This window comes from Emys orbicularis, chromosome 4, assembly GCF_028017835.1.
Source record: "Emys orbicularis isolate rEmyOrb1 chromosome 4, rEmyOrb1.hap1, whole genome shotgun sequence".
NCBI lineage: Eukaryota > Metazoa > Chordata > Testudines > Emydidae > Emys > Emys orbicularis.
The window spans coordinates 128,650,240-128,769,760 of record NC_088686.1 but is presented as its reverse complement, the minus strand read 5'-3'; the positions used below and the strand labels follow the sequence as shown (position 1 = coordinate 128,769,760).

Genomic DNA, 119,521 nt, shown 5'->3' with positions numbered 1-119,521 from the left:
GTCTCCCGTAGTATGTGTATATGTGTGTTCCCAGTGTGTCTCCTGCCGTGTGTCTGCCCAGCGTATCTCCCCGTATGTGTGCCCCGTGTATCTCCCCCAGTGTGTGTGTGTGTGTGTGTGCATGCATGCCTAGTGTGTGTGTGTGTGTGTGTGTGTGCTCATTGTGTCTCCGCCTGTGTATGTATGCGTGTGTGTCCAGTGTGTGTGTGTGTGTATGCGTAGTGTGTGTGCCCAGTCTGTCTCCCGCAGTGTGTGTATATGTGTGTTCCCAGTGTGTCTCCCGCCATGTGTATGTGTGCCCAGTGTGTCTCCCCCAGTGTGTGGAGCCCAGTGGGTGCGTTTGCCCCCAGTGTGTGTCTGCCTCCAGTGCATGTTTACATACCCTGTGTGTGCACCTAGTGTGTGCGTGTCTGCCCAGTGTGTCTCCCCCAGTGTGCGCATGCGTGCGTGCCCAGTGTGTGTGTGCGCATGCATGCCCAGTGTGTCTCACCCAGTTAGGTTTGGAGTCTCCAGGAATTAAAGATAAAGTTTAATTAAAGATTAATGTCATGTGATGAAACCTCCAGGAATATGTCCAACTAAAATTGGCAACCCTATCCTGAGTGTGTGTGCGTGCCCAGTGTGTGTGCGTGCCCAGTGTGTGTGCGTGCCCAGTGTGTGTGCGTGCCCAGTGATGTGTGTGCCCAGTGTGTCTGCCCCAATTGTGTGCATGCCCAGTGTGTGCACCCCCAATGTCTGCTCCCAGTATGTGTGTCCCCAGTGTGAGTGTGTGTGAGCACACCCCCAATGTGTGTGTGCATGTGTCTGCCCCCAATGTGTGTGTGCATGTGTCTGCCCCCAGTGTGTGTGTGTGTGTGTGTGTGTGACCCCAGTGAGTGTGTGTGTGCCCGGGGTGTGCATGGGTGGGTGTCCGCCCCCAGCATGTATGTGTTTCCAATATGTGTGTATCCACAATGTGTATGTGTGTGCCCAGTGTATGTGTGGGTGTGTGTCCACTCTCAGTGTGTGTGTCTGCCCCCAGTGTGTGTGTCTACCCAATGTATGTGTGGGTGTGACGGCTTCCCCCCGGGGTGCAGCCTGGGACCGAGAGCCACTCGTGAATCACACAGAGAAAGGCACCAGCCAAATCCCTCCCAGTTCCCAGCACTGTACCTCAGGAATATACCATCTTGCACTGCTCAAGATGGGCAGTGCAAATTTATTAATTGGTTCACCACTTCAGCAATGGAAAGTGGACATACACCAGCCTTTGCCAACCTGAGCAGATTCACCCCACACTTCATACAAACTCACTGGTAAAGATAAACAATTAAACAAATTTATTGACTATAAAAGGTAGATTTTAAGTGATATTAAGTGATCGGCAAAAAGTCAGAGTGGTTACCAAAATAAAATAAAATATAAGCACGCAGTCTGAACTCTCAACCCTATTAGACTGGGCAACATCTAGATTAACCCCACTGGATATTGCAGTCCTTAATATACAGGTTTGTTCCTTAAACCTAGGCCAATCTCCTCTTTTGGAGTCTTGTCTTCTTCTCAGTGTGTTGGTTGCTTGCAGCATAGGTGGGGGCAGGAGAAAGGCCCAGTATGTGTCCGCTCTGTCTGTTTTATACCCTCAGTCCATGTGCTTGGGGAGCACAAGTCCAGGCATGTCTGGGTGGGCATTACTGAGTCTCCAGGCAAGGTTGAGCAATTCCCCTGGTGTGGCCTCATGTAGGTGAGTCATTGCATTGTAGCTCCTTTGCTGGACAATGGCTATTGATGGGTTGTTTGACACCCTGCCTGGGCGTTGGTTACTTTCCTTGCTATTGCCTCTGGGGAGCTAATATCTGGCTGAGTCCCCAACTTACATCATGTTTTAGTGACAACCATACAACCCAATTCTCATAACTTCATATGCATTAATGATACACATATACGGATAGAGAAATGACTTTCAGCAGATCATAACCTTTCCCCTGATGCCTTACAAGGCATGCTTTATTAGGGTTACCATATTTCAGCAAGCAAAAAAGAGGACGGGAGGAGCCCTGCCCTAGCCCCGCCCCCGTCCTGCCCTAGCCCCACCCTGCCCCTCCCACTTCCTGCCCCCCTCAGAACCCCCAACCCTCCCCCCCGCTCCTTGTCCCCTGACTACCCCCTCCTGGGACCCCTGCCCCTAACTGCCCTCCAGAACCCCACCCCCTACCTAAGCCTCCCTGTTCCTTATCCCCTAACTGCCCCCTCCTAAGACCCCCCCCAACTGCTCCCCAGGACCCTACCCCCTACCTGTACCCTGACTGCCCAAAACCTTATCCACACCCTCCCCCAGAAAGCCCCCCCGTCTCTTGACTGCCCCATCCAAAACCTCCCTGCCCCTTCTCCGACCCCCTGGCCCCCTTGTTGTTGGCCTTCGCCTAATGTCTCTGTGAACTTGCCCAGGAACGGCCTGAGCCGTTCGTCCCGGCAGGCTGGCTGGCAGGGGAGGAGGAGCGGGGGAGGAGCTCCAGACTGCCGGAGGCGATCTGCGAATGCAGGAAGGGAGGGAGGGAGTGATCTCTGCTACAGGGGAGAGGAGGAGGGGCTCTCTCTGGCTGTCAGAGCCTCATGTAAGTGGCACCATCTGGCCGGCTGCCCTGTTAGCCGCGCGTGCTCTGCATGGGAAGTCCGGACATTTACAAATTCCCCCCGGACGCTATTTTTAGCTCAAAAATCCGGACATGTCCGGGGGAATCCGGACGAATGGTAAGCCTAGCTTTATATGTAAGATCACGATTATATGAAAATGAGGAATATGGGGTTACAGTATGCTTCCCCAAGGTATACAATGTCACAGTGGGTCTCTGCCCCAGTCTGTGTGTGTGTGTCCAACTACAGTGTGTTTGTGTTCCCAGTATGTGTGCATGTCCCCAGTATGCGGATATGTGCCCAGTATGTGTGTGTGTCAGCCCACAATATGTATGTGTGTACCCAGTGTGCATATCCCTGTGTGGGTGTGGGCGTCCCTGCCTCCAGTATGCATGTGTGAATGCACCTCCAGTGAGTGTGTGTCCAGTGTGAGTAGGGTGTTTCCAGTCTCTGCTCCCAGTGTGTGTGTGTAGGTGTGTGCCCCCAGTGTGTGCATGCGCCCCCTATGTGGGTGTGTGCACGTGTGCCCCCAGTGCATGCCCCCAATGTGTGCGTGTGTGCTCCCAGTGTGCCCCCAGTGTGCATGTGCTCCCCCAGTGTCTATGCGTGTGCATGCCCCTAGTGTACATACACTGCATGCATGTGTGCACCCCAGTGGGTGGCTGTGAGAGGAGACACGGTGCATGTGCATGCTTGCACCCTCACTATGAGCATACAGTGAGTGGGTGTGAGACACAGCATGCATGCGCGCACATCCCCAGTGTGTGCATGTCCATGTGCACACCCAGTGGGAGGCTAAGACAAATGTATGTGTGCATGTCTGCAAGCGTGTGTGTGTGTGTGTGTGTATGCCCCCATGGATGAGTGTGAGACACAGTGTGTATGTATGCCCCCCAGTAGGAGGGTGTGAGACAAGGGGTTTGTGTGTGTGAGAGAGAGAGTCATCAGGAGACTGGGTACTGGCTAGGGTCCAGAGTCATCCCATTTTCCCCAGGAGTAGAGAAGCTGCTCCCATGTCATTGAGCCTTGGTGGCACCAGTATGAGATGAATTTGGTGGGTCTCCAATCCAGCTCCTATATCACAAACCCACCACAAGCTTTTTCAGTAACTCGCAGACTCAGCAGGCAGGCGAAGAGCTGCTTGGGCTGTGGAGTGTGAATGATCCCTGTCACCCCTAGAGGAAGTTCCCCTGGGATGAGGCCTGCTGGCAGGGCAGTGCGTCTGAGCAGTGTGCCCTGCTACTGCCTTGCAGATAGAGGATTCCATTCATCAGGGTCATCAAAGAGATGCCTTTCACCAACATTAAATCCACCCACCATTTGTTTTATACTTCAGTATATGGTCATGCAAATTTTCTCCACATATGCAAATTAACATATTGAATAATTTGCATAAAATGATTGGGCAACAGGAAGCTGGTCCTTATTCTCCATTGCACTAGATACACACATAAACCAAGCTCTGTTTCCTAGGAGACTCTGCAGAAGGAAGATCACCTTTCCATGCTAATGCCCAGAGCAAAATGTTCATGGAAATCCATCCAGAAATATACCATAGAGGAGCAGGAGTTCCTCTTTCACAGGAATAATTGCCAGGAACTGTTGGGAGCTCTTTAAAGTTGTGGGAATTGGGGGAGGCCCTCCTGACACCGTTGTCAGTGTGCCCCCAACTATGTCACCATACAGAGCTGCCTGCTGGGGAGTGGGTGATAGCGGGGTAATACCCGTATAGAGCCCCCTGCTGGGGAAGGAGATAGTAACAGAGTAACACATGCACAAATTCCTTTGCTGTGGAGTGGGGGGAAGGGGGATGGTAACAAAGTAACACCCGCACAGATCCCCCTGCTGCGAGGGGGGGGTGGGGGAGGGGAAGGGGAATGGTAGCAGAGTAACACCTGCACAGAGCCCTCTATCGGGGAGGGGATGGTAACCATAGAATCACAGAATCATAGAAGATTAGGGTTGGAAGAGACCTCAGGAGGTCATCTAGTCCAACCCCCTGCTCAAAGCAGAAACAACCCCAACTAAATCATCCCAGCCAGGGCTTTGTCAAGCCGTGCCTTAAAAACGTCTAAGGATGGAGATTCCACTACTTCCCTAGGTAACCCATTCCAGTGCTTCACCACCCTCCTAGTGAAATAGTTTTTCCTAATATCCAACCTAGACCTCCCCCACTGCAACTTGAGACCATTGCTCCTTGTTCTGTCATCTGGCACCACTGAGAACAACCTAGCTCCATCATCTTTGGAACCCCCCTTCAGGTAGTTGAAGGCTGCTATCAAATCCCGCCTCACTCTTCTTTTCTGCAGACTAAATAAGCTCAGTTCCCTCAGCCTTTCCTCATAAGTCATGTGCCCCAGCCCCCTAATCATTTTCGTTGCCCTCTGCTGGACTCTCTCCAATTTGTCCACATCCTTTCTGTAGTGGTAGGCCCAAAACTGGACACAGTACTCCAGATATGGCCTCAACAGTGCCGAATAGAGGGGAATAGTCACTTCCCTCGATCTGCTGGCAATGCTCCTAATAATGCAGCCAATATGCCGTTAGCCTTTTTGGCAACAAGGGCACACTGTTGACTCATATCCAGTTTCTCGTCCATTGTAATCTCCAGGTCCTTTTCTGCAGAATTGCCGCGTAGCCAGTTGGTCCCCAGCCTGTAGCAGTGCATGGTATTCTTCCATCTTAAGTGCAGGACTCTACACTTGTCCTTGTTGAACCTCCTCAGATTTCTTTTGGCCCAATCCTTCAATTTGTCTACGTCACTCTGGACCCTATCCCTACCCTCCAGAATATCTACGCTCAGGGGGGTGGGGGCTTCGGCAGCGCGGAGCTCGGGGGGGTGGGGCTTCGGGCGGCGCAGCGCAGCGCTCGGGGGGGCGGGGCTTCGGGTGGTGCGGTGCTCACGGGAGGGGTGTTATGGCGGGGCGGCGCTCTTTTTTTTTGCTTAGGGCGGCAAAAAACTTAGAGCCGGCCCTGGATACAGTGTTACCCAGCATGGTGCAACCTCCCCATTACACTACAAACTGCACAGTACTCCACATGGTGCAAACCCTGTTGTACTGTAACCTGCAGAGTTACTCCGCATGGTGAAAAGTTCTGTAACTGTGTAGAGAGAGGCCTGCCCCATTGTTCCTTCAAGAATGCATGGCTCATTTGCATGGGAGCTGAGGCCCTGGGCTGGGAGCTGGGGGGCTGAACCGGAACTCACCTCTGATTTCTTGACATTTCCATGGCACTTCTCACCACTGCATCACCATCACTGCCTGGCCTAGCAATATTGTGCACTTCCCAAACCTTATTTAGGGAGGCCTCACAGCACCCTTATGAGGCATGGAACTATAATCCCCCATTTAACAAAGAAGTAACTGAAGCCCAGTGGGGTAAAGTGACTTGCCCACAGAACCAGGAAGAAAACATAGATCTCCAGTCTTATCCATCAAATCACAGTGTCGCTGTCCACAGTCCTTCAGCTTTCAGAGTCCAGCCCTACCTGCAGCTCCTCTTCTCTTCTCCAGTGGTGTGCAGGGGCTGCAGTGTCCCCTGGAGGCATTCCTGCTGTGCAGGAACAGTGCTGGGTCTTCACAGCCCAACACTGCTCCCTTTCACAGCACCAGCAAGGCACCTGTGGGGAGTTTGCCATAATGTAGGCCTTGTCTACACTACAGAGTTTTGTTGACTAAAGTTATGCCGACATACAGCAACCGTTTTAACTAAACCTCTGTTGCATGTCCACACTATGCTCCTTGTGTCGGCAGAGCCCATCCACACTAGCAGCTCTTGCATCGACACAGAGAGCAGTGCACTGTGGGAAACTATCGCAGGGTGCTTTGGGAAGGGTTTGCAATGCCTCATGGGGCAGGTACAGTGTCACATGAGGCAGGTTTCTCAATCCCATTGTCCCATGGGACTCACCTATACCCTGCAGAGCCAGGCTTGGAGGAGCTGATGCGGAACCTGCCCGCCTGCCCAATTGGGGCACAGCGAGGCACGGCAGGGGTCAGTCCCCGAGGCAAGGGGCTGGGGTGGGGAAATTGGGGCACAGCAAGGTGGCGGGGTCCGTCCCTGGAGCGAGAGGTGGGGAAATTGGGGCACAGTGGGGTGGGGGGGCAGATAGGTTCCACTCCCTGGACGGCGCATGTACCACTTTGGAGACCAGTCCAGGAGCCAGCCAGTTCTCTCCATCAGGCTGTGGGGCAGGAAGAGCAGCAGCAGCTAGTAAGCAGAACTCCTCCAGACTCCAGCAGCAGCTGCTGCTCTTACTGCTCCCGCCCCCCGCCCCCCCCGGGTGGTGGTGGCCAGTTACTGCATGTAATCGGACTTTTAGTGTAACTGACGGACGGTTTTCCTTTTTTGACCGGGACACCTGGCAACCCTACATCCATGAGCTGATCTCATCCAAACATTGGCTCATATTGGTGGTAGTGGTGTGGTGTGGTCTTATGCAGTGAAGGAAGGTAGAACTGTGTGTCAGCTGCATATTCATAGAATCATAGAACTCGAGAATCATAGAAGGGACCTCAAGAGGTCATCTAGTCCAGTCCCCTGCACTCAAGGCAGGACTAAGTATTATCTAGACCATCCCTGACAGGTGTTTGTCCAACCTGCTCTTAAAAATCCCCAATGATGGAGATTCCACCACCTCCCTAGGCAATTTATTCCAGTGCTTAACCACTCTGACAGTTAGGAAGCTTTTCCTAATGTAGGACTGATGAATGAAATTGTTTTTAATTGTTCACTTTATTAATGCAACTTCATAAGTAAAGTTTTATGAATGAAATAATATTCATTCATAAAACCGGTTACCCCAATAACTGGCTAAATAACAATTAAGATGCCTGTTAAGAGCCATAGCTGTTCAGTCAGCTGCCTTTGTGAGTTTCACTATCAATCCAATTCCTGCTTAAATCACTGAGACTTGCACTGTTTCAGTATTGTAATTTCTGTTCACCATTTATTACACTTGCCTACAGTGTAACTTCTGTTCACTGTTTGCCATCCATTATACTTGTCTATATTGTAACTTCTGTTCACTATTTGCCATATTGTAATTCAAACCCCATTTTAAAATGCTTACTCCATTTGCCTACAGTGTAACTTCTGTTCACTGTTTGCCATCCATTATACTTGTCTATATTGTAACTTCTGTTCACTATTTGCCATATTGTAATTCAAACCCCATTTTAAAATGCTTACTCCATTTTGTAAGGGCTTGCTGCAACCTTCATTTTTGCAAACCCTGGTGTAATCTTATTAGTTTAGTTTAAATGTGTGAATGAGGTATGTATGAATGATGGAATCAACCTCCAGCCCCAGCCTGTCCTGATTAAATAGAGTTAAAACATCAACGGCTGAAGATGCAGACAAGAGCCCTAACAAAGTAAGAAGAATCCACCCTAAAAAGAAAAGGTACAATAGAAGGAAGATCAAAGCCCGGTCCGAGGCTGAAAGTCATGTCTGCAATTGACGGGTGATCAATCACCGAACCCAGAGGCAGCATGACACAGCAAGACCTATAGACTCTGGATTCAAACTAAAGCCTACAAAAAGGATGGGTGAGATGGAAAACTTTGGGAGAAGGGTAACATTCTGCTGCCAACATGGAAGGGCATCGGTGCATTCCCAACAGAGACCCAGCTCGTCCTTGTGCCCGGCTTTCCTGGCCAGTTAGCCGCCACAAGCTACGAACCCAAGCTGCAAACTCAAGCTGCAAACTCAAGCAGGACTGGTAACTATGCAGCAGCTGCAGAACATCTGATGGATGGATGTGTGTGTGTGTGTGTGTGTGTGTGTGTGTGTGTGTGTGTGTGTGTGTGTGTGTGTGTGTGTGTGTGTGTGTAGGTATTAGGTATAATGTGTGTGTATAAGAAATAAGTAGTAAAAGAAATAAGTAGCCAAACAACGTTGTTTACTGTTATCTTTTATAGTATTATTATATTTACAATAAATGTGGCATCTTTGCCTTATCCCTCTTAATAAGATCCTGCTGGTTTTTATTCTATTGGTATAACACTAATGTCCAACCTAAACCGCCCTTGCTGCAATTTAAGCTCAATGCTTCTTGTCCTATCCTCAAAGGTTAAGAAGAACAATTTTTCTCCCTCCTCCTTGTAACAACCTTTTATGTACTTGAAAACTGTTATCATGTCCCCTCTCAGTCTTCTCTTCTCCAGAGAACCCAATTTTTTCAATCTTCCCTCATAGATCATGTTTTCTAGACTTTTAATCATTTTTGTTGCTCTTCTCTGGACTTTCTCCAGTTTGTCCACATCCTTCCTGAAATGTGGTGCCCAGAACTGGACACAATACTCCAGGTGAGGCCTAATCAGCGCGGAAGTAGAGCGGAGTAGAGCGGAAGAATTACTTCTCATGTCTTGCTTACAATACTCCTGCTAATACATCACAGAATGATGTTTGCTTATTTTGCAACAGCGTTACACTGTTGACTCATATTTAGCTTGTGATCCACTATGACCCCCAGATCCCTTTCTGCAGTACTCCTTCCTAGGCAGTCATTTCCCATTTTGTATGTGTGCAACTGATTGTTCCTGGCACTACAGCAAACCAGGGGGAGCAGGAGACCCTGGAGGTCTGGTGCACATTCCTTCAGGCAGCTGGAGGGGCAGAGGAAAAGAAATATCCCAGCTGCTGATGCCTCTCCTCTGTAAGTGGCCCTGTGTGGGCCCCTGTCTACTACCTGCCCAGCAGAGGGCTCTGTACGAATGTCACTCTGCTACCATCCCTCCCCTGCAGGGGGCTCTGTGCAGGTGTTACTCTGCTTACGTCCCCCTTCCCCCCGCAGCAGGGGGCTCTGTGTGGGTATTACTCTGCTGCCATCACCCTCCTCCAGGCCCCGCAGCAGCCGGATCCGTGCATGTGTTACTCTGTTACTATCCGCTCCCCAACAGAGGGCTCTGTGCAGGTGTTACTCTGCTACCATTCCCCTTCTTCCTCCTCCCCCCCCCCCCCCCCACGCAGCAGCAGGATCTGTGCATGTGTTAACAGGGAAGAATTGGTAGGGGAAGTAGAAGTGAGTGGCAATCTGGGTAGCAGTGACCAAGAGATGGTTGAGTTCAGGATCCTGACATAAGGAAGAGAGGAGAGCAGCAGAATACGGACCCTGGACTTCAGAAAAGCAGACTTTGACTCCCTCAGGGAACTGATAGGCAGGATCCCCTGGGAGGCTTATATGACGGGGAAAGGAGTCCAAGAGAGCTGGCTGTATTTTAAAGAAGTCTTATTGAGGGCACAGGCAGGGCCGGTGCAAGGAAGTTTCGCGCCCTAGGCGAAACTTCCACCTTGCGCCCCCCCCCCCAGCCCTGTGGCAGCTCCCCGCCCCCCCCCCTCCGCCCTGAGGCGCCCTCCCCGCGGCAGCTACCCCCCCCCGCCCTGAGGCGCCCTCCCCCGTGGCAGCTCCCCCCCCCCGGGGAGCCGTGCAGCAGGTCCCCACCCCACCTCACCTCTGCTCCGCCTCCTCCCCGAGCACGCCGCCCCCGCTCTAATTCCCCTCCCCTCCCAGGCTTGCAGCGCCAAACAGCTGATTGGCGCTGCAAGCCTGGGAGGTGGGAGAAGGGGAGCAGCGACGGAGTGCTCGGGGAGGGGGCGTAGCAGAGGTGAGGTGGGGTGGGGAGCCCTGCGGCAGCTCCCCCCCCCACCCTGAGGCACCCCCGCGGCAGCTCCCCACCCCCCTGGCCCGGGGAGCCGTGCGGCAGTTCCCCACCCCAGCTCACCTCTGCTCCGCCTCCTCCCCGAGCACGCCGCCCCTGCTCTAATTCCCCTCCCCTCCCAGGCTTGCAGCGCCAAACAGCTGATTGGTGCTGCAAGCCTGGGAGGCGGGAGAAGTGGAGCGGCGACCGCACGCTCGGGGAGGGGGCATAAGAACGCTGTAAAAAAAATTGGGGGCACCGCTTTTTGGCGCCCCCAAATCTTGGCGCCCTAGGCAACCGCCTACTTTGCCTAAATGGTAGCACTGGCCCTGGGCGCAGGAACAAACCATCCCAATGTACAGAAAGACTAGCAAATATGGCAGGCGACCAGCTTGGCTAAACAGAAATCTTCAGTGAGCTTAAACACAAAAAGGAAGCTTACGAGAAGTGGAAACTTGGACAGATGACTCAGGAGGAGTATAAAAATATTGCTCGAGCATGCAGGGGTGTAATGAGGAAGGCCAAAGCACAACTGGAGTTGCAGCTAGCAAGGGATGTGAAGGGTAACAAGAAGGGGTTCTACAGCTATGTTAGCAACAAGAAAAAGGTCAGGGGAAGTGTGGGACCCTTAATGAATGGGGGAGGCAATTTAGTGATAGATGATGTGAAAAAAGCTGAAGTACTCAATGCTTTTTTTTGTCTCGGTCTTCACAGACTGCCTGGCAGCACAGTATGGGGAGGAGGTGAGCAGCCCTCAGTGGTGAAAAAACAGGTTAAGAACTATTTAGAAAAGCTGGACATGCACAAGTCCATGGGGGTGGATGCAATGCATCCTAGGGTGCTGAGGGAGTTGGCTGATGTGATTGCAGAGCCATTGGCCATTATCTTTAAAAACTCATGGCAATCGGGGGAGGTCCCAGACGTTAGGAAAAAGGCTAATGTAGTGCCCATCTTTAAAAGAGGGAAGAAGGAGAATCTGGGAAACTACAGACCAGTCAGCCTCACCTCAGTCCCCAGAAAAATCATGGAGCAGGTCCTCAAGGAATCCATTTTGAAGCACTTGGAGGAGAGGAAGGTGATCAGGAACAGTCACCATGGATTCACCAAGGTCAAGTCATGCCTGACCAACCTGAATGCCTTCTATGATGAGATAACTGGCTCTGTGGATGAGGGGAAAGCAGTGGTCGTGATATATCTTGACTTTAGCAAAGCTTTTGATACCGTCTCCCACAGTATTCTTGCCAGCAAGTTAAAGAAGTATGGATTGGAAGAATGGACTATAAGGTGGATAGAAAGCTGGCTAGATTGTTGGGCTCAACGGGTAGTGATCAATGGCTCCATGTCTAGTTGGCAGCCCGTATCAAGCGGAGTGCCCCAGGGGTCAGGTTTGTTCAACATCTTCATTGATGATCTGGATGATGAGATGGATTGCACCTTCAGCAAGTTCACAAATGACACTAAGCTGGGGGGAGAGGTAGATATTCTGGAGGGTAGGGATAGGGTCCAGAGTGACGTAGACAAATTGAAGGATTGGGCCAAAAGAAATCTGAGGAGGTTCAACAAGGACAAGTGCAGAGTCCTGCACTTAAGATGGAAGAATACCATGCACTGCTACAGGCTGGGGACCAACTGGCTACGCGGCAATTCTGCAGAAAAGGACCTGGAGATTACAATGGACGAGAAACTGGATATGAGTCAACAGTGTGCCCTTGTTGCCAAAAAGGCTAACGGCATATTGGCTGCATTATTAGGAGCATTGCCAGCAGATCGAGGGAAGTGACTATTCCCCTCTATTCGGCACTGTTGAGGCCATATCTGGAGTACTGTGTCCAGTTTTGGGTCTACCACTACAGAAAGGATGTGGACAAATTGGAGAGAGTCCAGCAGAGGGCAACGAAAATGATTAGGGGGCTGGGGCACATGATTTATGAGGAAAGGCTGAGGGAACTGGGCTTATTTAGTCTGCAGAAAAGAAGAGTGAGGCGGGATTTGATAGCAGCCTTCAACTACCTGAAGGGGGGTTCCAAAGATGATGCAGCTAGATTGTTCTCAGTGGTGCCAGATGACAGAACAAGGAGCAATGGTCTCAAGTTGCAGTGGGGGAGGTCTAGGTTGGATATTAGGAAAAACTATTTCACTAGGAGGGTGGTGAAGCACTGGAATGGGTTACCTAGGGAAGTAGTGGAATCTCCATCCTTAGACGTTTTTAAGGCACGGCTTGACAAAGCCCTGGCTGGGATGATTTAGTTGGGATTGTTTCTGCTTTGAGCAGGGGGTTGGACTAGATGACCTCCTGAAGTCTCTTCCAACGATAATCTTCTATGATTCTGTGATTCTATGGTTACCATCCCCTCCCCGATAGAGGGCTCTGTGCAGGTGTTACTCTGCTACCATTCCCCTTCCCCTCCCCCACCCCCCCTCGCAGCAGGGGGATCTGTGCGGGTGTTACTTTGTTACCATCCCCCTTCCCCCCACTCCACAGCAAAGGAATTTGTGCATGTGTTACTCTGTTACTATCTCCTTCCCCAGCAGGGGGCTCTATACGGGTATTACCCCGCTATCACCCACTCCCCAGCAGGCAGCTCTGTATGGTGACATAGTTGGGGGCACACTGACAACGGTGTCAGGAGGGCCTCCCCCAATTCCCACAACTTTAAAGAGCTCCCAACAGTTCCTGGCAATTATTCCTGTGAAAGAGGAACTCCTGCTCCTCTATGGTATATTTTCTGGATGGATTTCCATGAACATTTTGCTCTGGGCATTAGCATGGAAAGATGATCTTCCTTCTGCAGAGTCTCCTAGGAAACAGAGCTTGGTTTATGTGTGTATCTAGTGCAATGGAGAATAAGGACCAGCTTCCTGTTGCCCAATCATTTTATGCAAATTATTCAATATGTTAATTTGCATATGTGGAGAAAATTTGCATGACCATATACTGAAGTATAAAACAAATGGTGGGTGGATTTAATGTTGGTGAATGGCATCTCTTTGATGACCCTGATGAATGGAATCCTCTATCTGCAAGGCAGTAGCAGGGCACACTGCTCAGACACACTGCCCTGCCAGCAGGCCTCATCCCAGGGGAACTTCCTGGGAAGGACCCCCCCGCCACAGAATTGCCGACGACGACCGGGAGCGCGGAAGGACCCCCCTGCCGCAGAATTGCCGACGACAACCGGGAGCGCGGAAGGACCCCCGCTTAGGGCGCCAAAAACCCTGGCGCCACTCCTGAATGTAACAGGGTTTGCACCACATGGGGTGTAACACCACACCTTATAGTGTTAACAGGGTATGCACCACATGGGAGAGGGTGGTAATACTACAGTTGACAGTGTTTGCACCACATGGGGGTAATACTTCAGCTTACAATGTAACATGATTTGTACAGGGTAACATCAGGGTAACTGCAGTATATAATGTAATGGCCTGCACAGTGTGTGACGCGATTGCATTGCATAGGATAACGCTACACCTTATAGTGTAATTGCACCATGCACGGTATCAGTGCAGTGTACAGAGTAAAAGGATTTGCATCCCATGTAGTAACACTGCAGCTGACAGCATAGTGGGGTTCGGGCCCGCTCAGTGACCCGCAGCTTACAAAGTAAGCTGGTTTCCTGCTACAAACGTGCTCCCTCCCGTGGATTGGCCAGTGTGCAGAGCCTGGTCATTTTACCCCCACCCCACGCAAGCCCCGCAGCTCTTGCAAGACTCTTGCTCCCGGGTCCGAACGATCCCACGCAACGCGGTGAGGAGCAGAGGCCTTATTGGAAATCCTGGGAGGTGGGCGGGCGCACACAGACTCCAGGGCTCGGGTACAGGGGTCTGTTGCTGGGCAACAGGAGAGGGTTCCGTTGCTGGGTAACGAAGGGCGGGGTCTGCGCGGGGTTACGTCACCAGCGTGCGTCTGGTGGTGCCGCGCGGCGGAGCCTAGAGCTGGCGGTTGGCGCGGCGGAGGCGGTCGGGCCCTGCCGAGCAGCTTCGGGTGCGCTGCTGCCCCCCCCGCAGCTGTTCCGTCTAGCGGGATCGGGCCCCGCTCCAGCCTCCGCGCGCAGGGGTCCCCTCAGCCGAGCCGCCCGGCCCGGGGGCCGCCGTGACTCTCCCGGGCGCCCCCAGTGCTGGGAGAGCCCCGGCCAGGCGCCCGGGAGCTGCGCCCCTCCCGCGCCGCCATGGCCCCCAAGGACATCATGACCAACTCCCACGCCAAGTCCATCCTGAACGCCATGAATGGCCTGCGGAAGAGCAGCACGCTCTGCGACGTGACTCTGCGCGTGGAGCAGAAAGACTTCGCCGCGCACCGCATTGTGCTGGCGGCCTGCAGCGACTACTTCTGCGCCATGTTCACTAGCGAGGTAGGGCGGGAGCCGCTCGCTGCGCCCAGCGCTGGCAGGTGTCTTGGCCAGCGCGCTCTCGTGCCGAGCCCCAGGATGGCTGCGTTGGGTTTTTGTCATACTCCTGAGGGCTCAAAGCTTTTGTTGAGAGCATTTCCCGGTGCACTGCCATGGTAGTGCTTAGGCCCCCTTGTCCTGAGTGCAGCCAGAGACAGTTCTTGTCCCTAAGAGCTTACAGCCTGTCCTAGACAAGACTGAGAAATGGTTGGGAGGGGAGAGGTACTGACAAGAGAGGGGATTGGCTCAAGGTCATACAACAGGTTAGTGGCAGAACCATAGCCCTGAGCTCCAGGTCTAGTGCCCTATCCACTGGACCAGGCTCTTCTTCATAATATTTGATAATGATTTACACTAATTGCACATTCTTTCTTTGCAAAACGCGGAAAGGCAATAATGTTTGGCTGAGCTGCAGTTCACTGGTTCAGGTTGTTAAATGGGAGGTGCTGTCTGTGGCTTTGATTCAAACTTAATGCTGTAGCAAATAGAAAAAAAACATGAAGGGGGCAGTAAGGGATTGTGGAACTGAGTTTGTAAAAGATACATTTCTGTTGTCTCTTCTTACCAGAGAAGAGAAGCCTTTCTAGTAGCCTCCGAGTTGGTATGGAGAGAACATAGAATCATAGAATATCAGGGTTGGAAGGGACCTCAGGAGGTCATCTAGTCCAACCCCCTGCTCAAAGCAGGACCGATTCCCAACTAAATCATCCCAGCCAGGGCTTTGTCAAGCCGGGCCTTAAAAACCTCCAAGGAAGGAGATTCCACCACCTCCCTAGGTAACGCATTCCAGTGCTTCACCACCCTCCTAGAGCAGGCCTGCACAACATACGGCCCACGGGCCGAGGCTCACTGTGCGGCCCGCGGGGGCAGGGCCGGCTCTAGGCACCAGCAAAACAAGCTGGTGCTGGGGGCCGCACATTTTTAGGGGCGGCATGGCTGGCGCCAGAATGCCGCCCCTAAAAATGTGCCCCGGCCACCCTAGCTCACCTCCGCTGCCGCTCGCGCGCCGCTACTCGCCCTCCCTCCCAGGCTTTCAAGCCTGGGAGGGAGGGGGAGCAGCGGCACGCGAATCGGCTGTTTCGTGCGCCACGGCCGCTCAGGGTCTCCCCCTCCCTCCCAGGCTCTCAAACCTGGGAGGGAGGGAGGGAGGGAGGGAGGGGGAGATCCCGAGCGGCTGTTTCGCGCGCCGCTGCTCCCCCTCCCTCAGAGCCTGGGAGGGAGGGAGGGAGGGGGAGAAGCGGCGCCCGTGCCGCAGCCACCCGGAGTCTCCCCCTCCCTCCCAGGCTCTCAAACCTGGGAGGGAGGGGGAGATCCCGAGCGGCCACGGCGCGCGAAATAGCCGATTTGCGCGCTGCTGCTCCCCCTCCCCAGGCTTGAGAGCCTGGGAGGGAGGGCGAGTAGCGGCGCGCGAGCGGCAGCGGAGGTGAGCTAGGGCGGTCGGGGCACATTTTTAGGGGCGGCATTCTGGCGCCGGCCATGCCGCCCCTAAAAATGTGCGGCCCCAAGCACCAGCTTGTTTTGCTGGTGCCTAGAGCCGGCCCTGCCCCCGCGGGCATGGAGCCCTTGCGCGCCGCCGCGCCTCCACCCCCCCCCCCCCCCCCCGGGCCCCAAGCGGGACACGGAGCCCGCGCGCGGCGCCGCACCCCCCAGGCCTCAAGCAGGACACAGAGCCCTTGCGTGCCGCTGCCCCTCCCCACTGCCCCAAGCGGGACACGGGCACGGAGCCCTCGCCCTCCCCCCCCCCCCCCCAGCGGGATACGGGGCTCAGCCACCGCCCCCGTCCTGAGTGCTTTTTGGCCCACCCCCCCCGGGACTCCTGCCCCATCCAACACCCCGCGTTCCTTGATACCCCCCCCCGGGACCCCTGCCCCATCCACCCCCTTCCCTGTCCCCTGACTGCCCTCCGCCGCCCCATCCAACTCCTCTCCTGATTCCCTATCCAACCACCCCTTCTCTCTGTCCCCTGACCATCCTTGGAACCCCTGCCCCTGACTGCCTCCCACCGCCCCATCCAACCCTTGCTCCTTCCTGACTGCCCCCCGGGACCCTTGCCCCCATTCAATCCCCCTGTTCCCTGCCATCTGACTGCCCCGACCCCTATCCACCCCCCCCACCCCCCTGAACTCCCCTGCCCTCTATCCAACACCCCCTCCCTGCTCCCTTACTGCGCTGCCTGGAGGTGGCTGGCGGCGCTACAGCCGCGCCGCTCGGCTGGAGCCGGGCCACGCTGCCACCGTGCAGTGCCTGGAGCACCGGGTCAGGCTGAGCTTGCAGCCCCCCTGCTTCCCGCGAATCAGCTGTTCGCGCAGGAAGCCTGGGAGGACTGAGAAGCAAGCGGCGGCTTCGGGCTCAGGCCCAGGGAGGCGGAGCAGAGGTGAACTGGGGCGGGGAGTGGTTCCCCTCCGCGCCCCTCCCCCCGGGTTACCTGCTGTGGCGCGGGCGGTTCCTCCCACCCCAGCTCACCTCCGCTCTGTCTCCGCTTCCCTGGGCTTGAGCGCGAAGCCACCGCTTGCTTCTCTGCCCTCCCAGGCTTCCCGCACGAACAGCTGATTCGTGGGAAGCAGGGGGGGGAGGGGGAGAAGCGGGGCAGAGTGTTCAGAGGCGGAGCGGAGGTGAGCTGGGGCCGGGGAGCGGGGCGGAGAGCTGGAGCACCCATGGGGTCGGCTCCTAAGGCGCCACTTTTGGATAATGTGCTCAGGGGGGAGCAGCCGCTCCCTCTGCTCCCCCCCAGCTACGGTCCTGGTCACTTCAACTTACCGGTTGTTAAATTTAGAAGCCCTTTTAGAACCGGTTGTCCCGCGCAGGACAACTGGGCTTCTAAATTTAACAACTGGTTCCCGCGAACCGGTGCGAACCGGCTCCCGCTCACCACTGGAGACTCCCCTTGCCGCTCTCACCCTAGGAGCCAGAGACCTCCCAGCAGGGCTGGTGAGTGCGGCCAGGGAAGGGTGTGGTGGAGTGAGTGTCTGGGAGATGTGTGGGGGGTGCTGGACTGTGAGGGTGTGGAGGGCGCTGGGCAGTGGGGGAGGTTTGAGTGTTTTGGGGTGCTAGGCAGTGGGGGCCTGTTGGGGGGTGCTGGGCAGTGAGGGAGATCTGTGTGTGTCAGGGCACTGGGGGTCTGTGTGGGGCATTGTTTAGTTGTGGTGGTGGGGCTGTGGGGAAGGGCACTGGGAGGGAGGGAGGAGAAATGTGTGTGTATTGGGAAACAGTAAGGTTAGTTTAGCCGTCTTTGACATTTCGACCAATAAGGAAATTAAAATGCATTTGTAATTACATATCTTATTCTTGGCTGATAATCATTTATTGATATTTTTTAGGAAAATTTTCAATTTAAAACACAAACTTTTGTTTTTCTTTTTTTACTTATGATGTCTATCTGAAAACCCATATAAATTGACACAAATTGCAAATTAAAACTTTTTAAATGTATAAGCATTTTACTCACTTGGGCGCATTTGCCTCATGGCACACAAATTTGAACTCTGCTTCAAAAATTTGCACACAAGAAATTTTTCTTTTACCTTAATTATACTATCTTAGGAGCCCGCTATAACATAGTACCAAGGTTCAATACAAAGTCATATAAAAGTTATACAAAAATGCATAATGCAGAGATTTATCTACAACTGCATTGATTGACTGCTGTGTGCAGTAATATAGTGACCCCTGGACCTACAGGCTTCCACACACCGTCAGTGCCTTGCTAGTGTGCCATGCGCCGTGAGATATCTCTTCTCTTTGTGTGTGACTGTGAGTGTTTCCCTTGTGTGTGAATTTATTCAACAAAATCTTGAGCTTCATAATGAATACCATGAGTAAAAAGAAAAGGAGAAAAATAGAATCAGAGCACAGAGTTTTCAACACTGAATGGACGAATAAATACTTATATACTATTTCCAAAGACAAAATACTGTGCCTCGTGTGTCGCGAAACGTTAGCCGTTCCGAAAGAATACAACCTTCGGTGGCACTTTGAAACTAAGCATCCCAATCTCACCAAATTGAGCCCAAATGAAAAAATAATTAAAGCAGCCAGTTTAGCGAAAAACCTTAGTAGAGAACAGCAAATTTTCAAGAAAGTGAGCACTGAGAACGATACAGTTACTAAAGTAAGCTTTAAAATTTCTAAGGAAATTGCTGCTGCTGGGAAATGCTTGACAGAAGACGAGTTATTAAAAAAGTGTATGTTGATTGCTGTATCTGAGTTATGTCCAGAAAAGAGGGGAATATTTGAGAATGTCAGTCTATTACGCATGACTGTACGGAGAAGAATAGCTGACATTTCTACCAATTTAAGTGATCAGTTAAAGCAGAGAGTCAGTGAATTCTGCTTTTACTCCCTAGCTATGGATGAAAGCACCGATTTAAAAGACACCGCCCAACTTCTTATTTTTATTAGAGGTATTGATAAAAACTTTGAAATTACTGAAGAACTTGCTGGCATGTGCTCGATGACGGGTCGCACAACCGGAAAAGAAATCTCCAGTGAAGTGATAAAGTGCACGAATGATAAGTCGGGATTAGATTTCACAAACTTGGTGGCCATTTGTACTGATGGTGCTCCAGCTATGTGCCAAAAAAATGCTGGGGCAGTTACTCTTCTTGAAGAATTTATCGGGAGAGAAATAACGAAACATCACTGCATTATGCATCAGCAGGTTTTGTGTAGCAAAGTCTTAAAATTTGAGCATGTAATGTCAGTGGTAGTTTCCATTGTAAACTACATCCGTTATAGAGGACTAAAACATAGGACATTTCGAGCCTTTTTTGAAGGGGTAGACACCGAGTGCAATGACTTAATCTACCATACAGAAGTGAGGTGGTTGAGTCGAGGAAGAGTGCTCCAGCGTTTTGTTGCTTTGAAAGAGGAGGTAGCAAAATTCCTAGAAAATGGGCCAATAAAATTCCCAGAGCTTGAAAATGAGTCCTGGAATCAAGATCTCTTTTTCTTTTGTGATATTACAGCACACCTGAATGATCTCAACATTCAACTTCAGGGAAAAAATCAACTTATATTTCAAATGTGTGCAGCAGTGAAAGCTTTCAAAATGAAATTGAAACTTTTCAGAAGTCAGCTGTCAAAAGGTGAAATGTGTCACTTTCCCACTTGTGCACAGCGTATCCCTCAGCACAAACACGCCGAGTTAGGAGAAAAATACGCAAAGCACATCATTCTTTTGATTGAAGAATTTGACAGAAGATTTACTTTGTCTAAAGAAGAAGACGTCCAGTTGAAGCTGATTGAAGATCCCTTTTCTGTGGATCCAGAGGAAGTGCCACTAGATTTGCAGTTGGAGGTTATTGAACTTCAGTGTTCAGCAGTTTACCGAAATAAGCACAGAGAAAGCAGCTTGCGGGACTTCTACAAAAGTCTGGACAATGAAGTTGCCCTGAAAACGTTCAGCATTTTTGGACGCACTTACATATGTGAACAAACATTTTCCATCATGAACATGAATAAAAACAAGCAACGTTCTTCTCTGACTGACGACCATTTGGAAGACATTATGAAAATATCCACTTCAAATATGACCCCCAAATGCGACAAGCTTGTTGCCGAAAAGAGATGTAATATTTCTCATTAAATTTGCAAGGTAATTATGAAAAGTACAAATGTTTTCTTTCAACGGAACAGATGTTTTTAATTTTTCCACGATTAATAAAAAAAATTAAAATAATTTAAAAAATTGTTTGATTTAATTGAAAAATTCTTAATAAAGTATCACACACCCTCCCCCCCAAACCTTAGCTGTTTCGGCGGGGCGGTGCTGGGGAAGGAGGGTTTGTTTCCGCGGGGCTGGGCGGTGCTGGGGGGGGGTGTTTCCGCGAGGCCGGGGGGTTTCGGCCCTCAGCTGTTTTCTTTGGAGTAATATGGCCCTCGCCGCTTTACGAGTTGTGCAGGCCTGTCCTAGAGAAATAGTGTTTCCTAATACCCAACCTAGAGCTCCCCCACTGCAACTTGAGACCATTGCTCCTTGTTCTGTCATCTGCCACCACTGAGAACAGCCGAGCTCCATCCTCTTTGGAACCTCCCTTCGTTGAAAGCAGCTATCAAATCCCCCCCTCATTCTTCTCTTCTGGAGACTAAACAATCCCAGTTCCCTCAGCCTCTCCTCATAAGTCATGTGCTCCAGACCCCTAATCATTTTTGTTGCCCTCCGCTGGACTCTTTCCAATATTTCCACATCTTAGCAAAAGATGTAAATAGATATATGCCTTTACCTTATGTTTCCTCATTTTCACGATTTTCAATTTTGCATTGTTGTTCTTCAGCAATCTTGGCTGGCTTTTATGCAGTGTTTGTGTAGATGAATATGTGATTTTAAAAAAACTGGAGTGAACTTATTGCTGGTAAATATGCAGGATTCGCTTTTCTGGAGATTGAAGCTCTCTATCCAACAGTAGTCACAACATGGGCAGCAAGTAATACAAACTTCCGCATACACCAGCCACTAACTCCCTCTCAGTGAAATTTAGCCCTTATCAGAGGAAGCACACCTAGCAGTAGCACAGTCAGTCCTTGGGACCTCTGCTGAGACTGCCAATAAGGGCCAATGGCAGCAGTGATTAGTGTGCATTAGGAACTAGGCTGAAACCATTTCTCCATGACCCCCACAACACACCTTTCAAGATCCATGGGTCCTACACATGCCTATCACAACATGTGGTATACCTCATCCAGCATATTAAGGGTATGTCTACACTGCAGTTAAAAACCCATGGCTGGCCTGTGCCAGCTGATTTGAGCTCATGGGCCTTGGGCTAAGGGGCTGTTTAATTGTAGTGTAAATGTTTAGGCTGGAGCCCGGCCTCTAGAACCTTGTAAGGTGGGAGGGTCCCAGAGCTTGGGCTGAAACCCATGCTGGACCATCTACACTGTAGTTAAACAGCCCCTTAGCCTGAGGCCCACGAGTACGGGCCAGCTGCAAGTGTCTAATTACTGTGAAGACATACCCCAATAACTATGTGGGTGAAACAAAACAATCAAACTCTCAAATGAACTCTTACAGGGCAGGTCTACGCTTAAAATGCTGCATCGGTGCAGTTGCGCCGCTGTAGCAGTTAAGTGGAGACATTTCTATGCTGACAGGAGAGCTGCTCCCATCGGTGTAGTTAATCCACCTCTGCGAGGCGGAACTATGTTGATGGGAAAAACTCTCCTGCCGACATAGCGCTGCCTACATCAGGGGTTAAGTCAGTATAACTACGTTGCTCATGGGGTGTGGATTTTTCATAGTTATACCAATATAAATTTGTAGTGTAGACCTGGCCACAGAAAAATGAGAATACAAAAACACCATATTACTCGTGGGTGGACACTTCACAAAATGATCATTCCATACCTGACCTCTCAGAAGAAACCTGCACAACATCTTCAAAAGATGAGCCTGGGAGCTTACATTCATAATTTTGTTAGATAGTAAAAATCATGAACTCAATAAAGACATTGTTGTAATGAGCTATAAATCCAATCTGTAATCCACTAACCCTCTTTTGTCCTACCACTGCGAGGTGTTAACTGTTCACTTCACCTTGAATGGTCTCTTGCAACATGTTAACTCCTTTCCTTAACAATATGTTCCATCTTGTATTAAGCTGTGGCACTCTGAGTACCTTTTCCAGACCTGAAGAAGAGCTCTGTGTAAGCTTGAAAGCTTATTTCCTTTCACCGACAGAATTTGGTCCAATAAAAGATACTACCTCACCCACCTTTGTCTCTAATATCCAAATAGAATCACAGGCCATCCTTCTGTCTAGTTTCCTTCTTCTCCCTGACTTTAATATTTACTTTAAACATTTTAAATCCCTGTTTTTATGTTAATTTTTCTCCCTTTCTGCTTTACAGGAGGAGAAGCCACTGATCAACTGTTGAATCCCTGGCTGTTGACAGCACTTTTTCGCTGCCTCTGTGCTGAGTGGAGTGGAGAAGCTAAAACAACCCTTCAGTTTTAACTTCAAAGTTGTTCCTCATTGTGAAAACTGAGGGGCGGTTTCAGCATGTATGTACCTCTACTTCCTGGTTTTGCACTGGGACTTCTGTCTCTGAGGAGTCTATCGCAACATCCAAGGATGCTCTAAGAGCTGATCACTGGCTCCGATCCTGAAAAGCCCGGATGGTTTCAATGATTAGCAAAAGTCCTCTCTAGAAACTGTTTTGTCTGGTATAAACAACACATAGAAACATCCTTCTCATTTTGAAAATAAATTACTTTTGAGTCTGTTCAGATTTTTATATGGGCATCATCACTGTAGTATGAGCACTTTCCAATAGTGCATTAAGCCACAGGACTAGCATTTGTCATGTTTCTTTTTTCTCTCCAAGATGAAATTGTAGTTTTTTGTTTGGGTTTTTTAAATCATTTAATGTGTCCTGTGTGTCTATATCAGCAAAAGCAAGGTGGAAGAAAGCCTTGCAGTCAGAGCAGAAGGTGGTGATGCTTGTGGTTCGATGATCTTGGGCTTGCCCTAAGAAAGCCCTGTCTCCTGCACAGGATGAGCAGTACCCCTGGGGGACAGCAGCATTGTGCCTGAGAAATGGAGCTGCCTACAGTCCTAGTCTAGGAGCATTAAGTGATCTTTTAGGTATCCTAGGCCCAAACCATTGATGTTGCTAAAGGCTTATAACTCCGTGAACCTTTTCTAATAGCACTAAACCATATTGAGATGTGCTTTCCTGGACCTTCCTAATGCATTCAGGAAAGCATGGGTTTTTGGTTTATTGCCTGAATTAGGATAGTAAAAATTCTAATCCTGGTCCCTTGTCACCCTAATTGGTGCTGGATGAGCAGAACTAAGCGAATGCACTTGATAGTAAATATGAGGTAAATGATCTTAAATATTTCCAAGATGTAGAGCTACATTAGGTCATTTAACCGCACTACATTTATACTAAAGAGAAACTTACCAAATCTCATTCCATTCTCTTAGCAATTGTCTGAATATCATTTGCTGTGCTCTTGTATGTAGACAATAACTGAATCCAGTATGTGTTCAGTATAATGTGTTCAGTATTATTAGGTTCGTTCTTGGTCATTTTAAATGGTGATAATGGAAAAATGATGGTAGGGTCCCCTCAGATACCCAGTCTAACTTCAAACTACCCATAGATTGATTAATGGAGATGAGACTTTCATCCTAGATGCATGCACTCTGATTTCATAGCACTGTTTGCTGCCTGGGCTGGTGAATGGACGCTAAGGCAGAACATTCTCAAGCAATAAATGATTCCAAAATATACAGATTTATAAAGCAAGGTCAGCTTCTCACACTGAATGTCTTAAGGGTCTTCATTCAACAGGGCATTGAGGTAGAAGGAATCGCGGTGATGCAGTGGCTTATAATCTCTCTTATGGAAGGTCATTTACAAGCAAGCTAAATGTTTTTGTGGTATTGAAAGAGCCAAAATGAAGCAGAGTTTGGATGTCCTTGAATAAAAATCCCACCTGATAACCACATAGACAGGCGGTATAGTTCATGCAGATTGTAGGTGCTGTTCTTGATATCTGGGCATTGAATTACTGCCAGTGTGTTATGAAATAGTAGCTGTTGCTACCGTCTCATGATTAAAGTTGCTAGTGAGTATCTCAGAGCCCAGCTTTCCCCAACTGCCCTACTTCCCAGTCCACAAGCAGAGGCTTCAAAATTGGTAGATTTGGTTTGGGGCCAAGGAAAAATTTTTCTACCAGATTTAAAGTGGATTGGACCAAGGGTGTTTCCTAACTATTCTAAATACAGGAGCTCTTCAGAATCTGAAGCGTTTGTGTGTTTTGGCACTTAGTTTCAAGAAAAGATGAGACAGAGAGCGCGCATGCTTAATTTTCTGGTCTCATCTAGTTTAAAAGTTGATGTCCAGGTCCAAAGCTTAGGTATGTAAAAAGCTAAGAATTTAAATAGGAGCTTCACGTGCCAGCCCAGAAGGCAGAGGAGGTAGTTGAGCAGGGATGGGTTCTTTGTTCCTCAGGACACCTGTATGCACTGTGTGAAGCCCAGGAAAATGAGTGTGGGGAGCAGACTTTGCCCCTTGGGTCACTTTCCTGGCATCCCTAGTCCCCCTTCAGATCCTGTCTCCTCCTTTGCTTCCTGTACCTATACCATCCTCAGCAGACCTGCTAAGATATTTACTTCCTGCATATTTCAGGATGTTTACAGAAGTTGGAGAGGTATAGGGAAAGTATAGCGCTTGGGGACAGTGAGGTCACAAGATGGGAGAGTCACTCCTTCCTCCTTTTCATGAGCTTTGGGTGGGGCTCTTCAGGGACATCCTTCAGTCCTTATTCTGTTCCTCAGCCCCCAAAAATACTAAAAATTGGTCTTTTGCGTGGTTGACAACTCTGTCTAGTTCACTGGGGAGAGGGGTGTGCGCTTTGATTCTCCAAAGCGTTGGCCCAAGTGCAGCACCATTTCTGCACTCTCCTCAGGAGCAGAGGGGGAATGGCTGTTTTTTTGAGCAACATTCCCTCCGACTATACTCTCTCTTCTCTATCCAAACAGCTGTCACCTGCTGCCCCAACACTCCCTCAGCACCATCTTCAGATTTTCATGTTTGGCTTTCCCTCTTCCACTCTTCTCAGTTTCCCATCCTCATCCTTGGTGACCTCAATCTCCACATTGATACCCTCCCCCCACACACACACACACCTGACTTCTTGTCCTCCTGTCTTATGATTTTAAACCATGATATAGCTTGCTCACTTACCAAAATGGCCACTCATCTGATTTTGTTTTCACTAAAAAACTGTTCCTTCTTGATTTCTCTGTATCCAAAGGCGGCTTCAGTCAGAAAAATCTGTCCTGGTAAAGAAGGGACGTGAAAGCAGCAATTTTATCAAATGGAAAAAGAGAAAGTTGATAGTAGTGATTTGATAGTAGTAAATTAGCAGTTATGCAGTGCAGACAATTGATAAGGCAGAAAGTAAAAGCATTATTGGAAAAAAATGCACAGTAAGATGTTAGTGGGCTAATTTATAATCCATTTGACAGATCTCAAAAAGTAACGAAATGGGGACTCATTATCTGAAAACATTTTTAATAGTGTAGCTAACTTACCTAGGGACATGCTGGATTCTCCATCTCTTGGAGTCTTTAAATCAGGAATGGATGTCTGTTTCTAAAAGACGTGCTGTAACTCACCAGAAGTTATGGGCTTGAAGTCCTGCACTTAGGAAGGAAGAATCCCATGCACCGCTACAGGCTGGGGACCGACTGGCTAAGCAGCAGTTCTGCATAGAAGGACCTGGGAATTACAGTGGACGAGAAGCTGGATATGAGTCAGCAGTGTGCCCTTGTTGCCAAGAAGACCAACGGCATATTGGGCTGTATTAGTAGGAGCATTGCCAGCAGATTGAGGGAAGTGATTATTCCCTTCTATTTGGCACTGATGAGGCCACACCTGGAGTATTGTGCCCAGTTTTGGTCCCCCCACTACAGAAGGGATGTGGACAAATTGGAGAGAGTCCAGCGGAGGGCAACGAAAATGATTAGGGGGGTGGGGCACATGACTTATGAGGAGAGGCTGAGGGAACTGGGGTTATTTAGTCTGCAGAAGAGAAGAGTGAGGGGGGATTTGATAGCAGCCTTCAACTACCTGAAGGGGATGGAGCTAGGTTGTTCTCAGTGGTGACAGATGACAGAACAAGAAGCAATGGTCTCAAGTTGCAGTGAGGGAGGTCTAGGTTGGATATTAGGAAACACTATTTCACTAGGAGGGTGGTGAAGCACTGGAATGCGTTACCTAGGGAGGTGGTGGAATCTCCCTCCTTAGAGGTTTTTAAGGCCCGGCTTACAAAGCCTTGGCTGGGATGATTTAGTTGGTGTTGGTCCTGCTTTGAGTGGGGGATTGGACTAGATGACCTCCTAAGGTCCCTTCCAACCCTGATATTCTATGATGTGGGAATCACTGGGTGAAGTTCTCTGGCCTGGCCTCTGCAGGAGGTCAGAGTAAATGATTTTAGTGGTTCCATCTGGCCTTAAGTTTTATGAATCCTCTCTCTCAGATTGCCACTGAGTCTCATTGTATATGGTCCACTCACCTTCTACATCCCACTTCTCTGCAATCCTCAGGCTGTTGTCTTCTTACACTCTTCTTACCCACTTTCTTTTGCACCCTCATTCTGCTTTCTCCATCACCTTTGACTCCTGTTCCCCTCTCTTCTATTGTAAAGTGCATCCCAGTAACCCACGGCACTGGCTCAGTCTGTTTCCTCCACTCCTGTGTTGCCTGCACCTTCATAGGAAGGCCCAGGACTGCACTGATTTCCTCCACTACTGGATTATTATTTTCTTCTTCACGGAACTGCCAGAGTTGGCCAAGCAACAATCCTTCCTCATTGAATCCTTATCCATAACCGTTTAATTTCATCTTTTACAGGAGAAGCTCAAGTGCTTTTCTCTGAATCATACTCATCTAGTGCTGACCCTGCCACCTTTAGCCATATACAGGCTTCAGGGGGAAAAAATCTACTTCATAAGTCACATCCTGAAGACCTCATCAAAGGCCTGTGCATACTGACAGGAGATCCTCAACAGCTTGCAGGAGCAGGCTTTGTGGTTCTGTATGCTAGCCAATTATACAAGAGTCATTAGAAACAGTCAGCAGGTTTACAATAGAGACCTGAAATCAATTATAAATTGATGTCTGTGAAGCACAATTTCAGTACACCTCTACCCCGATATAACACGAATTCGGATATAATGCGGTAAAGCAGTGCTCGGGGGCGGGGGGGGGGAGGGGCTGCGCGCTCTGGCGGATCAAAGCAAGTTCAATATAACGCGGTTTCACCTATAACGTGGTAAGATTTTTTTGGATCCTGAGGACAGCGTTATATTGGGATAAAGGTATATTTCACCTGCACATATATAAGTACTGTGGCTTCTTGGAATTTAATATGTCTATATTTGATGAATCCTTTAAAGCCCTTAGAAAAAGTATTTGATCCAAAATAGCACATCTTACAAAATAACAAAAGGAAGATGGAAGGTTGGCATTGCAAAGTGGGCCAGAGTTAAGATTGATTGGGTACCTTAACTGTGCATTTCTCTATTTTCATGTTTTTCATGTAAATTTAACCTTGGCTCTGAAATTCCTGGCTTTTTAATAGAACGACGAAGTTCTTGTAAGGATTTTTATCCTTAAATTACTGATTTGTCCCTTCAATCTTAACTCTGGCTTAATGGAATTTTTTGTGGTGTGATTATAAAGACAGGCGTGAGATGGCTGCTCCACACAACCCATAATGTGTCAGGCAGACAGTCCAAGGTGAAGAGTTGGGGGGGAACTCTCCTTCCCTCCTCACTTCTGCATATCAAATGGCACAGATGCTGACTTTTATTTTTCCCGGTGGGTGCTCCACCCCAAGGCCCCACTCTCGCTTGGCCTCTTCTCCCAAGGCACTGCCCTCGCGCCACCTCTTTCTGCCCCTCCCCTAAGGCCCCCTGCCTGCTCGCTGCTCCCTCCTCTCTGCCCCCAAAGCCCCCCCCCCCCCGCCTGCCCACCCACTGGTCCCTCCTCTCTGCCCCCTCCCCCGAGTGCTCACCAAATAGTTGATCAGGCGGCCAGCACCAGGGTGAAACCACTGTGGATAGTGGGTGCTGAGCACTGCCCTATTTTTTTCCATGGGTGCTTGAGCCCTGGAGCACCCACGGAGTCTGCGCCTATACCAGGTGGTGATAGTGAGTCTGCCATTCATCTTAGGTTAAATACCACCCATTAAGCTTCTGTTGTGTCAAATCTCATCTGGCTTCTTCCAAAATACAGTTTTCCTGAGGCATCCTTCTACACACAAGAAATACTGTCTCCTCTACACACGTGTGTGTGCACGCACACACGCTGAATTCTCCAAGGGAATTCCTTCATTTTTATCTTTTCCCTTTTTACATGCACTGAAAAGGCAGAGTACTCTGAAAGGACAACTTTTAAGAGCCATCATTGGGTTTTTGGTCTGACCTCTGGAAAATAAACCATTATCTCCCTTGCTTTTAATTTGTAGCTTTCAGAAAAAGATAAACCATATGTGGATATCCAAGGGTTGACAGCCTCTACTATGGAAATCCTGCTGGACTTTGTGTATACAGAAACAGTTCATGTGACAGTAGAAAATGTCCAGGAATTGCTCCCAGCAGCATGTCTGCTTCAGCTGAAAGGTAATTGCAAACCAATTAACCATGCAGTTGATGCTGTTTAGAGCTCTGGAATGTCTTTGTAAGTAAAGGAAAGATTGCAGAAGGCAGAATGCAGAAGGCTGCTGGGCTGTTTCCAGACCCAAGTCTTTTTGTCTTGAAATTGCTGTTTGTCAAATGTGCTGCTGCGTGTACTCTGTTCTCACTGATAAGAAAGTTTGAACCTCGTAGAGATATGGTGATAAAACAAATAAGTGTCCCAGGGCATCTCCCACTCTCAGGTCTTATAGATCCCCAAGCTGTGTAAGGCTTCCTTTTGAGTCTCTCCTATATCTATCAAGTTATTTTTAATATGTATAAATAGTCAGTGGCCTAAACATACAGTCTGTTGCTTTATTTTTTTCCTGGCCCCTGAAGAAATGTTTGCCTATATGCCCCTTGGTGTGTGCTTACCTCTAAGCAAGGCTTTGGGGTTTACATTTCAATATAGACTAGAGCTTGGTTTTCTAAATTACTTTCCAAAGCAGTGATTGGATAGCAGAAGTGCATGAGCTCACTCACTCATCTCATTTCCATAGGTGTGAAGCAGGCTTGTTGTGAGTTCTTGGAAAGCCAGCTGGATCCATCAAACTGTTTGGGCATCCGAGATTTTGCTGAGACACACAACTGCGTTGATCTAATGCAGGCAGCAGAGGTCTTCAGCCAGAAACACTTCCCAGAGGTGGTTCAGCATGAAGAGTTCATCCTCTTAAATCAGGAAGAGGTGGAAAAGCTCATCAAATGTGATGAAATTCAGGTAAAGGTAGCAGGAGCTGTTGTGCAAATCAGTGAGAGCAAAATACTGCTTGAAAGAAAAGCAAATCACGGTATGTCTCGCCCACTTCCCTTTCCCCCCCACATTGGTTAGCTCATAATACTCTTGGAGTGGCTATCTCAGGCAGGCTCTGAATGCTCTACTGACATCTACTTCTTACTGAATCAGCTGCATATTCTGAAACTGACAGGTAGAGTGTAACCTCCCCTCTACAGCAAGGTAGCTGTCATTGGAACATGGAGAATGAAACATTGGTTACTTTATTGGTTACTAACTGTTATGAAAAGACCAGTACTACAAACTGGAACCAAATTAGTTACAATCAAGGAGAAAGGCTAAGACACAACAGCCATGGGAGATATTTCTCTTTGGTATAGAACAGAAATCGTGAATGCTGGCCTGGGCTTGACACTTGGTGATCAGTTGGGTTAAAAGTTGCAGTGAAAGCAAAAATAGTTACAATGGGATATATTTATTAGGCATCAGGTTATGCTTAGGCCAATGTTGATTGTTGATAGGATAGTGCTTGTGGATTCTGCTTTCATCTCCAGTGCGTTCTGTACAGACAGGAAATATCTCACTCTTCTAGTTTCGCTGGCATTCATGGGAGTGAAACCCATGAAGCTATACCCCAACATAGTTGACACTTATGAAGCTGGTTTACATTAACTTTAGAAGTTCTGGAACAGAACAAATTTAGAGCAAATTAAAAAACACCCTGTCATGTGTATTGCTATTCTGTAGGCATCACTAATAAAATGGTGATTTTAAATTAATTGAAAGCTTCTTAATCCAGCTGCATTTTGGGAGGTGTGCTTGGCCAGCCCAATGTTGGGTAACGTCCTCTGTGGATGTGAAGTCCGAGCTCTTCCTCCTTGTCTCCCTTTGCTCATAGTCTTTAAGGCCAGAAGGGACCATTATGATCATCTAGTCTGATTTCCTGCATATCACAGTCCACAGATCCTCACCCATCCACACCTGCAATAGGGCCATAACCTCTGGCTGAGTTACTGAAGTCCTCAAATCTTGATTTAAAAACTTCAAGTTACAGAGAATCCATCGCTTACTCAAATCATCCAGTGACCTGTGCCCCACACTACAGAGGAAGGTGAAAAAACCCCCAGGGTTACTGCCAATTTGACCTGGGGGGAGGAGGGGGGGAGGAAATTCCTTCTCAACCCCAAATATGGTGATCAGGTAGACCCTGAGCATGTGGGTGAGCCCCACCAACCAACCTCCTGGGAAAGAATTCTTTGTAATAACTCTGAGCCTTCCCCATCTAGTGTCCATCTCTGGCTACTGAAGATATTTGTTAATAACAGTCGCAGATGGTCCATATGCCATTGTAGGCTACCTCATTGTACCATCCTCTACATAAATTTATCAGACTCAGTCTTGAAAGAGGTTAGGTTTTTGCCCTCACTACTCTTCTTGGAAGGCTGTTCCAGAACTTCACTCCTCTGATGGTTAGAAACCTTGGTTTCAAGCCTAAACTTGTTGATGGGCAGTGTATAGCCCTTTGTTTTTGTTTTTGTGCCATCATTGGGCCTTAAGCACCAGGGAGAGAGAGAAGTTAAGTTATCCCTCTGATAGCAATTATATCTCCCTCTGCCTTCCTCCTTAAGTCTCCTCTTATAAAGTTGGTTTTACTTTCCTCTGATCATCCTAGTAGCCCTTCTCTGCACCTGTTCCAGTTTGAATTCATCTTTCTTGTACATAGGAGACCAGAATTGCACACAGTTTTCCAGATGAGGTCTCACCAGTGCCTTGTATAATGGCAATGACACTTCCCTGTCTCACCTGATGCATCCTAGGATTGTGTTAGCCTTTTTCATGGCTGCATCACATTGGTGGTTCATAGTCATCCTGTGATTAACGAGTCCATCCAGGTCTTTCTCCTGCTCTGTCGCTTGCAACTGATAAGTCCTCAGCTTTTAGCAAAAACTCCTGTTATTAATCCCTAAATGCATGATCTTGCACCCTCCACTATTAAATTTCATCCCATTTCTATTCCTTCAGCTTCAAGGTTGTCCAAATCTTGTATGATATTCCGGTCCTCCAACTTTGTGTCATCTGCCAAATTTATTAGTACACTCCCACTTTTTGTGTCAAGGTCATTAATGAAAATGATAAATAAGGTTGGTCCCAAGATGTTCCACTTGTACTCTCTCTCCAGCCCGATAGTTCACTTTTCAGTATGACCTGTTGTAGTTTCCCCTTTAACCAGTTTCTTACCCACCTTTCGATTCTTGTATTAATCCTCATCTTCACCAATTTAACTAATAATTACCCACATGGAACTGTATCAAATGCTTTACTGAAATCCAGTTAGCTTAGATCTACTGCTTTTTCTTTGTCTAGATTAAAAGTCCTATGTCAAAGAAAGAGATCAGGTTGGGTCTAGCACAATCTGCAGGGGAGGGATAGCTCAGTGGTTTGAGCATTGGCCTGCTTAAAACCAGGGTCATGAGTTCAATCCTTGAGGAGGCCACTTAGGGATCTGGGGCAAAATCAGTACTTGGTCCTGCTAGTGAAGGCAGGGGGCTGGAGTTGATGACCTTTCAGGGTCCCTTCCAGTTCTATGAGATAAGTATATCTCCGTATATTATTATATTATTATTACCTTTTGTAAAACCATGTTGTATTTTATACAAATTACCATTTATCTCTGTCTTTAATTACGCTCTCTTTCAGAATTTGTCCTAACAATCTGCCTACAACTGAGGTCAAACTACTGGGCTTGTAGTTTCCCAGATCACTTCCCCCCCCCCCCCCCCTTTCTTAAATATAGGTACAATAGTTGCAATTACCTAGTCATAAGGTATGAATCCTGAGTTTATGGATTTGTTAAAAATCTTTGCAACTGGGCTTTCAATTTCATGTGCCAGTTCCTTTAATATTCTTGGATGGAGATTATCCCGGCCTCCCGATTTGGTCCCATTAAGCCGTCTGAGTTTGGCTTCCACCTCATATGTGGTAATTTCTACTTCCATTTCCTTGTGGCCGCTCCCCCCAAGATCCCCATTAGCTTTATTGAAAACTGAGGCAAAGTATTCATTTAGCTGTTGGGCCATACCTAGATTATCTTTAATCTTTATGCTGGATTCCCCCGTCTTTTGTTGTTTTCTTTTTATTTATGTGGCTAAAGAACCTTTTATAATTGGTTTTAATTTCCTTTGCAAGATCCAGCTCTGCTTGGCTTTTGGCAGTTCCCACTTTATTCCTACACTTCCAGACTTCCAGGAGGTAGCTTTCCTTGCTAATGCATCCCTTCTTCCATGCCTTGTAGGCTTTCTGCTTTCTCTTAGTAATCTGTTTGAGATGTTTGGTCTGCAACCCTTTGCTTGGGATGCAAGTTACAGATGGTTTCTGCAACTTCGACTTAAAATAGTTCCAAGCCTCCTTCACGTTTGCTGTTGTATACATCAGCTCTGGTCAGAGGGGAGAGCTTACAGATATTTTGGCTCCAAAAGCAGTGGAGACTTTCATGTTAGGAGCATTTTCTGCAAATAAATTAATAGCATTTACTACCCTGTATTTTTGGTTGACCTAGAGAGCTCTCTTTGGTTCTTATGCAGAGCATCTTTTTCTCCATTTCCTGAAGGAGCTATCAGACATTCCAAAAACAATTTGTGTTGGTGCCCAGTGTCTTATTTCAGAAAGAAATTAAAGACCTAACTGTATATCAGTCGTTCGTTGTATGCTGCTCAGCAGCATTAGGAGTGCATACACCATTCCCATGAATGTGGGATTTTTCCACCTAGATGAGCAGTAAACTGCAGGAGTGTATAGGGGATCTGTGATCTTCAGGAATTTAGAACCAGATTTACAGTCCCGCAAACTTAGCCTTTATTTTTTTGAGGGTTTATTGGTTGCCTGAAACCTGGCAAATAATTGGTCTCAAGTTTTGTGGGAAAATTGATTATTTTTCATAAGTTAAAATATGTAAAACATTCCCCTGTGTAAGAAACTCTGGTGTGTGTTACTTTTAATAGAAAGGTTTACTTATGTAGCTTAATACATTGATACCAACAGTTACAAGATTGAAAGGGGCAATATTTGTGCGAAATGACTCTGCATTAACTGGACCAATGTGTCAGATGCCTCTGCCTCCTCTCACTGTGTTAAAGAACTGGCCCACCTGCTCCAGTAAAGATTTTGAACTCTACAGTGGGTTTTGTGGCCTTAAATTATAATGAAAGAAAACACAGAAAAGTTAAATATGAAAAATAACGTTGAAGGGCTTAAATTCACCACTGCGGGAAATTCATAATTAATGTTTAAAGAGCCCAGCTGAGATTGGGACCTCATTGTGCTGGGCACTGCACAGGCAAAGATTAAGAGACAGTCCCTGCCCTAAAGATCGTAGAGTCTAACTAAACCAAACATGGTGTGGGGGGAGTGGCAGAACTCATCAGCAGAATGACAAGTGGCAAACGGCATGGTAATGCCACAATATCTTAAACTCTTTTGAGGGAAGATTTTAAGCGAAACAGAAAAGGAGGGAGAAGAGTCACTGAAGACAGAGAGGCAAATGGTGTAAGAGAGGGGAGATAAGGGAGAGAGATGGGAAGGGAGGAGGCTAGAGTGAGGCAGAGGTGAATTGACCATGGGGGGGAAGCAATCAGCAGAGGGGAGAGACTGCCCAGTAAAGCTGTGAAACAGTCTGATAACATCAGGAGTCCCTGCTGTAGCCACTATCATGTCAGCCTGGGCTGTCCTTAGGCATACGCGCGGCTGCGTAGAAATTTGGGGCACCACTGGGTCTTAGCGTCCACCCTCCAGCCTCTTCCTATCCCTGTTCTGACCCTACCTGCAGGCTCCCACAGCTGGCTGCTGCTCCCTCCTGACTCTTACTCCAGAGGGGAGCTAGTAACTTAAAAGTGAAAAAGCCTTCCAGCCTGCCAGACCTATTAGCACAACATTGAAACTGTTAAAGAGCTATTCAAGTGGTAATGAGGCCATTTAACAGGCATTTGCCAACCCCTAAGTGTATACTGTCAGTTTCAGAATTTACTGACACAAACAGTTGTGCATCACTGTAATATTTACTCAGAACATGTTAGTCTACAGGACCTTAGTTTAAAATTTGCTTTAAAAATATTTCATTAGTGAGTTGGTGTAACAACGTTGCCTCTGGCGGGACACAACTGAGAGTATCAGTTCAGGACAAATTGCTTAGAACAGGGCAGTCACAGCCCCAGGCTGGTGATTCTTCAGCTCTAAGGCACACCAAACCAGCCAAACAGAGGACTTCAGTCTCACCCCACTGGCTAACCTTAAGTCATACAAGCAATTCCCTTAAGACACTCCAGTTTCCCAGTATCACCACCAGTGCCAATCACTATGGGGATGAATGGTTATGAAAACCAATACCCCAGTAAAAGAAAAAAAGTTCTCCCGATCCCAAAGGACCAAGCCCCAGACCCAGGTCAATATACCAGTCAGATCTTACCCACAAATCATGCTGTTGCCAATCCTTTAGAATCTAAAGGTTTATTCATAAAAAGAAAGAAATGTAGATGAGAGCTAGAATTGGTTAAATGAAATCAATTACATACAGTAATGACACAGTTCTTGGTTCAGGCTTGTAGCAGTGATGGAATAAACTGCAGGTTTAAATCAAGTCTCTGGAGTACATCCACAGTTGGGATGGGTCATTCAGTCCTTTGTTCAGAGCTTCATTTTCTAGCAAGGTTCCTTCAGAAGTAAGAAGCAGGATTGAAGACAAGATGGAGGAGATGCAGCAGCCTTTTATAGTCTCTTGCTATGTAGCCTTTGCTTTCTTTGTTCCAAAACAAGCTATCCAGCACATGGCACGGAAAAAACTCAAGAGTTCTGTCCATAGGCATGTCCCTGCATGCCTTACTGAGTCACAAGGTGGATCTGTCTTCTCTCAATGGGTCAGTTGTATAGCTGATGGTCCTTAATGGGCCATCAAGCAGGCTAGGCAGTGCTGACGCCAAATTGTCTGGGGTGTCACCCAGAAGCACAGCACAAGTTTGAAATACAGACAGTATAGAGCCAATACTTATAACTTTAAATACAAAAATGATACATGCATACAGATAGCATAATCATAACCAGAAAACCATAACCTTGTCTTAGGCCTGGTCTACACTAGGCGTTTATGTCGAATTTAGCGCCGTTACATTGAATTAACCCTGCACCCGTCCACACCACGAGGCTATTTAGTTCGACATAGAGGTCTCTTAAATTCGACTTCTGTACTCCTCCCCAACGAGGGGAGTAGCGCTAAATTCGACATGGCCATATCGAATTAGGCTTGGTGTGGATGGAAATCGACGCTAATAGCTCTGGGAGCTATCCCACAGTGCACCACTCTGTTGACGCTCTGGACAGCAGTCCGAGCTCGGATGCTCTGACCAGCCACACAGGAAAAGCCCCGGGAAAATTTGAATTCCTTTTCCTGTCTGGGCAGTTTGAATCTCATTTCCTGTTTGGACATCGTGGCGAGCTCAGCAGCACTGGCAACGATGCAGAGCTCTCCAGCAGAGATGGCCGTGCAATCCCAGAATAGAAAGAGGGCCCCAGCATGAACTGATCGGGAAGTCTTGGATCTCATCGCTGTGTGGGGCGGTGAGTCCGTGCTTTCCGAGCTGCGCTCCAAAAGACGGAATGCAAAGATCTATGAGAAGATCTCTAAAGCCATGGCAGAGAGAGGATACAGCCGGGATGCAACGCAGTGCCGCGTGAAAATCAAGGAGCTGAGACAAGGCTACCAGAAGACCAAAGAGGCAAACGGACGCTCCGGATCCCAGCCCCACACATCCCGTTTCTACGAGGCACTGCATTCCATCCTAGGTGCGGCCGCCACCACTACCCCACCACTGACCGTGGACTCTGAGGATGGGATATTGTCCACGGCCGGTTCCTCGGACATGTTAGCGGACGGGGAAGATGAGGAAGGAGATGAGGAGGACGAGGCAGTCGACAGCGCTTACCAAGCTGATTTCCCTGACAGCCAGGATCTCTTCATCACCCTTACAGAGATCCCCTACCAACCGTCCCCAGCATTTAACCCGGACACAGATTCAGGGGAAGGATCAAGCAGTAAGTGTTTTAAACATCTAAACATTTATTTTTAACAGAACTGGAATATTAACAATAAGAACAATGTGTTTTTCATGATTTGTTTGCCCTAGGCGCTTAACTATTCAGTCCCAACTATTTAAAAAAAATCTAACAGTGTCCGGTTGTGCATGATTCTGCTGCCAAAGACGCTCCACTCTTTAGTCCCTGCCAGTGCAGCTATATTAAAATGTGGTCTATATGTCCGGGGATAGAGCTGAAATCCTCCAGGGACATCTCGAGGAAGTTCTCCTGGAGGTAATTGGAAAGCCTGTTCATCAGGTTCCTGGGGAGAGCGGCCTTATTGGGTCCTCCAAAGTAGGAGACGTTTCCGCGTCAGGAGATCCTCAAGTACTCCGGGATCATAGCCTTGCACAGCATGGCGGCATACGGCCCTGGTCTTTGCAGGCTTTCCCGAAGCATCCTTTCTTTATCGCTGTCTGAGATCCTCATTATTGTGATGTCGCTCATGATGACCTGCTTTGAATTAGGTAGGGGACTGTTAGTATTGGGACTGCTTGCCCGTTCCTTTACAGAACTGTAACCGCCGGTTTACAGCCACGCGGTGGATGCGGGAGAGGCACAGCATACAGGGATCTTTCCCTGGGACAGCCGCGAGGGGGTGGGACAGGGGCAGAGTTCATGTTTGGCCGATTGCTGGCAGCAGAGACTGGCATTGCTTTCAATGTGAAAGGAGGCCAGTGCTACTATTAAAGATTTAAGCAGCCACAAGTCTATGGCTTACCATGTCTGCCTGCTACAGAAATTCCGGTGTCCTGCCCCGCTTCCCAGATCGGCAGTGCAAGACCCCAGGCACTGAAAGCGAGGTCCGAAAATTCGACCTTGTCCTGAGTGCGCATGTGATAGGTGCAGTGCATGGTCTTGTTCACAGAGAAAGACTATGTTCTTTGTTCACAACTACATTTATCTTTAGGAGGAATTCACTACCTTTTTCTCTTTCCCACAGCCACATCTGCGACTGTCTCCCAACCCAGCCTGGCATCACACTCCCAGAGGCTAGCGCACATTAGGCGGAGGAAGAAGAAGACGCGAGAGGACATGTTCTCAGAACTAATGGGCTGCTCCCGAGCCCAGGCAGCCCAGCAGAACCAGTGGAGGGAGAATTTGTCCCAAATGCACCGAACACACATGGAACGTGAGGAGAGGTGGCGGCAGGAAGACCAGCAGGCGACTCAAACGCTGCTTGGACTTATGAGGGAGCAAACGGACACGCTCCGGCGCCTTGTTGATGTTCTGCAGGAACGGAGGCAGGAGGACAGAGCCCCGCTGCAGTCTATCAGTAACCGCCCTCCCCTGCCACCAAGTCCCATACCCCCCTCGCCCAAAGTACAAAGAAGGAGGGGTGGCAGAGTCCATGAAAACTCTCACTCCACCCCTGCAGACTGCTCAAGCACCAGAAGGCTGTCATTCCACAAAATTTGAAAAGTCCTTTCCTTCCCGCCTCACACAAGCCCCCGTCGAAGTTTCACCCCCCAGTTTCATGTGTGGTTGTTAATAAAAAATACGTTTCTGTTCATTACTGTTTCCATCATGTTCTTTTGGAGGAGAGTCTGTCTGAAGGGGGGGGAAGGGGCTTGGTAATTGGACAGGACAGTCACCTTTAGCAGGGTACAGAGGCGGGGGCAGGTCCAGCAGCAGGGCACATACACAGTGCAGTGACTAGTTACCCTGGTCAGTCTGGGAGGTGGTTTTCATGTTCTGGGGGGGGGGTTGCTCTGTGACTTTGTGGCGGGGGAGGGCAGTTACAGATCTTATGCAGCGGTCCTTTTCCTGGATCACAGAGCCACGCAGCAGGGGATCTGTAACCCTCCTCCCCCTGCCATACAGTCACATAGCCCCCACATTCACGCAGTCCCGCTCAGGAGGGCTGGCAGGCTCCGTTGAAACAACCAGTCCACCACTGCGAATCCTGTCATTCCTGGAGTTTAGAAGCATCATTTGCATCAGTACACTACACCCGCTCCCCACCACAGTCTGCGTCCCAGGTTTAAAACATTCCCGCGAAAACAGTAATAAAGACAACGGTGTTAATTAACAAAATAAAACTGATTTTATTTTTTTGGAAGGGGGTGAAGGGGGTATGTAGCTGGATAGGATAGACAACATTAACCGGGTAAAGAAACGGGGGCAGGTTCAGCTTCTCTTTAAACAAACTTAAAAGTCACTGGTTACCCTGCTCACTGAGGAACCTAGCTTTTGAAGCCTCCCGGATGCACAGCACGTCCCGCTGGGCTCTTCTAATCGCCCGGCTGTCTGGCTGGGCGTAATCAGAAGCCAGGCTATTTGCCTCAACCTCCCACCCCGCCATAAAGGTCTCCCCCTTGCTCTCACAGAGATTGTGGAGCACACAGCAAGCTGCTATAACAATGGGGATATTGGTTTCGCTGAGATCACAGAGAGTCAGTAAGCTTCTCCATCTCCCCTTGAGACGGCCAAAAGCACACTCCACCACCATTCTGCACTTGCTCAGCCGGTAGTTGAAGAGTTCTTTTTCAGTGTCCAGGGCGCCAGTATAGGGCTTCATGAGCCAGGGCATTAGCGGGTAGGCTGGGTCCCCGAGGATCACTGTAGGCATCTCCACATCCCCAAGAGTTATTTTGTGGTCCGGGAAGTAAATACCTTCCTACTCTGTGTGGCGTCCGCGCTGTCACTGACCAGAAAAGTGCGCGAACTGATTTCCCGCCGGCGCTTTCAGGGAGGGAGGGAGGGCGGTAGTGACGGACGGATGACGACAATTACCCAAAAGCACCCTCGACACACTTTTTTTACCCAGAAGGCATTGGCGGCTCGACCCAGAATTCCAATGGGCAGCGGGGACTGCGGGAACTGTGGGATAGCTGCCCACAGTGCACCGCTTCCAATGTTGACGCTTTCCCCGTTAGTGTGGACTCACAAAGTCGAATTACTGTCCTTAGTGTGGACACACACGTTCGACTTTGCAATATCGATTCCACATATTCGATTTAAGTGAAATCGAACTACCCTCGTAGTGTAGACATACCCTTAGACACCTTATTTGACCCCCTTTATACAAGGTTTGGTGCCACTACAGGACCTTGGTTGCAACAATGATCTATACCGTCCCAGTTCATGTCAATAACGTCACAGTTGGTGAAGATTATAAAATCACATCTCTAAAAAATCCTTGCATAGATTTTTAGATGCACAATCATCTTTAGCCTTAAATGCTTGGATCTTCAGACATACAGTTTTTTAAATAAATCCTTCAAAAGACCATTCTTCTCTAAAATACATATTTGTAAAAGAAAAAAAAAAAACTTGCTTCCAAAGTCTTCCTGTCCTTTGTCCATCCCTTTCTCCCTTCACCCCCTCTCCGCCCCTGTTGAAGAGAGCCTTTAAAGGGATAACACCCCTTTCCTTCCAGATAGCTGGATAAAGAGTTTCCCTTTCTTTACTTCTGACTATCTGATGAACTAGTTTTAAGAGAACCCTCCAGCAAAATCAGTACCTAGTAAGATATATAATCCTTTGTTATGCCTAAAATCTTTGGAAACATATTTTTTAAAGTTGGTGAAACTTCATAAACATGTGTGATCTCCATAACAATAAACAAAGTAAATTAGTGTTCCCATTTTCTAAAAGCAATGAACATTGTTATGAACACAAACCTCTGTTACTGATTAATTTAAAATAATGTCTTTGTTTCAGTGAGTTAAATATGTAGTAATCTGGAATGATTATGAAGGTTTAAGAGTACATTTAAAATATAAAATCAGCTTAGAAATACTGATGAAGAAAATGTAAAACAGAGAAGAGCTGCATCATGTATTCCATAATATTTAATGTTGTATTCAGCAAGACAGCTGACTCACCCTTACTACAAAGTTTTTTGTAAATAACTCTCTGACAAACTTCAGGGTATATAAAAAAAAACCTGTGACTGACATTTTTAATTCCCAAATTTAGTGCTTTTAATTAAGTACCTTCTGCATATCCAGTCTTCACCTTCTGGCATGCAGTGGAAAACATGCCCCATTTTCTTTAGAAAGAAATTACAGAAGAGTGTGGTGTTTTTTTTGTTCATTTGGGTTCAGGGATTTGGCTGGAAAGGGGTGAGCGGGGAGGGGGAGGGAAGAGAGGAGGGAGACAGTGGGGAGAGGGTGGGGCCTGGGCAGAGTGGGGGCGGGATCTGAGGCAGAGCTGGAGTGGAGTATGGGCAGGGCCACAGGCAGAAGAAGTGGGCTGAGGAGCTAGCCTCCCCAAGCAGCAGCTTCACCCACCCGCCCATGACAGCAGGTAAGAGCGGGTCAGCTCCTGGACACCCAGTGCGCACTGCAGTCTCCTTAGGCAGGGGCCATATTCAGAGCCGAATGCGCCAGCGCCGCACATTCTGTATGAGGGAGTGGGTATAGGGCTCTCTGGGGGGAACTGTGACTCTCCGCCACCGTGAGGCGGGCCGGGTGGCTCGGTATCCTTGCTGCCTTGTGTTCCTCCCCTCCCCCCCCCCCCCCCCCGCTACCTCCCCGGACTGTGAGCCCAGGCTGCCATCGGGTATAGGGGCACCAGTTTACTAATACTACGTAGTACCCCATAAATCCTAAGGATGGCCCTGATGTCAGCAGCACTGTCTTGGAACTTCTGTCTTCCCCACAACTACATGGTTGTGGGGCTGGGTGGTTCCACATAGGTCTCAGTGGAGGAGGAGTCTCCTCTGCATAGCTCTTGCCCAAAGGGTGCTTTGGGTGGAGGAATAACTCTGACTGGGTCCCCAAGGTTTGCCTGTTTGTAGAAATGCAAAACCAGGAAGGACCAAGTTAGTGCTGATTACTGGTTAGATAGTGAAGGTGAGTCCGTGACAGAGATGATGAAACAACTTGAGAAACTAAATTGCACTATGTCACCAGATCAGGATGGTGCTGAAAGAGGCTTAATTAAAAGAAGCCACTCTCCAGTTGACTCGCTGTTAACATTAACTGAATTGTGTTCGTCTAGCCTGACCTTGTGTATAACATAGGCCATAAAACTTCCCCCCAAAAAATTCTTAGTGAGTATCTTTTAGAAAAACATCCAACCTCAATTTAAAAATTGCCAGTGATGGAGAATCCACCATGACCATTGGTAAATTGTTCTGATGGTTAATTATGCTGACTGTTGAAAAATACATGCCTTATTTCCTGTCTGAATTTTTAGACTCATAGAATACCAGAGTTAGAAGGGACCTCAGGAGGTCATCTAGTCTAACCCCCTGTTCAAAGTAGGACCAATTCCCAGACAGATTTTTTCCCCAGATCCCTAAATGGCCCCTTCAAGGATTGAACTCACGATGCTGAGTTTAGCAGGCCAATGCTCAAACCACTGAGCTATCCCTCCCCCATCTAGCACAATCTGCAGGGGAGGGATAGCCATTTAATTTCTAGCCATTGGCTTGATCTCTTTCTCTGCTAGATTGAAGAGCCCATTATTTGTTACCCATGTAGGTACTTACAGGCTGTGATCAAGTCACTCCTTAACCTTCTTTTTGTTAAGCTAAATAGATTGAGTTCCTTGAGTCTGTTACTGTAAGGCATGTTTCCTAATCCGTTAATCATTCTTGTGGTTCTTATCTGAACCCCCTTCAGTTTCAGTATCCTTCTTTCTGTGGGCACCAGAACTGGACACAGTATTCCAGCAGCAGTCACATCAGTGCCAAGTATAGAGGTAAAATAACCATTCTACTCCTACTCGAGATTTCCCTGTTTATGCATCCACAGATTGTATTAGCCCAGGGGTCTCAAACTCAAATTACCTTAGGGCCAGTGCCAGTCCTCAAATCCTCCCAGCAGGCCAATAATGTCACTGAAGATTGTGTTCATGCCACCTCCCAGCCTGTTTCCTACCTTTTTCCCTCACTCCCTTGGCCTCATGCTGCCCCGGCTGACTCTGCCCGGCGATTAGTGACGCTGCCTCCATGGCTGACCTTGCCCAGCGACTAGTGATGGTATCTCTGTCCCTCTCCCACAGCCAATGGGAGCTGCGGGGGGGGGGGAATTGGCGTCTGCAGCTGACAGCCGGCAGCGTGGCTGCATTGTTCTCTCCTCCACGGCTCCACCAGCAACAGCAGGGATAGGGAACCGTTTGCAGGGAGCCGAGCTGCCTGAGTTGAATGACATCAGGATGGAACAATGTTGTGAATCTCTCCTGCCCGCTCCCCTCCTGCCCCCCCGGGCCACGAGGGCCGAATGAAAGAACTTTTTAAAAAGTTTCCATGGGCCGCAGTGGGGAGGTTCTCGGGCCACAGATGGCCTGCGGGCCGGGACTTTGAGACCCCTGTATTAGCTGCTTTAGCCTTAGAGTTACACTAGGAGCATATGTTCTTCTTCAAGTGGTTGCTCATGTGCATTCCAATAGGTGTGTGTGTGTGCCGCGTGCATGATCGTCGGAAGGTTTTTCCCCTAGCGATACCCATCGGGTCGGCCGTGGAGACCCCTGGAATGGCGCCTTTATGGCAGTGTATATAGGTCCCTGCCGACCCGCCGCCTGCTCAGTTCCTTCTTACTGCCAGTGATGGTCATTGGAGCAGCTCAGTCTCTTTCATTCCCAAGTGCCTATCTAGTGGTTCCCTTTTCTTAGTTGTTAGTTCGTTATATAGTAGTTTGTAGTTAGTTGGACTTACTTTGGGGGGCTTCCGCCCCACTCTAGCTTCCTCAGGCACCGTGGCATGCCTTGGTCTCAGGGGTTTAAGGCATGTGAGAGGTGTGCGAAACCTATGCCCACAGGCGATCCGCATGCTGCCTGTCTCAAGTGCCTAGGAGAAGGCCATCAGACAGATAAGTGCCCAATTTTCAGGAGTTTCAAACCCAGGACTAAGAGCGGGACTATCGTTTGAAGCTCCTCCTGATGGAGTCGGCCCTCCGTCCACGGCCGGCACCAGAAGCGGCACCGGAATCATCGGTAATATCAGAACCCAAGACCTACGGCCCCACACAGAACTATCGCTGCATATCAACGTGAGGGAGCTGAGGGTGGTTCGTCTGGCATGCCAAGCGTTCCAGGCCCGCCTGCAGGATGCACGTGTGTCAGTGCTGACGGACAACACTGCAGCGATGTTCTATATAAACAACAGGGTGGTGCTCGCTCCTCTCCCCTGTGCCAGGAAGCCCTCGAGCTGTGGGATTTTTGTATCGCCCACTCAATACACCTAGAGGCATCCCATCTTCGGGGAGCGCAAAACCAACTAGTCAATTGCCTCAGCCATTCATTTCACGGTCACGAATGGTCCCTCAGGCTCTCCCTACATAGACCTGTTCGCAACGCGGAGCAACAGGAAATGCCAGCAGTTCTGTCCTTTCCTGAACCACAGCCCAGGCTCCATCGCGGACGCCTTTCACTTTTCATGGATGAGTCACCTGCTGTATGCGTTCCCGCCCTTCCCTCTCATACACAATGTCCTCCTCAAGACTCGCAGGGGCGGGGCTTCCTTGATCCTCATAGCGCCAGTGTGGCCCCGCCAGCACTGGTTCACCATGTTGATGAACCTCTCACTGGACAGGCCAGCGGCGCTTCCTGTATGCCCGATCCTAATCACACAGGACCACGGCTGTCTGCAACACCCAAATCTGGAGTCCCTCCACCTCACGGCGTGGAAACTCCATGGCTGAACTCTTGAGCTTCAATGTTCGGACCCAGTGAGGGAGGTCCTGCTGGGAAGTAGGAAACCCTCCACTCAAGCCACGTACCTGGCAAAGTGGAAGTGTTTTTCCATCTGGTCTCGACAAAGAGGAACCGAACCGCAGCTAGCGTCAATTCCCCTTGTTTTGGACTACCTGTTATACCTTAAGCAGCAGGGGTTAGCAATATCATTTCTCAGGGTACACCTTGCTTCCATTTCGGCTTTTCACCCAGGGGCAGCGGGTGGGTCAGTCTTCGGTAATCCCATGGTGGGCAGGTTTATCAAGGGCTTAGACAGACTTTATCCCCAGGTACGACGGCCCGTTTCCCAGTGGGACCTTAACCTAGTCCTATTCGCACTCATGGGGCCCCCTTTCGAGCCCATGGCAACCAGCCCTCTGTCCTACCTCTCCTGGAAGGTGGCCTTTCTGGTGGTCATAACCTCGGCCAGAAGGATATCTGAGCTCAGAGCGCGGATATCCGAGCTCAGAGCGCTGACTTCTGAGCCCCCCATACGGTATTTTATAAAGACAAGGTGCAGCTGTGCCCTCACCCTGCGTTTCTGCCAAAGGTAGTCTCCCAGTTTCATGTGAACCAAGACATATTTTTACCTGTGGTCTTCCCTAAGCCTCATGCCAGTAACAGAGAGTGCATGTTCCAGTCCCTGGATGTTAGGCCTGCCCTAGCATTCTACATTGAGCGATAAAGCCATTTCGTAAGTCACCGCAGCTCTTCATTGCAATCGCAGAAAGGATGAGGGGGCTCCCGATCTCGTCTGAGCGCATTTCATCATGGATCACGTCCTGTATCAGGACTTGCTATGACCTGGCAAAACTTTCAGCCCCTCCGCTTACGACACACTCCACGAGAGCTCAGGTGTAGTCCACAGCGTTCCTGACGCAGGTCCCTATCCAGGACATATGCAAGGCAGCAACATGGTCTTCCATCCACACCTTCACGTCACACTGCGCCATTACCCAGCAGGTGAGGGATGATGCAGCCTTTGGCAGGGCAGGCCTGCACTCAGCAACCAGGTGAACTCCAACCCCTCCCCCAGGGAAACTGCTTGGAAGTCACCTATTGGAATGCACATGAGCAATCACTCGAAGAAGAAAAAATGGTTACCTACCTCTCGTAATTGTTGTTTTTCGAGATGTGTTGCTCATGTCCATTCCAATTCCTGCCCGACTCCCCTCTGTCGGAGTGTTCTGGCAAGAAGGAACTGAGCAGGAGGCGGGTCAGCAGGGACCTATATACACTGCCATAAAAGCGCCACTCCAGGGGTCTCCACAGCCGACCTGATGGGTACCGCTAGGAGAAAAACCTTCAGATGATCGTGCACGCAGTGCGCGCACACACCTATTGGAATGGACATGAGCAACACATCTTGAAGAACAACAGTTACGAGAGACAGGTAACCGTTTCAAAAGATGATTATCATGACCCCCAAATCTGCTTGAGTCATTACTTCCAAGGATAGAGTCCCCATCCTATAAGTATGGCCCACAGTCTTTGTTCCTATATGTATACATTCACATTTAGCCACATTAAAATGCATGTTGTTTGCTTGCAACCAGCTTACCAAGTGATCTAGATTGTACAGTATTAGTGACCTGTCCTCTTCATTATTTACCACTCTCCCAATTTTTGTGTTATCTGCAAACTTTATAAGTGATGATTTTATGGAATTCTGGAGCTGGTCATCGGAAGTCAGAGAGGAGGTCTGGCGGTTTGTAACCACTAGGGAAAATGATCTTGAATGTTTGTGGATCAAAGTTCTAACAGATAAAACATAACATGGAGTATTAGTTGGTGTCTGCTACAGACCCATAATTCACACTAGGGAACAGAATGGTGCTCTCCTTATGAATCTATCCAGATCTAATGCATCCAAGGGTGCTGAGGGAGTTGGCTGATGTGATTCCAGAGCCATTGGCTATTATCTTTGAAAATTTGTGGCAATCGGGGGAGGTCCCAGACGATTAGAAAAAGGCAAATATAGCACCCATATTTAAAAAAGGGAAGAAAGAGAACGCGGGGAGCTACAGACCGGTCAGCCTCACTTCAGTCCCTGGCAAAATCATGGAGCAGGTCCTCAAGGAATCCATTTTGAAGCACTTGGAGAGAAAGATCAGGAACAGTCAACATGGGTTCACCAAGTGCAAGTCATGCCTGACCAACCTGATTGCCTTCTATGATGAGATAACTTGCTCTGTGGATATGGGGAAAGCGGTGGATGTGATATATCTTGACTTTAGCAAAGTTTTGATACGGTCTCCCACAGTATTCTTGCCAGCAATTTAAAGAAGTATGGATTGGATGAATGGACTATAAGGTGGATAGAAAGCGGGCTAGATTGTTGGGCTCAACAGGTAGTGATCAACGGCTCAATGTCTAGTTGGCAGCTGTATCTATTTGGCGCTGGTGAGGCCACATCTGGAGTATTGTGTCCAGTTTTGGTCCCCCCACTACAGAAGGGATGTGGACAAATTGGAGAGAGTCCAGCAGAGGGCAACGAAAATGATTAAGGGGCTGGGACACATGACTTACGAGGAGAGGCTGAGGGAACTGGGGTTATTTAGTCTGCAGAAGAGAAGAGTGAGGGGGGATTTGATAGCAGCCTTCAACTACCTGAAGTGGGGTTCCAAAGAGGATGGAGCCAGACTGTTCTCAGTGGTGGCAGATGACAGAGCAAGGAGCAGTGGTCTCAAGTTGCAGTGGGGGAGGTCTAGGTTGGATATTAGGAAACACTATTTCACTAGGAGGGTGGTGAAGCACTGGAATGGGTTACCTAGGGAGGTGGTGGAATCTCCATCCTTAGAGGTTTTTAAGGCCCGGCTTGACAAAGCCCTGGCTGGGATGATTTAATTGGTGTTGGTCTTGCTTTGAGCAAGGGATTGGACTAGATGACCTTCTGAGGTCTCTTCCAACCCTAATATTCTATTCTATGATTCTATCTATAATGTGTAGGAGAAAACGCTGTATGATCATGTGGGACTTCAGTTTGAGTGACATGTGCTGGAAGTCTCATGCTGTCAATACTGAAACATCTTTGGAATTTCTAAACATTATAGTTGTCAATATCCTAACTCAAAAAGTGTTGCAGCCAACATGGGGGAATTCTTTGTTAGACCTTGTCTTGTCTTGATAAATAAAGAGGAACTGATCATAGAACTAAAAATAAATGGGTACCTTAAGTACAAGTGATCATAAGTTCATCACATTTATAATTAAAGATTAAAGTTCAAACCAGTAAAATACACACGCGCACGCACGCACACACACTCTTAGTGTTTTAATAGGGTCAAGTTTACAAAGTTGAAAATATTTATAAGATATGTCAGCTGGGAGGAAGAATTTAATCAGAAAAATATAAATGATAATTGGGAATCATTTAAGAACACATTACAGGATGCCCCAAAAACTAAAATCCTATAACTGAAGAAGAAGGCCATGCTGGTTAAAAAACTGACCTGGTTTAGAGATGAAGTAAAGACAGCTTTTAAAAAATAAATGTATAACCAATGGAAGAAAGGGGAAATTTGCTAATCATAATATGAGAGGTCAAGTCCTGGCATCGATGGAAACCTGTTTAAGAAAAAGGAAGCAAAGTACAAGAAAAAGTGCCAATTTTTGTCATGATGCAAGGTTAATAGTGGGGTGCCATGCGGATCAGCACTAGGACTAGTATGCTATATATTTATGCTCCAAAGGAGGAGGTGACAGTGAGATGACAGAACGTATTGACCTAACATTTTTGGTTTGTCAACACTAGCGAGGATTATGAGGAATTCCAGAAGGACCCAGCCGAATTAACTCAACCCAACTCATGGCTATGCAATGAGAAATTAAGTTCAGTATGGGGAATTACTCGGTAACATTCACTGGAAAGAACAGTTCAGGCTCTGTATGCATGCTGCTGGCTTCTGAATTAGTTATGTCTTCAGTAGGTGCCAAGAGAAAATCTTGATATCTGTGCGCAGCTCAGTGAAGATGTGCTCAGTGTATAGTAGCCACCAAAACATCGAATATCATGTTAGAGTTTATCAAGGCAGTGATAGAAAATACTATCACTTGTACCCTTCTCCCCTCTTGGAGGATCACCCCCAGCTGGGGTTCAGGTGACAGTCAATCTGTTTGCACAGAAAACCCCCAACTGTTCCATTGCCAGTATGTAAAGTTCTCTCTCACACCCTTCTTCCTGCCAAAGAATGGCCATGTAACCAGATGATAGCCCATGATAATCTATTTGATTATACTGATACCTGGCCGGGACATCAGTGTGTCTTTTGTCTCTAAAAAGCTGGTTTGGGCCTGCTTTTCTAACTTTGGAACGTGTCACAGCAATGTTATACAGTAGAATCGTATAACCTTACAGACAATGTTGATACACAGATTTTACCAGAACAATAATGTTCAGCACATTGAGTTTTGAAATGAGAACTCACAAGGCATACTTTGTATAAAATTTATCATGGTCTTGTAAAAAGGATAAATATAGGGGTACAGTCTGTCACAATGGGCTATTACAGAAACTTGAGGGCAGGTTCTCACCTGGAACGTTATGTTCAGTTTTGCTCATCACAAATCAAGCAGAGAAATAATTAATAGAAAAGGTCTACAGAAGAAGAAGAAGAAGAAAACTGATAATCTATCACAGAACATTCAATTCAATAAGAGCTGAAAAAAGACTACCATTACTTAGTTTTCAGAGTAGGTGGGAAAAAAGAGAAATGCTCACTACTGTAATGAACTTCTAGTTATCCATTCCCAATAATACAAGCATAAAAGGCCATTCAGAATTAAAAACTGGCAAATTTAAAATTGATGCAGTGGAAGAATTGTCTTACACAATTAACCTGTAGAGTGCACTGCTGCAAGAAACTATTGAAATAAATCACTTCAGGCTTGGCTTGAAAATGTAACAGACACCTACTAGCTGGACAACTATATCTACCAACCAGAAAATATTTCTGTCTTTCTCTTTATCTAATGCCAGCTAACAGACACCTTAATAAGAAATTAGCAAACAAAATCTCTGTATAGTGAATCATAGAATATCAGGGTTGGAAGGGACCTCAGGAGGTCATCTAGTCCAACCCCCGGCTCAAAGCAGGACCAATCCCCAACTAAATCATCCCAGCCAGGGCTTTGTCAAGCCTGACCTTAAAAACCTCTAAGGAAGGAGATTCCACCACCTCCCTAGGTAACCCATTCCAGTGCTTCACCACCCTCCTAGTGAAAAAGTTTTTCCTAATATCCAACCTAAACCTCCCCCACTGCAACTTGAGACCATTACTCCTTGTTCTGTCATCTGGTACCACTGAGAACAGTCTAGATCAGGGGTCGGCAACCTACGGCACGCGTGCCAAACACGGCACACGAGCCGATTCTGAGTGGCACGCTGCCTGTCCAGTGAGAGGAGGAGGGGCGGAGGGGCCGGAAAGCGCCATGCTGGGGGGAGGAGGGAAGCTTGGCTGCCGCAGGACCAAGCTTCTGCCTCCTGCCCCTGCAGGGGAGAGTGGTGGTGGGGGTCCCTGGCCCCCCGCCCCACTCAGCCCCCCCCGCCCACCGCTGTCCCCTGCGGGGGCAGGAGGCAGAAGCTTGGTCCTGCGGCAGCCAAGCTTCCCTCCTCCCCCGCTTCTTCCCACAGCTTGGTGCATTCCGGCCCCTCCTCCTCCTCCTCTCCCTGCCGGCGACGGCCCTTGCGAGGGGGAGCGGAGCAGAGCAGAGCCGAGCGGCAGCATGCTCCCTGCTCCGTAGAGGACGCAGAGAGGGGTACGGACGGAGCCTGGGGGAAGGGGGTGGAACAGGGCATATCCCTCCCAGCCCCCTGCCATGAGCCACTCAGGGCAGGGGGCTGGGAGCACCCCCACGAGCCAAGCACCCCAGCCTTCTGCCCTGCACCCCCCACCCCCCCCAGCCCTCTGCCCTGACCTCCCCCCAACACCCAGCCTTCTGCCCTGCACCTCCACACCCCCCCCAGCCCTCTGCCCTGCACCTCCACACACCCCCCAGCCCTCTGCCCTGCTTCCCCCCCACACCCAGCCTTCTGCCCTGCACCTCCACACCCCCCCAGCCCTCTGCCCTGACCTCGAGTTGCCCCCACACACCCTCCAGCCATCTGCCCTGCACCCCCACACACCCTCCAGCCCTCTGCCCTGACCTCCCCCCAACACCCAGCCTTCTTCCCTGCACCTCCACACCCCCCCAGCCCTCTGCCCTGACCTCCCCCCAACACCCAGTCTTCTGCCCTGCACCCCCACACCCAGCCCTCTGCCCTGCACCTCCACACCCCCCCAGCCCTCTGCCCTGCTCCCCCCCACACCCAGCCCTCTGCCCTGTACCTCCACCCCCCCCAGCCCTCTGCCCTGCTCCCCCCCACACCCAGCCTTCTGCCCTGCACCTCCACACCCCCCCAGCCCTCTGCCCTGCTCCCCCCCCCAGCTTTCTGCCCTGACCTCGAGTCACCCCCACACACACTCCAGCCATCTGCCCTGCACCCCCACACCCCTCCCAGCCCTCTGCCCTGACCTCCCCCCAACACCCAGCCTTCTGCCCTGCACCTCCACACACACCCCAGCCCTCTGCCCTGCACCCCCCCCACACCCAGCCCTCTGCCCTGCACCTCCACACACCCCCAGCCCTCTGCCCTGCTCCCCCCCCACACCCAGCCCTCTGCCCTGTACCTCCACACCCCCCAGCCCTCTGCCCTGCTCCCCCCCACACCCAGCCTTCTGCCCTGCACCTCCACACACCCCCAGCCCTCTGCCCTACTCCCCCCCCACACACCCAGCCTTCTGCCCTGACCTCGAGTCACCCCCACACACCCTCCAGCCATCTGCCCTGACCTCCCCCCAACACCCAGCCTTCTGCCCTGCACCTCCACACACACCCCAGCCCTCTGCCCTGCACCCCCCCACACACCCAGCCTTCTGCCCTGCACCTCCACACCGCCCCCAGCCCTCTGCCCTGACCTCGAGTCGCCCCACTCAGCCCGCTGCAGGCCTAGGTGAACAGAACCCCAGGCTGGAAGCGGGCTGAGCAGGCTGGTGGCGTAAGATCAGCATTTTAATTTAATTTTAAAGGAAGCTTCTTAAACATTTTGAAAACCTTGTTTACTTTACATACAACAATAGTTTAGTTATATAATATAGACTTATAGAGCGAGACCTTCTAAAAAACGTTAACATGTATTACCGGCACGCGAAACCTTAAATTAAAGTGAATAAATGAAGACTCGGCACACCACTTCTGAAAGGTTGCCTACCCCTGGTCTAGATCCATCCTCTTAGGAACCCCCTTTCAGGTAGTTGAAAGCAGCTATCAAATCCCCCCTCATTCTTCTCTTCTGCAGACTAAACAATCCCAGTTCCCTCAGCCTCTCCTCGTAAGTCATGTGCTCCAGCCCCCTAATCATTTTTGTTGCCCTGCGCTGGACTCTTTCCAATTTTTCCACATCCTTCTTGTTGTGTGGGGCCCAAATCTGGACACAGTACTCCAGATGAGGCCTCACCAATGTTGAATAGAGGGGAATGATCACATCCCTTGATCTGCTGGCAGTGCCCCTACTTATACAGCCCAAAATGCCGTTAGCCTTCTTGGCAACAAGGGCACACTGTTGACTCATATCCAGCTTCTCGTCCACTGTAACCCCTAGGTCCTTTTCTGCAGAATTGCTGCTTAGCCATTCGTTCCCTAGTGTGTAGCAGTGCATGGAATTCTTCCGTCCTAAGTGCAGGACTCTGCACTTGTCCTTATTGAACCTCATCAGATTTCTTTTGGCCCAATCCTCTAATTTGTCTATTTCCCTCTGTATCCTATCCCTACCCTCCAGCGTATCTACCACGCCTCCCAGTTTAGTGTAATCTGCAAACTTACTGAGGGTGCAGTCCACACCATCCTCCAGATCATTAATGAAGATACTGAACAAAACTGGCCCCAGGACCGACCCTTGGGGCACTCCGCTTGATACTGGCTGCCAACTAGACATTGAGCCGTTGATCACTACCCGTTGAACCCGATGATCTAGCCCGCTTTCCATCCACCTTATAGTCCATTCATCCAATCCATACTTCTTTAAATTGCTGGCAAGAGTACTGTGGGAGACCGTATCAAAACTTTGCTGAAGTCAAGGTATATCACATCCACTGCTTTCCCCTCATCCACAGAGCCAGTTATCTCGTCATAGAAGGCAATTAGGTTAGTCAGGCATGACTTGCCCTTGGTGAATCCATGCTGACTGTTCCTGAACACTTTCCTCTAAGTGCTTCAGAATTGATTCCTTGAGGACCTGCTCCATGATTTTTCCAGGGACTGAGGTGAGGCTGACTGGCCTGTAGTTCCCCGGATTCTTCTTCTTCCCTTTTTTAAAGATGGGCACTACATTAGCCTTTTTCCAGTCATCTGGGACCTAAGGTTGTATTAGGACACTCCCTACCCAACCAAATTCTTGAAGCAGGAAAAGAACAAGTTAAAGGAAAACGCTCCAGCATTCTTTGCCACCTTCATGTCACCTACAATGCTGTTGCTAACACACTCCAAAAGTTATTCACTTCCATTGGCACCAGGTACCAAATTGCTACATGTATCCCAGTGTCTTCCCTCTCGCTCTGTCATGCAGTCTTAACACAATCTTCCGTTCTCTTGGATCAACAGATCAGTGCACCAACCAGTCTATCACATATAGTCAATCCATTTGCAAAGTTATTCAGCTTGGACAACAGAAAGAAATGCAGAAAGGAAACCTAGCATAATTAGTGACAAGTAGTTGTATTTTTAAAATTCCTTCATTTTCAGTAATCCATGGTGCAATATTGGTAATGTAGGTTCTTCTTCGAGTGCTTGCTCATATCGATTCCAATTAGGTGTGCGAGCGCTGCGAGCACGATCGTCGGAAGATTTTTACCCTAGCAACACTCGGTGGGTCGGCTGAGGCGCCCCCTGGAGGGGCGCTTTTATGGCGCCGGATATATGCCCCGGCCGACCCAGCACCCTCTCAGTTCCTTCTTACCGCCCGTGACAGTCGTTGGAACTGTGGAGCGCGGCTTAGCTGATTGCCACTTCCCTAGCTTTTAGGTCATTTATAGTTGTAGATAGTTTTTATAGAGTAGTTATTAGTTTCTAGTTGTAGTTAATAGTTGTTATTGTTGTTAGTGTAAATAGTAATTGGGGGTAAGGGGCTTCTCCCCTTCCCTCCTTCCCGGTACCCGGGCTCATGCCTAGGTCTCCGGGTTTCAAACCGTGCTCGGCCTGCCTTAAGCCGATGCCTACGGGAGACCCCCACGACTCCTTTTTGAAGTGCGTGGGGGAATCCCATCAATCAGATAAGTGCTGCATTTGTAAGGCATTCAAGCCTCGGACTAAGAAGGAGCGGGACTTTCACTTGAAACAGCTCCTTATGGAAGCGGCACTTAGCCCGATGTCCTCGGCTCTGCGTCGAGACCCAGCGCCGACCCTGTCGGTCCGAAGTGCGCCTCCGGCACCGGAAGCAACAGCTTCACGTCCCGGCATCAGCAAAGACTCCTGGCACTGGGCATCTCCGGCACCTCTACCAGTGCGGCACCACTCGCTGTCTCCGGGACCCAAGAAGCAGCACAAATAACCTGCTGCTCCTTTGCAGTTGCCGGCACCGCCTGTGCCTCCCTCGGAGCCGCGTTCCATGCTAGACCACCCCGCGAAGGCTCCAACTCCGGCACCGTTGATTCCGGTGTCACTAGCGCCGTTGAGTCCAGCGCATGTAAGCTCCCCGGTGCGTACTTTCTCTACGGCACGTGACCTGATTGCGCTCACTGAGCCAAGACCGTCGCAACCTTCGGTACCACCGGTATGGGCTGTTCCCTCGAAAGGAAAGCCCTCCATGATGCGCCCTCCGTCACAGAGCGAGACGGGACAGCACCGATTCCGGTCCCAATCCCGGTCACGGTCCCGGTCCCGATCCAGACGCTGGTCTCGTCCATGGCACCGCTTGCAGTCCTGCCACCAGTCACCATCTCGGCGCCGGTCACGCTCGCGGCACCGCTCCGCCTCACGAAGATCTTCTTCCCGGTACGGTCGGTACCGGTCCAGATCCCGGCACCGGTCTACTCAGAGTCGATCCCGGCACCGTTCCGCCCATAGATCTTTGTCGAGGTCCAGATCTGCCTCCCGGCACCGATATGACTGCCGGTCCCGATCCAGGTCGCGGTACCGCTTGAGACCACGGTGCGGGGCGACAACACAAGACAGGGCGACCCAGCATGCGCGATCGGCTCCACCTTGGCCGTCCCGTCCCACCCCGAGGTCGTCCCAGGCAGAAAGTGGCTACCATGTCCAGGACCAGGATGCGGACGGTGCTAGCCAATGGCATGATGAGGGGCAGGATCCTGGTCAGGGACCTCCGCAATGGTCCTTTTGGACCCCTTGGGCATACTATCAGGTCCAAGGTGTCCCCTCGGGGGCTTCTCACTCTGCCCACTCGGAACCCCGGGTACCGGAGGCCATTGTGAGTCGCCCTCCCCTGGGGGGTTCGGAGGTGATGGCCCTACCCTCAGCACAGGCCCATGACCCTAGCATGGTGGACCTAGGGCAACCGGACCCTCCACAACAAGACTTGCCCGAGGTCCCGTTAGTCCCTGGAGTATCCTCCTCATCTTCGCCTGACGAGGCAGTGGCGGGTACGTCCTCCTCTGGCCCCCCACCTATAGACCTCCGTGCACACCAAGAGTTGCTTCGCAGGGTGGCACAAAACATGAGCCTCCAGGTGGAGGAGGTGGTGGAGGTCAAGGATCCGGTAGTGGACATTCTATCTGCCGATACCCCAACACGTATAGCCTTGCCATTTATTCGGACCATCCAGGCCAATGCCAATACGATCTGGCAATCTCCGGCCTCTATTCCTCCCACTGCCAAGGGGGTGGAGAGGAAGTACTTGGCCCCCTCCAAAGACTACAAATACTTGTATATTCACCCCCAACCATGCTCCCTTGTTGTACAGTCCGTTAATGAGAGGGAAAGACACGGCCAACAAGCTCCCGCTCCTAAATCCAAGGACGCTAGATGCCTGGATTTATTCGGGCGCAAGATTTATTCTACTGGCGGCTTACAACTCAGGGTGGCTAACCAGCAGGCCCTCTTGAGTCGCTACAATTATAATACCTGGAACTTGATGGGAAAGTTCAAAGAGCTTATTCCTCAGGAGTCCAGGGAGGAGTTCGGGGCCCTACTAGAGGAGTGCAAGAAAGTAGCCAGGACATCTTTGCAGGCCTCAATAGATGCGGCAGACTCGGCGGCTAGGACTCTAGCCTTGGGCGTAGCTACGTGCCGCATCTCATGGCTGCAGGTCTCCGGTCTCCCACCGGAACTCCAGCAGACTATCCAGGACCTGCCCTTTGATGGCCATGGTCTGTTTTCTGACAAGATTGACTCCAGACTCCAGAGTCTGAAGGATAACCGGGCCATCATGCGTTCATTGGGCATGCATACCCCGGTGACGCAACATAGGCCTTTCTGACCCCAACCACAGCGCACCTACCCTAATCCTCGGCCGAGACAGGACTTCTCTAGAAGACGTGGCCGGGGTGGTAGGAAGAGACAGTCTGGTCCTCAGACGGGCCAGAACCAGGGCCCCCCAAACCTTCGGCGGGGTCCAAGCAAAACTTTTGAAGGTGCGCCCGAGGGCGGAGCACCAGTCTCCTTCCAGGATCCTTCCCCACCTTTCACCAACCGCCTCTCCTATTTCCTCCCTGCATGGTCCCGCATAACGTCAGACCGATGGGTCCTACGTATGGTGGAAAGTGGATACCGCCTTCAATTTGTTTTGTCCTCCCCCCTCCCCCCATCCTCCCTCCCCGTCCCTCTTCAGGGACCCGTCTCATGAGCAACTCCTCCTACAGGAGGTGCAAACGCTCCTATCGGAGCTATAGAGGAGGTTCCAAGGGAACTGAGGGGCAGGGGTTTTACTCCGGTTACTTCCTAATCCCCAAGGCAAAGGGGGGTCTACGGCCCATCCTGGACCTGCGCGGACTCAACAAATTTATGGTAAGGTTGAAGTTCCGCATGGTTTCCCTGGGGACCATTATCCCTTCCCTGGATCCTGGAGACTGGTACGCCGCCCTTGACATGAAGGACGCGTACTTCCACATAGCGATTTACCCGCCGCACAGGCGATTCGTTCGCTTTGTGGTCAACCAAGAGCACTTCCAATTTACCGTCCTTCCCTTCGGCCTATCCACGGCACCAAGGGTCTTTACAAAGTGTATGGCCATCGTAGCTGCCTCACTCCGTCGACATCGGATCCAAGTGTTTCCGTACCTCGACGACTGGCTCATTTGGTGTCGCTCCAAGGACCAGGTGCAATCTCATGTTCAGTTCACCATGAGCTTGTTCAGACAGCTGGGCCTACTGCTCAATGTTGAAAAGTCCACTTTGGAGCCAACCCAAAGAATAGACTTCATCGGAGCAGTCCTGGATTCAAAACTCGCCCGTGCGTGCCTACCGCACGCCCGCTTCCAGTCCATGGCGAGCATTATCCATGGCCTCCAAAGCTTCCCAACCTCGACAGCATGCACGTGCCTCGGTCTCCTGGGACACATGGCGTCTTGCACCTTCGTGACCAGACATGCCAGACTGCGCCTCCGTCCACTTCAGGCCTGGCTCTAAACCGTATACCGCCCAGGCTGGGACAGTATGGACACAGTGGTCACGGTACCGACGGAAGTCATAACCTCCCTGGTCTGATGGCTGAACCCCAGCTCAGTATGCGAAGGGGTGCCATTCCATGCCCCACAGCCCTCCCTGGTCCTGACCACGGATGCATCATCTTTGGGTTGGGGTGCTCATCTCGCAGACCTTCGCACACAGGGCCTTTGGACCACCCAAGAGATTTCCCTGCACATCAACGTACGGGAACTGAGAGCAGTGCGCCTGGAGTGCCAGGTGTTCGGCAAGCACCTTCAGGGCCGTTGTGTTGCAGTTTTCACAGACAACACAACGGCCATGTTTTATATCAACAAACAAGGGGGAGCACGATCGTACCCCCTCTGTCAGGAAGCCATTCGCCTGTGGGAATTTTGCATAGTCCACTTGATGGACCTGGTGGCATCGTTTCTCCCAGGAGTCCAAAATACCTTGGCAGATCGCCTCAGCAGATCCTTTCTGGCTCACGAGTGGTCAATTCGCCCGGACATTATCCATTCCGTTTTCCGGAAGTGTGGGTTTCCCCAGATAGACCTTTTCGCCTCTCGCGAGAATCGGAAGTGCCAGGTGTTCTGCTCTCTCCAGGGGCACTCCCCGGGTTCCCTATCGGACGCCTTCCTGAAACCGTGGAAAGACCGCCTGTACTACGCCTTTCCTCCATTCCTGTTAGTCCACAAGGTCCTTCTCAAGCTGCGCAGAGACAGGGCCCACTTAATCTTGATCACCCCGGCATGGCCCAGGCAACATTGGTATACCACTCTCCTTGATCTATTGGTGACCACTCCAATTCCACTTCCGTTGTGGCCGGATCTGATCACTCAGGAACACGGCCGTCTCTGTCATCCGGACCTGCAATCCCTCCACCTCACAGCATGGATGCTGCATGGCTAACTCAATCTGAGCTACGTTGCTCCCGCTTGGTGCAGCAGGTACTTTTGGGTAGTAGAAAGCCCTCGACTAGGTCCATGTACTTGGCCAAGTGGAAGCGTTTCTCCTGCTGGTGTGCTCAGCAATACTGCCCCTCTGGAGGCGCCAGTACCTACCATCTTAGACTATCTCTTGTCCTTGAAACAGCAGGGCCTAGCAGTTTCTTCCATCAGAGTTCACCTAGCAGCGATTTCGGCCTTCCACACGGGCGAAAATGAGCGCTCGGTCTTCTCCAATCCCATGGTCAGCAGGTTCCTCAAGGGATTGGAACGTCTGTACCCGCAAATTCGGCATCCGGCCCCTACGTGGGACCTCAACCTGGTCCTATCCAGACTCATGGGTGCCCTATTCGAGCCGATGGCCACTTGCTCGCTCCTGTACCTTTCCTGGAAAACAGCTTTCCTCGTCGCTATCACCTCAGCGAGACGTGTGTCGGAGCTTAGAGCCCTTACTTCGGACCCACTGTATATGGTGATTCATAAGGACAAGGTACAGCTGTGACCACATCCTGCCTTCCTTCCTAAGGTGGTGTCTGCCTTCCATGTCAACCAAGACAGCTTCCTTCCGGTCTTCTATCCGAAGCTGCACGCTTCTCGATGAGAACAACAACTGCATTCCCTAGATGTTCGCAGGGCCCTTGCCTTTTACATCGAACGAACGAAACCTTTTAGGAGGACGACCCAGCTGTTCGTAGCTGTGGCAGACCGGATGAAGGGCCTCCCGGTCTCCGCCCAGCGCATCTCGTCCTGGATCACATCTTGCATCCGTGTGTGCTATGACTTGGCTGGCGTGCCAACTATGCACCTTACTGCCCACTCCACCCGGGCTCAAGCTTCCTCCTCCGCCTTCCTGGCTCATGTGCCCATACAGGAGATGTGTAGGGCAGCAACCTGGTCATCAGTGCATACCTTTGCTTCCCACTACGCGATTGTCCCAACAGTCAAGGGGTGATGCAGCATTTGGCTCAGCGGTTCTCCACTGTGCAACGTCTCACTCCGACCCCACCGCCTAGGTAAGGCTTGAGAGTCACCTAATTGGAATCGATATGAACAAGCACTCGAAGAAGAAAAGACGGTTACTCACCTTTGTAAACTGTTGTTCTTTGAGATGTGTTGCTCATATCCATTCCAAACCCGCCCTCCTTCCCCTCTGTCGGAGGAGCCGGCAACAAGGAACTGAGGGGGTGCTGGGTCGGCCGGGGCATATATCTGGCGCCATAAAGGCGCCACTCCAGGGGGCGCCTCAGCCGACCCACCGAGTGTTGCTAGGGTAAAAATCTTCCGATGATCATGCACGCGGCGCGCGCACACCTAATTGGAATGAATATGAGCAATACATCTCGAAGAACAGCCGTTACAAAGGTGAGTAACCATCTCTTATTACTGTTGGAGTTTGAGCCTGCAAACACCTATGCATGTGCTTATCTTCGCTTGTGTGAGCAGTCCCAGTGACATCTCTGCAGCTGCTTGTGTGGGTAAAGCTAAGTACATATGTAAACGTTTGCAGGGTTGGAGCCTTAGAAAATATTTATGCCCACACTGTGCTGGGTGCCTTCCAAACACATAGGAAGATGGTCTCTGCCAAGAATCTAGTCTGAAGAGATATGAAGGGAACGGGACAGAGAGTATAGCTTACAAACACTGCAATCATTATTTATTAGTTACCTATTTGTTCTCTTTTTGGTTAAGAAATGTGTGTGTCTGCAGCATCTGATTCTTACATTATCAGTGTCTTTAAAATGTACTTCTACATACAAGAGATGAAGTTTCAGATATGTGCCAAAGCTCTGCAGTTGGTCACTGAATGGAGCCACTACTGAGAGGTTCACCAAACTAGTGACCTCTTTGTTCTGTTTCCTACTGTATTGATCTGTTTGTGAGGAGTGCAGGTACTTGGGAGTGATGGCCGCTCTGAGAATTGATCATTGGACTAGACAGCTGTTTATTTGTAAGACACGCCTCCAGATCTGCTGCATCAAGATGGTAGAAGTATGAATTTCTCTTTAAGCCTGAGATGTTACTCAATTTCTTTTGGACTGTGAGTTTCTCAGGGATGGACCACTTCATTCTGTGTCTCATACAGTGCCAAATACATTGTCAGCATTAAAAAAAATTATCTCTAACCAGGTGACTGCCCTGATTTAGTAAGCTGCATTTTATATTTTCATGGAGCCTATAAAGTGGAAGTAGATCCAGTATATGTAAAAACTAATCAAAGGTTTATATGTCAGGAAGGTTTTGCCATTTGAAGTGGCAGGATTCAGTCCTGAATTAATTAATTAATTGACCGTATTCTGATTATAATGCATCTTACAGTAAATGTAAACAGTAATTTTCAAACCTAAGTAAGATACATTCCCTGGCCTGAAACATGTACAGTGTAAATGAGACAAACACAAATCAAGAAACATCACAACAGTCCAGGAGAGCTGTTTAATTTGCTTTCTTCGAAGTAAAAGGGGCACCATGGAATTTGAAAGGCCTTGAAAATTTATGCTTCTTTTAAAAAGTCCTTTGATAATTAAAAAATCAATAAACATGAGCTTTTCAAAATTAGGGTGTGTCTATCCTATCACAACTGCCCTTTGACTGGGCAGTGCACCTCTTTCAAGGCTGCTGGGCTGGTTGGGATTGTTTTTTCATATGCATCAGAAGTTGATATCTAGATTGTTCAGCCATCTAACTGCTGCATCATCGAGCATAGCACGATGCACTCCTCCATCAAGTTTTGACTATATGCATTGCTACCCTGCAGTCATTCTTGTAAAGATTGGGCTAAGTATTGTAGCAGCCATTATGGCCATTCCAGGAACAGTCCAAGATTTGCGTCCCAGGTTGCAAACAAGTGGGTGTAAATTTGGGCTTCTGAAGTTCACCAGCATGCCTGGATTGGGATTGTTGATGCTCATGTGCTGGTCCTGTTGTCCCTCTGTTTTCCCATTTGCCTTTTTTCTGTTTCAAGGGGGTGGGGGAATGGATGCGATGAGCTCTGAGTGTTCCTGGCAGCAGGATGAGTGTTGGGGAGAGCAGGAGACAGCAACCCATGTGTGGATGGTAGTTTTACTCAGCTCAGGAGCTGAGATTTTAATGCTGTACCAGCCCTTACTCTGGAGATTGATTTTTTTTATCATGGGGACACTATATAAGTGGCAATATCACTTGTTTTCACAGAATTAAGGATCCTGTAACATTCAGATCTGCCTCAGCCATTATTTCAGTGAGTGCTCTATAGACGTTACACTGGGGAGGAAATAAAGCTGGTGTTGTTCAAATTCCTGGGGTTTACAGACGCTTCTCCTGTCTCTAAAGTGGGATTTTAGCAGCAGATTTGTTAGGTATGGGGATCTTCTTTTTGGGTATTAACAGAGAAGGGCATGATCACTTCTGCTTGCTTATGTATTTCAAGGATGCTCTCAGAGTATCAATTAATGCCTTTGATACGTTTAGATTTTATGCTGTGTTTTTGATCAAGCCCACTAAGTACAATACTGAAAGGAAGAAAATTAACTTCAGATATAGTTTTAAAGGGAAGTGACCGATCTTGGCTGTATGCTTTATGTTTCAGAGTGAGTTTCTGTATGTAGAACTGCCCCCTTATCCCTGGGGCTGTGCTCTCTGAGCTCTCCTGGTAAGAGCGTTGCCTCATCTTTAAACCTACCCCATCCTCCAAGGGTTTGCTGATATGCTCACTTGGTTTGGCTGGGGTATCATCTTGTGGCTGAAACCCATGAGGTTTTACCAGACCCCTACATCTGCCTAACATCTGGCCTGCCCTTACTTCTGAAGCAAGACCCATTTGAGATGCAGAATCCAAAGCATAGGAAGTGGAGCTGACTTTCCTATATGACTGGAATGAAATCACTAGTCATGCTGGCTGTAAGGTGGGTACTCATGTCCCATTGCTGATTCTTGTCCAACCCCAGTGATTTGCTGAAACCTTAATTACTTACGAGCCTTCTCCTTAGTGGTTGCACTTTTAGTGTGCCCTGGAATTACCGACAGTCAAACAATTTGTATTTTCAGAGCCTAGCCAAAGTGCTCAGGGCTGTCTGCAACAGATTTCAGTTTTCCAGAGTCAGTAAATATCTCTGGGAGGGGGTGGGTATTTGAAAGTTGGTTTCTTCAAGTGGGGAGAAATGGACCAAGAAAGCTAGAGCCTCTGGTGTTAAGAGGTTAGTGTTTGGGCATTTGAACATGGGCTGCAGAGGGTTAATGATGAGTAAATTCTAATGGCTATAGAAAGTTCCAGAAAGCTATTGGGAGAGGTGGTGATATAAAAGGAAACAATTGGGTGGCACTTTAAATAGGAAAAATCAAAGAGAACTTCTTGGTGATCGTTTGTAAATATCATTCTTAGAAACCCTCATGATAAACTGTTGCTTAAGAATTCAACCTTTTTGCTAACTGAGAAGCAGAGTCAACAATCTGGACAGTTATTGTTCATCCCAAATCCAGCCATTGGAACAACTCTCTCTGAAGTCTGATCAGTGCTTTTTCTTTTTAGGTGGATTCTGAAGAACCTGTTTTTGAGGCAGTTATAAATTGGGTGAAACACTCAAAAAAGGAACGGGAGGACTCCTTGCCAGAGCTGCTGCAGTACGTGCGCATGCCGCTTCTTACCCCACGCTACATCACAGATGTCATAGACACCGAGGTATAAACAGCACAGTAATCCTGTGATATAGAAAGGTTAAGAGTCAATATTATTATTCCTTTGCATTCCATAGTTCAGCCCCAAATATCTCAATAGAACACATTGGGGACTCTTTCCATACTGTTTCCCTTCAGTGATGGCCTTTAATTAAGGCTACGTTTTAGTCACGGGTATTTTTAGTAAAAGTCATGGATAGGTCACGGGCAGTAAACCATGGACGTGACCTGTCCATGACTTTTACTATATACCCCTAACTAAAACTTGGGGCAGGGGGCTGCGGGTGATCTGGGGTAGCGGTCTGGGGGTGTTGGAGGGAGCAGGTGGCAGCGCGCGGCCCAGGACCTGTGCTGGGGAGGGCGGGGTGGGTGGCAGTGCGTGGCCCAGGACCCCCGTTGATGCTGGGTGGAGAGGGTTGGCGGGGCTGGCAGGCTCCCGGCTCCGACTGGCATGTCCCTGCAGCTCCTAGGGGGAGGGGTGGCCAGGGGGGCTCTGCGCACTGCTCCCGACACAAGCACTGGCACTGCAGCTCCCATTGGCCGGGAACCGCAGCCAATGGGAGCTGCGGGGGCCGTACCTGCGGGCACGGGCAGCGTGTGGAGCCCCCTGGCCCCTCCGCCTAGGAACTGCAGGGACATGCACTCCGCCCTGCACTCCAAGCCCCAGCCCTGAGCCCCCTCCCACACACCCAAACTTCTGCTGCTGGCCCATGGGCTGCCCATCTTTGGCATCCCCATCTTGGGCAGCCCCTGAGCCAGCACCGGCCGCTGCAGAAGCCACGAAGATCATGGAAAGTCACAGAATCCGTGACTTCCATGACCTCCGTGACAGACACGCAGCTTTACCTATAATCCATAGTGTTATCCTTACCCAGCTGGAGATTCCTAGTTGTGTTACCGTCACCAAGCAGGGCAGAGTTTCCTGCAGCAAACTACATTAGAATGGTTTCACTGGCATAATGAAATTGATCTAAAACTAATATTATTACCCTGATGCCAATCCCCAGCACAGACATAGTTGAACTGGTTTAAATATTGCTTAAATTGGTTTATCTTAGTTTGGTAATTTACTTGGTCTTGTTTGTTCTTCCACAGTTAGGGAACCCTGCAGTATCTGGCACTGTGCAGGTTTTTGGCCTTTTTTCGTCTGTAGCACTTTCAGCCTTTCTCTGTTGCCAGCAGGTCATCATGCAAGTCAGAGTTTTAATGTCATTTAAATCCAGTGGAACTGGTTCTAACATGATTGTTTCTAGGGAATTTAAAACAAATCAAACATACAACATATGCATGTTTTCTCCCAGCCTTTTATACGGTGCAGTTTGCAGTGCAGAGACCTTGTAGATGAAGCTAAGAAATTCCACCTAAGGCCTGAGCTCCGGAGTCAGATGCAGGGACCCAGGACCAGAGCACGTCTAGGTGAGCAACAAAGGAAAAGACACTCAGGAGGTTCTCTGGGACATTGCCAGGTATTGTATTTAGATGCTTGTCTAGTGCCTTCTGACTGATGATCTCAATGCTTCACAGATACTAATGAGCTAACTCTCACAATCCTTTGGGAAGCAAGTAATATTCCCATTGTACAGAGGGAAACTGAGACAGAGAATGGAAGTGATTTGACTCAGAACAAACAGTGAATTTGTGGCAGAGCTGGGAGTAGAGACCAGATCGCCTTAACTTCCAGTTCTGTGTATTAGTGACAAGACTGTCTTTCCCCTCAGAGTTGTCCATGCTTCTAGACGTGTATCCCAACGTGGTGGGATAGTTTCTTTCTACCCCTTTACCCGGATCATTAAAAACACCAGGGAGGTAGGAAGAGATACTTCAGTGTTAAAGAGCAAAAATAAGCCCTTTGCCTCTCTTTGACACATGCCTTAGCAAGCCTCCTTCTTGCTTGAAGTTACGATCTCCCTTTCTGACAGGTCTGCAGAGTTGAGCTCAATTGATTGCAATGTAGTTAGAGGTCAGTTGCTCTTGGCCTGCAGAAGCAGCATGCCAGTCCTTTTGCAGGGCAAAAATGCTTTTCATCTCTCTCGACAACTCCCACCCAGGAACTATTATAATCTAGTCTGACCTCCTGCATAACACAGGCCATAAAATTTCACCCAGTTAACCCTGCAGAAGAGAAGAGTGAGGGGGGATTTGATAGCAGCTTTCTACTATCTGAAGAGGGGTTCCAAATAGGATGGAGCTAGGCTGTTCTCAGTGGTGGCAGATGACAGAACAAGGAGGAGTCGGGGAGGTCTAGGTTGGATATTAGAAAAAACTATTTCACTAGGAGGGTAGTGAAGCACTGGAATGGGTTACCTAGGGAGGTGGTGGAATCTCTCTCCTTAGAGGTTTTTAAGGCCCGGCTTAACAAAGCTCTGGCTGGGATGATTTAGTTGGGGTGGTCCTGCCTTGAGCAGGGGATTGGAATAGATGACTTCCTGAGGTCTCTTCCAACTCTAATCTTCTATGATTCTATGACTCGGACCCTCCAGTCCAGCACAGTCCTGGGATCCTGGGTCTGAGCCCTAGGTTAGCATATTTGCAGTGTGTATGCAAGGGGGGTTTGGCTTGAGCCTTGCCTGAGACCTGGGATTAAATTGCTGTGTAGACATACCCTCAGAGAACAGGCAGAAATCAGACAGAAATGGGAGAGAGCTCTGTGGAGCTTTGGGATAAAATACATGCTTCAAAATCATTTGCTTGTTTACATAGTTTTAAGGTGACTGCAAAGGAAAGAAATAGTTTGATTTCCCCTCTCCACCCCCCACCCCCCCGCACCCCCATGATGTACAAGGAAGGATTAGGCAGAATATTTAGGATTTTTTCTTTTCAGGGCTTGGCTATCCTTGTTTTACTTGGCAGTATTATGGACAACTGGGGAAGTAGTAGGATGATGATGATATGAGTAGCAAGGAGGTAAAACTGGGCAACTGAGTGGGGGAAGAGATTTTGAAACGATTACACTGTTCTTTGATGTATTTATTTACTTATTTAACTCAAACTCCTGACAAACACTGGAGGGAAAATAAGTTTCCATGTTAAAGATCCAGCACTGCTCCCCTTTAAGCAGGGGCTCAACAGGCTCCCATTCCACTAGTCTGGGCCTCCAAGAGACCTCCAGAAAAAAACAGAAGAGGAAACATGATATTCTTGATAATTCTAAGCTAAACAGAACAGGCAGGAAAAATCCTTTCAGGCCTTCCTTATACATGATAAAGAAGCAAAAAGGGCACAGAACTCTTTTCTTTCCTTTATAGGAGAAATATTTAACACAATTAACTTCATGGTCACCTGAAAAAGACTTTATTTGGAATTTAATATTTTCAGAAAATAGTTCTTCCCTCAAATCATCCCTTCTGCCTTTAATTATAAGTATTTTGTAGCTGACTTGCTTCCTTCCATCAGGATAAATCTCCTACTGTGCTTCAGTGGGGTAGCTAGGTAGGTACAGCAGCAACTGGTTGCATGAGGAGGGTATAGGGCATTGATGCTCACAGTGAAATGGTGAATGAGGGAGGATGCTCTCTCTGGCCTGCATCTGAGGGGTAGCTTAGATGATGAGAAAGGAGAACAATTCTTGTGAGAATAAGCTAGGAGGAGCATGCACCCTCCACCAGCCACTTTGAGGTGTGGGGAAGACTGAATATTGTCTGTATGGTGCAGGGAGGGAAACAAAGAGAAGTGACAGCAATATTCAGTTAAAGAGGCAGCTGTGCCCCATCATTCCTGCCACAGACCATCCCTCCAGGATGGATCCAAAAGTTTCATTAAAGGATTCTTTCTAGGTGACCCTTTGGTGGCAGAGGAATTAACTTGACTCTGGACTTTTTTTCTACAGGGGCTAACGAAGTTCTGCTAGTGATTGGAGGCTTTGGCAGTCAGCAGTCACCTATTGACGTGGTGGAAAAATATGACCCAAAGACCCAGGAGTGGAGTTTCTTGCCGGTAAGGAATTATCTGCTTTACCACATTTTTCACCACCAGTGGGTCCTGCAAATGTAATGGATCAAAATACTGATAGGTCTAAACATTCTGATAAGGGGATAATGGCTTAGTGTTCCCCATATGGACTGTCCATTCTCTTCCGCTTAGAATTGGAGATTTATGTTCAGAGGGACTGCTGAGGTTTAGATGTTGCCAGAAGTGTTAATGATTCAGCATCTTTCCTCCGCTTGACTGAGATTTGCACCGGTGCCCTAACTCAGTACCAAGGGCTCTTTGCTGCTTGTGGGACTCTCTTTTAGGTGAGATATTAAATTTAGATCCCAAGCTCTTATGGCCGTTAAAAATTCCCCTGAAACTTTTTGCAACGGTTTGTATGAGTTTCTGTGTTCTGGCCAGATTCCAGTTTGGATGATTGTAATCTACCTCCTTAAATTACGACTGCAGTTAGATTCTGCATTCTCCATTTCCTCTCCTAAGCTGTTGTGTAGTGTTGCTATTAGCTGTTAAACAGCTGCCACATTCTATCCAGAGGAGGCTGTATTTCAGTGGTGAAATGATGCTAGTGTATAAACAGTGTATAATAAATGAGTGAAGTTTGCAGAGCACAGTAAGATCTGTGGAGGAAAGATGCCACTAATTGATGGTCATTAGTCTTAATATTGATAACATAGACATATCAGGTTTTTTGGAAAGATTAATTAAAATATTATCTCAGAAAATATACATTGAGAAAAATGTCTTAATAGATTAATAGATTTCAAAGCCAGAAGGAACCACTGCATAACACAGGCTGTAGATCTTCCCCAAAATAATTCCTAGAGCAGATCTTTTAGAAAAATATCCAATCTTGATTTTAAAATTGTCAGTGATGGAGAATCCACCACAACACTCAGTAAGTTGTTCCAGTGGTTAATTACTCTTGCTGTCAAACATTTACACCTTGTTTTCAGTCTAATATTTCTCTAGCTTCAACTTTCAGCCATTGGATTGTGTTTTACCTTTCTCTACTAGATTGAAGAGCCCATTCTTCTTCGAGATGAGTGTCCCTGTGGGTGCAGCACTCCAGGTGTTGGTGCGTCCCTGTACCTTCGCTCGGAGATTTTTACAGCAGTACTCGCACGGGCCGTGCTTGCGCGGTGCCTGCCTCACATGCCCACCATGTCTCAATAGCACACGTGCGTGGCCGGTCTCTTCAATTCCTTCTCTACCGTCCCTGGCCTGAGACGGAGCTCAGCAGAGTTGCTGACAAACTTCTTTGCTTTTAGCTAGTCTAGTTAGTTTTACACAGTTTTACCCTGTATTTAGTCAGATACGTTTTATTTTTCCTTTCCCAGTCCCTCAAAAAAACCAACCAAACAAAAAAACCTCCATTTTTTTCTTCCTTCCCATTTTTCCTGTCAGTTAGTTCATAATATGACTGGCTCACCAGCTTTTAAGTGCTGCGCTACGTGCAGAGATGCCATCCCTATTTCGGACAGCCATTCTCAATATGTTCGCCGCTTGGGGGAGTCCCACATCCCCCAGGAATGTATCCACTGTAGTAAATTAAAAGCCAGGGCACGAAAAGACAGAGACCTCAGGCTCAAGTTAATATTAATGGAAAAGTCCCTCGTACCTGCCTCCGACCCAGGTGCGGATTCCTCATCAACACAAAGCCCTCCTTGGTCAGCAAAAGATTAAAAAAAAGGCAAAAAACCGACCACCTGCCTCGCCTCACAAAGACTTACCGCTTCCCAAATGATCTCCGAGCAGGTCTGTCTCCTCGGTGCCGACCGCTCCATCGCTCAGCACATATGAAGCGCCAGGCACCTCCGGCACCGCACGTACCCTGGCTGCTTCCAAGGCACACCATCCCGACGCCAGGGCTTCAGGCTTAAAGTTGCCTGCCTCTTCTCATGCAGCACCCGGAGTCGACTCAACTGAGCCTGCCTGTGTCACAGCCTAGTGCGGTTGCTACTGTGGCACCGGCACCTCAAGCCACTATGTCTGCCCCTACGGCACAGCGGCATTCGGGACCACCTGACCCCATGACACCGCAATTGCAGCTAACAGAATGCACTCTGGCTGCAAACACTGCGGCACTGCAGTTTGTTCATTCAAGGGATTTGCTGGAATCACCGACCCTATAGTCCCCCCTGCTTGATACTGATCTCTCACCAGACCTATCAACATGGCCCCGACAGCTATCTCATATTCCCTCTCACTTCTCTAGTTATGAGGATGCCGATGTTCAGGGAGGTTTTTCACCATACCATTCCTCCCAACTCCAGACCCCAGTCAGCATGGGACACAGGAGATCAAGGTCTTCATACTCCAAGGACCTACCACCCTGGTATGCACACCCATGGATGGGACCACCCATGCCATTTCCCAGACAGTGGCATTAATGGGGCCCCTGGGGATCATACAGGAGACACCATGGTGACCGACACAGCCCCAGAAGAGGTGACACCGCATCTCCTCTTGAACCTGTGCATACATCTGCGACTGAACTACAGGAACAACCCGCAGTGCTGCACGTAGAAGAAGAGGCATCTGACACCTCTCCGAACAATATTAATTAACCCACCGGACGAGGCTATTATGCCCCCACCTCCAACAACAGCAGATGATTTTTCTAATTTTCAGGATCTCTTCAAAAGAGTGGCTAATGAATTTAAGATTACCCTGGAGGAAGTACCTGAAAATCAGCATGAGCTGACCGACATTCTGCAACCTTCCAGTGCATCTAAGATTGCTCTCCTATTAATGCAGCCATTATGGATCCTGCCAAGAATATGTGGCAAACACCGGCCACTATAACCCCTACCTGCAAGCTAGCAGACTGGAAATACTATGTCCCTTCCAAGGGCTCAGAGTTCCTTTTCATGCACCGAGCACCAAATTCACTGGTAGTTGAAGCAGCTAACCAAAGGAACAAACAACAGCATCTCCCGTCCACCCCCTTTGACAAAGACAGTACAGTAACTCCTCACTTAACGTTGTCCTGATTAACGTTTTGTTGTTACGTTGCTGATCTATTAGGGAACAAGCTCGTTTAAAGTTGCGCAATGCTCCCTTATAATGTCGTTTGGCAGCTGCCTGCTTTGTCCACTGCTCGCAGGATTCTCTGGAAGAGCAGCCCCTCCTTGTGGGGATTAGAACCAAGGGGGCCGGCAGCCCCCCCCCCATCAGCTCCCCTAAATTCCCTGTAAGGTGTGTGGCTCGGCAGCTGCCCAGCAGCAGTTCAGGTGGCCCTCCCCCCACTGCCCTGCCGCTCCTGCCCTGCCCTCGATATGCTCCCGGGAGCTTCCTGTTTGCGGGGGGAGAGGGGTGCTGATATCAGGATGTCCCCCTGCTCCTGCCCACCCCCACCCCCCCCGTTCCTTACCCCCTCTCCACAAAGTGGAGGAGAGGGAACAGGGCTCAGGGACAGAAAGGAGGGAGCTTGCTGGAAACTGTTGCTTCCTGTCTGAACTGGCTGATATGCTTAAAAGGGCAACATACTTGAAGTGGGGTCCGTGTACTTAAAGGGGCAATGCACGTCTCTCTCTCTCACTCATGCATGCATCCCCCAGCAGTTTGGAAAGTCAGCACCTGTGCAGCCGTGCATGTGCTGTCAGGAGGAGGGAGTGTTGCGCTCCAGCTGGATAGCGTGGGCTCATCATCATGTTCAGTTTTTGCAGGGAAGTGTTTGCAGCTACTGCCCTGCATCTATTGTGTTTCCTCCCTCCTGCCTCAGTCCATGCTGCCTTGTAGAGTGTGAGGCTACATTAACAACAGCGTATTAACCCTTGAGGGCTCAGCTGAGTGCTAGTTCACCATTGAGCAGCAAGGCATTCCCTGGGAAATATCCCACCCTCTTACTCCACCATCTCAACCAAGCTTCACAAACATTCATTGCTGTGTACAATATTAAACTCTTTGTTTAAAATTGTTTAAAACTTATACTGTATGTGTATATAATGTCTTTTGTCTGGCGAAAAAAAATTCCCTGGAACCTAATCCCCCCCTATTTACATTAATTCTTATGGGGAAATTGGATTCGCTTAACATCGTTTCACATAAAGTTGCATTTTTCAGGAACATAACTACGTTAAGTGAGGAGTTACTGTAAAAGGTTGGACCTACTTAGTCGAAAAGTTTGTGTCGTCCACACTACAATTCAGGGTGGCTAATTACGTGGCCCTATTGGCCAAATGTGACCACAGAAATTACGGGAAACTCATGGACTTTATTACCGATATTCCTGAGGACAAGAGACAGCAATTCAAAGCCGTAGTCTCTGAGGGGCACTGCGATAGCAGTCGTGATGCATTGGGCCTCATGGTTTACATCATCTTCTTTCCCACACGAGATTCAGAATACTGTGGAAGATCTCCTCTTTGATGGAGACAAATTATTCTCCACAAAGACCAAAAAGTGTTGCATACCATGAAGGATTCCAGAGCGACTCTCAGGTCCCTAGGCATCCACACACCATTGACTAGAAGGAGACAATATAGGTATCAGCCATATCAACGTCCACGATATCCGACCTACACTCAACAACACCAGAGGCCATATGATCACCAACAGCAAGAACACCAGAGACCTAGGTACCAACGTCGCTGCTCCACTCTGTTGACACCTTCCCAACCCCCTCCACCTAACAAGCAGATTTGAAGCCTTGGTCGATGGTATAGAAGACTTCCCACCCACTCCAGCGCTCATATTACCTACCCATATTTTTGGGCACTGTTTGCTACTTTTTTACCACAAATGGGAGAACATTACTACCGACAAATGGGCCCTAGAGGTCATCAGAATGGGCTACTCCATTCCCTTCCTGTCCATACCCCCCACCCACCTCATCTCTCTTCAGGAACCCCTCTCACGGCCACTTGCTCCACCAAGAGGTACAACATCTCCTGCAAATAGGAGCCCGACCAGCACAAAGAAATGGGGTTTTACTCCCGTTATTTTTTAACAGAAAAGAAAAATGGAGGATGGCAGCCCATTCTTGACCTCAGATGACTCAACAAGTTCATCAAAAAGCAAAAATTCAAAATGGTTACCCTCACAACCATAATTCCAGCGCTGGAGCAGGGAGATTGGTTTTCAGCCCTTGACCTGCAGGACGCCTATTTTCATGTAACTATACATCCTGCCCACAGGCGTTTTCTCCGCTTTGTTCTGGGCTCACAGCACTACCAGTACAGAGTTCTGCCCTTGGGCCTCTCAATAGCTCCCCATATCTTTTCCAAAATTCTCGCGGGGGTAACGGCTCACCTAAGGAAAAAAGGAGTCATAATTTTTCCTTACCTGGATGATTGCCTCCTCAAAGTGCGGAGTCTCGAGGAGGCCGTTTGATCCACCCAGATGACTGTCGACTGTTTCCAGGGTCTTGGCCTACAAATAAACGAACAAATCCACATTGATTCCTACCCAACAACTGGAGTTCATAGGTGCACACCTTGATTTGTTAACGGGACTCACATCTCTCCCATTCGACAGATTCAACACCATAAGAAATCTGATCGCCAAGTTGTGAAACAACCCTCAGGTCACTTTCCGAGACTGCCTACAACTTCTGGGCCATATGGCCTCTTGTACTTTTGTGGTCAAAAACGCATGCCTCTACATATATTCCAAGGCTGGATGACCACTGTCTACAGACCAAATGTACACAGTCTAAACAGACTTCTATCCATCCCTACCAAAGTCAAGGACTCACTTGTATGATGGATTCTTCCACACAATCTCTGCTCTGGAGGCTCGTTCCTACAGGACTCCCCCTCCATTATAATTACTACAGACACACCCCTCACTGGCTGGGGGGGCACACATGGCGTATCATACCACTCAAGGACTTTGGTCCCCCACCGAAGCTTCTTTACACATAAACCTTCTAGAACTCGGAGCAGTCTGCAATGCTTGCCTCCAATTCCTCCCCTTCATCAAAAACCAAAACAACAGGATCATGACTGATAACATCGCCTGCATGTTTTATCTAAACAGACAAGGAGGAGCTCGATCCCATCTCTTTGCACCAAAGCTATGAAGCTTTGGAATTGGTATCTCCAACACAATATCCAGATTTCAGCTTCTTACCTACCCGGTTCTTTAAACACTACCGCGGACGAGCTCAGCAGAGCATTTCCCCTAGATCACAAATGGGAGATAAACAAGACCATCCTACACAATATATTTAAAATATGGGGTTACCCGAAACTTTTTGCAACCGCAAAACCAAGTATCCAGAATCCCGCTCCAGAGCTGGCCTAGCGAAACACTCCTTGGAGTGTTTCCAATGGAGCGGCAAATTACTGTACGCATTCCCCCCCCAATGCCACTTCTACACAGAGTGTTACTCAAAATACGGACAGACTGTGCCAGGGTCATACTAATAGCCCCTACGTGGCCCAGGCAGGCGTGGTACGCTTTTCTTACCGGGATGTCGATTTGCCCGCTGATTCCGCTGCCCCGTCTTCTGAACCTATTATCACAGCCCCTTCTTCCGAACCTGTTATCAAAGCGGTCAACTACCCCACCCCAGCCTCTTTATCATGAAAGTGTAACTTACAAATGTAGATTTAAAAATTTTTTTTTAACATAACTGCACTCAAAAATAAAACAATGTAAAACTTTAGAGACTATAAGTCCACTTGGTCCTACTTCTTTTTCAGCCAGTCGCTAAGGCAAACAAGTTTGTTTACATTTACGGGAGATACTGCTGCCTACTTCTTATTTATTATGTCACCAGAAAGTGAGAACAGGCGTTTGCATGGCACTTTTGTAGCTGGTGTTGCAAGGTATTTATGTGCCAGATATTCTAAACATTCGTATGTCCCTTCATGCTTTGGTCACCATTCCAGAGGATATGCTTCCATGCAGATGATGCTCATTAAAAAAAATAATGATTAATTAAATTTGTCACTGAACTTCTTTGGGGAGAATTGTATGTCCCCTGCTCTGTTTTACCCGCATTCTACCATATATTTCATGTTATAGCAGGCTCGGATGATGACCCAGCACATGTTCGTTTTAAGAACATTTTCACAGCAGATTGGACAAAACGCAAAGAAGGTACCAATGTGAGATTTCTAAAAATAGCTACAGCACTCGACCGAAGGTTTAAGAATCTGAAGTGCCGTCCAAAATCTTAGGGGGACGAGGTGTGGAGCATGCTTTCAGAAGTCTTAAAAGAGCAACACTCCGATGAGGAAACTACAGAACCCGAACCACCAAAAAAGAAAATCAGCCTGCTGATGGCATCTGACTCAGATGATGAAAATGAACATGCATCAATCCGCTCTGCTTTGGATCATTATCGAGCAGAACCCATCTTCAGCATGGACGCATGTCCTCTGGAATGGTGATTGAAGCATGAAGGGACATATGAATCTTTAGCGCATCTGGCACGTAAATATCTTGCGACGCCGGCTACAACAGTGTCATGAGAAGGCCTGTTCTCACTTTCAGGTGACATTGTAAACAAGAAGTGGGCAGCATTATCTCCTGCAAATTGTAGCCAAACTTGTTTTGTCTGAGCGATTGGCCTAAGTAGGACTGAGTGGACTTGTAGATTCTAAAGTTTTACATTTCTTTTATTTTTGAATGCAGTTATTTTTTGTACATAATTTTTTGTACATAATTGTACTTTCATGATAAAGAGATTGCTCTACAGTACTTATATTAGGTGAATTGAGAAATACTATTTCTTTGGTTTTTTACAGTGCAAATATTTGAAATAAAAATAATAATGTAAAGTAAGCACTGAACACTTTGTATTCTGTGTTGTAATTGAAATCAATATATTTGAAAATGTAGAAAATATCCAAAACTATTTAAATAAATTGTATTCTATTATTGTTTAACAGCGTGATTAATTTTTTTTAATTGTGTGACAGCCCTACTTTTTTTTCCTTTTTTTTTTTTTTTAAATAATATGGCATTTTTCCTTGATTGAGGGATTGTGGCTTTTTGGGCATCTAGTAAAGTGTTCTTTAGTTGTTCCAGCTATACCCTAGAGCAACAAAGATATGGAAACATGGTTTAGTTAGTATGTGATGCACAACTTCTGAAACTTCCTTATGAGTTGACTAGCTAAAGAAACCTGTGAGAGAATTAGAATGTAAATATAATTTACTTTATTGAAGTACACTAAGAACTCATAACATAAATACTGTAGAGCAGTGGTTCTCAAAGCTGGTCCACCGCTTGTTCAGGGAAAGCCCCTGGCGGGTCGGGCCGGTTTGTTTACCTGCCGCATCTGCAGGTTCGGCCGATCGCAGCTCCCACCCTCCTTGGTTCGCCGCTCCAGGCCAATGGGGGCTGCGGCAAACGGCGGCAAGCACATCCCTCGGCCCGCGCCGCGTCCCGCAGCCCCCATTGGCCATGAGCGGCGAACTGCAGCCAGTGGGAGCCGCGATCGGCCGAACCTGCGGACGGGGCAGGTAAACAAACCGGCCCGGCCCACCATGGGCTTTCCCTGAACAAGCGGCGGACCGGCTTTGAGAACCACTGCTGTAGAGCACTCTTCCTTTTGTTGGAAACACGTGTGTGTTGCCTCTGCAGAGCTAAAGATGAGTCTAGATTTCCATTTTAAGCCTCTCTCTAACTACTGATTGGAGCAACTGATTTGTTTGTAAATTTCAATGTTTACTATGGGGCAGGCAAAGTTTTTTTTTAAGATCTGGGAAAAGTGTTGGATTCCAGATGTTTGTGTGCTGCTTAATTAAAATGGGCAGTGTTCTAATGTGTCGTCCCCCTTCTTCTTCCTCCCCCCGTGCCCCAACAAGTAAATCTTACTTATTTTTGGCTTTCTTGTTCTCAGTTGTGGAAAATGTGAAGAACTCCCAATTTTATGCCCAGCTGCAACTTATGTACTTGAGAGTAGGGCTTTTTGAAATCACAGGAAAGGATTATATAGGAATCTTAATATTTTAGCCATAGAGATTAGTAAAGGATTAGGGTAGAGAAGCCAGTTTCATTATCCAGGGAAGTGCCATTCCTGCTTGCTACTATTTTCTGTGAGCTAGAGGACTACAGATGTTCTCCAAGATAAGAAAAGGAGAAAGGTGTGGGGGGAGAGGGAGGAAGAGAAAAGGTAAGGGGGAGAAATTAGGGACTGAAGAGGGTGTGATGTGATTATAGGGCTGTATAAATGGCTGCATCATTGCCGATTTGTTTTAAGTTGCTACATAAGCTCTGCACCCAAAAAAATAATAATAATATTTAAACCTGCAAAGGACTTTATCAAATTGGGCTTCTGACCTTTTTGCTCCTTTTAAGATGGATAAAAAAATGGAATGGAAGGGTTTTTGTTTGTTTCTGGCTTAAAATTTTTTTTTTTTTATTTATTTTTTACCTCAGAAGTATCTATCAGGAGTGTCAACTCTGATCTGCCCTGGTTTTGCTGAGTGTCTCAGAGCATGTGCACAATCTGCTTTCCCACCTTAATTGCAGGTATGAGGTTGGGGAATTTTAAAGAAATACATCCTTTCTCCAAAATAATAATATGTTGTTGAAGTTAAATAGCTGTTTGTTTTTTGTTTTTTTAAGTTTTTAAGGGATTAAAAATCCCTTCTCTCAATTACTATAACTCTCGGTTTCTTATGATATCATCACATCACTAAGTCTACAGTCACCATTGAGTGTGTCTACACAACAACTAGACACCCATGGCTCCAGCCCAAGCCTGGACATCTACACAGCAATGAAACAGCCCGAGCCCTGGGAGTCCGAGTGAACTGGCGCGGGCCAGCCACAAGTTTTTCTTTGGTGTGTAGACATACCCTCAGAGCCTAGACAGAACCTGAATTTCTAATATAGGAAAAGAAACAAGGGAAAAAACTTACAAAAAACCATTCACATTCTTCTTTTATCCATTGTAAAGAATTTTTTTAGAAAAGGCTCTAGCCCTATTCTTTCCTTTGCAGGTCACCATTAAGTCTCATATGGTCCAGGAAAAAAAATCAAACTATGAATGGAAATTGAGCCATGCAGTGATGTTTTGGAGGTGCCAGGATTCAGGAGACCTGAGTTCTGTCCCCAGCCCTGCTACTAGGACACACTAGATTTTGGTCACCTCTCTGTGCCTCAGTTTGATTATCTGAAATGGGGATAGTGATACCTTCTTTTTTTAAGCACTTTTTGATCTGCTGATAACAAGCACTGTATGAAGGCTAATTATTACTATTATTTCATTAACTGAGTGTGCAGAGACACTGAAACTATAGCTCAATGAGAGTGTGGCTTGCCCCCTTCATCTCCGTGGGGCCTTAAAACTGTGAAGCTTATTGATGATCATTTAAATGTCAACAATAACTATTTCACCACTGATATTTTAACAGAGACACCTTGCTAACATGCATGTTTGTGGCTGAATGTAATGGGAGATAGCGGAGAGAGGTCACTGGAGGAGCTAGTGGCTCCTGGGATGGAGAATGAGGAACACTACTCCCCAAATGTAAAGCCACCCCCACCCCTACCAAGTGGGGGGAGGTGGGAGAAGGGAGGGAGGAGCTGCATTTCCTTCCTAGAAGAGCCTGGATGCCATGAATTCCCAAATCCTATTCTGCTCTGGGGGTGAAACCCCCCAGATGTTCCCTACACGTCTGCCAAACTTTCCAGCTTTCCCTCTTGACAATTACTACAGTGCTGACAAGTGGTGGGAATGCAAACATCTCTGGAACGTTGAAGTTTTGGGGGCAACAGAAAGTAAACTGAATTTAATTGCAAAATAAATAGTGCAAAGGATATTGGACTGGGAGGTGGGAGCGCTGAGGGGGAGACCATAGGGAAGGGAATCCATACACACAGATCCAGGATTCCTACATATAATTTTCACCCAGTATGCCACATAGAATTGAGGGCTTTGGCTATATAAACGGGTCCCTTTCAGTGTAACAGCAAAAAGGGATGGAATAATCTAGAGAGGCTCTGATAGTTCTCAATGTATTGGTGTCATTTTCTGTCTTTGACACTTCTTCAAATGTGTTAGAGCATCACCCGTAAGAGGCGCTATGTTGCCACGGTGTCCCTGCATGATCGGATTTATGTGATTGGGGGATACGACGGCCGCTCCCGTCTCAGCTCTGTGGAGTGCTTGGATTATACGTCGGATGAAGATGGCATCTGGTACTCAGTGGCTCCAATGAATGTTCGTCGAGGCCTGGCAGGGGCCACTACCCTAGGAGGTACACACTGATCAGCACTTGTCACAGAGGCCAGACAGGTCCATTGCCAGCATGAAATACAGTGTGTCAGCACCTTCCGAGGGCAGGTGGCTGATAAGGGAAGAGGAGTAACTGATTGGAGATTGTATCTCTCAGCATTTGGAGTTTGAGAAAGAAAATCACTTGCCCATTAACTGTAAGAGCAGCTCTTCCTCTTCTTCATCCGAAGAGTGTGTGTTTCTAGTTCCAGGGAGTGGGAATCTTCCATTCTATACCCTGAAGTTCAGAATTCATCTCCCAGGCAGTTGTTAGAAACATGTTGCTCCCAGAGACCAACTGCTGTGTGTCCCAGCTGGAAGTCGCTGCTGGGACCTGGTGCTAACTAGGGTGACCAGACAGCAAGTGTGAAAAATCAGGACAGGTGGTGTGGGTGTGGGTGTGTGTGTGTGTGGGGGGGGGGGCAGTAATAGAAGCCTATATAAGAAAAAGACCCAAAAATCGGGACTGTCCCTATAAAATCGGGCATCTGGTCACCCTAGTGCTAACAGATTGGCCCTGTTCCCCCTCTCTTGGCTGGGAGCACCTTCAGGGGCCTGTATTGATTCATTTGCTGCAGTTTAACATGTTTTTAAACATTCGATGAAATGTCATTTGCAGTGAACAATTTGAATATAACCAATAGATATTTTTCAATAGAACTGTATGAGGGAATATAGCTAAGGAAGGCCTTTGGGCTGGGATTTATGCAGCGGGTTTCAAGCATAGTGTGTTGCATCTTTTAAGTATTCATTCTAAGGAAGTGCTGATGTAACATCAATGAATGGCAATGTCCAAGTGACCCTAGGCCTCTTCTATGCACAGGGACACACATACATGGTGTGCATGAAATAATATAAAGGGTGGGAAGTGCTGTAGAGGGAAGGGCATGTGTGTGTATTCATGTCTTTCTGAATCTGCTCCCCATATTATGTTGCAGATATGATCTACGTTTCTGGTGGTTTTGATGGAAGCCGGCGTCACACCAGTATGGAAAGATATGACCCAAATATTGATCAATGGAGTATGCTGGGAGACATGCAGACAGCTCGGGAAGGAGCAGGACTGGTTGTAGCTAATGGTGTTATCTACTGCCTCGGTAGGTGACCTTAGGATCCATCAGCATTCTGCAAGTATTAGTGTTCCACCCAGAATTCAGGGCAGATACCATCTATAACGGGCTCCTGGGATGTGCAGAATACAGCCTAAAAGAGAATCCCAGTTGTTGTATACTTCGCTCTCCTGAGATATTGGGTAGCTCAGTCAGCAGACAGATTTCTCACATAGTCACTGCTGAGGAGACATTTTGATGGCTTGTACTGAAGCCATGGGAGGTGTGCTGGGCAACGTGCCAGCTGAGATATGAGGAAGTTTGGGGGATGTGTGCTGGCTGGAATGTGCAGGCTATGGGATAACTAGTTCCTGGGAGTAGCTTTGGCTATGGTGCCATTGGAACATGGAAAGGCTGGAGTGGCCTGTCCTGAGCGGCTTGTGTTCCAGCTCCTCTCTCTGGAGGTTGGAAGGCCCCAGCTGCCCATACTGAATGTTGTGAGTCCCAGATGGACAATGGTCTTAAACTCTTAAATGAACTCATTCTTTGGATGCTTCTCCAGGGCCCTTGGTCAAGGCAGCGCCATGGCTTTGTTTTCTGACCACCCTCGTCATGGTCCTATTCTAGGGGAATCTCATGTCTCACGCTGTCCGCTACGTTTTCACTTACTGCTCCATCCTAGGTTCCCCTAACCTTCCCTTGCTCCCTTCTTCTCCTTGCCCTCTGGGCTGGTAGCACAGTGTTCTTCCCCTGCTGAGGCAGTGTGACATGGCCACTCTGTGTACAATTTCCTGAAAAAGTTGCAATGGCTGCCTGTGCCTTCCACCTCAGGTCATCCCCAGCCCCTGCTGTCTGTGGCCTCCAGAACTTTGATCCCTGCCTGGTGCAGGCTAGATTCTATGTTTGCTTTTGTTCAGCCTTGCGAGGCGCTGTGAGTAGTGTTGCTCACACTGCCAAGGAGTCACTAAGCCAGAGCCATCTGGGATGGAGCAGACACAGGCATTGCAATGTTCTCTTTGCAGAAACAGTGATCGGGATTGAACCCACTGTTTGTTCCCATATTGTTTCAGGTGGCTATGATGGGCTGAACATCCTGAACTCTGTAGAGAGGTATGACCCTCACACTGGACACTGGACAAATGTCACCCCAATGGCCACCAAGCGCTCAGGTGAGAACTCTGATATGCAGGGTGCACTGCTAGATTGAATAGAGCAATGATTTCTGGCCTGCCTTCATATCCTGGAGGCCATCGTATATCTGCTGGCCTGTGGGGCTTAGCACTGTTATAGATGCACAGCGATCCTAGCAGCAGTCCTTACGCAGCCCTGGGTGACCATTGACTTAGCTCCACAAAGAGGCTTTTCTTGCTGTCTCCAGTATAGCCCTGATGCCAACGGGACGGTGTTGTTCCCAAACGACGGGTCAGGATATGCCCTGGCCAGCAGTGCTCCTCTGTCTCTATCAGACCATTTGCATGTCTTAGGTTTTTTAATAGCACCCTTCATAGTAGAAATCTTTCCCTACTGAGGGAAATAATTCTATGTTCCCATATTTAGAAAATGATCATTAGAGACAAAGCTACTGGATGAACATACATTAAAATTAATTCTTACACCAAATCATAAAATGTATCCATTACACAGGAGCTATTCATGTCTCAGTGAATGAGCCAAATTGCTCAGGCAGAACATGTGATGTCCATGTTCAGCTTCATTAAAGTGAAAGGAAAAACAATCATTGATTTCAGTGGAATTTGGATCTGACTATAAAATGTTAGGGAACACAAAGCTTGGGTCAGAGTAAAGGTTTGGGTGCTGGTCACATTTTTGTTTCCAGACTGGGTGTTACGGTTGGTATCAGAATTGTTTATATAACTTTAACTTACAATTTCCACATGTTTTAACATGTTAACTTATTTACAGATGTGCTTGATGAAATATCTTCCCTTGAACTGCTCTTAGCAACATTAAATGTAATTTACTGGAGTCTATTGTTAATTACTGTATTATTGGGTAACATATATAAAGTGAAATCTTGTACAAGAGATCACTATTTATTAGGCAGCTTTCTGTCTTGAGACCACCCCAAAATACCCTTAAATGTATCAAGTAGGGCTGTCGATTAATTGCAGTTAACTCACGCAATTAACTCAAAAAAATTAATTGTGATTAAAAAAATTAATCACGATTAATCGCAGGTTTAATCGCACTGTTAAACACTAGAATACCAATTGAAATGTATGAAATATTTTGGATGTTTTTTCCTACATTTTCATATAGTATTCTGTGTTGTAATTGAAATCAAAGTGTATATTATTCTTGATTACAAATATTTGCACTGTAAAAGATAAACAAAAGAAATAGTATTTTTCAATTCACCTCATACAAGTACTGTAGTGCAATCTCTGTGTGGTGAAAGTGCAACTTACAAATGTAGATTTTTTGTTGTTGTTACATAACTGCAGTCAAAAACAAAACTGTGTAAAACTTCAGAGCCTACAAGTCCAGTCAGTCCTACTTCTTCAACCAATCGCTAAGACAAACAAGTTTATTTACATTTACAGGAGATGATGCTGCCCTCTTCTTATTTACAATGTCAACAGAAAGTGAGAACAGGCATTTCCATGGCACTTTTGTAACAGGCATTGCAAGGTATTTACGTGCCAGATATGCTAAACATGAGTATGCCCCTTCATGCTTTGGCCACCATTCTAGAGGACATGCTTCCATGCTGATGATGCTCGTTAAAAAAATAATGCGTTCATTAAATTTGTGACTCAGCTCCTTGGGGGAGAATTTTATGTCTCCTGCTCTGTTATACCCGCATTCTGCCTTATATTTCATGTTATAGCAAGCACGGATGATGACCCAGCACATGTTGTTCATTTTAAGAACACTTTCACTGCAGACTTGACAAAACGCAAAGAAGGTACCAGTGTGAGATTTCAAAAGATAGCTACATCACTCCACCCAAGGTTTAAGAATCTGAAGTGCCTTCCAAAATCTGAGAGGGATGAGGTGTGGCGCATGCTTTCAGAAGTTTGAAAAGAGCAACAGTCCGATGAGGAAACTACAGAACCCAAAGCACCAAAAAAGAAAATCAACCTTCTGCTGGTGGCATCTGACTCAGATAATGAAAATGAACATGCATCAGTCCACACTGCTTTGGATTGTTATCGAGCAGAACCCATCATCAGCATGGACGCATGTCCCCTGGAATGGTGTTTGAAGCATGAAGGGACATATGAATCTTTAGCGCATCTGGCACGTAAATATCTTGCAATGCTGGCTACAACCGTGCCATGAGAACGCCTGTTCTCATTTTCAGGTGACATTGTAAACAAGAAGCGGGCAGCATTATCTCCTGTAAATGTAAACAAACTTGTTTGTCTGAGCGATTGGCTGTACAAGAAGTAGGACTGAGTGGACTTGCAGGCTCTAAAGCTTTACACTGTTTTATTTTTGAATGCAGTTATTTTTTGTACATAATTCTACATTTATAAGTTCAGCTTTCATGATAGAGATTGCACTACAGTATTTGTATTAGGTGAATTGAAAAATACTATTTCTTTTGTTTTTTACAGTGCAAGTACTTGTAATCAAAAATAAATATAAAGTGAACACTGTAAACTTTGTATTCTGTGTTATAATTGAAATCAATATATTTGAAAATGTAGAAAACATTCCAAAAAATTAAATAAATGGTATTCTATTATTGTTTAACAATGCAATTAATTGTGCGATTGATTTTTTTAATCGCTTGACAGCCCTAGGATCAAGTATAATTTGCTCCACTATGGGATAGCTTGGAAGGGAATACTGGTTCTTCTTCAAGTGCTTGCTCATGTCGATTCCATTTTAGGTGTGCATGCATCCACGTGCACAGTTGTCATAGATTTCTGCTTTAGTGGTATCTGTAGGGCTGGCTGTGGTGCCCTCTGGAGTGGCGCTCCCATGCGGCAGTATATCAGGCACCGCCGGCCCTGTGCCCTCTTAGTTCCTTCTTACCACCCGTGACAGTTGATTGAGCGCCTCGTCTTGCTTCGCAAGAACAGTAGCGGTTTATCCATTGAGTTGCTTGTTGTGGTTATACATAGTTTCATAGTTAATTAGCTAATAGTGTTAGTCAAGAGATTCACCCAGTGGGACTTTGCCCCAAGCAGGGCATGCCCCGCTTCCCCAGCTTTAAGCCATGTGCGTCATGCTGCAGGTCGATGCCGATCAGCGATCCGCACGATAGTTATCTTAAATGTCTGGAAGAGGGCCATCGCAAGGACAGGTGCCGCATCTGTAAGCACTTTCGCCCGCGGACTCAGAAAGAGTGGGATATCTGCTTGAGGGCATTATTGATGGAGGCTGCTCTTTGTCCGGCGTCAGAACACTCCACCACGGCACATACATCCAGCACTTCGGCCTCTGCACGCAGCGCACCGCCGTGCCGACCTGAAGAAGAAGCTGAAGAAACAGAGCCCCTTAGCACTGAAGGACAGAGGAGCATCAGGCAAAGGACCTCTGTCAGGCCATGTGCCTACTACGGGGAGTCACAGGGGTACCACAGAGGTTGGACCCACCAGCCCCACCAAGGCCCCCCACCCTCACCCCGGGCAGCGGCAAGGGTTCTCAGCCTGTGATGGGGCTCGCGGTGCCAAAAGCAGTCTCAGTGGCCAAGGAGCAAGGCTGACCAACTCCACAGGTGCCACGCCAGGTGACCGATACGGCTCCGCTTGTGGCACCAAAGGGGAAGGCCACCAGGGTGCTGCAGCATAGACTGGCGGAACACCCCAGGTCGCCGGATCATAGATGCAAGTCCTCCTCGCTGCGACCTTGGGACCCGGCACCATACCCTAGCTCGCCAGCCAGACGGCCGAGATCTCTGTCGAGATCCCCCTTACTAGGTGGGGGACTCTGGACTCATGGCGCCGCTCCCCATACTGCCAGTACTGATGACCGTCTAGCCATAGATCACCTATACGCTGAACACCCTCTCCCAGAAGGTCTCCTTGTCGTCAGTCCCCATCCTGTAGGGCTCGCTCAGGGTCTCGACATCGGTCACGCTCGCCCGGGTACAGCTCCCCCAGCAGACGGCGCGACTCCTCGTCACACCGCTGTTCGCCTACCAGGGTCAGTAGACCGACTCAGGCCACAATGGCTCCGCCGTGGTCACTGGAGGGGCAATGGTCGGATTGGACCACGACTTCTCAGCCTGTCACCGAGGCGGGGTGACTCCCCTCCGACGCGGGAGACAGGCGGCACAGGCTGTGGTGCCAACACAGCAGGATCCATGCCCCTCCACCCCCAGTGGCAGTCCTGGAATCCATGGGGGGTGCCGGTGATGTCGGTCCAGTACTCCCAGCCCTCCCTGGCCACATCAGACAAACTGGCCAAGGTGCAGCCGGTGCCACAATCGGAGCACAGCACCGCGGCGGAGGCGGAACCCGCACCCCGTACTCTGGCGCCGAGGAAGGCCTCCCCCAATAAAGAAGGGGGTGACACCATCCCTCAGGCCACTCAATCGTCATCGTTATCCCTGGACGAGGCGGTGGTCAGACCTTCCCACAACAGCAGTCCCCTGGACGATTTTAAGGAGCACCAGGCCCTCCTTAAACGTGTGATAGAGAATCTGGGCTTACAAATCAAAGAGGTTGCTGAAGTGTCATCTCGGCCACCGCACCAGCAAAAATTGCATTGCCCATCCATCCAGGGTTGGTCAAACTAGCCAAATCGATGTGGCAAATGCCCTCATCTATTCCACCAAAATCCTAAAAAGCGGAAAAGAAATACTATGTCCTACAAAGGGCTTTGACTATCTGTATACTCCTCCCGCCGCGGCATCACTGGTCGTGCCTGCGGTGAATGAAAGGGACAGACAGGGCCACCCCAACGGAACCCCAAAAATAGAGGCCAAGAGACTCGACCTATTTGGGAGAAAAGTTTATTCAACGGCCAGCTTACAGTTTAGGGTCTCTAACCACCAGGCCCTGCTGGGATGTTATAACTTTAACCTGTGGAAGTCCCTTAATAAGTTCACGGGGGCCCTCCCACAGGATCGTGCCCATGAGTTCGCCGCATTGGTGAGCAAAGGCACGGCGGTGGCCCGTGGAGTCCTCCAGATGGCCTGGATGCGATGGGCTCAGCTGCCAGGGTGGTCGTGTTGGTGGTGGCCATGCAACACAGCTCTTGGTTGCAGGCTTCTGGGATGTCTCAGGAGATGCAGACCACGATACAGGACCTGCCATTTGAGGGTTCGGGGCTCTTTTCTGAGCTGACTCTAGGCTCCTGAGCCACCCTCCGTTCCCTGGGTCTGCACACCCCTCAGCTGTCCAGGAAGCCGTTCTGCCCTCTGCCTCCTCCTCAGACGCAGTCTAGGTCCTGGGGGGCTCCCAGGTCTGGCTCCTACAGGAGAAAGAACAAGGACAAAGCGCCTAAGAGACACTACCCATCCTCTTCCCGTCCGCCTGCTCAACCTGATCCTCCCAGAAGTCAGGGAGGCCAGAAGCAGTCATTTTGAGGGTGCGCTCGAGGACCCCAGCCACTGTACTGGATCCAACCCTCCCTTTCCTCAACTGCCTCCGTGTTACCTTGGACCGGTGGTGCTAGATACGGTTTCTTCTGGCTATACCCTGCAGTTTACAGCTGACCACCCCTCCCACTTCTCCCTTGTCCCTGTTCAGGGACCCTTCTCACGACATGGAAGGCAGAGGATTCTACTCCTGCTACTTCCTATTTCCGAAGGCAAAAGGAAGCCTCAGACCCACATGCGTCACCTCAACAAGTCGCTCCAGAAGTTGAAGTTCCACATGGTCTCCCTGGCCTCCATCATCCCCTCCCTGGATCTAGGAGACTGGTACGCCGCCCTCGATTTAAAGGACACATACTTCCATATTTCCATCTTCCCGGGGCACCGGTGCTTCCTCCGCTTCACGTTGGGAGGGCGCCATTTCCAGTTTACAGCGATGCCCTTTGGTCTTTCGTCGGCCCCGAGGATATTCATAAAATGTATAGCACCAGTGGCTGCTTACCTGAGACTTCGGGGAGTCCAAATATACCCATACCTCGACGACTGGTTGATAAAGTGCTGGTCTCCGGGTCAGGTGCGGAGGCATCTCAACCTGGTCTGTTCCACCTGTCGCGACCTAGGGTTTATAATAAATGAGACAAAGTAAACCTTAATCCCGGCACAACACATAGAGTTCTTCGGAGCGGTCCTCGACTTCACTCGGGCCAGGGCTTTCCTCCCTGAGACTCGGTTCCAGGCCATGTTGGACCTTATCGCAGGCCTGCAGGCCCACCCACTCACCACCACCCACACGTGCCTGAGGCTGCTGGGCCACATGGTAGCATGTACTTGCATAGTCTGGCATGCACGACTCGGCCTCAGATCTGTTCAGTGTGACTGGTGTCAGTCTATGTCCCCAACTGGCACAGCATGAACCGGGTGGTCAGGATTCTGGACAGCGTCCTGGCGTCCCTCATCTGGTGGCAGGATCCCGCGATGGTGTTGGAAGGTGTTTCCTTTGCGGCCCCATTCTCGTCGGTGACCCCTGTCTCCGATGCCTTGGACCTGGGCTGGGGAGCCCACCTCGGCAATCTTAACACTCAAGGCCATTGGTCCAGTCAAGATTGTTTCCTTCATATCAATGTCAGGGAACTCAGGAAGTCTGACTGGCCTGCCAGGCCTTTCTACCTCATATAGAAGACAGGGTGGTACAGGTCCTGACGGACAACAAGGCTACAGTTTTCTTTATCAACAGGCAGGGCGGAGCCAGGTCGTTGGCCCTTTGCCAGGAAACCCTCTGGCTCTGGGACTTCTGTCTACAGTACAATATCCATCTTGTAGCCGCTCACCTTCCAGGGTCCAAGAACCCGTTGGCTGATCGCCTCAGCAGGACGTTCTTTTCTCGCCACGAGTGGTCCCTTCATCCAGAGGTGGTCAGCTCCATCTTCCACAGGTGGGGAATTCCCCAGGTGGACTTGTTTGCTTCCAGGCAGAACAGGAAGTACCATGTCTTCTGCTCAATTGGGGGCATGGACAGAGGAGCCCTGTCTGACATCTTTCTAGTCCCATGGTCGGGGGCTTTGATGTACACCTTCCCTCCGGTACCGTTGCTTCCCAGGATTCTCATGAAGATCAAACAGGACAGGGCGACAACACTGGTTCAGCACCCTCCTGGGCCTCAGTAGCAACCCTGTTCCAGCTACCGCTCAGGTCGGACATGTTGTCCCAGAACCACAGCAGTCTTCTGCACCCCAACCTGCCAGCACTACATCTGACAGCCTGGCTGCTGCATGGTTAAACGCACAGGAGCAGCAGTGCTCGGCAGAGGTTCAGCATGTTCTGTTGGGAAGCAGGAAGCCCTCCACCAGAGCGAACTATGTGGCCAAGTGGAGACGGTTCACCTGTTGGATTGCGGACAAAGCTGTTCATCCCGAACGGGCTTCACTGTAGCTTATTCTGGACTACCTCCTGCATCTCAAGCTCCAGGACTTGTCCCTCTCATTGATCAAGGTCCATCTAGTGGTCATCTCGGCCTTCCACCCGCCGTTACAGAGTAGGTCTGTTTTTGCTCAGGATATCGTGACCAGATTCCTTAAGGCTTGGAGTGCCTCTACCCACAAGTCAGAGACACTGTCCCTCTGTGAGACTTGAATCTGGTGCTGTCTCAGCTCACGGGTCCTCCCTTTGAGCCCTTGACTTCCTGTTCTCTCCTCTCCTCGAAGGTTGCGTTCCTGGTTGCAGTGATGTCGGCCTGCTGGGTATCTGAGATTCAGGTGCTCACCTCGGAGCCACCGTACACGGTCTTCTACAAGGACAAGGTCCAGCTAAGGCCGCACCTGGCTTTTCTTCCTAAAGTAGTCTCTGTTTCATTGGAGCCAGGATATTTACTTACCGGTCTTCTTTCCAAAGCCGCATAAGTCAGAAGAGGAGCGCAGGCTACATGCCCTAGACATTAGGAGGGCTCTAACCTTCTTTGTGGACAGGACCAAGTCGTTCTGTAAGTCGATGCAATTGTTCGTCACAGTGGCTGACAGGATGAAAAGTCGCCCAGTATCCACTCAAAGAATTTCTTCTTGGATCACTGCCTGCATTCGCTTCTGCTATGACCAAGCGAAGGTGCCATCCCCGGCGATTGTCACCGCCCACTCTACCAGGGTGCAGGCCTCTTCGGCAGCCTTTCTGGCCCATGTGCCTATCCAGGGCATCTGTAGAGCGGCCACATGGTTGTCTGTCCACACTTTTACATCTCACTATGCGCTGACCCAGCAGGCCTGGGACAATGCTGGCTTCGGTAGGGCAGAACTGCAAGCCGCTAAGCTGTGAACTCTGAGCCCATCTCGGTTGATACTGCTTGTGAGTCATCTACAATGGAATCAACATGAGCAAGCACTCGAAGAAAAAACAGTTACCTACCTTTCGTAACTGTTGTTCTTCAAGATGTGGTGTTCATGTCCATTCCATTTCCCACCCTCTCACCCCTCTTTTGGAGTTGCTGGCAAGAAGGAACTGAGAGGGTGCCGGGCCGGCGGCACCTGATATACCGCCGCATGGGAGCGCCACTCTAAGGGGCGCCACAGCTGTCCCTACGGATATCGCTAAGGCAGAAATTTCCGACAACTGTGCATGTGGGCGCATGCACACCTAGAATGGAAATGAGCAACTCATCTCGAAGAACAACAGTTACGAAAGGTAGGTGACTGTTTTTTACTCTCCCACACAATCGTCTGGCACAATGGAACTTTCAACAATAAGAGTAAAGCTCATCTCTGCAGGAGACAGAACTCTTGTCTGGGGTAGCCTGAGACTATGGAACAAACTCCCCCAGGAACTTAGACTATCAAAAACCTCACCACTTTTTGCAAGTTCTTTTCCCTTGCTTTCTGTACTATAAACACATAGCAACAGGTATACCTATATTTAAAAACAATAGATGCTACCAACCCAAGACACCCCACTTCATGTGCTTCTCCATATGGGGAGAAAATGAGAGAATAAACAACACGTGACAGATATATAGTCACATGGCTTAATGCATTACGGGAAGGCTCTTGGACACTATGGTGGTGAGTGCAGTATAAAACAATAGAGTATAGAATAGAATCCCAGGGTAGCTGAATGTTTCTGTGAAGATGATCAGCAGTAAAATAGTTTATAGTGTTGACTGTAACAAGGTGGCAGTATTTACAACCCTGACTAGAGATACAGATTCAGACTGGAAATAAGATATACATTTTTAACAGATAATTAACCATTGGAACAACTGACCAAGGGTCATGGTAGATTCTCCATCACTGACCATTTTTAAATCAAGAAGGGATGTTTTTAACTGATGTGCTCTAGAATTCTTTTGGGGACGTTCTTTGGCCTGTGTTCTACAGGAGGTCAGACTAGATGATCACAGTGGTCCTTTCTGGCCTTGGAATCTATGAATCTATCCAGGGCTCAGCTGTTAACCTGCACTCTTAGCAGGATTTAGAACCCTGCATAAAGCTACTGAGCACATTCTGCTGGCTCAGTGTGGTAGGTGCTTCACAGCTGCACCAGATCTGAAAGGTAGTGTGGCTAGGAACAGTCAGGCTGGGAAAGAGTTTAGGGTGAGGTTTATTTTCAGTTGTTTGAGTTACCAGTAAACCACATCCCAGGGAAAGGGTAACTTTGACCTTATCCAGTAGGTATGGTCATTTTGGAGCAAGGTAGGCTTTTAATTCCGCTGTGCTTCAGTGCCACCACATCACCGAGGTTGATGACAGCAGCCTTCATGTCCTTAGAGCCAGATATTGCCTGGCTGTATGTAGAAGGTCTAAGAGGGATAGGGGTAAAGGAATTCCACCCCCAGCTTGGTGCAGAGCAGTGGCCTTCTCCCCACTACAGCCAAGTAGCAAGCTGAGTAGCAGCCAGAGATGAATGCATTCACTGTGCAGGGGTTAGACCTAAGGAAGTTGAGGCTCAGATTATCTTCAGTGGGATTCTGCCTGTTCCTAGAGAAGGACAGCAAAGGGCTGACAGAATTTTAAGGATAAATAGCTGGCTAAGGGAGTGGTGCTATAAGGAGGGCTTTGGGATGTATGGCCACTGGGAGGCTTTCGGGGACAGACAGCTGTTCTCACGGGATGGACTTCACCTGAGTAGGGAAGGAAATAGACTTCTGGGAGGGAGGCTGGCTCATCTCATCAAAAGGGCTTTAAACTAGGAAATTGGGGGAGACGGTTGGGAGATGTCCAGTTAATCTCCACGCCAGATTCCAACACTGAAAAGGAGGGTGAAGAGATAATCACAGATATAGGTAGGGGTAGGGGATTGGACATGAGAAGGAGGGGGCGGTTGGACAGTACGGGGTCCGTACCAAAGTGCATAACTAATGGGAGAAAGGATAGACAGCATACGGTAAGATGTTTATACACCAATGCGAGAAGCCTACGTAACAAAATGGAGGAATTGGAGCTCCTGGTCCAAGAAATGAAACCTGATATCGTAGGAATAACCGAAACGTGGTGGAACTGTAGTCATGACTGGAGTACAGGTATGGAAGGGTATGTGCTGTTTAGGATTGACCGGAAAAAAGGTAAAGGTGGGGGTATGTCAATAATGAGCTAAAATGTAAAGAAATAATAAGTGATGGAATGGATAAGACAGAGTCTGTCTGGGCAATGATTACACTGGGTAAAAGAACTACTAGAGCCTCCCCTGAGATACTGCTTGGGGTGTGCTATAGACCGCCGGGATCTAGCCTGGATGCGGACAGAGAACTATTTAATGTTTTTAAGGAAGTAAAAACTAATAAGAGCTGTGTAATCATGGGGGACTTTAACTTCCCGGACATAGATTGGGGAACAAATGCTAGTAACAATAATAGGGCTCAGATGTTCCTAGACGTGCTAGCAGATGAATTCCTTCATCAAGTAGTAGCTGAACCAACGAGGGGGGATGCCATTTTAGATTTGGTGCTGGTGAGTAGTGAGGACCTCGTTGAGGAAATGGTAGTAGGGGACAACCTTGGCTCGAGTGACCATGAACTAATTTGGTTTAAACTAAATGGAAGGATTAACAGAAATAAAACTGTGACTAAGGTTTACGATTTCAAAAAGGCCAACTTTAATAAATTAAGGCAACTACTTAGGGAAGTGGATTGGGCTAACATACTTAGAGAGCTAAAGGCAGATGAGGCCTGGGATTATTTCAAGCTGAAGTTGCACGAGCTGTCCGAGGCCTGTATCCCGAGAAAGGGGAAACGGTTAGTAGGCAGGAGAATTAGACCTAGCTGGATGAGCGGGCGTCTCAAAGGGGCGATTAAGAAAAAACAGAAAGCGTACAAAGAATGGAAGAGGGGAGAGATCGGCAAGGAAACCTACCTTATTGAGGTCAGAGCATGTAGGGATGCGGTGAGAAAGGCCAAAAGCCGTGTGGAGTTGGACCTCGCGAGGGGAATTAAATCCAATAGTAAGAGGTTTTATAGCCATATAAATAGGAAGAAAACAAAGAAAGAGGAAGTGGGACCGCTGAAGCATGTAGATGGAGTGGAGATTAAGGATAATCTAGGCATGGCACAATATCTAAATGAATATTTTGCGTCGGTGTTTAATAAGGCTAATGAAGGGCTTAGGAATAGAGGGAGCGGGATAGAAGGGAATAAAGGAGGGGCGATTGCAATTACAGTATCAGAGGTGGAAGCCAAACTTGACCAGCTAAATGGGACTAAATCGGGCGGACCGGATGATCTCCATCCTAGAATATTGAAGGAGCTGGCGCGAGAAATTGCAAGCCCCTTGGCGATAATTTTTAATAAATCTGTAAACTCGGGGGTGGTACCAATGGACTGGAAAATAGCTAATGTGGTTCCTATTTTTAAGAAGGGGAAAAAAAGTGACCCGGGTAACTACAGGCCTGTTAGTTTAACTTCTGTAGTATGCAAGGTCTTGGAAAAAATTTTGAAGGAAAAAGTAGTTAAGGACCTTGAGGTGAATGGCAATTGGGACAAATTACAACATGGGTTTACGAAAGGCAGATCGTGCCAAACCAACTTGATCTCCTTCTTTGAGAAAGTAACAGACCTTCTAGATAAAGGAAATGCGGTGGATCTAATTTACCTCGATTTTAGTAAAGCGTTTGATACTGTGCCGCACGAGGAATTATTGGTTAAATTAGAAAAGATGGGGATCGATATGAAATTCCAGAGGTGGATAAAGAACTGGTTAAAGGGGAGACTGCAGCGGGTAGTACTGAAAGGTGAACTGTCGGGTTGGACGGAGGTCACCAGTGGGGTTCCTCAAGGTTCGGTTTTGGGTCCGATTTTATTCAATCTATTCGTTACTGACCTCGGAACCGAATGTAGGAGTGGGCTGATAAAGTTTGCGGATGACACAAAGTTGGGAGGTATTGCCAATTCGGAGAAGGATCGGGATATTCTGCAGGGAGACTTGGATGACCTTGTAAATTGGAGTAACAATAATAGGATGAGATTTAATAGTGAGAAGTGTAAGGTGATGCATTTAGGGATGACTAACAAGAATTTTAGTTATAAGTTAGGGACGCATAGGTTGGAAGTGACGGAGGAGGAGAAGGACCTCGGAGTCCTGGTTGATCGCAGGATGACTATGAGTCGGCAATGTGACGTGGCTGTGAAAAAAGCTAATGCGATTTTGGGATGCGTTAGGCGAGGTATTTCTAGTAGGGACAGGGAGGTGCTGCTTCCGTTATACAAGGCGCTGGTGAGACCTCATTTGGAGTACTGTGTGCAGTTCTGGTCTCCTATGTTTAAAAAGGATGAACTCAAACTGGAACGGGTACAGAGAAGGGCCACTAGGATGATCCGAGGAATGGAAAACCTTTCCTATGAAAGGAGACTCGAGGAGCTCGGTTTGTTTAGCCTAACCAAAAGAAGGCTGAGGGGGGATATGATTGCTCTCTTTAAATATATCAAAGGGATTAATACCAAGGAGGGAGAGGAATTATTTCAGCTCAGTAGTAATGTGGACACGAGAACGAATGGATATAAACTGGCCGTGGGGAAGTTTAGGCTTGAAATTAGAAGAAGGTTTCTAACCGTCAGAGGGGTGAAATTTTGGAACAGCCTTCCGAGGGAAACAGTGGGGGCGAAAGACCTTTCTGGCTTCAAGATTAGGCTTGATAAGTTTATGGAGGGAATGGTTTGAAGGGATAACGTGATTTTAGTCAATTAGGCATTAACGTGCCATCGCGGGTAAAATGAGGGTCCGGCTGTAGAATCTTGTCTGTATGCTCGGGGTTCTGCTGATCGCCATATTTGGGGTCGGGAAGGAATTTTCCTCCAGGGTAGATTGGCAGAGGCCCTGGAGGTTTTTCGCCTTCCTCCGCAGCATAGGGCAGGGGTCGCAGGCTGGAAGATTCTGTTGTGGGTGGGTCAGCTTTTGTGGCCTGCATCATGCGGGAGGTCAGACTAGATGACCATATTGGTCCCTTCTGACCTTAAAGTCTATGAGTCTATGAGTCTACGAGAAAGGCCAAAAGCCGTGTAGAGTTGGACCTTGCGAGGGGAATTAAATCCAATAGTAAGAGGTTTTATAGCCATATAAATTGGAAGAAAACAAAGAAAGAGGAAGTGGGACCGCTGAAGAATGTAGATGGAGTGGAGATTAAGGATAATCTAGGCATGGCACAATATCTAAATGAATATTTTGCGTCGGTCTTTAATAAGGCTAATGAAGGGCTTAGGAATAGAGGGAGCAGGACAGAGGGGAATAAAGGAGGGGGGATTGACATTACAGCATCAGAGGTGGAAGCCAAACTTGACCAGCTAAACGGGACTAAATCGGGCGGACCGGATGATCTTCATCCTAGAATATTGAAGGAACTGGCAAGAGAAATTGCAAGCCCCTTAACGATAATTTTTAATGAATCTGTAAACTCGGGGGTGGTACCGTTGGACTGGAAAATAGCTAATGTGGTTCCTATTTTCAAGAAGGGGGAAAAAAGTGACCCGGGTAACTACAGGCCTGTTAGTTTAACATCTGTAGTATGCAAGGTCTTGGAAAAAATTTTGAAGGAGAAAGTAGTTAAGGACCTTGAGGCGAATGGCAATTGGGACAAATTACAACATGGGTTTACGAAAGGCAGATCGTGCCAAACCAACCTGATCTCCTTCTTTGAGAAAGTAACAGACCTTCTAGATAAAGGAAATGCGGTGGATCTAATATACCTCGATTTTAGTAAAGCGTTTGATACTGTGCCGCATGAGGAATTATTGGTTAAATTGGAAAACATGGGGATCGATATGAAAATCCAGAGGTGGATAAAGAACTGGTTAAAGGGTAGACTGCAGCGGGTAGTACTGAAAGGTGAACTGTCAGGTTGGAGGGAGGTCACCAGTGGGGTTCCTCAAGGTTCGGTTTTGGGTCCGATTTTATTTAATCTATTTATTACTGACCTCGGAACCGAATGTAGGAGTGGGCTGATAAAGTTTGCAGATGACACAAAGTTGGGAGGTATTGCCAATTCGGAGAAGGATCGGGATATTCTGCAGGGAGACTTGGATGACCTTGTAAATTGGAGTAATAATAATAGGATGAGATTTAATAGTGAGAAATGTAAGGTGATGCATTTAGGGATGACTAACAAGAATTTTAGTTATAAGCTGGGGACGCATAGGTTGGAAGTGACGGAGGAGGAGAAGGACCTCGGAGTCCTGGTTGATCGCAGGATGACTATGAGTCGGCAATGTGACGTGGCTGTGAAAAAAGCTAATGCGATCTTGGGATGCGTTAGGCGAGGTATTTCTAGTAGGGACAAGGAGGTGCTGCTTCCGTTATACAAGGCGCTGGTGAGACCTCATTTGGAGTACTGTGTGCAGTTCTGGTCTCCTATGTTTAAAAAGGACAAACTCAAACTGGAACGGGTACAGAGAAGGGCCACTAGGATGATCCGAGGAATGGAAAGCCTTTCCTATGAAAGGAGACTCGAGGAGCTCGGTTTGTTTAGCCTAACCAAAAGAAGGCTGAGGGGGGATATGATTGCTCTCTTTAAATATATCAGAGGGATAAATACCAGGGAGGGAGAGGAATTATTTCAGCTCAGTACTAATGTGGACACGAGAACGAATGGATATAAACTGGCCGTGGGGAAGTTTAGGCTTGAAATTAGACGAAGGTTTCTAACCGTCAGAGGGGTGAAATTTTGGAACAGCCTTCTGAGGGAAACGGTGGGGGCGAAAGACCTCCCTTGCTTCAAGATTAGGCAGGATAAGTCCATGGAGGGAATGGTTTGATGGGATAACGTGATTTTAGTCAATTAGGCAATAACGTGCCATCGCTGGTAAAATGAGGGTCCGGCTGGAGATTCTTGCCTGTAGACTCATAGACTCATAGACTCATAGACTTTAAGGTCAGAAGGGACCAATATGGTCATCTAGTCTGACCTCCCGCATGATGCAGGCCACAAAAGCTGACCCACCCACAACAGAATCTTCCAGCCTGCGACCCCTGCCCTATGCTGCGGAGGAAGGCGAAAAACCTCCAGGGCCTCTGCCAATCTACCCTGGAGGAAAATTCCTTCCCGACCCCAAATATGGCGATCAGCAGAACCCCGAGCATACAGGCAAGATTCTACAGCCGGACCCTCATTTTACCCGCGATGGCACGTTAATGCCTAATTGACTAAAATCACGTTATCCCTTCAAACCATTCCCTCCATAAACTTATCAAGCCTAATCTTGAAGCCAGAAAGGTCTTTCGCCCCCACCGTTTCCCTGTATGCTCGGGGTTCTACTGATCGCCATATTTGGGGTCGGGAAGGAATTTTCCTCCAGGGTAGATTGGCAGAGGCCCTGGAGGTTTTTCGCCTTCCTCCGCAGCATAGGGCAGGGGTCGCAAGCTGGAGGATTCTCTGCGACTTGAAGTCTTTATATCACGATCTGGAGACTTCAACAGCTGAGTTAAGGGAAAGTGGGTGGGTCAGCTTTTGTGGCCTGCATCATGCGGGAGGTCAGACTAGATGACCACAATGGTCCCTTCTGACCTTAAAATCTATGAGTCTATGAGTCTATGTGTGCATATTAATAGATCTGCTCATTTGTACGGCCACCAAACTACTCCTCTGTACTGAGTCCCCCAGCATGGCCTCCCACACACACTCAGTAGAATCACGGCAGTTCCATTGGGTTTAAACCTTTCTGCACCCTTGAGTTGGGCGAGCATGTTTAGAGCTATTGCTTCAGCTCTGTCTGCAGCCTGAACCCAGTGCCCTGCCCCTTCCCCGTGCATATTGCCCAAACTGTCCACTAAAAGCAGAGAAATCCAGTTGTTGTTCTTCGAGTGCTTGCTCATATCGATTCCAATTAGGTGTGCGCACGCTGCATGCACGGCCATCGGAGAACTTTTACCCTAGCAACACCCAGTGGGTCGACCGTGGAGCCCCCTGGAGTGGCACCTTCATGGCGCTGGATATATACCCTGGCCGACCCAGCGCCCCCTCAGTTCCTTCTTACCGCCCGTGACGGTCGTTGGAACTGTGGAGCTCGGCTTTGCTGCTCTCCACTCTCCCTAGCATTATTCCTCTGAACAGTGTTAATAGTTTATTAATAGTTTATAGTTAGTTATAGTGTAAATAGTTCTATTTAGCGGGTTGGCAGGGATCTTCCCTCCTCCCCACCGGTAGCTTGGGCTCATGCCCAAGGCTCCGGGCTTTAAACCCTGCGTGTCCTGCTCCAAGCCCATGCCAACAGGTGACCCCCATGACTCTTCCCTAAAGTGTCTGGGGGAATCTCATCAGACCAAGAAGTACAGGATCTGCAAAGGTTTTCAGCCCTGGACTAAAAAGGAGCGGGACTTTCGTTTGTGACAGTTCCTCGTGGAGGCGGCTCTTAGCCATCAACCTCCAGCACTGCGCCAAGACCTGGCACCGAGCGCTTCGGTGCGCAGCACCCCGGCGGCAACAGTAGGAACTGCACCGTGGTCAGACTCTGATAGAGACCCGCGGTACCGGCGTTCCCTGGCACCGCAGCCGGCATCATGGGTCCAGCACCGCTCGCATTCACCTGGTCAGAAGCGGCACCATAGACCAGAAAAGGCTGGCCCACCTCAACAGACGCCAGCCTCCCTGGACCTGCCCTCGGCACCGCGTCCCGTAGAAGAGCGACCGGGGCACAAGTGCCGACTTTGGCAGCATTGACTCTGGCACCGAGAGCGGAGCCATTGAGTCCGGTGAGTCTGGACTCCCCGACGCGTAGCGTGGTTGAAGTCCAGTTGCTATCGACTCCAGACACATTTGCGGCTGCAAGGGATCTGATTGCTATGACAGCGTCGGCATCCCCTCAGCAGAGAAAGGCACCGGTTCCTGCTCGTGTGGTCCCATCCCGGAGCAAGCCGGCCCTTATCCACCTGGCACTGTCGATTGAGCCATGGCACCGATCCCGCTCTTGGCACCGTTCCTGCTCCCGACACTGCTCGCAGCCCCGACGTCGCTCGCAGTCACGGCGCCGCTCTCCTTCGTGGCGCCGGTCGTACTCGCGGCACTGATCAGACTCCCAGCACCGGTCTCGGCACCGCTCTGTACAGCAGTCACCGTCCAGGAGCTGATCTCAGTCCAGGCGCCACTCCCAATGACTATCACCGTCGAGGTCTAGGTCCAGATCTCAGCACCGGTCCAGACCCCGGCACCGATCTAGGTCACGGCACCTCTCCCCATCGCGGTGTCGCTCTCCATCTTCGCGGTACCAATCTCCATTGCATTGATGCGAGTTGGTGCAGACCCGCTTGGCACCACCATGGCCATTGCGCTCCGCCTCTCATTCGACAGAGTCGGACACGGGGTCGCGTCTATCCGACCGCCGCCACTTGGATCACAGCCGTCTGAACTCAGGGGCTGCTCATTGGCAGGCGCAGGGACAAGGTCCGATCCAAGGGTCTACTCAATGGCCCTTTTGGACGCCCTGGGCGTACCACCAGGCCCAGGGTGCTCCGTCAGGGGCTTCTCGTTCAGCCCCCTCTGAGCCACGGGTGCCAGAGGCCGTCGTCTTGCTCCTGGGGACATGGAAACTGGGGCAGTGTCCATCCAGACCCTCTTCCAACCCCGCTTCCAGGTCTGGACGCTGAGATCGCGGACTCAGGACTCTGAGACACAGCTGACCAAGAGGGCCCAGATGATCCTCTTCCTCCTGTGGCCTCCACCTCACCTGATGAGGCAGTGGCACACACTGCTATTTCGGGTCCCCCACAATAGACCACCATGCCCACCAGGACCTCTTACGTAGGGTGGCACGGAATATGAACCTCCAAGCGGAGGAGGTTCTAGAGGTGGAGGACCCTGTGGTTGACATTTTGTCTGCAGAGGCTCCATCTAGGGTGGCCCTACCGCTCATCCGGACTATTCAGACCACGGCCAGAACAATCTGGCAAATACCCGCGTCCATTCCTTCAACTGCTAAAGGGGTGGAGTGGAAGTACTTCGTCCCCTCCAAAGAATATGACTATCTGTACACACATCCACAGCCCTGTTCACTGGTGGTGGCCTCAGTGAATGAGAAGGAGTGCAAGCCCCAGCACCCAAATCAAAACAGGCCAAACGCCTCGATTTATTTGGGCACAAAATGTACTCCTTGGGTGGTCTTCAGCTCCAGATCGCAAACCAGCAGGCACTCCTGAGCTGATACAACTATAACTCTTGGAACTCCATGTTGAAGTTCAAGAAGCTGGTTCCTTCGGAGTCCAGAGAGGAGTTTGGGGCCTTGGTGGAAGAGGGCAAGACAGTGGTGAGGACCTCATTACAGGCCTCGTTGAACACCGTAGACTCTGCTGCTTGGACCCTCTCTTCGGGCATTGCAGTGAGACGTATATCTTGGCTGCAAGCTTCCGGCTTACCACCGGAGCTTCAGCAAACATTACAGGATCTCCCCTTTGATGGAGAGGGCCTGTTTTCAGACAAAACTGACTCAAGGCTTCAGAGCCTCAAGGACTCAAGGGCCATAATGTGATCGCTGGGGATGCACACACCGGCTACCCAGCGGAAGCCATTTAAGCCTCAGCCCCAATGCTCCTATCCCCCTCCTCGGCCGAGGCAGGACTTCTATAGGAGGTGGGGGCGCAATACCAGGAGGAAACCACCAACCCGACCAAGGCCCTTCCAAGCCCTCAGCGGGCCCTAAGCAAAACTTTGGAAGTGATGCTCGAGGATGATGTACCGAACCTCGGTCAGGATCCTACCCCACCCTTCCTGAATTGTTTATCCCGTTTCCACCGTGCTTGGTCCCGTATAACCACAGACCGTTGGGTTCTTCACACGGTGGAAAGGGGATACTCTCTGCAATTTTCTTTCTCCCCACCCTGTCCCTCTTCAGGGACCCTTCTCACGAGCAACTCCTCGTTCAGGAGGTTCAAACACTCCTATCCATGGGGGCGATCGAGGAGGTTCCAAGGGAGCTAAGGGACAAGGGGTTTTACTCCCGTTACTTCCTAATACCCAAGGCAAAGGGCGGGCTTCGGCCTATTCTGGACCTGCGCGGACTCAACAAATTCATGGTAAAGTTGAAGTTCCGCATGGTCTCCTTGGGTACCATTATACCTTCCCTGGATCCTGGAGACTGGTACGCCGCCCTCGACATGAAGGACACATATTTCCACATAACAATCCATCCGGCACCCAGACACTTCCTCTGCTTTGTGGTCAACTGCGAACACTACCTGTTCATGGTCCTTCCGTTCGGCCTTTCCACGGCCCGCCGGGTGTTCACCAAATGTATGGCAGTCGTGGCCGCCTCCCTTCGTCGGAGACGGATACAGATATACCCGTATCTCGACGACTGGCTCATCCAAGGTCGCACCAAAGAACAGGTGCAATCCCACGTTCAAGTGGTCATGGACACGTTTTCTCCATTACGTCTTCTCATCAATGCGGCGAAGTCGACTCTAGAACCAACCCAGAGAATAGAATTCATCGGGGCGATCCTAGATTCCATGCTTGCCCAAGCCCTCCTGCCGGACGCGCTTTTCCACACTCTGACGGGCCTCATCTGGAGCCTTCAAAGCTTCCTAACCTCGACGGCAAGAACATGCCTGAGTCTCCTGGGTCATATGGCTTCCTGCACACATGTGACCAGACATGCCAGACTTCGGCTCTGACCGCTTCAGGCCTGGCAGGCATCTGTCTACCGTCCAGGTCAAGACAGCCTGAACCTGGTGGTCACTGTTCCGGAAAGGGTCCTGGCCTCCCTCCAATGGTGGCTAGACCCAAGGGTGGTATGCAAAGGAGTCCCCTTCCACACCCCTCAGCCCTCCTTGTCCCTCGTCACGGATCCGTCAGCCCTGGTATGGGGCGCCCACCTCGGGGACATCCAGATGCAAGGTCTATGGGCCCCATCCGATCTCTCTCTCCATATCAATGTACGGGAGCTGATGGAGGTGCGTCTTGCGTGCCAAGGCTTTTGGGAGCGTTGCATGGTCATTGTGTGGTGGTCCTCACAGACAACACCACGGCTGTGTTCTGCATCAACAAGCAAGGGGGGCTCATTCCTCCCCCCTCTGTCAAGAGGCCATTCGACTCTGGGAGTTCTGCATAGCCCATTCTATTCACCTGGTGGCGTTGTTTCTCCCAGGGGTCCAGAACACGTTGGTGGACCACCTCAGCAGGTCCTTCCAATCCCATGAGTGGTCAGTCCACCCGGATGTCATCCACCCCATCTTCCTAACGTGGGGGTTTCCCCAGGTTGACCTGTTTGCCTCGCGCAGCAATCGGAAGTCCCGGCGTTTTGCTCCCTCCAGGGCCGCTCCCCGGGCTCGCTCACAGACGCCTTCCTACTCCCGTGGACAAGCAGGTTGTTGTACGCCTTCCCACCATTTCCCCTTGTACACAAGGTCCCGATCAAGGCACGCAGGGACAGATCACGACTGATTCTGGTCGCCCCAGCGTGGCCCAGGCAGAATTGGTACACCACGCTGTTAGAGATCTCGGTGGACACCCCGATTCCGCTGCCTCTCTTTCCGGACCTGATCATGCAGGATCGCACCCCAACCTGCGGTCCCTCCACCTCACGGCATGGATGCTGCATGGCTGAGCCACTCTGAACTTCTCTGTTCTCGTTTGGTGCAGCAGGTCCTGTTGAGCAGCAGGAAATCTTCCACTCAGGCTACGTATATGGCTAAATAGATTCTCATGCTGGTGCTCTCTCCATGACACGCTTCCCCTCCAAGCGTCCATGCCTCTCATTCTAGACTATCTCCTGGACCTGAAACAGCAGGGCTTGGCGATATCATCCATCAGAGTTCACCTGGCAGCCATCTCAGCTTTCCACCCGGGAGCGAATGGGCGATCTGTCTCCGCCAACCCCATGGTTGGTAGGTTCCTCAAGGGCCTGGACCGTCTATATCCACAAGTACAGCAGCCTGTACCCACATGGGACCTCAACTTGGTCCTCTCCAGACTTATGGGACCCCCGTTTGAACCTTTGGCCACATGTTCCCTTTTGTACCTCTCTTGGAAAACAGCTTTCCTCATTGCTATCACTTCACGAGGTGTGTCTCTGAGCTCAAGGCTCTTACATCGGAACCACCTTACACGATCTTCCATACGGATAAGGTGCAGCTACGACCTCACCCTGCCTTTCTTCCCAAGTTGGTATCGACTTTTCATATCAACCAGGTATCTTCCTCCCGGTTTTCTTCCCAAAACCTCACGCCAATAGTCAGGAACAATAGCTTCACTCCCTCGATGTTCGTAGGACTCTTGTCTTCTACACAGAACATATGAAACCATTCCGGAAAACGACGCAGCTCTTCGTCGCGGTAGCAGACCGGATGAAGGGTCTTCCAGTCTCCCAGCTCATCTCTTCTTGGATCATGTCATGTATTCGTGCTTGCTATGATCTGGCCGAGATCCCGACCCCCCATCTCACCGCTCACTCCACGAGGGCTCAAGCCTCGTCGGCAGCCTTCCTGGCCCAGGTGCCAATCCACGAGATCTGCAGAGCTGCTACTTGGTCTTTAGTGCATACGTTCGCCTCACACTATGCCATCGTTAGACAAGCCAGAGACAATGCAGCATTTGGTAGGGCGATCCTACAATCCACGGTACTTCACTCCGACCCCACCGCCTAAGTAAGGCTTGGGAGTCACCTAATTGGAATCGATATGAGCAAGCACTCGAAGAAGAAAAGACGGTTACTCACCTTTAATAATAATAGCATATATGGAGATATACCTATCTCATAGAACTGTAAGGGACCTTGAAAAGTCATTGAGTCCAGTCCCCTGCCTTCACTAGCAGGACCAAGTACTATTCTTGACAGGGTTTTGTTTTTTTCTTTTTTCCCCCCAGATCCCTAAATGGTCCCCACAAGGATTGAACTCACAACCCTGGGTTTAGCAGGCCAGTGCTCAAACCACTGAGCTATCCCTCCTCCTTTGTAACTGTTGTTCTTCGAGATGTGTTGCTCGTATCCATTCCAAACCTGCCCTCCTTCCCCTCTGACGGAGTAGCCGGTAAGAAGGAACTGAGGGGGCGCTGGGTCGGCCAGGGTATATATCCAGCGCCATGAAGGCGCCACTCCAGGGGGCTCCACGGCCGACCCACCGGTCTCCTTTGAGGTAAGAACAATCAGGAAACACTTCAACCCTAACAAGCTATTTTGGAGAAAGTTGAAGCAAGTAAGAAATGTCCTTTCTGTCCCTGTAAGTGCAGCAGCATCCGTGCCATAGAGCTGCAGTTATGGGGAGAGTGCTCCATCCAGCCTACCTGCAGTGATAATCGTGTGCTGGTCGCTGTTGCTCAGCATAACTCCCCTTCCCCTTCCAGGAGCAGGAGTAGCGTTGTTGAACGATCACATTTACGTTGTTGGTGGGTTTGATGGGACAGCGCATCTCTCCTCTGTGGAAGCCTATAACGTTCGCACTGATTCCTGGACTACTGTGACGAGTATGACAACGCCTCGTTGCTACGTGGGTGCCACCATGCTGAGGGGACGGCTGTATGCAATAGCTGGGTAAGAAGGGTGGGTCTTGCTGCTCTTTGAAGGGTTGTCTACACTGGGAACTTGTTTGGTGGTAGGAAAGGAGTCCTCTAACATGCTGCTAAACAAGACTTAATCCTTAGTGCAGACGCAGACAGCCATGTTTAAAACGTATTAGCAGGGAGTGTCCAACCCAGGCTGGGGGAGGGGGAGTGGCTTGTTGTCACTAAGCAAAGTAATAGCCAGCAAGTGAGTTTAGTGCAGTGGCTGCAGATCCTGCGGTAGAGCTTCAAAACAGGGGCTCTCCATGTATTTCCCTTTTGGCGCACCCAAAGAATGACAGGCCATGGTGTCACCATAGTGAGTTAAACAAGCAGCGCCACATGCTGGGACGCTGCTGAGCTGGCCAGGGAGATGGTGGGAGAGGTGCTCTGGAACTGCTGTGCTGATCTTATTTCAGCCCTCCTTCCCTGTGCACAGAGCTTTAGCAGCATTTTGGGCCTTCAAACGCCAAGGGTAACTCCTTAAGCTCCCACCCAGGGCTCCATACTCCCCTCTCTCCCTCTCAGAAATCATTGCTCACCTGTAGCCCTCTGTCCTTTGCAGGTATGATGGCAACTCGCTGCTGAGCAGCATTGAGTGCTATGATCCCATCATTGACAGCTGGGAAGTGGTGACCTCACTGGGTACACAGCGTTGTGATGCTGGTGTTTGTGTCCTTCGGGAGAAGTGACTTTGGAGAAGCCCAGGTGAGAGAAACTCCTTGAGAAGGACAGGCTGAAGGAGGAGAGTCTCACGTGATTTGCAGGGACTGTTCCTGATAGCTGGGGATGCAGGGACTGCAGGCACTAGTGCAGCATTCTTTGTGTGCTGCTTGAAATACGTTGTGTGGACAAAGACATCACCCCAGCAGCCACTTGAAATCAAGAGCTCTGTGTGAAGCTAGAAAAAGGTACTTGGGTGGGTCAGGAGAAATTGCATCCTCTGCCAACCTGCCATCCCAACAGCTAACTTTATCAACCCAGCAGATATGCTTGGAGCTTTGGCTGGTCAGACAGCCTAATGAATGTTTAGGAAGATACGTACTTACAGCTGATCTGACAGTCACCTCTGCACCTGCAGTCCTTGCAGGGTCACTGGCAGCTCTGAGCTGCCTGCGTGTTTGAGGGTGGAATCCAAACTGTTCTTGATGTGCCAGCTTCAGATTCTCATACAAACTAAATGTTTAAAGCTAAGTGTTCCATGTACCAAGTGCACTTCCATGCAGATGATTGCCAGTGTGTGCTACACTGGAGCTACATCTGCAGGTTATACATGGACCTGTGTACAAAGGACAGAAATCGCACACTAATGCTTTCAACTACTGAGACCCAGATGCGGCGGGGGAGGAGAAGGGTCTGGCACTCCAGGTAATAGTGGAGGAGGGAGAAGCAGAGATTGGGGTGTTGGCAAGACTGCAGTATCCCAGTCTGCCTACTGGAAACAGACTGGAAGAGGTGAGGAGAATAATGTGTTTAACATGGTCGCATTTTCTTCAAGAAGATTGATGGACTTGTCTTGGGAGTGAGAGCTTTTTCTGGCAGCAGAAACCTCACTCTGCTGCTCACCACAACCCTGTGAGTGTTTGTCATCGTGCAGAACAGTGGAACCAGCGGATCCCTTGGTGACTGAGACATGGGAGGGTAGACAGGACTCAGGATCAATTTAGAACGTACATGTACTACTGAATAAGAACCATTCCCTGCCTCGAGACACAAGGCATCTAGAACTGGCACTTCAAACCCCTTTCATGCCTTTACTCTCAGCTATTTACTTCCTTGGCTCCTAACACCTCGTCTTCTCACACCCATAATGCTGTGTGCAAAACATACAGTCCAAGCTCCACAGCTGAAGCTGCAAATAATGCAGCTTCATCCATTGGCTTGCTAGACTGTCCTCCCCTTCAGCCCATCTTACATCTTTGGTGCTCTCTGCTCAAGGATCAGAAGCCTCAGTCACTCCTGCCAAGCCTCCCACAATGTCTGGGTTTTGGGTGGTGCTGCTCTCTGTGTGTGCTGTTGATTCTGTGCTTCGGGGATGGAGTGGGACCAGGGACACAGTAGAAGGAGTTAATGATGCACTTTCAGCCAACACTCTGAATTCCTCCATTTGTTCCTATCACATGTTTTGTGTTTCATTTCCTATGTATTTTTTTTAGTGAAAGTATCAAAAATAAAGTATCTGTAGGAGTTTGTTCTCTGCCCTCTAGTCATGCATTTAAGGGGTATGTTGGGGATACACCTGTATGGTTGCCTTAAAAGACCCTCATTAGACCAGTTAGTCATCCATGTTGAAGTTCTCTTTAGCTGTGACTTTTTGACCTGCAGTTTACAAGCCTGGGTGGGTGGTTCTTAATAGATGTGTCCTGTCCATTATGGTCAGTGTTACAAACATCTTTTGGGGGTAGGAGGTCTAGAAGAATTTGCTGCTGCCAAATCGATTTGAGGCCAATTTAGGAGGATTCAGGAAAGGATTGGACATTTATGTGATTCATGGAACATCCAATCTAGATGGAGATTGCGAAATGTGTTACTTTTGAGCTAGGGGTGAGGCACAGCTTGTTGTGTGTTGTAGAGCCTGAAAATAGCAGCTCGTATTTGCTTTCTTGCCAATGGTGTAATTGCAAAATACCCTCAGTACCTCCCTCCCCACCCTCACCAAATCCTTCAGTGATCCTAGTCCTGGGTTGAGAGCGCTCTTGCAATCCCCTAGCTTGTGACTTAGTCCCCTTCCAAACATCCTCTCCTCATGTTTTCTGGATTTTAAACATGCAGGTTTCCTGCAGTGCTGACCCTCTCTGCATCAAGGGGAGAGCAGGGGTACTGGCTGGACCACTCTCTAGCCCTCTTCCTAAGCCATGAGTATATGAGGAACTGCCTTGCTGATGAAGTGTGAGCTCCCATGTAGGAATAAGATCCAAACAGGAGCCCTATCCAGTACTCACTGGGAAGCACTAACTATTTCCATAACTGCATGCAGGATCCCAGAGCAGTAAATAGGAAATGGCCTAAGCCAAACCTCCTATGGCATGAGGAGAGAGACTTCTGAGAGTTCCCAGGTTATAATCACAGCAAAGGGGTGGTGGTCTACACTCGAAGCATGCAGCAGCTCCTCTGACCTTTCTTGGGTCAGCTTCCATGCAGAGGCCTTTTGTGCTGCTTTCTAACATCAGGCCCCAGGCTTCCACCTCCAGTTTCCCTATTGTCCAGCCACCCACCAGTGATGGTGGTCAATGCTTGGTTCTGCTGACTTCGTTCCATTCCAATGAATGAAATAACAGGGCCTAAACCAGGTTATAGCAGGGCTTGGCCCTGTCCACAGTGTCATGGGGACCTTTCTAGGAAGAGCTGTATTGTAAAGGTTGTATTTGCTGGAGGGGCATGGCATTGCTAAATATATCACAAACAAAAGAAATCCTAACAATAGTCTAAGCTGATTAGTGATGGAGATGGTAAAATTGTATATATTGATTGAGAAAAGGCAGAAGTGCTCAATAAATATTTCTTTTGTGTTTCGAAAGAAGCTAGATGATGTTTTCACACCTTACAGTGATAATGAAATACTCTGTTCCAACAGCAACTAGGGAGGATGTTAAACAGCAGCTGTTAAAGTTAAGTATTCTTAAATCAGCAAACTGGATAACTTGCACCCAAGAGTTTTAAGAGAATTGGCTGAGGAGTTCTCTTGACCACTGATGTGGAATTTTTAAAAGCTTGGACTGTTCCAGAAGTTTCAGAGGACTGCAAAACAACAACAACAAAAAGGCAATGTAGTATCAGGGTTTTAAAAGGGTAAATGGGACAACCCAGGTAACTCTAATGTGGTTAGCCTAACATCGATCCCTGGTAAAATAATGGAAAAGCTGAGGTTGGATGCAGTCAGTAAACAATTAAAGAATGGCAGCATAATTCAGGCCATTCAGTATGGTTTTGTGGAAAATAGATCTTGCCAAGCAAACTTGATACTGCTTTTTGATGAAATTACAAATTTGGTTGATTAAGGTAAGTGTGATATATTTAGACTCATGTTTTTGACTGGCTACTGTATGGAATTCTGATTTAAAAATAGCACTGTACAAAATCAAAGCAGCACATACTAAATGGATTAAAAACTAGCTGGACAAGGTGGGTGAGGTGATATTTTTTGTTGAACTTCTGTTGGTGAGAGAGACAAGCTTTTGAACTTACACAGCACTCTTCTTGGTGAAGAAGGTCTCTGTGTAAGCTTGAAAGCTTATCTCTCTCACCAACAGAAGTTGGTCCAATAAAAGATATCACCTCCCCCACCTTGTCTCTCCAATATCCTGGGCCCACCACAGTTACACCAACACTGCGTAAAAACTATCTAGCTGACAAACTGGCTACATTATAGTTCTGAAAAAATAATTATCGAATGGGCTGTCTGTTACCACCCATCTCCTCGCTACCCCGTTAGCAGAAACATCAACCATCTCCAGATTAGTGGTGAGGCCTGCTGGCTTGACAGCATGGAGAAGAATGAGGGCTTCATTCAGCAGTGCTGTCAAATAGGTGATGCCTTCACCAGCACTAAATCCAGGCCATTTTTGTAAAGGTGAAATTATGGTTATATGCAAATTATTTTCACATATGCAAATTAGTGTATTACATTTATATTAGATGTTCCCACATGAAGATGAACAAAACTTGGCAGTGATGCCACTGTAGAGGCTAATCTCTGGTATGTCTAGACAGGGATAAAAGGTGTTTTTCGTGTTAGCTAATAACTTCTAACAAACGTGTTTTACAGCTCCAGTGTAGACGGGGTGAGTCTTACTTTCATACATGCTAAATAGGGCATATTGGAGCCTGGGGGAGCCAAACGTCAACTCACCCAGTGTAGTGCATGCTGAAATCCACACTGCCCTGTTTCCACCAGAGTGTAGGGTGAGTGTTAGGAGACATCGGCTAAGGCACGCTATCATCACACCTTTAAATCTTAGTCAGGACTAAGCTAACATGGGAAGGAATGTGTCAAGTCACATTAACTCAATCAAACTAGTTACCGTATATACTCGTTCATTAGCCGTTCGTTTATAAGCCGACCCCCCAAGATGGATAGATAAAAATAGCAAAAACTGTATGACCCTTTCATAAGCTGGCCTTATATTTCAGGGGTTGGCAAACTTTGGCTCCAGGCCCATTAGGGTAAGCCACTAGCGGGCCTGGATGTTTTGTTTACCTAGAACGTTCGCAGGCACGGAGCCCCTCAGCTCCCAGTGGCCGGGGTTTGCCGTTCCCAGCCAATGGGAGCTGCAGGAAGTGATGCCACTTCCTGCAGCTCCCATTGGCTGGGAACGGCAAACCACGGCCACTGGGAGCTGAGGGGCTCTGTGCCTGTAGACGCTCCAAATAAACAAAACGTCCCACCTGCCAGCGGCTTACCCTGACGGGCGGGAGACAAAGTTTTCTGACCCCTGCTATATTTTAAAAGTTGGCATCACAAGAAACACTCAAAAGTTTTGCTAGAATTATTGTAGTGTAATCTAACGAAAAACCTGTTATAATAATAACTGAACTAATATGTATTCACCTTCAAAATTACAGTCAATATTTAAAATCAGCAACTGGATATTTAAATAAGTACCTTAGAACAGTATGAGACTTTAAAAAGTCTTAAAATCCTTCAAAGTCTGAATCAGTCTCTGATTCACCAAGCAGTTCATTAAACTTGGCTTCAGTCACCTGCATTATCATCGTAGATGTCAGCAGTGTCATCTTCAGACTCAGATTCCTTCTCATCATCAGTCTCTGTTGTGTCATCATCAAATATGTCATCATCTTCTGACCAATCGAGTGCATTGCTGATACAGCATTTCTGAAATGATTTTTCTGTCACTTCCATGGGAATGGACACGATTCCCGCCTTTTGTCAACTTTGCCATGCCTGAGCACGTCCATTCAGACCACATTTTGCGTAGCCTGTCTTTAAAGGGTTTGTTCAGGCAGACGTCAAGTGGTTGTAGAACCGAAGTTAAGCCTCCGGGTATTACAGCCAAAGTAGTTTTCATATTTTTGGCCACATTTTTCACCTCATCTGTCTTGTGTGCCCTGAACATGTCCCAAATGAGCATAGCCGATTTCTTGAAAAGTGCTCCTGGTCTCTTATTCCACACTTTTTCCAGCCATTCAGTAGTCCCACTTTCATCCATCCATCCCTTTTCGTGTGCACGTACGATGACACCAGCAGGAAATTTCATGTTTTTAGATAAGGTTTTTCTTTTAAAAATAACAAGAGGGAGCTTTGATCCATTTGCCAAACACAATAAAACCACCGTAAAATGGATTTTTTTCATGGCCAGTGGTTTTAATTAAAACTGTTTTTTCACCAACACCGGTTACCATTCTGTTGCTCGGGAGATCGAATGTCATCGGTGCTTCATCCATATTTGCTATTTGTGACAGTTCAAATGCATATTCCTTTCGATATTTTATAATAAACCTTTGGAAAGATTCGATTTTTTTCTTCCAGATCTCTCGGCAGCTTTTGCGCTGTCTTTGTTCGCTGACGAAGACAGAGACCATGACAATTCATGAAGCGAGTACCCCAACCTGCTGATGCGACAAACATTGACAGCTTTACTGATTTGTATTTGTCGTCTTTCGACATTTGCAGAGCACGCAGACTAATTCCAGTTCTAGTGACACTGTACCCATTTTGTCGACATTCAACAACCCAATTATTGAGATCTTTCTCTAGGTCAGGAAAGGAAGCACACCATGTTGGACATTTTTTTCTTGCTTCTTGGCATGTCTTTTAGTGTTGTTTTATTTTTTTCACCATTCTCTTACTTGCTTCTCATTGATACAGAACTCAGGAGCAGCAGTGCAATTATTGTTTGCTTCTGCATATTCAACAACTTTAAGTTTGAACGCTGCGTGATAAGCAGACCGTTTTCTTTTGATTTCACCGTTCATTTTAAATACTAGTATGAAAATAGATTATTATTATTATTATTATAGTTATAGATTTTTTAGGACTTTAGGAATGTCACCTGCTTTATCGCTGTCAAATTATTATTATTCTTTGTTTATTTCAAAGCAGCCTTGTAGATTGGCATGTCTGTGGCGATAACAGGCTATTTAAATTTTATTAGCGATTCCTTCGATTCTGTACGTTATATTTTCATATTGGCTCGAGACTTATGAGGTCCATTGGCAGAAATGCATGAAGAGATCAAATTATACAGTAGCGGACTGACACCAATGCTATAGTACTATCGTTCATGGTATTTTTCTGATTGGCTTGTAAGGTGTAGCATTTTGTGAAATGCATGAGGCAAATGTCATGCAGATCTGCAGCACTGCTCTTTTAGTATTCATTTCAAGCCAATCTAGTCCACTAAACAAAGCCTTTGCAACTTTAAAAGGCTGCAATATTGACATCAATAAATGGGTCGGCAAACTTTGGCTCCTGGCTTGTCAGGGTAAGCTACTGGTGGGTTCGGATGTTTTGTTTACCTGGAGCGTCCGCAGGCATGGAGCCCCTCAGCTCCCTGTAGCCACACTGTGCCGTTCCCAGCCACTTCCTGCAGCTCCCATTGCCTGGGAATGGTGAACCACGGTCACAGGGAGCTGAGGGGCTCCATGCCTGCGGACGCTCCAGGTAAACAAAACGACAGTGTATTAGATATTCAATTCAATAATTCCATAGTGTTTAAAATCATCAAATTTTGGTGTAGACCCGTTTATAAGTTGACCCCCGCTCTTTGATGCTTCACTTTTTTACCAGAAATATTCAGCTTATGAACAAGTATATACGGTAATTTGGTTTTTAAAAGCCACCTTTGTGCTGTATTTTGTGATAGCACCTTTATCACAGACCCCCAGGCCAAACCTTAAACTTTTGACTCCTGCAACAGACCTTTGTGAAGTATCTAGACTAGCATTTAGAGTCATATTAGTTAACTTGCATTAATTGGTAATTAATTGAGTTTCAACAGGGCCACAAATTCTAGCCTAGACAAATCCCAGAGGCCAGGTTTTCAGAACTCAGCATGTTAGCTGAGGTCACAGTAGGAGGTGAACACTTTTGCTAATCTGGCCCAGAGCTCAGCTTCCATTTGACAATCAGGCCCCAGTTTCAGGTGCTGAGCTCTGGAAAATCAGATCTTTCATGACCTGGCCTGTCTTTTTCCTCTTGACTAATGAAACCGCAACCGGGTCAGACATTGTTTCAGCTACTGCCTTAGCAAGAGTAGAATGGTGGCTAAATGCTTTTATTTCAACATGTTGGGTGTTGCACATTTGTGAAATCAAGGGCGCAGTTTTCTGCAGAGAATGGAATGAAAATGCTGCTGAACTGTTCGGGCTGGTCTCTGCAGTGCACTGGCTTTCAAAGCCATTCTGCAGTCTGGCTGAATCCAGTTGTCTGTTCTGCTGCACCTCTTCTGGGTAGCTGTGCGTGTGGTGTTCTGTCCCAGCATCCCACACAGGGGAGGGAAATAGAAACTGGCAATATAACAATGCCTTAGTCCTCCTTAACCAAACCTTCCATTATCTCTGTGCCCAGCATAACTCCAAGATGAAGGGAGGGGTGCAGTACTGTGGTCTTCCTGAGGGATTCTTCAAGGCAGGGCTCGAAGGGGACAGAGTTAAGGACATGTGGAAAGTGTCACCTTAACTCTGCATTCCTGGTTTTTGTAAGTGTCCCCCCTCCGCTATCAGTGATAGGTGATATCAGTAGAAGTGTGGGCAGTCCTTAACTCAGCATCTCCTGGATTGCTAATGTTCCAATATTGGGTTTTAGAATCCCACTTTCTGGATAGGTGTGAGGAGCAAAAAGCCCTGGTGCGTGTGAGGAATCAGAACTGCCCCTTAAGGATACATTGTGTAAGAAACTGAGGGTTTGTCTACGCTACAAAGTTAAGTCAACATAAGACAGGTGTATATGCTGTGATGCTCCTCCTGCCAGTTTAACTCTCCTGCTACACCAACATAATAAAATCACCTTGATGAGAGGTGTAATGTCTAGGGCGATGTAGGTAGAGTGGTGCAGCGTCAGTGTAGATGCTGCATTGCTTATGTTGCCCTAAGTGGCCTCCAGGCGGTGTCCCACAATGTCCATTGTGACCGCTCCAGTTGCTGTTTTGAAAGTCACTGCCCTGCAGCCAGGTACCCAGGCATGTGCCCCTCCCCTTTTAAAGCCCCAGGAAGTTTTGAACTTGCTCTTCCTGTTTGCTAGGTGTGGAGAGCTCACATAGCAGCTGTCCAGCTGTGCAGGATGGCTTCAGGCAGCAAACATGCTCCTGCCTGGAGTACACAGGAGGTAGTGGATCTCCTGGGTCTGTGGGGAGAGGGGGCCCAGCTCTGCTGTAGCTACAGGAACTTTTTGGGGGCATGGAGAAGAAGGGCTATAATAGGGGGACACAGCCGTGCCATGTAAAAAATCAAAAAGCTGCAGCAGGCATAGCAGAAGACAAGAGAGGCAAATAGTCACTCTGGTGCAGATTTGCAGGCATGTTGCTTCTACAAGGGGGCTGGGGTCAGGGTGCTGACATGCAGGTGGGGGAGCAGTCAGGGTGAGGGCTGTAGGGGAATAGGGGGGCTGGAGTTGGGGTTGTGGGAGCAGCCAGGGTAGTGGTATAAGGGTGAGGAGCTTTTGAAGGGAGCAGTCAGGGTGGGAGGTCAGGGTGCTTAGCCTCAGACTATAGAAAAAGCAGGCATGGTTTTAAGGAAGAAAGAAAGATAGCACTGGCATTCACTTTTTCATATAGATGTAAACTGCGCAGGATTAAATTACTGATGGAGAGTGGGAAATTGGTACAATTTTTGCCTATTGTAGATTATTCATTAAAGAAAAGGGATTTACTTCTTTTGAGGAAGGATTTTGTGTTTTAATTCTGGCTGAAACCTTCTCCAATCATACAAAGCTTAATTAGAAAAGAAACAGCATTCCAGGACCTCCCTACACTCTCCCCCACCCCCCATTCCATGTATCTTCCAGGGCTGCAGCAGCACCCAAGGCACTCCACCCCGTAGGAGATTAAACAGAACAACCGCACATATACCCAGCTGTGAAAGCCGTGTTGGTTCACCCTGTTCCCTCCCCTTTAAAGATACTTTCCCCTGCATATATGAAGTTTTCCTCCACATTACATAGGTAGGTTTTGTGGAAGAAAACAAGTCCTCACTCTGCGTTTGTTAGCAACAAGCCAGAAAAATTTATTACGAGCAATTGCAAGGGAAGACTGCGGCCGGACAGGGGGCCCCCCTGACCTTAGGCAGATCTTCGTTTTACAAGCAATATAGGGCAAGTATTTATACCTTCCTGTTACATATATCAGCGGCTAACGGTTATCCTTTGTTTATACAAACTCCCTTCAGACTCTACCTTATCTCAAGGTTTCTGCTTAAATCAGCATTCCATCCTTATCAGCTAAAAGCAAGGCGAGAATTCTGCATCTCTAACAACTCTCGGGTTGTTAGGTTTAGGGCTAACTTTCACTCTATCCTTAAATTGACTAAAACATTTATCCTGCTTTTTAATTTATTTATCCTGCTTCCACATGGGTATGGGTGTGGAATAAAAATCTACGTGTGAAAACTGAAGTTATCTGCTAACATTCACCAACAATAGCAATAGGTGCATGTGAATTGTTATAGTTGAACACACACAGCAATCACTACAAGGTACATAGCACAATGCTAACAAACAATGCCAGGCTCAGCACATTACAGCAACACACGTTACTGTGGCTCATTATTAAAATGCTCCTTCAAGGCCTCCTTCAGCCAAATAGTCCCCCATTGGGCTCCTCTTATAGCCTTGTGTTAATAACACACAGCTCAATACTGAAGAGCAGTGCAGGATCCAGGCTTTCTGACACAATGGCTGGCTCACAGCTTACCAGGGCAGTTGAAAAGCAGCTGGAAACCTAGTAGGATGCCCATGGAATTATGGGATTGAGAAACCTGCATCATGTGACACTGAACCTGCCCCTACGAGGCATTGCAAACCCTTCCCAAAGCACCCTGCGGCCAGTTGTGCAGTGGGATAGCTACCCACACTGCACTGCTCTCTGGGTCGATGCAAGAGCTTCTACTGTAGATGCGCACCACCAACACAAGGAGCATAGTGTGGACATGCAACAGAGGTTTAATTACAGCAGTGACTGTATGTTGGTGTAACTTAAGTTGACTTAACTTTGTAGTGTAGACTTGGCCTCAGTTAATTTGGGATATGTCTACACACATAGGCGCCGACTCCGTGGGTGCTCCGGGGCTGGAGCACCCATGGAAAAAAATTGGTGGGTGCTCAGCACCCACCGGCAGCTCCCCATGGCCCCACCCCACCCCACCCCCCTGCTCCAGCTCACCTCCGCCTCCTCCGCGAGCGCGCCGCTGCGTCCTGCTTCTCCCCCCTCCCTCCCAGCACTTGCGCTGCGAAGCAGCTGATTCGCAGGGCAGGGAGGGAGGGGGGAAGAAGGGGAACACAGCGCACTGGGGGAAGAGGCAGGGCCGGGGCAGGGATTTGGGGAAGGGATCCAATAGGGGCAGGGAGGGAGCGGAGTTAGGGCGGGGACTTTGGGGATGCGGTTGGAATGGGGGTGAGGCATTGTGAAACAATTAAGGTCCTGTTTTCACAGGGGTATCCTAAATGTAAAAAACAAAAACCCGTGGGCCAAACAAGACAGGCACCACTGTGTCTCAGGAGATGGGTTTTCAAAGTTTTCTACAAGGCAGCTGCTCTTTAGGCCAGGGGCAGGAGTGGGTGAGAATGAGTCACTGCTTCTTTTGGACTGCTCATCCCCAATAACTCCCTCTCGGTAACACCTGCCAGGGGCTGGCTTGCTGGCTTTTTTATCGACGCTGTGCAGAGCCAGGCCCCTATAGAAACCTTGCCTGCCGAGCCAGCAGCGCAGCGCTTTGCAGAACCCCCCTGCCACTTGCCCCCTTTCCAGCAGCCACCATGTGAAAAGCAGCAGCCGCACAAAAGAGAAGCGAGAATGCAGCAGGTGCCTGCCAGGTGCTGTCAAGAGCACGCGGGGTCGGGCTTTTCTGGGGGGCGGGGACGGTGGCGGCTCTTGTCACCATGGGGGTGGGGAGGCTGCTTTCGCCCGCTCATTTCGCAGCCCAGCCGGGGGGATGGGCCGAGGCCGGCGGGCGGGGGAGAGGCAGCACCCGGCTGACAGCGAGCTAGCGGCAGTCAGGGGACATGGGGAGGCGGATTTCCTCCGCGCTGCCGGCGACACCTCCCCGGGGGAAGGGATCCAATAGGGGCAGGGAGGGGGCGGAGTTAGGGTGGGGACTTTGGGTGGGGTTGGAATGGGGGCGGGGATGGGGTGGAGTCGGGGCGGGGGGGCGCTGGCATCCACTGGCGCCGGAGAAAGTTGGCGCCTATGTCTACACAGCAAAAGAAACCCCACTACACTATCAGAATCCAAGTCAACAGACTTGGGCTCACACTACGGTGGAGAAACTAGCTGTGTAGACATTTGGGCTCTGGCGGAAGCTCAGGCTCTGAACCCAGCCCTGTCCCTGGGCTTCAGGGCCCAAGCTTCTGCCCAAGCCCTAACGTCTATGAGCTATTTTTAGTGCCGTAGCATGAGCCCAAGTCTGTTGACCTGGGCTCTGAGACTCCCTGCCACAGGATTTGTGGGTTTTGGGTTTTTTTTTTTGCCATATTGATGTACCTTAGGGGCTGCACAAGGCCACTTTGGGCTGATCTGGGGAGTAGAACCCAGTCTCCAAATATGACAGAGGAAGTCTCATCCACCTTCCACCTGAACATGCTGCGACATGATCTCGCTAGCTCCTTATTGGTATGTTAGCACGAGCAGGCAGAGTCCCTGGAATATAGTCACAGGCACAAGCTCATTTAGCAATATTGTTCACTATTGTTCACTGGAAGAGGGTACAGAGGCAGCGCCAATCTTGCTGCTGGTACTGCTGTAATTTTGCTTTCTCCCAGTGGCAGGGAGCACAAACACATCCTAAACTTTCTCCCAGCGTTACTTCCTGACATTTCTTACCCTTGGAGAGCTATATGGGGGGGTTGCCAAAAAACCCAGCCAACCAACAAGACCAGTAACTTGTTACAAGGCTAACTTTGTGTGCACCCCATCCAGTCCATAACCCCAGCTCTCACCTCATGTAGCGCACTTCTCCCAGAGCCTGGCAAAAACCTCAAGATTCCTGATCCCAGCATCCTGCAGTTGTTTAAGAAATAGTTGTATGACCCGCTGCTAAATGTGTGTCATGTCCCAGATAATAGCTGGGCCACCCAAAAGGTAAATCATAGAATCATAGAATATTAGGGTTGGAAGAGACCTCAGGAGGTCATCTAGTCTAATCTCCTGCTCAAAGCAGGACCAGCACCAACTAAATCATCACAGCCAGGGCTTTGTCAAGCCGAGCCTTAAAAACCTCTAAGGATGGAGATTCCACCACCTCCCTAGGTAACCCATTCCAGTGCTTCACCACCCTCCTAGTGAAATAGTATTTCCTAATATCCAACCTAGACCTCCCCCACTGCAACTTGAGATCATTGCTTCTTGTGTCATCTGCCACCACTGAGAACAGCCTAGCTCCATCCTCTTTCGAAACCCCCTTCAGGTAGTTGAAGGCTGCTATCAAATCCCCCCTCACTCTTCTCTTCTGCAGACTAAACAATCCCAGTTCCCTCAGCCTCTCCTCATAAGTCATGTGCCCCAGCCCCCTAATCATTTTCGTTGCCCTCCGCTGGAATCTCTCCAATTTGTCCACATCCCTTCTGTAGTGGGGGGACCATAACTGGACGCTATATTCCAGATGCCAAATAGAGGGGAATAATCACTTCCCTTGATCTGCTGGCAATTCTCCTACTAATGCAGCCCAATATGCCATTAGCCTTCTTGGCAACAAAGGCACACTGCTGACTCATATCCAGCTTCTTGTCCACTGTAATCCCCAGGTCCTTTTCTGCAGAATTGCTGCTTAGCCAGTCGGTCCCCAGCCTGTAGTGGTGCATGGGATTCTTCCTTCCTAAGTGCAGGACTCTGCACTTGTCCTTGTTGAACATCATCAGATTTCTTTTTGCCCAATCCTCCAATTTGTCTAGGTCACTCTGGACCCTATCCCTACCCTCCAGCTTATCTACCTCTCCCCCAAGTTTAGTGTCATCTGCGAACTTGCTGAGGGTGCAGTTCATCCCATCATCCAGATCATTAATAAAGATGTTGAACAAAACTGGCCCCAGGACCGACCCCTGGGGCACTCCGCTTAAGACCAGCTGCCAACTAGACATTGAGCCGTTGATCACTACCCGTTGAGCCCGACAATCTAGCCATCTTTCTGTCCACCTTATAGTCCATTCATCCAATCCATACTTCTTTAACTTGCTGGAAAGAATACCATATCAAAAGCTTTGCTAAAGTCAAGATATATCACATCCACCACTTTCCCCATATCCACAGAGCCAGTTATCTCATCATAGAAGGCAATCACATTGGTCAGGCATGACTTGCCCTTGGTGAATCCATGTTGACTGTTCCTGATCACCTTCCTCTCCTTCAAGTGCTTCAAAATGAATTCCTTGAGAATCTGCTCCATGATTTTGCCGGGGACTGAAGTGAGGCTGACTGGTCTGTAGTTCCCTGGGTTCTCTTTCTTCCCTTTTTAAAATATGGGCACTGTATTTGCCTTTTTCCAATCGTCCGGGACCTCCCCCAATTGCCACAATTTTTCAAAGATAATGGCCAATGGCTTTGCAATCAGATCAGCCAACTCCCTCAGCACCCTTGGATGCATTAGATCTGGACCCATGGACTTGTGCATGTCCAGCTTTTCTAAATTGTTCTTAACCTGTTCTTTCACCACTGAGGGCTGCTCACCTTCTCCCCCTACTGCGTTGCCCAGGACAGCAGTCTGGGTGCTGACCTTGTCTGTGAAGACCAAGGCAAAAAATGCATTGAGTACTTCAGCTTTTTCCACATCATCTGTCACTATGTTGCCTCCCCCATTCAGTAAGGGTCCCACACTTTCCCTGACCACCTTCTTGTTGCTAACATACCTGTAGAAACCTTTTCTTGTTACCCTTCACATACCTTGCTAGCTGCAACTCCAATTGTGCCTTGGCCTTCCTGATTACACCCCTGCATGCTCTAGCAATATTTTTATACTTCTCCCTAATCATCTGTCCAAATTTCTACTTCTTGTAAGCTTCCTTTTTTGAGTTTAAGCTCACCGAAGATTTCACTGTTAAGCCAAGCTGGTCGCCTGCCATATTTGCTATTCTTTCTGTACATCGGGATGGTTTGTTCCTGTGCCCTCAATAAGGCTTATTTAAAATACAGCCAGCTCCCCTGGACTCTTTGTCCCCTCATATTAGCCTCCCAGGGGATCCTGCCCATCAGTTCCCTAAGGGAGTCTAGACTGCTTTTCTGAAGTCCAGGTGTGGCGGTGCCCCCTATAAGGCTTTATGGAAATATGCTTATGAATGTATATATGACATAACTGGAATATGTTTTATGCTAGATATGCCATGTAACATATCTTGGTAAAGGTTATGATCTACTGAATACATTCCTCCTCTTTGCATGCATGTATCATTTGTAAAGATTATGATCTACTGAATACATTCCTCCTATTTGCATTCATGTATGATTTTTGTACTTGAAGTTATGAATATTGGCTGTATACTTGCTTGATTTCTAAGTAAGCTTTGTAAGGCATTTGGTCAGCTTCTTTGGAAAGGAATTTGCAAACTTAAGTGCCCAATCAAGAAGCACCTAAGGAACAATGAATCTTGGAATGCTCCAATCCACATAAGAAGTCTACCTGAGGACGTTCAAGGAAGCATGTAAACCATGGCTGCTACCCTGTAAGTTCTGAGTCATGCATGGACATGTGACTTGCCCATGTGACTCCAAAACTCCATCTTGGAGCTGGACTTTGCATAGGAGAGAGGAGGGGGTCTCCACCCACAAGAGAAAATCTATTTAAACCCCTGGGAGACCCCTCCATTTGATCTTCAGCTGGCGAAAGAGAGAGCCTCTCCACTCCCAAGGATACCTGAAAGAAACTGGAACAAAGGACAGTAACTAAAGGGGGTGTGAGTGATTGCTGGACCCAGACTAGCAGGAGACTAGTCTGTAAAAGGAAGCTTACTGGAACTGGTGAAGTTTTATTTGTATTCAGTTTCTTAGACATAGACTTGCATGTTCTATTTTATTTTACTTGGTAATTCACTTTGTTCTGTCTGTTACTACTGGGAACCACTTAAATTCTATTTTCTGTATTTAATAAAATCACTTTTTACTTATTAACCCAGAGTATGTATTATTACCTGGGAGGGCAAACAGCTGTGCATATCTCTCTATCAGTGTTATAGAGGGCAAACAATTTATGAGTTTACCCTGTATAAGCTTTATAGAGGGTAAAACGGATTTATTTGGGGTTTGGACCCCATTGGGAGTTGGACATCTGAGTGTTAAAGACAGGAACACTTCTGTAAGTTGCTTTCAGTCAAGCCTACAGCTGTAAGGGAACGTGGTTCAGACCCTGGGTCTGAGTTTGCAGCAGGCTAGCGGGTCTGGCTCAAACCAGGCAGGGCACTGAATTCCTAAGCTGCCAGTGCAGGAAAGCAGGGGCAGAAGTAGTCTTGGCACATCAGTTGGCAGCCCCAAGGGGGTTTCTGTGATCCAACCTGTCACACCAGGGTCGGTATTTTGCTACTCTCTTTTCTTCCTTTCGTCAGGATCCTGAACTCAACCATCTCATGGTCACTGCTGCCTAGTTTGCCACCCACTTCTACTTCCCCTACCAATTCTTCCCTGTTTGTGAGCAGCAGGTCAAGAGGAGCACGGCCCCTAGTTGGTTGCTCCAGCATTTGTACCAGGAAGTTGTCCCCAACACTCCAAAAACTTCCTGGATTGTCTGTGC

The 119,521-nt window shown here is 48.5% G+C and overlaps 1 protein-coding gene across 1 annotated transcript; it reads left to right on the top strand.

Annotated features, from left to right (window-relative positions):
* The first annotated feature begins 14,422 nt into the window (after positions 1 to 14,422).
* Positions 14,423 to 103,335, top strand: KLHL12 (kelch like family member 12). The gene is made up of 11 exons (XM_065403037.1): positions 14,423 to 14,605; positions 28,626 to 28,779; positions 29,334 to 29,551; positions 62,396 to 62,545; positions 63,843 to 63,957; positions 66,368 to 66,474; positions 77,441 to 77,636; positions 78,592 to 78,750; positions 79,773 to 79,871; positions 102,449 to 102,635; positions 103,209 to 103,335. Exons 1-11 carry the CDS (start codon positions 14,423 to 14,425, stop codon positions 103,333 to 103,335), a joined length of 1,695 nt encoding a protein of 564 aa, XP_065259109.1.
* Positions 103,336 to 119,521: the final 16,186 nt, after the last annotated feature.

Coding starts and splice junctions, on each gene's coding strand:
- KLHL12 (XM_065403037.1), top strand. CDS start 14,423: ATGGCCCCCAAGGACATCATGACCAACTCCCACGCCAAGTCCATCCTG. Junction 78,751..79,772: donor TGGTGTTATCTACTGCCTCG/GTAGGTGACCTT, acceptor ATATTGTTTCAG/GTGGCTATGATGGGCTGAAC. Junction 79,872..102,448: donor AATGGCCACCAAGCGCTCAG/GTGAGAACTCTG, acceptor TTCCCCTTCCAG/GAGCAGGAGTAGCGTTGTTG.